The following is a 144,179-nucleotide window of genomic DNA, read 5'->3' as shown; positions in this document are numbered from 1 at the left end:
TAGTTCCATCTGTATTGGCAGCCGTGTTAACCAGGAAAATAGTGCACCTTCCTTGTATTTGCGACATGGTAGTACACAAAAAAGTTCATGCAGGTTAAACGCACATGTTGGAACTTATGAGAAGCGATTCTTAAGTTGAGTGTGTATTTGTACGCTTTACAGTTAGCGGCAATCTGCTCAATTGGGTGATGACACGTGTGCCTGCACAGAAAAGTATGACACGTATCAAGCAACACTAAGGCATTCCGCACCCCTTCACGCTATTTTTGGCGGAGAGTGGCAGTCAACCCTCAAATCAGTTCCTCGCGGCCTCATCAGACAACCTGCACGAGTCGCAGGCGAGGGACCGCATGATCCCTTACGGCGAGATACTCCAATACTACATGGCGCTTAGTTCTACCACATGGCGCTTAGTTCAAACCAACAGCTTCCTTAACCCTAAGCTCTACCACCGCATCTGCCCCGAAATTTACTCCCCACTCTGCACGCTCTGTACCCACCCTGCCGACCTACATCACGTTATCTGGGCCTGCCCACAGGTCACGCGCACGCACAAACATGGCAATCACTGCATGCACTCACCATTACCGCTGCTGACCAGTGGGAGGCCATGCTGCTGAGCAGCGACCCGGAGGATCAGCTCCGGGTCGTCCGAATGGCCGCTAACGCCGCTACACCACAAGGACTGGCCACCGTCTAATGGAGGGGTCGAGAGGGCGGAGGGGGGCGGGGGGTGTCCCGCCCCTCTGGCCGCCTTTAATCCCATCCAGGATTCAATAAAAGTTGTTTCTCTCGTCATGATCCAGTGCCAGTGTCTTCAGTGGGACACACTCATTCTCGAGGCTGTGCCCCAGTGGCAAATACCGACTGGCTAAGTCAAATAAAGTAAGGTACACGAAAGAATTCGTGAAATATAATTACCAATTCTATCAACAGTTCGGTTTCCTTTAGAGATATATGTGGGTCGACATTAAATCTCGACGTTTGAAGTAGGAATCGTACGTAGTGGGACACTTCCCTTCCGGAAGATTGGCGAAGAACCCAGTGGCCCACACTGAGTGGGAAAATCAAGGAGTGCGATAAATATAAATCGCCATTCGATTACCATATAACCGTCGCCTCCCCTCCCTCCCTCCCTTCTCCCTGCGGCCTTTCGCGCGACGGAAGAAGACACGTTTGCTCGATATACATGGTGATTGTAAAGCAGGAAAGAGACGCTTAATTCTGCTGCCCTTCAGGGAGCACGGCGCAGAACGCGCGTTTGTCCTCCGCCGTGCGTTCACTCCCCGTGAAAGCGCGCGTCGCTCGCGCCCTTTTACTCGTACATACAACGTCCGGCGCGCGGCGACGATTTCATCGCCGTTGAGGTCACACGGAACCTCACGGTGACGGCGACGGCAACGCCGACGGCAGAAATCCTTTTTGAGTGTTCATATAATTGCTATGGCAACAAAACAGAAGTTTGAAGGTGCGTTGGGAATGGGTTATCCAGTCCTTTAGCCAATAGTTCTAAGGACGCCTGCATTTCCTGTGTGGTATAGATGATTGAGTCCACATTGACGGCTGTTGGGAGTCTGTTTCTATAAAGGAGGTAATTAAATAAAGCATGTTTGTTTCTGGATTTAGATAGATAATCAAAATGTTTTTTATCGTACTCATCTTTTGCGTGTTTAATAGTACGTTTGAAGGTTGCCGAAATAAATTGATAATCTTTACAATTTTGTGAAGTCTGATTATGTATAAGTGTTTTTCCAAGCAGCTTTCCTTCTTCGATAAACTTGTGCGCACTCTCTGCTCCACCAGGGAGGAAGTGAGATACGCTTAGCTGTCTGAATTACGAACTCAGACTTTTGTCGGTACAACTGTAGCGCTGAACAAAAATTGGAGGACGCTTAAGCTTCGCTTTTAAGAGTTGAACGCGATAGCATACAAAGATGCCTGACTGCTTCTCACGCTTCCCGACAACTGCAGCTTAAGCAACCGTAATGGTTTCCGGGAAACACTGGCAGCAAACGCTATGCACGAAGGCGTCGAAATGTACGCTCTTGGATACCAGAATTAGAATTAGTATTCCCCTTTTTGTTTTTGGTATATGGGCCGGACGAAGTTACTGGAGACCCAGTTCGCTTTGGAGGCTCTGGTATCGTGACCTGTTTCGATTTGTATCATGACCTGTTTCCATGTCCTCCTGTGGGTCGGACTGCCGCGAAGGGCAAGGATCAAATCGAACAAACGTTTAGTCTGATCTGGTACTCGGCGCTAAGACTGTACTGGTCACCTGTTCTGCAGCACAAGGAATCGATTCGGTGATTGGTGCGGCAGCTTTTTGCAATAGCTGGGTCATCTGAGCGGTAAACACTTGATAGTGCTTGACACGGAGCGGTAAATACTTGATAGCTTTCGGTAACACTTGTCACAATATGTTGCATTGCCTTTGTCATTGCTTTTTCAATTGCTGAATCAATGAGTTTAGAAAATTATCTTCATTTATTGTATATTGTCTCGCAGTGACGCCAGCGTAGCCAAATGCTCAATCCTTGATGACTGCAATAGCTTCCCGCCGCGAACATCGTCACCTGTCAATTACCTCTATACTACCTGTATTTCGCTAGCTCTCGCCGAACAGTTTGCATAATCGGCCGTATGGTTTCCTCCACACAGCCAGCATGGTTCGGCTTCAGGTGTGCACTCATTAGGGAAATGATCCTCACCACAGACACGCCAACGTGCATTTGATTTGCAGTTTCCTGCACTATGGCTAAAACTCCAACAGTTCCGACACTGGAGTGGACGGGAAGCGAGAGGTTCCACTCTAAAAATAAGTGGCCACACTTTTCCTTCCGATGGACAGGACATACCGGCAAACGTAGCAATAACCGATTCAGTGGCAACTTTTCCCCGTGTACCAGTTGGGTACATAAGTATACAGCTACGGTTCCAGCATCAGACAGCTTCTCCAGAGTCTCAGCTGGGCTTAATCGAGAAGTCTACACCCCGGACAATGCCTTGAGTGCATGCTAGATGCGGCAGAGTAAAGCACCCACCGGGACAAATGCAAATCTCTTGCACTTTAAGAGATCTGCAACACAGGTCGGATCTGATGACCTACAAACTATCCCAGCTCTTCCAAATTGTCGGACATTGCTAATCATCTGAAGTGACGTGTTATGGCTTGGAGCTCGGCCTGCACAGCCTTTGGGTTGTTCAGCCAGATGAATCAACCACTCGAGGGCACCGGCGCGACAAGGATGCTGCTAACACCACTGCGGAAGAAAGATTCCAAAGGCAAATCATCAGGAGAAAGGGGCGCTGACCAAGGGCTGTGCCCTTTCTCAGGAGAGTTTTTAGACATCAGCGCTACTCCAATTACAAGATAGGTCCAACAAAATAAAATGAGGAAGGTAACGGAGGTCAGTTCACCAAAAACTCAGCCAAACCACCACGCGAAAACAGCTCGTCGAAGATGCGGCCGTTCGCACCACGACAGTAGTCGCCAGCGTAGAATTTCAGTTCTCTTCTGTCGTCGTAATGGCGAGGCCGCGTTTACGGAGGTATGAGCCATTGCTTAAGGGGGCATGAGTCATTCATTGTGTTCTGTGACGGGCAGATTTAATTTTGAAGCAATTTAATTTCGAAGAATCACAAGCGGCAATTGCGGACGAATGCTGCCAACCACGCCGCTTAGCAAACCCGAGACATCGAACGCAAGCGACAACAGCGACAAGCAGAGAATCGTACAACGCAACGGAAGGAAGAGTTGCACGAAAGAGAAGGAAAAGTAGTAGGAAAGGGAAGGAAAAGTAGTAGGTCAAGTACACACACACAACAAGCTTCACTTACCCCCATTTTCTCGACAGGGGAACGGCGGGGGATTTTTTTTAATCTTCAAAGAATATTCGAAATATATTCGAATAGGACAGTATTCTATTCGTTATTCGAAAGTTTTAATATGCGCGTACCCCTACAAAGGGGCAAATAATGGCGAACCTTACCACTGTCTGTCGCGTCTTGCTTCTTTCCGCCATACACATCTCGCCATCATTCTTCCATCGACAAACTTCACACATCGCCTTGGTGCTCGTGACATGACTGCGTCGACGTCTTACATAGTTCGTTCGCGTCAACCCCTGTTTTCGTTTTGGCCTCGCTTGCGAATGGTGTATGGCGTAAACGTAAACACTACGCAACGTTACCGTTTGTGACCTTAGTGTTTCATACACATCAAAATTGTGCGAGATTACACGCTGCATCGGATGACACTACGCACGCATTTATTTTCATACCAACTAATTAACCGTTTAACGGACGCTTCGCTTCAAGTAGATGCCAACGTCTGCGTCGGGCCTGCACATTTTCCCTTTCTTTCTTTCTTTCTTTCTTTCTTTCTTTCTTTCTTTCTATTTTCATTCGTTAACTTTCTAGATTAATGTTCCGTGAGTGATCTAGTCGAAGAAGTAGAAAGACAGAACCGAAAAACTCTCTTCGAACCTTTCTTTAGAGATTTTTGTTCGTTTGTGGCAACATTATAAAAGCTTTGTGAATGACCTCCATGTTGAATACAACGTTTAAATGGAAAAGGACACCTGTTTCCCACGCCAACCAGAATCGTCCGCTCGACTAGTATAAGCTACGTTTGTTTGCAGTGTCTTTTTAAATGCGTTAGCATTATTATAGGGTACTTGACGTACTTTGCGGGGCTATGTATCTAAATATGTATGCATTCTTGTATCTAACCGTTTCACCGCCCACCGGGGTCACCAAGGAATCCGTGGTCGAATGGGTGGTGCATTGACCTGATGTGCTGAGGGAACAGTTTCAAACCAACCGTCGGACCAACTTGAGCCACTGAGCATGTGGCGATGTGTACATATGTACCGCTCTTGAACGAACCTCTCTGACGCCAAAATGAGTAGTAGCTGAGTATGTGCAACTGGGAATGTGCAACTCTACAATAGCGAAAAAGATCCCTTATATTTCATCGATGCTGAGGGGAAGCAAACCCACGTCACAAGGGTTCATCAAGGACAGGAACTCGAAGGTTTAGCAGGCTGCCATCGACCGTCATCGTGAGGTGGGTTCTGAAGCACATTTTTTTTCTCTCCTAATGCGTGTTTATGCAAAGCAGAATGTGATGCCTTTAAAGGGGCCCTGAACCACTTTTTATCGATTGTGTAGAAATGCATTTCACGTCAAAGTAGGCTATTTCAGAAATACTTTGCCCCAAGGAAATCGAAAATAAAAAACGGTGGCTGACTAATGGAGTAGCACACGAGGAATAAGGATGATAAACAGGGATAAGGTGCCTCAGAAAGGCTGGCCAACGTTTCCATAGGAGGACCTATCGTTTCCTAGGAGGACCATAGATAGGTCCTCCTATCGATACGTTGGCCAACCTTTCTGAGGCACCTTATCCCTGTTTATAATCCTTTGCCCCAAGGAGTACTTCGACGCGTTCAGCAGAGGCGGACTTCATCATCATCATCAGCAGCAGCCTGTATTTATGGCCACTGCAGGACGAAGTCGATCTCCAATTACCGCTGTCTTGCGCTAGCTGACGCCAACTTGCACCTGCAAATTTCCTAACTTCATCACCCCACCTAGTTTCCTGCCGTCCTCGACTGCGCTTCCCTTCTCTTGGTATCCCTTCTGTAACTCTTGTGGTCCACCGTTTATCCATCCTACGCGTTACATGGGCTGCCCAGCTCCATTTTTTCCGCCTAATGTCAACTAGAATATCAGCTATCTCCGTTTGTTCTCTGATCCACACCGCTCTCTTCCTTACACTTACCGTTACGCCTAACATATTTCGTTTCATCGCTCTTTGTGCGGTCATTAACTTGTTCTCGAGCTTCTTTGTTAACCTCCAAGTTTCTGCCGCATATGTTAGCACCGGTAGAATGCAATGATTGTACGCTTTTCTTTTAAACGACAGTGGTAAGCTCTCAGTCAGGATTTGGCAATGCCTCCCGTATGCACTCCAGCCCAATTTTATTCTTCTATGAATTTCTTTCTCATGATCAGGGTCCCCTTTGAGTAACTGATCTAGATAACTGACCTGTCGTGCTTGATTTCCAATAAGTCCGCCTCTGAAAGGTGGACTTATTCGCAATCAAACACGACCTTCGCGATACTTCCGCTCGTTCTTCAATGATTCGCGCCGCGAAGTCTAACGCTGAGGGGGAGGGGGGGGGGGGCGTGCCCACAACGCACCACCCACTGAACGTAGCCATGGCACGCAGTTCAAATTCGACAGTGGATGTCAACGTAGACGCCACTAATTCCGACTAGGAACCTACGATGCGCCAAACGTAAGCCAGGCGCGGTTGTCCTCAGCGAGCCGCAGCGCGCTTAGCCAGTGGACGGCCTCGGCGTGTGTGTGGCATCACCTTAAGTGTCACGGGGTTCGAAGCTAGTTGAGCGTGCAAAACCAGCCGAAATTAGTGAGAACCGACGGCTACGACGCCGATAAACTGGGTGGCCAAAGCTTAGTTCCAACGCGCGTGGCCGAGCGTGAGCAGGCGATAGTCGGATTCCTCCGGAAGTACGTAATTATTATCTAAATTCAAAAGAATGTTTTCGTTTACTTCAGCCTGTTTATTAAACTTCGTCAATAAATATGCACAGTTACACAAGGAAAAAGCGCACTGATCCAAACAGCCTTCTTGATTGACGTCAGCTATTGTCCAATAGCAGCCGCGTTTTCTGGACGCTTTATTCCGGAAAAAAAGCGTCCAGAAAAGAGTAAGAAGCAGGCCTCTGTTAAAAAGAGAGCATTTCAGAAAAAGCTGACTTCGCGCTCCGCTTGCGAGCTCTACGCGCCCCCGCGCATGACTGTAAAACATGGCTGAGATGTTCACAGCAGCTTATGCTTTTCATCATCTATGTTCTAGGCGACGCTGGCTTCTTCCATTCGTACTACACAGACGTACTAAAGTAACACTGGTAGGAACATCTTGAATGGGCAGCGCGAAAACGACTACGACAAAAGCAGGAAAGACACAGGACATTGCTGGTTTCCTGCTTTTTGTCCTAATCGCTTTTTCGCTGCCCATTCAAGTGTTCAACCAGCACCGACTCGCCTAAACGTCGATTCTTCGACCGCCAGTGCGCAGTAGTGATAGGTTGGCGAACGAACAATGAGTTCATCATAGAATGCATCTTCGGATGACTTACGCAGTGACAAGCAGCGATTCAATTCTGATTGTATTCGATTCTCGCAGTTCCATTGTAACTGATGAGTTAGATTATTAACTTACACTTTTGGCAACGACTCGTGTTCTTCACCGTCCCTACAACCGGACAACATACGAGAACGGGAGTTCCATTGGCCTTTTAGTCCACGGGGAAACACGCAGGTCTAGTGCTCGACAGAAGCACAGTCGACCTCAAGCAAAGGGTGACCTTTCTTGTTGTAATGAATGAAAATCGGATGTTCTGCACCTTCCAACTAAGCGCCCGCCGGGGCGGCGGCCGAAATAGCTTATTCGTTTCGCGGCAATCGGCCATCTATTCCGACGGTGGCCCTGCGGCTGGTGTCAGGCACCCCGCAGTGACCGTGTAACGGAGTGCTTTAATTGGCATGCAAAATGTGGCCGTGGATGTTCGCGGGAGGGAACAGCCGACGCTCGCTTACGCGTCGTGGAGCGCATTCCGGCCTTAATCGGCGACGCGTAGTTGCGGATTAGACGAGATTAGTTCTGTCGCGTCTTCGCGAAGAGCGAGTACCGCGGTGACCTGCTTGCCGAAGGGTATCTGCTTTGGACTAGCTGGTAACAATTCATGATAAATGTTATTTGCGCACCACTTGAAACGAGGACTAGAAACGACACACACGAGTGCACTGCTTGCCGAGTTTAGCCGTCACTCTGCAGGCATCTAGAAATTAATTTATGCCTGGAGCATTCGACTTTGAAGAAATACAAAATCGCAGAAAGAAATAAAATGAAGAATTTATTGTTTTACCCACATCACTTCGTTGCCCCTATAAAGTAAGCCGGAAGGTATTGGATAATTGGTTTTGCGCGAACGTCGAACCACACCGCGTAAACAAGATTGATTGATTGTTTGATGCGATGAATGAATGAATTATTTAATCAATATATCAATGAGTTAGTTAGTTAGTAGTTATTTAGTTAGTTGTTGACAGGGAGTGAGTGAGCATGATGAGATCGACGTATAAATAATACGCAGTCCGTGAGACACGGCGTAGTGAAGGACTCCGAAGTAATGTCGGCCACATGGGGCTTAATAGTGGTCACCCAAAGGTCGCCACAAGACAATTTTCGCATTTCTGCCTTTATGAAATGGGGCCACGGCTGCCGGGAGCCGAATCCGCGACCTCAAGCTCAGCAGGAAAACGCTATAGCCACTGAGTCAAAGCGCCGAGAGGAAGACAGGACACGAACCGCGGTAAAGACGCATTGCAGTGGCTTCTCTATATGCGCGCATGGGCACATTTGACTAGTGATAGTGGAAGAAGCAATGAAAAGAAACCTATGAAAGATTAAGGCAAACCCACAATTGGAACTTCCTTGTTGAAATAGCGGATAGACGGGAACAGCGGATAGACACGTTGCTCTATGTGTGCTTCCCTTATTTCTTCAGGTGAACTGGACATCCGTCCTTCCTACAATACCGCACTTGTCGCACATGGGAAATACACCCAGAGCGTGCGCAATGAGGGAAGAAATTTCCTCCACTACACTTACCCACATTTCTGTTCGGCAGTCGTTTCTCTGCTGTTCACAAATGCGCGTCTCTCGCAAGATTAAACCAGTTGGAATTCAGCGATAGCAGTGTTCTCTCATTTCTTTAGCCGTTCGCGCCCTGTTCTTAGCCACTGTGATTGGCTCTCTCCACTTCATTTCATAGTTTCTTTCTTTGATATCCTTCTCTTCAAGCTCAATTCATTTTAACAAACCTCGCCTGAAGTATATCATTCACCTGACACATTCCGCGAGTCGCGTCATCCAGCCAGAATAGAAAACGAGGTGAAAGGCTCCTCCTCCATTGTCTGTCTCTGGTCGCTTCTCCACGCGATGCCCGTGAAACAGAAACTTCACGGACAGAATAGTCGCGCGCAATGAGCGAGCCCTGCTTCCATCGTTAGAACACGCAGATGGTTTTTGTTACTGATTCATTCACGGGAGCCCTAGCCTTCGGTGTATTGCGCAGACATAGTGAGACAGACCAATATGGCTGACTAGAAGAATCGCACTTTGAGCTACTTCATATGCACGAGTATTTGAACTATGAACTATATGCTGACTATGCCTGTGCGTCCCACGCCACGAAGACGTTTTAAACTTTTCCGGAGGCGCAGGCCTCAATCACATACCTTGGCCCTGTATAGGTTGTATCTTGTGTGTTTTTTGTGTGTTGTGTATCTGACCCTCAGTTATGCGTGCGTCACTTCCTTTATCGTCGCATGCATTTGGACTAGCATTCCAAGTGTGGAACCAGGCAGACACCTATAGTTTTCATTAGAGAGCCTCGTTGAAACACCTGTTTCAAGTAGCGTCGTCCGCCCCACGCAGCGGCGTGCAACTGAAAAGTAAAATGGGAGGAGTGGGTGTGGCGACGAAGCATGCGCACGTGAGCAAGGATAAAGCTGAAGACCAGCTGACTCGCTGTACCTCTCTTTCGAGTTCCTTGCCCGTCCCCAGCGATGAAGCCGGCTTCTTCTTTCAAAAAGGCCCTCGTCTTTATAAGCCTAATTACCTCTTAAGCGAAACATAAATCCAAAAAGCAAAACACATAGCGGGTGTATAGTGAGATGATGAGGTTGGTAGGTAACATATATTAGAAATAAGCACTCTATTATACACTATACAGACAGAACGGCGCTTACATCACAGCGTAACTAAAGTACATACATGCATGCTAAGTCCCTACGCTACAGGTTCTTGCTCGCGCTCATGTCCACGTCGTCTTCACCAGGACGAGCCCGTGACGGGACGTAGCGTGTCGACTTTCCGAGGTGCTGGGTGAGCGCTGGCGGTGGCTCGAACGTTCGGTAGCGGCAAGAGATCAGAACGACCAGGAACAATACTGGCCGGGAACAGTCGCGGGCAGATAGTAGCCGCACTGGACACAGACATCCACAGGAGCGCGACCGGTCAGGAGGTTGCCCAGCGGTTCACCCGGGTAGCCCTCTCAAACCCTGGCTCTTCGAACGCCGTGTCAAACCAGCCTTTTCTTTGCTTGATCACCTTTCTCTACTGGCAAGTCCGTGGCATTCTTTACGTTCTCGTACGTTTCGTACGTTTCTTTCTGCTTGAGTACAATAAATGAAGGGTCACTATTTTCAACGCATTCGCGAGTGTTTACCGGGGTGAAGCCCTGGGCAACGTCCGGACAGGTTACGCTCCTGCGGATGTATCTGTCCAGGGCGGCTACTACCTGCCCACGACTGTTCCCGGTCAGTACTGTTCCTGGTCGTTCTGATCTCTTGCGGCTTGGTTTGGTTTGGTGCCTATAGAAATAGCACAACCCACTACGGGTGATTGGCCATGAATCGGGCGGCAGTGGGAACAAAAATGACGGATACTTCAGGCGCGGCTACTGAACGTTCGAGCCGCGCCTTCTTCTTTCTAGGGTTTTACGTGCCAAAACCATTCTGATTATGAGGCACGCCGTAGTGGAGGGCTCCGGATTAATTTTGACCACCTGCCGCTCACCCAGCTCCTCGGAAAGTCGACACGCTACGTCCTGCTCAGCGGCCAAGTCGTCCCGTCGCGGGCTCATCCTGCTAAAGACGACGAGGACGTGAGCGCGAGCAAGAACCTGTAGCGTAGGGACTTAGCATGCATGTGTAACATGTACTTTAGTTACGGTGTGATGTATGCGCTGTTCTGTTTGTATGGTGTATAATAGAATGTTTATACATAATATATGTTATCTACCAACCTAAACGCCTACGGCGCCATCCTTCACCGCACCGCACGTCAACAAACGTGACGGTCCGCAATAATCTCACTACAGCGGGTTATATGCCTACAAAAAAATCGTATACTTATAGAACTTGCGTTAAACTTGTGTCATAGACTAGCATAAGGCATTATGAATCGACTTCGCGTGACAGGAGTGGAATGATGTGCTTCTGTCGGCGTCACTGTTTTTTGTGCTACCGACCTGTTCAAGAATTCATTTAAACTTGGTTTGATGGCCTGACGATGCAGCTCGAGCTATGTTCGGTGAAATTGGTTGAGTCAACATTGCGTGTAATGCTCATTTTGTTCAATTATACTACGTACGCATTGTGGGAAATCCCGCGAATTGAAGTAAACTACTAATTTAGGTTAAGGAGAGGCATTAGGCTAGGTTGGAATAGGGGATAGTTAGACATTGGGTAAGGTTAGGTCAAGTTTACTTTGTTTTCTTCATTTGAGCCAGTATTGCCTTTACAAATCATGTGCCTACTAACCTTATTTTTAAACCGCTGATGACCTTGCCGCCTCGTTGAAGCATCGGAGCCCAAGAGAGTGAGTCACGCATTCTCAACATTCCTCATCCCTCTCCAAATTCAGCGCGATTACTGAACCACTGATATTACAGTGGCGGTTCACAAAGGCGTACCTGCCTCGGCAGTTCTAATGTTCAGTGCAAAAGCACCACTGCTAGTCTTCCCATTCGAATGCAGAGTGCGGTGCATCGCTGAGCCAGCTTGTGTGCCTGCGTCCACCCACTCCGGCCCACAGATGTACCGCCGGTCGCCCACTTACTCGTAAATAAGCCGGGTCTCGCGAATACTTCCGCTCCTCTGCTAATACATATACTCTGACGAGGAGGGCATTATCATACCGAAGAGAACGCGTTGGCGTTCGAGGTTCGGCCTAAGCGTATTTGAATTGTCGTTCGTGTGAGGGCCGCGAGGCCGATATCTTCGCAGAACAACTGCTCGGCGCTGAGGGGCCAGGTGTAATCTTGAATGACAAAAAATTGACGTTAAGAATGCAGCTTCAGTTATAGCGCTGTTGCTGAGGGTATCCGAGTTTGAATGTGGAGAAAAGTTATACGCAGTCCACGCACACAAAAGAGCTCATTGGTATGCTTAAGTGCCCTATCATAACGCAAGATGATGCACGGTAAAAAGTTAGAGAGGAAAATTATGTAGATACAACGCACATCTCTCAAAGGGAAGCGAAGCTTCACATTATTTTGGCGGCTTGATGCATCCTGGCTGCTAGAGGTAGACTTCGGGAAACGACAACTTCCTTGCGTATTCGTCGATAAGAATGTTTTCTGGCCTTTTATTGTCCCCGGTTCACATCTCCACGCACTATATTTTGTCCCACACCACAGTTCCACGGCCGTTACAGTACGCTTCGGTCCAATGACATGCGCCCACTACTAAACCCTCACTCACAGTGCACACATACGCGCAGCTGTTCTTGCAGATCACGTGACCTGATTGCCGAGGAAACGACGACAAATACCACACCCAGGCGAAGCGGCGGACAAATCTTCACTTTAAGACATTTCGTTCTTCGTACCCCTTCTGCAGCGGTGACACACAAGATCTTTACGAATGGCCAGCAGTGGGCGCATATCCTGTGGTAAATACCCAGCGCCGAAGTTGTCAGTTCGGGGATATAAAAACATAAACACACGCAGTGCTCTGTGTGTTCCCCTTCTCTTGTGCTACGTGACTCAATACGCTTTTCACTAGTAAGCATGCAATACCAAATCGGTCAATCATCAGGTTTACCTTTCTGCAACATTCTCCCTGTTGAATAGCAGCAATGAGTATAGTTGGGAAACATACGCGACAGTCCTAACAGCCGGACTACCGCTCTGCTACGGAGTAAGTGCTGCTGTTTACTTTGACGAGTATTCCAACTGTTATCGGTAGATACATTGCTACGACGAACTGGTTTGTTGGATGCGGCTTTCGCCTACCAATAAATAACTATCGTTTAGCAACAGTATACCGTACAGTGTAAATCACGCTTGTCTAGAGTGTTCGAGGAGCCGGGTTATAGATCTGTTTGTATCGCATGGATCGAGCACGTGGCGTGATTATGCGTGGTCATATTTCTGCGTTTGCTGTCTCGTTTGTTCAAAAGATGGCGACCGAATCAACCGATTGATCACTCTAGACAAGCGCGATTCACGCTGTACAAGCTGCAAGGGTATGAAAACTGACAGGAACGTAGACGCTGTTGCCGTTTCAGCTGTTCATTTTAACTGAGCGCGATATCGTGCACACGGAGAGCGTCCGCCCGAGCACTCGAGGGGCAGCGCCTATTATGAGCGACAAAAGTCGCTACTGCGACGTAGCTCAAATGATGTTAAAATGCAACCGCAGCGCCCGGTGCGTTATGACAGACAGGGCGCAACGTGGGCCAGGCACCTATGCAACAAAAATTTTACGTAGAATCTCCTCAGGAAGTTATTTGAAGGATACGTAAGCATTCCGTAGTAACGGCGTGCTGTTGAGTGCTCACACTCAACACTGCTGGTAATGCTAGCGCTGCTCAGCGGCTGCGGTCGTCTTGGCGCCATTACGGTAAATGAAACAGCGCTATGGCGACACGAACTGCGGCTGAAGGCGGCGGAAGACGGCGCGACGTGAGCTGATGAGGCAACCAAACTACTGCAGGCGGCGGCGCCAGGCGCGCTGATGACGTTCCGATCCGAAGCCACAGCTGCTCCACAGTCCTGGCTTACTAAAGGTGTGCCTAGTGCGGGCCTGCTTGCACACGCCACGTGGTCACAGAGACGCGCTAGTGCCCCTGCTCACACGTTCGTCGTCGTCTTCTTCCACGGCCGGCGAAAACATGGCTGCTGGCTCTATCTTGAAAGCGATCGTCTTACGCGAATGACGGACGGACGCACGGACAGTTTTCTCATTGGGTAAACATATAAATGCCTATGCATTTCAAATCCCCCTTCATTTCACCTTGTGAAAGGGGATGTAGAGCGCAGTTGGTGCGGACGCTAGACAAGTTCTACCACCCCAACTGACATAAGGCGACTGTATACGCCTGCACCACCACCACAAGCGACGTACGTCGCGTGCGCACGCACGTGTGCGGAAGTGCCGCATACGTGCTCATTCTTCTAGGCCGTCCGCCAAGCGCAGGTGCCTTATTGAACTAAATTAAGGCATAACAGTAAATTGCGTCAGAAGATGCGTAAAGTAAGACTTACACACAGCCTGCATGCAGACGTCATAGCATCGGCTTGTAATTCGAATATCAGAGCGAACATAATTCTTTAACGCGGAAACTCAAACACAAAACCCTTTCACAGCTGCCGATTTTTGGGTAAGCACGCCACGATAAATACCGACCAATCAGGCTCTAACAGCTTCTTCGTAAAACAAAGCGTAAACAAACTGCGTAATCATTCGTAGGCGACTCACCTAGGAAATTGGTCTGTCGGTCCTTAACGATGCACTACGTAAAGAAAAACACAATAAATTGGAAACCAAAAAAAAAAAAAAAGCATGCAGTGAAGCCAAATATATGAGCGGTGAAGCCGAACTTGTGTTTGCAGGTGTTGCTTCCGACGGTTTTACTTCAGGAGGGAAAGGGTTAAGGGAATTTGACTTACAAGTTTCAAGCCCTGCAACTACAATTGTGCTGAGTTTTTTTTTTTTTTTTGGGGGGGGGGCAAAAACTGAACAAATTGAACTGATCACTGAAATCTATCATGCAAGTAGCGTTGCCTTTCTTAGTAGTCCACCTGAAGGTAGAGAACCAGGCTCAGGTGATCTAAAGCCAAGCTTTTATGTGGTAACCTGGCAAATTGAAGCCCACAGTAGTAGCTAATCGTCTATGCCATCCAGCTGTTGAGCACAAGTCCAACACGGATAAATGCAAAATAATTCAGGTTCATTGCTTTAAATGCATGTTAAAGGTACACTAAAGGAAAATATTGAAGTAAGCTAGATTAAAAGTTCGGCTTCTGAAATCACGAATTCGTCGTTTGTAGCCAGAACAGAGCTTTTGTAAGCAAAAAATGAGGAAATTGGAAAACCAAAGGGCACCAACTGTTAATATAAACTAAATTCTGGGGTTTTGCGGGCCAGAACCACGATTTGATTAGGAGGCATGCAGTATGAGGGACTTCGGATTAATGTTACCAACTGGGGTTCCTTGGTGCATGGGTGTTTTTGCATTTCAACCACATCGAAATGCGGCTACCACAGTCAGGATTACATCCCGTGCCCTCGGGCTTAGCAGCGCAACGTCGAACAACACAACTGGGACTCCGTATTTGTCGGCAACCTTCTGTAGTGAGTGTGACACTTAGTCAGTGTGACGGCAGCGAGTGTGACACTTGATGAGTGTGACTGCAGTGAGTGTGACACTTAGTACACATGAGGCAGTACCTCCAGCTGCTTTAAACGGTGCACTGCTGGCTGTTGCTGCTTTCAAGCGCTTAAAGCCCAACTAAAAATTTCGGGCTGCGGAAAGAAACACTTGGAATAGTATGAATACAGAACAGCGTCCGTGCAACATTTTACATCTGAAAAAAAAAATGTGGGCAGCTTGCACTAGTTGTGAAAGGCTGGAGTAACCAGTGGAGCTGGGGATCAACCTAGCTTCTTCCAGGTTTTACTAAGCTTGGCTAAGTTTTACTAGGAAATGCTAAATGCTGCTAGCCACGGTATTCCGAATCGGCTCGCTGCCGACGCGCAGATTCTCGCTTGGCCGCGCGACGTGCTTCAAGATGAGCGGCTTCTTCTTCGGGTGTCCGAATCTTCTTTGGTCGTCCCATCTCAAGGCTACATGTATTCGTTACAGAGTCAACGAGAGTTCTGCCACCGTCGCGGCGGCTCCGAGCTTTAACTTCCCGGTTACGACAGAACCAAGCTACGCCTCCACACTTGCCGGGGCGTGGCTGCAGTCACGCCACACTTGCAGAAGTGCCGGCTGCAGTCACGGACACCGCGCGCATTCAGCGCGAACGCGTGGAAACGCGGACGGCGTCAGCAGCAGCTCTGTGCGTTGCCTCGTTGGTGCTACTACAATTTCTTTCTTTGTCTGTTTCTTACTCTCATTTTCTCTTTCTCTCTCCCGAGCATAGCATGCGCCGCGCGCGTGCTCTCCTTCCCTCTCCTTAACGTCACATGTCAAGGCAACATTTCCATGGCACGGAGAGGAGGCGAAGCACACGCCGCTCCGCGAGGTGGCTGCTAGGCAACGTGCGGTGACGTCATCGCCAGGCGCAGTTTTTTGTTGGCACTACGTGGCCTAACCAAGAGCTTTAACAGCTCCGCTGTTAAAAACGTTGGCAGTGATAAGTTTCGAACCTACGACCCCAAGGTCCGAAGCCAAGGCCAATTACACGTACGCGTGCTGGCGCGCGAGCGCGAGCGCCCATGCGCCTCACGCAAGCGCAGATGGTGCACGACAGATCGTACGCATCGAAGCGCGGCGCGAGCACAGATATCTTCTCCAGACCGATATCGGCGCTCTGGCTTCCGCACAAAAAGTGGTCGCAGTTTCACCTGAAAGGCGAAGCATCAATTGCGATAGCAAATTTGTAGAGAGCTATACGGAGTAATGATAGTAGCTTTATCAGCTGTATAAACTTCGACATGCAGCAGCACCGGCAACACGCAGAACTGTTGTCGACGCCGTCGGCGTTTTGCCCGCGTTCGCACAAAATGCGTGCGGCGTTGGTGACTGTTGCCGGAGCCTCTGATATAAAATAGGCACTTGGTGCCGCAGCTAAACGTCGCCTCCCTTCCCTCCCCCTCCCCCCCACGGCCTTTCGTGCGTCAGAAGAAGGCGCGTTTGCTCTACATATATGGTGATTGTAAAGGAGGAAAGAGACGCCTACTTCTGCAGCCCTTAAGGAAGCACGCCGCAGAACGCGCGTTTGTTCTCCGCCGTGGATTCACTCCCCGTGAAGAGAGCGGGACACTCGTCAAGCAGCGTCGGCAGTCTTTACCACATTCTCGCCTCGCAACGTTCTTATATAAATACGGGGCGTAGAGGAGTGCGGAAGCACTCAGATCGCGCTTCGCAGTTACATGTTTTTTGGTGTGTTCGGCCCTAAACACCCAGGAAAGTTCGACTCCATTTGACTCGTGAAGTCACCCGGAATCCGTGGACACCAGTTTTGTGACCCGGGAGCCGTTATTTACACCGCCACGTCAGAAGAAGCCCTCCACTACGTGGCAGCCACGCCAAGCCTACCGATAGGTAGGAGACGCTGGCAGCTGCGCCGGTAGTGCCGGCAACGCAGACGCTTACGATGGCCGAGGCGTCTGCGCTCGACACAAAGAACGCCGACGGGCGTTCCTCTGCTACGACGGAAGAGGACATGGACCTTACCGGACCTTCAACGAGCAAGACCGACGGCATCAAGCCAACGACAACTCACTGTGAAACTATTGAAAGAACGACCACCGAGGACGACTGGCACACCGTCCTCACTTTGCGGCAAAGGAAACAACAAGCGAGAGAGAAGAAACAGGGACTAAGAAGACCCGAAGAACGAAAACCAGAGGAAAACCCACTGCGAACTCAAAGGAAAAGGAAGGGGATCAAATACCCGCCGTTTCAGAAAGACGACTTCAATATAGTGATTCGACCCCACCAGGGCTTACCACTACGAACAATCACCACCCCGGAGATGGCTGCGGCAGTCTCATCCGCCTGCCAACACACCGTAACAGGTGAGCACTGAGTGAGTGAGTGAAATAACTTTTATTACAGGTCCGGCGAGGACGCGAACTCATCGCGCACCCGGCTAGTCCCACGTCGGGACCGGCAGGTCTAGCCCACCAGCCCGGTCGCGGGCACACCGGACAGCCAGGATTTGCTTGTCTAGAGCGGGGCTACGCAGAAGCGAGTCCCACTCATCCTTGCTGAACTTGGGGTATCTCGAACCGCACTCCCAGAGCATGTGTGCTAGAGTGGAGGTCTGCCCACAGGATGGGCAGGCGTCGTCGCGATATACGTCAGGGTAAACTTCGTGCAGAACGGCCAGACACGGATATGTGCCGGTCTGTAAAAGTCTAAGCGAAACAGCTTGCGCCCTATTCAATTTGGGGTGAGGGGGTGGAAAGACCCTTCTGGACATGTAGAAAAATTTTGTCACCTCGTTGTGAGTAGCGGGAGCATCCCTGTGGCCGTAGGGGGGAGGGGTGTCGGCTCTCCTTACAGAGGAAGCGCGGTCGGTGAGGTCGCGCGCAGCCTCGTGAGCAGACTCATTGAGGTTCGGGGGAGCACCCTCGACCGACCCTACTTGAGCGGGAAACCAGTGAATCGAATGATGCGTGAGAGCATCCGGATTGGAGACGCTAAGAAGACGAGCAGCCTGCTCGGCGATGCGACCCTTCTGAAAAGCCCTAACTGCCGTTTTGGAATCGCTGTAGATCTCAGACCCACGACCGTCTAGCAGGGCGAGGGCGAGCGCACAGGTGAGCACTTTCTATTACGGATAAAGCCGGGATCGAACATAGTTATCATATCAACCTCGGAACAAGAAGTGGCAGAGCGAATTCGTCGCATAACCACGCTCACACTAAATGGTCGCAATCATGCCGTAAACGTGTACGCGGCGACTGGCGAAGAAGCCCTCAGGGGAGTGGTGCACGGGATACCAGCCAGCACACCTACTGAAACGCTCATGGCCAACTTGCGGGTGAGAACGCAAGGGGTGGAAATAATACATGCACGCATGATGGGGGAAATGAAGAGTGCAGCGATCACCTTCTGTGGCCCGACTCTCCCGCGCTTTGTGTATTACTGCGGAGGAGAACTAGCCTGCCACCCGTATAGAGCAACGGTGCCGGTGTGCAAGACCTGCTACAGCAAGGGGCACCGTACAGATGTGTGCCCCCAACCGGACACTCGCGTCTGCCGCATATGTGGTACGAGGGACCCGTTTGACGGACATATGTGCGCGCCAAATTGTGCCTCGTGCGGGGGGGGGGGGGGGGGGGGACACGTCACAGGTGACCGCAGCTGTACACAGCGACTCAGACATCCGAAAACACCCGCCAGGCAACCAAGAAAGCTCTCGCCCAGCCCAAAGGGTAGGGCGATCCGATGGTTTACATCTGAGGAAGAGGAATCGGAACTTTGCAACCAAGTGAAGTCGCGATCGCCAAGCCGACGCAGGACTCCGTCACCCAACGATCGAAGTAGAGTCCGAGCACGCTCCAAGACACCGCCTCCACCCCGATGCGGATCGAGCTCAACGTCCAGGCCTTCACCGACAAACAACAGCCCGAAACATCAAGCAGGCGGATCGCAGCTGCCCACTCGACCCACCACGGAACCGGCGGGACAGAAGTCGACGCCACCTACGAACACGCAGGTAAGCTGGGCAAGGGTCGCGGCTCCCAAGACCACCCCAATAATACAAAGTGAGGAATATCAGAGAATAATCGCAGAAAATAAGCAACTTAAATCCAGTCTTGCTGAACTACAGGCCGAACTCGCAGCATTCAAACAACATCTAGCAACTACGACCCAAAGCCAGAACACACAAAACCAAGCAACACAAATGCACACGGACACGACACAATACGCTACCACTGCGGCGCAACACGGGGAGGGACAGCTACACAACATAGAAACCCAGCTCAAACTTCTCTTTGTGGAAATAGGAAATCTCAAGCAATATGTCGACGACTCCATCAAAGGGGTCAAAAAAACACGGAAACGGGGAAACACAAGCCCCGGAGGCCGCGATCCCAAGGTCTTGTTAACGACTGACACGGAGACAAATTTTGAGAGCTCCTATGATGGCTAAACAAAACACACGCAGTCAAACTAGCACTAGGGATTCCAATCAGTACAAGCACAGATCTATTCCTTAAGTTGGGACTCCACAACACACTGGACGAACTCATAGAAGCGCAACAAACATCCCAGGTGGAACGACTAACCAAAACCAAAACAGGACGGCATATACTACGCAAGCTAGGAATGAATTACCACAATCAATACGGGGAAAAGACGACGATAACGAGAGAAATTCGCGACAAACTCCTAGTAACAAATATACCCAAGAACATGCATCCAGTTTACAACAAGGGCAGACGCACGAGTAGAGCAGAGAAAATGATCCGAAGCTATGGCTCAGACGACAGAGCAGCCTTCGTAGACGCGGCTGAATACACACACAGAAATAGCTACGTGGCAGTAGTCGTAGATCACACCCAAAAACCCCTTACAAGCGTGTCAGTTAATACCAAACATTCCGAGACAGCAGAGGAGGTAGCCATTGCACTAGCATTGGTCTCCACAAATGCTCAATACATAATTAGTGATTCTCAGGCGGCCATTAGAAACTATGCTAAGGGTAGGATCTCTCCTGAGGCGTGTCACATCATCATAGTCAACAAAGCAAAATTCTCTAACGCAGAGAAGAACGGCAGGCAATTGCTCTGGTTCCCAGCGCATACGACTCCAGCAATTCACGCAATCAACCCCAACGAGGTAGCACACCGCGAAGCTCGAGGTCTTACTCGCCGAGCTGAGCAAGGAGTGACTTCCATTGGTCAGGGAAACGCGGAGGAGGAGATCTGGAGAGAAAAAGACAGATTAACAAGATTTAGCGATATTACAAAATTCTATCAAAATCAGAGGCGAATATTACCACCGCCTCACACTAAACTGAACAGAACTGAGTCCGTTGCTTGGAGGCGATTACAAACAGAAACCTATGTGAGTCCCGTGCAGTTAAAGACTTTCTACCCCGTGATATACGCCAGCGATATATGCAAGCTATGCAAGTCTGCTAGAGCCACCCTTCAACACATGTTGTGGGGATGCACAATATATCAAGAAAAAATGGCAGTCTCCCCGGAAAATCTACGGGCGCGGTGATCGGCCACGCTGCTCAGCTCAGAACTCCAAGACCAACTTTGGGCCGTCCAGCGAGCCATGGCTGCCGTGCGGGAGCAACAGCTCCCAGTGGCCATCTAGGCGGCCCCAGGCCCGGGCCTCCCAATCGCCGAATTTAAAATAAAGTTATGTCACTCACTCGCAGTCAAGAGAATCTCGAGTTGTGGCAGTGGAACTGCCGTTCCCTGCACAACGAAGAAGCTGCACTGACACAATTCGTGGAAGCAGCGGCAATTGCGCGAGATCTTATATGCTTGCAAGAAGCCGGCAAACCGAAACGCTCAATAAGAGGATACACACTCCACAAAAACACCGATCACACGGGGACGGCAATATTGGTTAGGAAGGATCTCGAGGTGAGTGACGAAACTATACTGGGCATTGAAATACCGCATCAAATAGCCACGGTATGGCCGGTAAAGCGAGGTCGCCTGAAGAACATCGTAGCAAATGTATACAGCTCGCCACGAGATCACAAGGCGGACTTCACACCAATTATCTTACACATCATGAACACCGCGAAACGAGGCGATAGAGTAGTATTGCTAGGGGATTTCAACACCTGGCACACGGAGTGGGGTTACAGAAGGGACACGGCCAAAGGTACCAGCCTACTGAAGGCAACTCAGACTCACGATCTGATCCTCGTCACGGAGCCTGACTCACCTACCAGACTGGGAAATAGCGTGTCAAGAGATACGGCCCCTGACCTCACTTTCGTAAGCGATGAACGAGGAGTCACTTGGACTAACCTAGACGAGACATTGGGGAGTGACCATTACATTCTCAGTGTCTCCATTCAAACGGCAAAAATAAGACATCCGATCGGCACGGCCCATCTGACAGACTGGAAGAAATTTAGGGAATGCCAAACTGAGGCCCCGAACTTCAACACGATACGAGATTTGACGGGGTATTTACGGGACGCGGCGGAAAAAGCCTCCAGACAATTTCAAACCACACAGAAAAACCCAGTGGTCGACAACCATTTAAGCCATCTTTGGGAAGCAAGAAGAAGCCTGACCAAAAGATGGAAGAAACAGCGACACAACCGAAAGCTTAGAGAGCGCGTCGCACAACTCACGGAGGCAGCCAATGCGTACTCGCAAGAGCTGTGCACTACGAACTGGAGGAATTTCTGCGACTCTCTCCGCGGCACTCTAAGCACGAAGAAAACGTGGGCAATCCTTCGCAGTATGCTCACCCCTGCAACCACGCGGAGAGAAACGACGCTCGCCCTCAGGCGCATAGCTAACAACTACGCAGGCTCAGACGAGGAGCTACTGAACGAGCTCCAAAACACGTACGTGGGAGAAAGGGTGACCCCAACCACCACACAAAGTTATACGGGACCGGCTAATCCCACCCTTGACGAACCGATATCGTCTGCAGAAGTATACGCTGCAGCGCTGTCCTTTAAGAGGAACACGGCGCCCGGACCGGATCGTATCACAAACGCCATAATCAGAAACCTGGGCACCGAAGCTTTAGAGAAACTAACGCAGCTCTTCAACGACACGGTTTGGAAGATAGGAGGGTCCATACCACCTGAATGGAAAGAAGCTGAAATCATTTTAATACCTAAGCCGGGGAAACCAAAATCGCTACAGAACCTCCGACCAATCTCGTTAACCTCTTGCCTTGGCAAACTTTTCGAAAAGGTCATCCAAACACGGCTCGGGAGATACTTAGAGGGCAACGAACTCCTACCAAATTCGATGTACGGTTTCCGACATGGGGTTTCCACGCAGGACGTCTTCCTCCTACTTCCGGACGAGGTTCTCAACCCACCACCCAGAAGCATGAACAGAATCCTGCTTGCCTTGGACCTGCAGAAGGCCTTTGACAACATATCACATGACGCGATACTCACCGGCCTACAAGAAGTAGGCTGTGGGGAGAGGATCTACAGTTACGTGCACAGTTTTCTCAAAGACAGAACGGCGACCATAGGGCTGGGCCACCTACGATCCGACACGATTAACATGGCCAACAAGGGCACTCCACAAGGCTCTATACTCTCCCCACTACTTTTCAACATAGGGATGAGGAAATTGGCTCTAGCGTTGGAGGAAGACCCGGAACTTGGAGTAGCTATCTACGCGGACGACGTCACCCTTTGGGCAACTAAGGGGTCCTACGGGCACAGACAAGACACTCTACAAAGAGCGATCAACACAATTGACGAACACGCGAGAAGGGCAGGCATGAGATGTGCACCAGAAAAATCTGAATTTATTCAAATAAGACCTAAAAACACCCAGCAGACACGCTCCCCCTTCCTCAATCTGGAGATCAACGGAAGCCAGGTCAAACAAGTGCAGGAGCTCCGGGTGCTAGGCATGCAAATTCAGGAGACGGGCAGCGTATCGTCAACGCTAAACAAACTCAAACACACATCCAGGAGCGTATCGAGACTCATAAGAAGAATAGCCCGCAGTAAGGACGGCATGAGGGAGGACGACACCAGGAGACTGGTAGAAGCCTTCATAATCAGCCGCATTACGTACGCTCTGTCATACCAGCTTTCACGCAGATGTGAAGCAGAGCAGGCCAACGTACTCATACGGACTGCCTACAAAGCTGCACTGGGCCTCCCTGACTGCACTGGCACAGAGCGTCTGGAGAGTCTGGGTATTTACAATACGTACGATGAACACGCCGCGGCAGTCTTGATCGCGCAGAGAGAGAGACTCAACTCGACAACCCAAGGTAGAGCTTTACTACAGAGACTTCACTACCCCTTCGCACCCCAATTCTGCGGGGAGGAGACGCACCAAATACCCAGACAAGACAGGGAACGCATACACGTGCACCCAATACCCAAGAACATGCACCCCATGTTTAACGCCGGCCGCAGACGAGCGAGAGCGGTGGCACTCGAACGGTTACGCAACGACCCAAACACTCACTACACAGACGCAACTCCCTACCCCTCGAGGCTGAGAGCATTTGCTGCGGTCGTCACTAGAGGCAACGAAGCAATCACGTCGGCTACGATCCGTACCAAGAGCACGGCCGTGGCCGAAGCGGCGGCCATAGCACTAGCCATACGAGCGGCAGAGGGAAAGAGGCAATCTGCACACGTTCTCACGGATTCTCAAGAAGCTTGCCGACTGTTTCTCAGGGGCGTCCTCCCTCGGAGCGTCCTAGGCATTCTAGGAAACAACCTTCGAGAAGATCACATCATCACATGGTGCCCCGCTCACGAAGGTGTACAGGGAAACGAACGGGCAAACCGCCTGGCTCGAGGACTAATTTTCCGAGCCGCGGACACATCGACCCGGGAGGAATACCTCACACCTACGCTGCCGCGAGATATCCTCGACAGCCAAAGACGCGCAAGGCAGACAATGGCGCCACCCCACTCTAAACTCACACGCTGGCAATCCCAGGACTGGAGACGCCTACAAACGAATACATATCCCAATATACACACACTCAGCAAAATACACCCGTCCCAATACGATGACTGCTGTCCTTGGTGCAGCGATACACCAACCCTCATACATATCACTTGGCACTGCAAACAAGGACCAGCAGAGGGAAACTCACCCCTCGTTACACGCAACGAACTTGAAAGGTCGTGGGAGGCGCGACTCGCCCGGCAGGACCTGGGAAGCCAGCAGGCAACCTTGGACCAAGCCGACCAAGAGCCAGTGGGGCCCTGGAGTAGGGGCTTCACCCGCAAGAACCTCAGTGTGGTGGTAAGTGGTTCTTGAGGGAAAGGGAAAGGTTGGCGCTATCTTCTGCAGCCCTTGAGGGAGCACGGCTCAGCGTCAGTGTGCTATTTTAATAAAATGTTTATTCCTCCTCCTCCACTCCCCGTGAAAGAGCGCGTCCCTCGCGCCCTTTCACTCGCACATACAGCGTTCGGCGGCGCGCGGCGACGATTTCATCTCCATTGACGTCATACGCAACCTCACGGCAACGGCGACGGCGACGACGACGGTGACGGCAGAAATCTGCTTTGGAGTGTCCATATAATTGCTATCGCAATAAAATACGAAACCATGTCTACCAAGGCGAAAATAGAGAGCCAAGTGGGCGCACGTGCCGCCCCATGCTCGGGTACCCAAATCACCCGCACTTGGTTGGATCCTGCCGCCAGTTTCCGGCAGAGGGCTTTCACATTGCTGGCTGCAGTGCGCGCTCTTAGTGGCTGGGATAACTGTTTTAGGGCTTCCAGTGAGTCTGTGTACATGTTGAATTTGCTCTTATCACCTGGTGGGAAGGCTCGCGACATGTCGTTTCCTTCTCGCCCGATGAAAAGCTCTATATAAATGCACTACGCTTCAGTAAGTAACTTAGTCATGACAATGAACTGTACGTGGAGATGAGAATGCTGATGATGATATCTAACAGCCTGGCCAATACAATACACGCTTACATTGTAGCCTGTAGAATGATAAAAATCATGGCACATACGCCGTAAGAGCAGCATGCGGCTGCTGTCCCCAACCGGGCAGCCGAAATAGATGAAGTTGCAGTGGCCAGAGGCACCACGTGACGACCCTGCTATAGTGACGACGATTTCAGGAGACGATGGTTACCACGGGAACCTTGAGTTATTTGGTCAGCACCTGTTTGCCCGGTTAAAGAATATTTTGCTAAATGCCTCCGTTCAGGTTAGCACCATTAGCAAAACAATCCAAAATGGCCGTTCAAGTCTCCTTTAATGTTCTTAACAGGCGGCGAGGTTATAAAACGATAAAGCATCTCGTAGATCAGCCTGCTCAAAAACTCACTACAAGACGAACACTTCTCCGAGCTATGTAACCTCTTAGACCTGCCCTGCCTTGGGAATTGCATCGTCATTTCTCAACTTTGTTCTTTAACATCCTCAGCTGCAATTATTTCCTTCCTTAGCACTCTAGCTATTATGTTACACTGAAGACCACCAGTTACCTTCGCTGAGTCATGCTCATGGCTATGACTGCGACCATCATCCTTTAGTGTTTCCTTCACTTTGTACCCACGTCCGAACCCATTTCAGTGGTTCTTGAGTGGTAATCTTATTTCGCTGGGTCATTGTCACCTTAGGCGGCTCTTTCATGACCTAATTGACACGCATATCATGACAGTTCATGTCATGGACCTATCCTTTATGTTCGTCATACACTCTTGTCATCCTCCAGGTATGTGCTGCCTGCTGTCTTGTCGGGCAGCCATGGCCCACTAGGTATGTGCCCGACTTGGAGATTATGGCACTGCGTATGTGATGCCGGTATGTTGCCCTTCTTGGCCGATCGCCCATAATGGTTGAGCCAATGTGACAAAGGGTACGTACCACAAATATATTGAAGTGATAGCGCCCCATCCGCAACAGACACCTCCGTTGATGGATAACCATAGAAACGAAGTTGCAACTAGGATACTAAGGATATTACGGAGTTTAAAATGAGGTGCATTAGTTACAATTATACTGTGTCGTGGTATTATACAACATTGTGGTTCGCAACGAGATTGCCCCATTGTGTGTATGGGGCGACAATACGGTGTGTCGCTGGACTGCTGCAATGCTAATAACCTTATTAACGACATTCATCATGAGGTTGGCTCTGCCGGAAATCATTTTATTGCGATAGCAATTGTATCGACACTCCAAGCGAATTTATTCCATCGTCTTCCGCGCCTGCGTTGGCGTCGCCGTGAGGTTCCATATATATGAGGTTCCGTGAGGCTCCGTGATCCATGAGGCCAGCTTGCGCACTGGGACACTTCGTTTACAGGAATACGAATTTACCGTTTCTTCTAAAAGCGGCCGACGGCACGCCGACGCTGACTGCCTCTCGCGCATGCCGATTCCAATGAAGGACTGCGATGCGGAGTACTTTACTTCGGTCGCTATATCGCATCATTTGCGCCAGGATTACCTGATTTTAATACCTTCGAGGTCGAGAAACAAAAAGACTTTTGAGCCACTGCTCATTACTGCAAGGAAGTCAGCACGATCCACTCGTTTCTGCGTTCGTGATGGGGTTCTATAAAAAAAATCGTCGGCCCTTCCACTCTGTGACAATGGATGATAAGTGAAGCTTATCACCATCACAACAAACGGAGGGTATACGTAACCGTTCGCAGTGCTGAACGCAGGCAGTTTTTCCTTGATTAAAGACTCCTTACACGTACCGCAAACTCTAAATTCACCAAGCTATTTTCCACTATAGTAGCGTAATGTTCATTCAACACTTCCAAGGCATTGTGTCGCTGTTCGTCGGAACGGATTACACTGATGTACACAACAAGATGTACACAACGAGTTGTTGTCTAACCACAAACGCTTGCGCTCGATGTCTCGACTTTGCTCGGTGGCGTGGTTAGCAGCATCCGCCCACCATTGCCGCTTGCGATTTTTCAAAATAAATTGCTTCAAAATGAAATCTGTCCGCCACGTAAGACAATGAATGACATGGACCAGCGCTGGCGATCATACCCCCATAAGCAATGGCTCATATCTCCGTGAGCGCGGCCTCCCCATTACGATGACAGAAGTGAAATTCTACGCTGTAATGATGAGCGGCAACGGAGCCAGCTGTGGAAGATGACGACGAACGCGGGAGCAATTGCACGAGTGCGTTCGCGCGCAATCAACGTGCAAGCTGTAGAAGAAGACGACGCTCGAGCCATTGCTGCTGGTGATAGTTTCTGTGAACAGACACGGACGCGCAGGCTAGACATAAACAAGCTTCGCTTGTAAAATAACTACTCTGCTACAGGCCCGCGATATCTCCCGGTGGTCCCGGAGAGTCTCCGTGTCCCCATCTTGCGCGCTATGCATGACGATCCATCATCTGGTCATTTGCGATCTGCGCGAACGCTCTAACGCGTTCAAGAAACGTTATACCGGCCTAAAATGCGCCAGACGGCCAACCAGTACGTGTCCAGCTGCAGCGAGTGTCAACTTCACAAGCGTCCGACGAGCACTCCTGGTTGACTACATCCAGTGCCACCCCCAAGCACTCCGTTTGAGAAAGTCGGCATCGACCTTCTCGGTCGATGAAGACTTGCTGGATTGTCGTGTGTGCCGCTCACTTGACACGCTACTGTGAGACAGCTGCGCTGTCATCAGTTATTGCAACCGAAGTATTTTTCGGCTGCGTTTTGTCATTCTCCGACACGGGCCTCCCAGACACATCATCAGCGATCGTGGGCGGCCGTTCACTGCAGACGTGGTCGAAGAGATGCTTCGCCTATGTGCTTCAAGTTTTCGATATATACACCCTGTATCATCCACAAATGGCCTTACGGAACGCACGAACAGAATCCTAACATGCTGTCTGTGTATGTCGCGTCCGATCATAAGAACTGGGACAGCGTAGCGTGCTACTTTTCATTACGTACGCATTCATTACGTCACAGCACGAAACTACGGGCTACTTCGTTCTTCTGTATGCTCGTCCGCCTCGTTATACACTGGACACTATCTTCCCGTTTTCAAGCCACGATGATCTTCGTATATCCGAGACCATCTCTCTTGCTGAAAGAGGCTCGCGACTTGCTTCTTTGCGCACTCTTCTTTCACTAGACGGCTCGAAGCTACGCTGCGACCGCCGTCGCCGGCCCGTGACATATGACTCTGGTGACTTAGCGTGGCTGTGGAAACCAACAAGAAAACGTTGTGTATGTGAAAAACTGCTGGCCCACTATGTTGGACCCTATCGATAATCTTTGTATATTCGAGACAGCCTCTCTTGCTGAAGAGGCCCAACGACTTGCTTCTTAGCGAACTCTTGTTTCCCAAGTGTGTTTCGTAAGGCCATTAAAACTGCGACACAATAAGACAGCTCAAACCTGAAAATGATGTGTAATTTTATTGCACTACCATGACGATCCAACATCTGGTCATTCGCGATCCGCGCGAACGCTCTACCGTGTTCAAGAAAGGTTTTACTGAACTAAAATGCGCCACCCACCCAGGAAAAAGGCTTGAAACATATCCGGTACGGAAAAGTGGTGGCAAAGTCGCTAAGAAAGAGGTTGGCTTTAATTAATAAGCATAAATGAAATTGCCCGTTGGCAGGATTCGAACAGCGGACCCTTAGCACAACAGCTCATGTTTAGTTAGCTTACGTTTACTTCAAGATATACTGCCACTTCGGCACTTCGTCTAATATTCTACTTGTTACTATCGCATTAACTGCTTCGCCTTTATGGAAAAACTGACATTTTCCTTCGGCTCCTTTCAAACTTTCTTATCCTCGAATTGTGCGTCCCAAATATTCGTGTTATCATATTGTAGTGTTAACATAATTTTCGCTTATTATACATATATATTTTACGATATCGGCAGCGCTACTCCTCACAAGACTTGCGAGCGTCTTCCAAATGCGCGCCAAATCAACACAACACATTCAAAGCATGACGCACGTGTAATAATAATCGCTACAAAAAACATCAACGCTATGTCCCAGCACGTCGGAGTCCAGACAGCGCTTGTACTTCCCGGGCGCTGTCTATCTCGCGCAATCAACTCGCCCGCACGCCCTGCGGGATTTGAGCCCACGCCCCAGTGTCTCGGTGCTACTTCTCTTTGGCGTCCTTATCGTCCTTGACGTCCTTGCCAAGTGCGCCGCGAGACGCGCTCTTGTCGAGCTTCGGCTTGTCCTGGGGCGACACCTCCGCTGGCGGGGTCTCCGACTTGTGCGGCTGGGAGACGCTGCCCTTCTTGGAGGCGCCTATCTTCCAGCCAGCGCCAGCCTTGCTCGACGGCCGCCTTTTGGAGGTGCCGGCAGTCATCGTCGATACCGAGCTCTCGCCCGTCTTCTGACCAGCGCTGGTGATCTCGGCCGCGCCCGTGTCCTCCATGTCGTTGGCCGCGGAAGCAACCGATCCGCGCTCGGCGCGCTCGGCGGCCGCCTTCTCGAACACGTCCTTGATGATGTGCACCATTAACTGAAGAAGGTGGAGAGCGCGCGGCACGCGCGTGGGCGTTAGTGTCAATTGTCATAATTCATCGATAAAGGTCCAGAACGCAGTTTTCCAGTACTACAGGAACGTTCAGCACAAGTAATATAATGTTTCCTATTCCGGACTTGACCGGGGACGCAGAGGGTGAGGCACAGAAATAACGGGCGGAGAGGGGGGGGGGAGGGGGAGGGGCACCGGCCCGGTGTGCCACCCCTTCGCTACGCCACTGGAGTCCGTGGCGCGCAGTCGTCGTACCTGACGCTCCGTAAAGCACCTGCCTCATTGTACTGCGTTAAGAGACTTATAGATTTTGGTTATGTGGGCACCAGATTCCCTACTGCGAACCCCGAACAGTGGGCAACCTATGCGCGATCCGCGAGTGCCCAAGGCCGGTAAAACCAAGACAGAAAAGAGCATCCTTCCTGTCTTGGCCAACAAAACGATCCAAATGCGAGACAGGTTCCCGACAGATTCTAACGCTCCGCAAGTGTAATCGGACACGGAGTCGTGCCATATGTCTCCTGTTTCGAGTTTTGCAGACCGCACTTAGAACCACACGCGAGCCTATAATAATAGTCACCTCAACGACGTGCATTATCATCGAGGTTACGCGCGGCAGACGCCTCGGCTTAGGGCACGCTCCGTGTGCGATCGGCAGAATTGCGCATGCCATACGAAAACCCTTTCCAAACGCTACACCCGAAAATTCGCCTCGACCTTGATGTATGCACAAAAATGGACACCTTTGTTACTTTTCCTGTACATGCTATCCTCTGCCTAATTTTAGCCCGCGAAAAGGCAGGTCCAGGCGGCACCTATAGTATTGGACAGCCACGCTGTGACCCACGTAATTATCACAAAATCTAAAACCTGTTCACCTAGAATATAATTGCACAACTGATTCATCCATCTACTAGCCCGTTCAGCAGAGAATAACAATACGTACGACAAGAGCTGCAACGTTGTCGCTTAAACCTGGTACCAGCGTTCTGATAGGAGGATTTCGTTAACGCATTGATGACAAGTTCGTGTCTAACGTCATCCGCACAACAACGTTAATTTAACGCCATTGACTTGGTGTACCTTTGGCAAGATTACACCTTCGGTACTATATAAGGAACACCAACAGATGTCGTTGTCGAAATGCTGGTGCCCAAATGAGAAAAGGTGAAACAGCACCACCGTGCTAGAATTCTCTGTCGTTTTTGCTCAGGAACTTCAACCGAAGTACACTAGAACAAATGAAACAAATTGCTTGCTCCGCAATCACAGCACCGAATTTTATGACGTTTAAGAAGAAAAAGGTATAGAAATGTTAAAGAGAAAGGTATGGATCCCAAGCATTTTAAATAGACCAACTGTAGGAAAGATTTTTTTAGTTAGGGGAATAATTTTTTCCATGCAAATTCTTGAATATCCCAAAATTATACAGAACAATCAATGTTCACAACGCGAACTGGGGAATATAGGTGCAATTATGCGTGTCGGCTACATTGATGCACTTACGGCATCTACATTTCTGTTCCTAAAAAACTTTGCTTCTTTTGTATTGGTAATTCAATTAGCCCAACAGCGCACCATAATATGACCTCATGCTCTTGCTCTTATTCATCTCTTCCTTAAAAGTGTCGATGTCCTGTTATCTGCTACGCTAATGTTACGATTAGCATACTTCGACTACTTCACACACTTTCCGGTATCTATCTATTTATCCACCCATCTGTCTATGTGTTTAACCGTATTCGCGCCAACTTGGGGTCCTTCGGTAGTCCATCATCTAAGGTTACAGAATCGGGCTACTTTGTGAGGGAACCGCCCATGAAATCAACCATCGGACCAAACTCGGTCGCTGGGTATGTGACACTGCGCATGTGCCACTGTTCTATTAAAACTCCGTCCAGTGCTATGCGGAGTCGAAGCCGTGTCACATATATTCAGACAGTCATTGTGTGAATATATTTACACACGCGTCACACGCGGACTTTACAGTGGCACCGCTATACGGCCTAGCGCGTCCAGACGGAGGCGTTAGATAGGAGCCTGGCTACATACAAGCTTAATGACGCTTTTTAGCAGTGGCAATACAGTGTGTCGCTACATTTCTCGAATGTTAATCACCTTAACGTCAACATGCATCGAGAGATCGGTTCTGTCGAATTTTCTTGGTAAACAGACGCGACGCGGCAGGGCGTTCACACGCAAGCTCACCGCGAGGAACTTTCCCCAGCCTTCTATGGCTGCTGGCGTCATCAGACGCTCTTCCTTTGCCTGGAGGACGTCCACCAGGCACTGGCCCAGTACCTCGAAGTGGTGCGGCTTGACCCCCTTGCGACGAAGGTGTTCGGTCGCGTTGCGGCGCACCAGCACCTCTAAGGCGGCCGGATCCCCGAGGCTCTCCACCATGGAGGTCACGTGGTAGCCGATGGAGCAGCCATGAGCCCGGAATACCGGGTCGTCCTTGAGCTGGGACACGCTCTTGCCGCGGAAGTTGCGAAACATCGGCAGGTACTCGGGATGCTTGACGAACAGGGAGAGGAAGACGATCGGGCCGTACTCGCGGTTGTGATTGCAGAAGCTGCGCCATGATGCCTGGACCAGCTGCTTCTGGTGCTCGGTAAGGCCCGTCGCCTCGTCCGGAATCTCGCCGGCCTTGCGCTGAGCGTTGCCCATGGGTGCCTTGTTCTTCGCGCCAGAGGCAACGACGACGCTTGCCTGTGCGACAGACTGTTAGGCGTACGCCGACTAGCGGGACTGGACGGTGTACGTACAGCGCGAGCTGGAGTCCTGTCTGCTGCTCCCTCGAAACAGCGGTGGTTTGTTTCGGCTGACCGAATATGGAGAGGGCGTGCTGCTCGTGCGTTCGTGCGTGGCACCCGGAGCGAGAGCTCTGCTGATGATGATCATGATCCCAGGCAATGACACATATCCACAGTGGAGAATTGGCCAAGTAGCGGGCGGTAGAGTGATTTCAACACGGCCGCTCGATAAAATAAAAGGCACCTTTTTGTTCTTCTATTCAGTGGCTTTGGATTTCAACCGCCATATTGGATGGCTATTACGACGGCGATAATAGTAATGATGCCTTTAAAGACGCTGATATCTTTTGAGGCAGCAACAACATCGTTCTGCAGTTTTAACCATGAGCCGGGCGGCTTTCTTAAATGACTTAGCGGGATTAACATAAAAATTATAACAAAAGTGTTATGTTGCAACGGTGCTTGCTCTCTACAGTGAGAGCACGCGCACATCCGTGTGGTCATTGGAATCAAGCAATCCAATAGAGGCAGTAATGGCGGGAATGGCAACCATCATTTGCAAGAAAGAGGATGCTCCTGCCACAGCTCTTGGGTATACAAAATGGTTATATAGAGAGGTGAATGAGGTGAACGAAAAGTGAATTGATGAGGAATTAAAGAGGCTTAGTTGGGTGATAGAAGTCAAACAGTCAAACGAAAGGAAATGATGCGGTAGAGTGAGCTAAGATAATGAAGAGTAAAGAAGAGGGAATTAAGCATGAATCAAGGTGAATCAAGTAGGACAGGGCGAATCAAGAGTGATGAAAATTGTAAATTTCGAGTAATAGAGCAAACCAAATGTGATGGAAGTAAAACCGAGATGGATAGAGCGAATAACGGTGAACCAAGCAGGGATAGGGTAAATCAAGAGTGAATCAAGTGTGAATTAAGAGTGAATCAAGGGGTTATGGAGTTGGGGAGTGACTTACAAAAAATATACGTTAGATTTGAGGGTCCAAGTGAGTGTCTCAGCAAAAAAAAAGTGCTGTGCCACGGTTCAAGTTTGGTGCATCATAGGTGAATTGCAAAAAAAAAAAACGTGTTGACTCGCAAAATAGCTGTAAATTGTGGTTTCAGTGTGATGATTCAGCAGAAAGTGCTGAGTTACGGTCAGAGTTTGGTGAATAAAGGATGACTTGTAAAAATGACTGCATAATATTGGTTCAAAGTGACGATGACTCAGCAAAAATAAGTTCTGAGTCCCAGTCCGAGCTTGGTGAAATAAGAATGACTTGGAAAATTGACTGCAAGATATTGTCACGTAGTAGTGACGCTGAAGAAAACAGTCGTACATTGTGTATGGCGAAAATGATTCCTTATTGGGCGAACCTGTGCCCACAAAATCAAGCTACACTCAAAGCACAACGATAGCGGCGAACAAGTCGGCGATCGTCGAAAATCTGATCAGCGGCGAAAAGCGTTGGCTTTTATACCTGAGTCATCGAAGGTTCCAGATTAATCCCAGATGCCCGCGTGTCTTCCAGAAAGTTCTAGACAATTCGCGTCGTTCATACAATCAGATAACATAAGCGTCGTTGAAAAGAGGCAACGGAAAGAAGCATCGATAACGTTCTAGAAACTTCTGATACAGGCGCGTCCTGCGCCGAGCGATAACGTTTAACATTTGTTAGCCGGTGAAAGTGGCCACCGGTGATAGATAAACATGTATACGTGTCAATATTGGTTCGGAGTGAAGATGACTCCACATAAAAGTGGTCGTCATGCCATTGAGTTAGAGGCGCTCGGGCTTTCGCCTTCAAGTCGTCTTAGTTGAAGTTTAAGAGACATCTACTATTTTTTTATCTTCGTTAAAATGGTGCAAAGAAGGCTGGCATCGAAAACGCTTTCTTGCGTTTTCATGTCGTGGCAAAAACAAAACACTTCCAAATGATCGCTGAAGTCAAAGGGGAGAATTGCCGAAAGAAACAACATTGGGATCGTGGTTCGTTATGCATAAATCAATTAATGATTCAGAATCTCACATTATTCTGGTTGGCGAACAGATTGTATTAGTGCAATTATATGAATGGAATACATCGATAAATTGTTAAGTTTGAGCAGCAGGTAATAAAAGTTAATGTTCATGTCGCCAACCAAGGCAACCGGGAGACTCAGATCGGATGCATATTCGAGTATTTTGGTAATGAATCGAATGAATTCATCAAGATCACCTGAAGAGGGACGGTACACTTATGCAATTAGACAATCACAACATTTTACAGCAACATACTCACAGAAATCAGAAACGCACGAGAATTCAGCCAGTAGCTCGTACCACCGATCATTTTATTGTGATAGCAATTATATGGACACTCCAAAGCGGATTTTTGCCGTCGGCGTCGCCGTGAGGTTCCGTATGACGTCAACGGCGATGTATGTGCACGCTGTATGTGCGAGTGAAAGGGCACGAGGGACGCGCGCTTTCACGGGGAGTGAACGCACGTCGGAGAGCATGTATGTTTCTTTTATTTCAATGTAGCTGTGTATGTGTTTGTGGATTATGTTATGTTTATATTCTGTTCTGACTATATGTGAAAATGCATGTACACGATGTGTGCACCACCCGCTGATTAGAGACTGTATTGTAAGGTGCCATTATTGTTTATATTCTTGCGACTTTCTTCTGCAGTGCAGTGGAGTGATTGAACTTCTACATTGAATGTACCACGTTTTTTTTTCTCACCGTGTTGCTGTGCAAATGTTGCTTATATGAGAAGGCTATTTTAAACCCTGTATGTTGTAGGTTAGACCTATTCAAGAGCTAAGGAGTAGCCGGCGCCTTACTTGTGTGTCATCTCCTCATATCAATAATAATAAAAAAAGAGAGCAAACGCGCGTTCTGCGCCGTGCTTCCTGAAGGGCTGCAGCGTCTCTTTCCTCCTTTCCATACATAGAGAGCAAACGAGACTTCTTCCGTCGCGCGAAAGGCTGTGGGGGGATGGGAGGGAGGGAGGGGGGGCGACGTTTAGCTGCGGCACCAAATGCGTATTTATATAAAAACATAATTTTCGCTTATTATACATATATATTTAATGATATCGCCAACGCTACTCCTCACAAGACTTGCGAGCGTCTTCCAAATGCGCGTCAATCGACACAACACGGCCAAGGCATTGCGCACGTGTAATAAAAATCGCTACAACAAACATCAACGCTATGTCACGGCACTTCGGAGTCCAGACAGCGCTGGTATTTCCCGGACGCTTTCTCGCACAATCAACTCGCCCTGAAGCACTGCGGGAAATGAGCCCGCGCCCCAGAGTCTCAATGCTGCTTCTCTTTGGCGTCCTTCTCGTCCTTCTCCTGGCAGTCCTTGCCACTGGCGCCCCCAGACGCGTCCTTGTCGGGATGCGGCTTGTCGTGTTGCTTGTCGTGGGGCTGCACCTCCGCTGACGGGGTCCCCATTGGCGTCTCATGCTCCAACTTGGGCAGCTGGGAAACGCTGGCCTTTTTGGAGGCGCCTATCTTCCTGCCAGCGCCAATCTTGTGGGATGGCCGCCTTCTGGGGCTGCCAGCCGTCATCGTCGATACCGAGCCTTCACCCGACCTCTGACTACCGCTGGTAAACTCGGCCGTGCGGTAAGGCGACGTCATGCCCGTGTCGTCAATGCCGCTGGCCACAGAGGCAATCGATCCGCGCTCGGCGCGTTCTGCAGCCGCCTTCTCGTACACGTCCTTGATGATGCGCACCATTAACTGCAGAAAGAAGGCGGAGATCGCGCGACACGCACATGGGGGTTAGTGTTAATTGTCATAATGCATCAATAAAAGGCCAGAACGCAGTTTTCCAGTACTACAAGTACGTTCAGCACATTTAATATAATGTTTCCTATCCTGACGACCGGAGCCGGAGAGGGTGAGGGTAGAGGGGGGGGGGGGGGGGCTGGGCAGGGGGTATAGGTGGTTGTGCACGTGCCCGGTGTGCCACCCCCTATCTACGCCACTGGCGTCCGTGGCGCGCATTCGTCGCACCTGACGCTCCGTTAAGGTTCCTGACTTATTAGAGCGATAGCTCTACTACTCCAGGTGCAAACCCAGAAAACACCTGGTTTCGTAAATCTGACCTTCAAGCTTAGCTAAGGTCAAACTGGGACTTAGCCTGCCTAATGCGTATTGGACACGCGCACGCCTCAGCGCAACAGTGAACAATCAATAAAATATTTAAAAAAGGTCCTAGTGCATTCATAGTTTGATACAAAACGGCTTTTTTTTTTGCCCTAGAAAAATGTCTTCCCAGCAATGCATGTGTTTAAATGTGAAGCTGACTTTAAGGGGATTGGTGTAAGCTTGGTCTTTGTAAGCTACTTCCCCATATTGTGTGTTGCAGTGAAGCTTACTCAAAAGAAAAATGCGATGCGAACGGGACCCGATAACACTATCGCATTCAAGCTTAAGCGTCCTCTTTTTGTAGTGTGATAGGACGATTCTAACTTATCGGTTTTGATTAATTTAGCAACTCGTTCCCTCCTCCCAAACCCGAGCAGTGGGCAATCCATGCGCAATCCGCGTGTGTCCCAGGCCGGTAAAACCAGCACAGAAAGGAGCGTCCTTCCTGTCTTGGCCTGGTCTTACTTGGCTTTATTTCGCGTCCCATTACATCCTAATAAGTATGAGTCAACTAGGCGAACAAGTCGTATCCAAGAAAGGTGCGTTATGTCCCCCTCGATACTTGATACTTCAATCTTGATACTTGAATACTTGAATCTGCTCTAGCGCGATGTTGTATGTGTCGAGGGCTTCGGGAGAGTTCACTAGTAACACTGCTTTGCAACATTAGTCTCCTGTTTGTGTCCACGTCTCCTGTTTGAGTTTTGCAGACCGCAGTTACAACCACATGTGAGCCTATAATTTTCGCCGCAACGGCGTGCAATATTATCAAGGTTACGCGAGGCGGACGCCTTTGCTCAGGGCATGCTCCGTATGAGCTCGCAAGAATTGCTCTGCCCTACGACAACACTTTCCGAACGCTACACCCGAAGACTCGCCTCGACTTTGGTGCATGCAGAAATATGGACGCCTTCGTTACTTTTAGACTACGTGTTATCCCCTCTCTCTCCTGCTTAACTTTAGAAGGTGCAAAGGAGGGTCCCCGCGGCGCCTAAGGTGTGGGAGCGTTACGCTGTGACCTGCATAATTCTGACGAATTGCACAAAAAATGTTCGTCTATAATATACTTTCACAACTAATTCACTACTAGTCCGCTCGGCAGAGAATAATAATGCGTAGGTCAAGAGGTGTAACGTTCACGCTCAATCCTGGTAGCGGCCTTTCGATAGGAGGATTTTGCTAATGTATTGAAGTTCGTGTCATACGTCGTCGGCACAAGAACGTTAATCTAAATCCAATGACTTGGTAGTGCGTTTCGCAAGATTACGCTTTCCGTACAACATCAGGAAGACCAACAGTCGAAATGTTGGTACCCACATGAGAAATGTGTCGTTGTTGCTCAGGAACTCCTACCTAGATACACTACAATGAGTCATTTTGCTCCGCACTCACTGCACCGAATTGTATGTTGTTTAAGAAGAAAAAAGTAATAAAAGCTAAAGACAAACGGATGAATCCGGAAAATTGTGCTTACACCAACTGTAGGAAAGGCGTTTTACTTAGTAGAATAGTTCTTTTTCTACACATATTGTTGAACGTCACATTATTATACGAAAAAATGTTTACGATACTAACTAGGAAATAAAGGTGCACCCGCCGTGGTGGCTTAACGGCTACAGTGTTGCGGTGCTAAGCACGAGGTCGTGGGATCAAATCCGCGGCCGCGGTGACCGCATTTCGATGGGGAGAAATGATAAAACGCCCGTGTTCTGTGCATTGGGGCGCATTAAAGATCCCCTTGGTGGTCAAAATTATTCCGGAGTCCCCGGAAGCTAAAATCCAGAAGCTAAAACAAAAGTAATACGGAAGCTAAAACAACAGAATTGCATTCAAGTCAAATAAATGTGTGTGTCTGTGCGTCGGCTACACGGATGCACTTGCATTATCAATATTTCAGTGCCTAAAACTTCGCTTCTTTCGTATTGGCAATTTAATTAGCCCAGCAAGGTACCATAATATGACGTTACGCTCTTGCTCTTATTCCTCCGTCTTCCTTAAAAGACTCGATCTCCTTTAATCTGCTACATTACTGTTGCGATTAACATCCTTAGAGTACTTCACACACTTTCCGGTATCTATTTATCCGCCCATCTGTCTATCTGTGTAACAGTATTATCGCCAACATGGTGTCCTTCGGTAGTCCATCATCTAAGGGTAGAGCAACGGGCTGCTGTGGTGAGGGAATCGGGTACGAAACAAACAGTCAGGCCAAATAATTGGATCACTGATCATGTGACACTGAGTATGTGCCGCTCCTAAAGAAACCTAAGGTATGTGCGCCTATGCCGCTGTTCTATTGAAAAAAAATCCGTTAAAATTTACCGGGTGCCATGCGGAGCCAAACATGCGTCACATATATTGAGACAATCTTGTGTGAATATATTTACACACGCGTCACACGCGGACTTTACAGTGGCGCCACTAGATGGCCTAGCGCGTCCAGAGGGAAGCACTAGCGAGGAGCCCGACTACATACAAGCCTCAGGGCGCGTTTCAGCAGTGGCAATATACGGTATTTGTATGCCCGACTACATACAAGCCTCAGGGCGCGTTTCAGCAGTGGCAATATACGGTATTTGTATCTATATTTCTTGAATGTTAATTCCATTAAAGTTGGAGATTCATCGTAAGATAGGTTCTGTCGATTTTTTTTTAGAGACGCCTGGTTACCAAGCGTTCACTTGCCAGCTCACCGTGAGGAACTTTCCCCAGCCTTCTATGGCTTCTGGCGTCATCTGGCGCTCTTCCCTTGCCTGGAGGACGTCCACCAGACACTGGCCCATCACCTCGAAGTGGCGCGGCTTGACGCCCTTGCGACGAAGGTGTTCGGTCGCGTTGCGGCGCACCAGCACCTCCAAGGAGGCCGGATCTCCGAGGCTCTCCACCATGGAAGTCACGTGGTAGCCGATGGAGCAGCCATGAGCACGGAATACCGGGTCATCTTTGAGCTGAGCCACGCTCTTGCCGCGGAAGTTGTGAAACATCGGCAGGTACTCGGGATGCTTCACGAACAGGGAGATGAAGATGAGTACGCCGTACTCGCGGTTGTGACTGCAGAAGCTGCGCCACGTTGCCTGGACCAGCTGCTTCTGGTGCTCGGTAAGGCCCGTCGCCTCGTCCGGAATCTGGCCGGTCTTGCGCTGCGCGTTGCCCATGGGTGCTTTGTTCTTCGCGCCAGAGGTAACGACGACGCTGGCCTGCGCGACAGACTGTTAGGCGTACGCCGACCAGCAGGACTGGGCGGTGGACGTACAGTGTGAGCTGCACGCCTGTCTGATACTCGCTCGGAACAGCGGTGGTTCGTTTCGGGTGACTGAATATGGAGAGGGCGGGCTGCTCGTGCGTTTGTGCGCGGCACCGACAGCGATGATGATCATGATCCTAGGCAATGACACATACCAACAGTGGAGAATTGGCCAAGTAGCGGGCGGTGGTGTGGTTTCAACCGCCTTACTGGATGGCCATGACGACTACGATAATGATAATTATAGCAGCCATCTTCATCTTGGAAGAGGAAGAAGAAAGCAAGCGCAAGGGTTCCATCTCGGCTTCTTATACATCTCCCTTCTGATTGTTATTTCAAACTACCCGGTTCTTGGCCAATCCCCCAGAGTGGGTATATGCCAGTAACTCCAAGGCTCTACATCTACATCTCGGCTTCTGCTCTCGTGGATGAATCTGCAAGATTTTAACTTTTAATCTCCAAAATGTTGGTACCAACGTACATCTAAGTGGCAGAGGATCACATCGATATCGGACTTTCTCCGGTGGGGGGGAACGCCCCAATAAGCCTAACGGAACAGGCGTCTGCCCAACTTAGGCACGGCTGCATCGATGCATGTCGCTCACGGTGGGCACCGCTCCACCTCGCGCTCTTACTGACGACATTGCCAACCACGGCCCTGCAGCAAGGCAGCGTCTAACATCATTACCGCTATTATGCACTGTTTCGGAGTGCGCTAACGAGCAAACGGTGCCAACAATGCTTAGCAACGCCGAAGAGACGCTCACAACCGACGACAAGCCAGCAGCTATCGGAGCATTGAGCGACCGCGACGCTGCCAGCGTTCCCTTCACAGAACAAACGAATGACTCGCCACCGGGGGAGGACATGGACGAGGATACCACACCTTTAGCCATCGACACGGACACCATAGAAGACGAAGCCTACAACGGAGCCTGTTGGAAGGTGGTCCGCAACAAGCGACGCGCCCGCAACGCTGCAGCCTACGAAACGGCGTCGCTCCGTCAGAACGCCTCTGAACACCCTTCCGCCGAGCCCAAGCAGAGCGGGCCAAAGCGCCTGCCTCCTCTTCCCCTCCGAGATGAAAAAGTTATCCTCCGGCCTCTCGGAGGCCTGAGATTGGATAAATGGCCCAGACCAACGTTGGCCACCGCGCTTTGGACAGCGGCCGGAGTGAGCCCAAATGACCGGAGAGACCTCATCCTAAGGACCCGGCCAGAACAAAACCTGGCAATAGTAAGCACCCCATCATCGCACGTCGCAGACGCCCTGCTGAATATCCAGGAACTTTCGATCAGCCAACGCACCTACCCGGTGTCTGCATATCTAGCCGCCCCTGATGATTCGTGCAAGGGTATCGTTCCGGGACTGGAACCAGGCACCCCCTCACATATGCTGGTAGAAGAGATGCAAGCATCTGGAATCCAGATACTACAGGCTCGAATGATGGGTCAGACGAATATTGCACTGGTCACCTTCGAGGGCCTACGTGTGCCACGCTTCGTCCGATTTCTTGGGGCAGAGCTCCACTGCTACCCACACCGTCCCCGCCAGCCAGTCTGCAAAACGTGCCTCAAATTGGGACACCGAGCCGACCACTGCCCCACACCAGACGTCACTATTTGCGAACAGTGCGGCATCGAGAATCCCATCCCATCACACCCATGCTCTCCCCGGTGCAAATCATGTGGAGGGGACCATCCTACAACTGAACCGAAGTGCCCGCAACGCCAGCGACAACCCTTCAACAGAGCCTGGGTGAAAAAAGCCATCGAAAATGAACAGCGACAACTGAAGGCCTCCACCAATGCGGATCCTCCATCAGCGACAACCCCAGCTTCTGGAACATCATTCAAGAAAGCTGGCCGGTCTCGTTCGAAGACGCCGTCCAGATCCCGCCCCAAGGCTCGGGTAAACTCCAAATCCCGTTCCCGATCACGCTCCCAGTCGTCCTCCGCCCGCAACCAGGTGAAGCGTCAGACTACCCCGGCGTCTCAGGCATCCCCGCAGCCCTACAAGAAGGCACTACTAAACAAGCTGGCAACTTCAGCAGCTACCCCGGACCGTCAGCAGGCCCAGGCCCCGGAGAACACCAATGCCAAGGCGGCACCTCGGGAGGTAAGTTGCCCGCGGGATCCCCCACAGCTCGCTCCCCCCCAACCTTCACCCCACAACATGTCCCCCTCTACTCCCCTACCGAACACCCACAGTAATCCTTTCCCCGAAATCGCGCGGCTACGCCGTGACATGGAAGCGCGCCACGCTCACATGCATGCGCAGCTGGAAGCTGCAATAGAGCGCACAAACGCCAGAATACAGGCAGCTATAGAGAGCGCGCGGCAGGAGTCTCTAGCGCTCCGGCAGGAGATCATAAGCGTCATACACGCATCAGAAGAGCGGACACACGCCCTATTCGCAGAGTTAGTCTCCCGTTTGGATTCTATAAGCGCACCCCTGCCGGATTCCAAATCCGCGCGTCCCCAGCCACCCCTTACAGGTGCAAGAAGATCGCACCCATACTCACGCCCGGCGGCTTCCTCTCTCGAGGATGATGGCGACCCTTAGCAAGCAGCAGCTCGTGGTCTGGCAGTGGAACTGCAGAGGATACCGTCGGAAAAGGGCATCCCTGCAACAGTACGCTGCTATGTCCACACATCAACCTGATATTATCCTCCTACAGGAACCAAACTGCTCCCCTTCCCTATCCGGCTTCACCACTTTTACGGGTACCTCTCCACTCGTGGGAGCCCTAGTATCAAAACACTTAACGTGCAACTCCCACACTATAAACATCGATATCCCACACCAAATTCTTGAAATCATTACACAGGGCAAGAACAGTTGCAGTCTCTTCATACTTAACGTGTACAGTTCTCCCCGCTCACGCACACACTCGTTTCATCGTCTTCTAATAGAATTCGGACGCCTTGGGCGCACCCTTCTCGTGTGCGGTGACTTCAACGCTCCGCATACAGTTTGGGGGTACCGCAAATCTGAAGCCAAAGGAACTCGACTCTGGGATGACATATGTAACTTGAGATACACCTTACATACAGACCCAGGGCACCCAACACGTTTGGGTAACAGCGTCACACGTGACACGTGCCCAGACCTTACTTTTTCCAAAAATACAGGACCAGTGATTGCGCATGGTCCTCTCGATGAACATCTAGGCAGTGACCATTATATCGTGGCCACTACCCTACCACTGCAGAGTGCACACTGTCCCGAGCGGAAAGTGCGCATCACGGATTGGACGCGGTTCAGGGAGCGCCGACAGAATCCTCCTGAAGGTCTAGGATACGAGCAATGGATCGAGTCCCTTTCTTCTGACCTAGATGCGTGTACGCGCACACTGGTTACCACAACTGCGACCCCGGACGTGGACCCGCACCTACTGCATCTGTGGGAGGCACGTAGGGGGCTCACGCGGCGTTGGAAACGCCAACGTCTCAATCGCAAGCTTCGCCGGCGTATCGCCCAAATTTCGCAGGAGGCACAAGAATATGCTGAGACACTCGTCCGAAACAACTGGCGAGGTTTTTGCGAGCGTCTTTCAGGCACCCTAGGCACCGCGAAAACATGGTCGATACTTCGCGCACTCATAGATCCCTCAAATACAAGGACGCAAACATTTCATCGCCTACTCAGCTTAATACATAAGTACCGAGACGATCCGGCTGCTCTTCTCAAAGAGCTAGAAAAACGATTCATCCCTACCGGCACACCTCCGCAGTATCTGAATTACCCGCACGCAGAACAATCTAATGAGGAACTCGACGCGGACATTACAATCGATGAGGTTCGCGTGGTACTTCAAGATCTCCGTCGAAACACGGCCCCAGGCGCAGATCGTATCAGATTTTCCACCCTTCGTAACCTCAGTGATTCAGACCTCCATCATCTGACAAAGCTATTCAATGATCACTGGCGTCAGGGCACGCTCCCACAGGCATGGCGTCATGCTGACATTTCGCTAATACCCAAACCAGGAAAGCCCGTAGACATAGCAAATTTACGGCCAATATCCCTTACTTCATGCATCGGAAAGTTAATGGAGCACGTGCTTTTGCGGCGACTGCAACCTTTTCTCGAACGACAGTCATTCTTCTCCCACTCACAGTTCGGATTCCGGGCACATCTCTCCACGCAGGACGTGCTTCTACAGCTCAAGGAAGAGGTTATCGGCCCCCCGTCCCGTGCCCAGACGAGGGCCATCCTCGCCCTTGATCTAAAAGGAGCATTTGATAACGTGGCACACGATTTGATTCTTCGAAATCTCGCAGAATCACATTGCGGCAGCCGCATGTATAACTACATTCGCTCTTTTCTGCGGGACCGAACAGCCACCATTGGAATAGGACCACATCGGACAGATACGATTCGCCTCACAGGTCGCGGCACCCCTCAGGGATCAGTTCTGTCCCCCACTCTATTTAACATCGCCCTCGCAAGACTACCTCAGCAGCTCGACCAGATCCCCCATGTTGCACATGCGATTTACGCAGACGACATCACGATTTGGACGACGCGAGGGTCAGACGGGACCATTCAGGATCGACTGCAGCAGGCCGTCGACATCGTCACCGCTTACGCACGACAGGGCAGCTTGTCCTGTGCCCCACAACAGTCCGAGCTTGTTCTCATCCGCGCACGTAGCATTACCCCTCCACCCGAAATCACGGTGCACGTGGATGGCGTTCCTGTCCCCCAGGTAGACCGTGCTCGCATTCTTGGACTACACGTTCAGGCGAATGGGAAGGCGAACTACACTATATCTCTCTTGTCCCGGCAGACCGAACAGACTTTGGCCATGATTCGGCGGGTCTCCAACAGGCGCTCAGGTCTACGGGAACGGGACCTACTGCGCCTGGTGAAGGCCTGTGTGATCAGTCGCATTACTTACCACCTTCCCTTCCACAGACTTACGCAGTCGGAGCAGACACGGGTCGACACAATGCTGCGAAAGGCGACCAAGCTCGCCCACGGCCTCCCACACTACACCGCCACGAAACGTCTGCTAGCCCTAGGGACGCATAACACTCTCAGTGAGTTATTGGAAGCTCAGTGGGCCAGTCAAAGACAACGTCTTTTGCTCACACCCACTGGGCGGCATTTGCTCTCGAGATTGGGACATCCAGTTTTGCACAATTATGATGAAGACATCACCATCACTATTCCGACTTGGGTCCGTACAGCCTTAAAGGTGCACCCACTGCCACGAAATATGCATCCTGAGCATGACGCGGGACGCCGGCGCGCCCGTGTACGGTACCTGGTGCGCATGCTCGGTGACATCCCTGAGACAAATACCCTATACACGGATGCTGCTCGGTGCCACAACGGGTATTCCGTGGTAGTGCTGGATGGCGCTGAAACGTTTATTACGGCCGCCTCCTTACGGAATTCTACACCTGGACACGGAGAAGTCCTTGGAGTAGCGCTTGCTGTGCGACACGCTCTCCAGATTCCTGGGGAGGTGTATATCCTAACCGATTCCCAGCAGGCATGCCGCGCCTTTTCGACGGGACGCGGCTTCTCCAAGGCAGCTCTCCACATCCTACACCAGTCCCCAAACACAGACACATCTGCCCCACAGCGCATCCACTTGCTCTGGACTCCTGGCCATGCCTCACTGCCGGGTAATGACCGCGCACACGCGGTCGCTCGAGAAATTACCCTCCGAGCTGCCCGGCATGACGAGGATCGGAGTCCAGATCAGGCGGGCTCCCCACTCACATACAGAGACGTATTAAAATACTATACACGAGCTAGACACACCATGGGTCCGCCGCCGCTGTCATTCTCGCGAGAGGAAGAGGTGGCGCTCCGCCAACTCCAAACAAACACGTTTCCCAATCTCCTCTCCCTACATAAATTTTACCCTGACCGCTACGCAGACTCTTGCCCGGGCTGTAGAAGCTCCCCCACGGCGTTCCATGTCACCGTGGAGTGCACAGCAAAATTATTCCCTCCCCTGCCAGTCATCTTGCACCCCTTCCGCATCAAAGAGCTGTGGGAGGATGCCCTCCGCGACGGGCCTCCCGAGGTCCGCCGGGCCCTAGTTCAACGGGCCCGTGCTGTCGCTGAGATCGTTCTAGGGACCCCGGACTAGGGGTCCCTCCCACACTCTTACTACCTTTTATTTTTGCAATAAAATGTTTACTCTCTCTCTCCGGTGGGTGGCCTCTTTTCCACTTTATGAACGTTCTTTTAGTCGGATCACGCCACCGCCTTGCTAGCGCTAACGATAAATAGGCCAAGCCCAGCGTAGCGCCGCTCGGCGTCACCAAGTGCTGCAGGAGCAACGCTCCCGAGATATCTGTGAATATGCAGATGACAGCTGAAGAATGTTCCGCAGAATTTGGATGGAAGTCGGCAGTTTCGAAGCGTATGTCCGCCAAGGCGGACTCTCCCAACCGCTGCGGCCGCGGAATATGGGATTATAGGACTAACGACGCCGGCACCTCACTCAGAACTCGGGAAAATGGAGATAAACGCAAAAGCAGGATCCTCAGGGCGTCGCGCATGCCTCCCATGCCCAAGGAACATGCCAAAATTACCATACGCCCCCGCGGAGGGCTGAATATTGCCAAGACAGGACCTACCGTGATGGGTAAGACGGTTGTGGAAGCCGCGGGTCTTACACCGACGCAGATGAGCTCGGACATCATTTGTCCTAACATACAGTCAAACATTATGGTGGCCAGCACACTCGACCGAGAAAACGCCTCAAGATACACGAGAATCAGGGCGATTCATGGGGATGGAAGAATGTTTGAAGTGCATACGAGGGCGCCCCTTATGCCACATCTAAAGTAGTAATCAGAAACATCGATCTCAACGACGGTCCATCGGACCTGGAACGCCACATCGGCAACGAGAGAAACCCGCTGGCCTTGGCGGTCAAGAGAATTATGAACACAGGCACTATCATTATAGCTTTCGACGGACTCAAGGTTCCGAACTTTGTACGCTATGGTCCAGTCCTTGTAAAGTACTTTCTTTATCGCAAGCAAGTCGATATCTGCTACGCGTGCGGCAGACTCGGTCATCGTGCCGACGTTTGCCTGACTCCTGAAGAGTCCACCTGCAGGTAATGTGGGACAGTGAACCTGGACGATCAACACCAGTGTACGCCAACGTGTCGATTATACGGGGGCCCACACCCTACGGTGGACAAAACGTGCAAGCAGAGTTTCCAGCTCCCGTACGTCGTCAGGAGGAGACGATGGGAGAGAGCGGTAATGGAAGCTTCGAGAAACGGGGCTTCGCCACCGCCACCTAGCAACGAGAGCAAGGGCCTAGAAGGTGCTCCCGATCCAGGGGACGCTCTCACTCCACAGCGAGCTCCTGGAGTCATTATCGCCCCAGAGGGCACTCTCGCTCCAGAATTAGGACCAGATACAGCTCCAGGGGTCCCTCCGGATCCCAGCGCCGAGGCGTCAAGTCCGGTTCGAGTCGACAGGATACTCGAGATTCTGCTCCAGGGATCGCCGACCCGAGGGCCACCTTACCTGGGCCGACCGAGTTCGAGGAGCGCCGGAAGGGTAACGCGGGGCACACCAGCAGAGCATGATCGAGGTAACGATAGGCTAGCACAATTTGAGCGCAAGAACGAGATGATGAAGAACACAATAGCTCAACTCATGGCAGAAATTGCTGAAATTCAGAAGGGCAGTCATAGGAAAACCGTCATGGCTGACAAGCATCCGGCTGCTCCCCAGCCAATGGAAGTCCCCACAGTTGAGGAGACTGCTACGGAGAGGCCCGCTAAAAAGAGGGCAATCACTAACGAGCAAGAAAGACCATCAGGTAGGGCCAAATCGGAGATTCGCGAGATGCTCTCCACTCTCAGTGACAGCATTAACAAGATAAATGAAAACTTCTAGCTCTTCCAAAGCAACAGGGCTTCCGAGGAGCAGCGCACTAATCAACGGATTAGCAAAATTGAATTCTTTAAAAAAACGTGGTAGCCCCTGTTCTGGAGCCTAAAGATCCTACACCACCAGCAACAGCCCCGACTAGTCACAGCGTGAGGGCGATCGGATCTCCGAAGGTTAGCACAGCATCTCAACAGCAATACGATGGCCACACAAACTAACTCATTCAGGATGCGGCAATGGAATTGCAGGGGTTCCTTCCCAAGAGGGATCCCTTGTAACAATATATTCGTTCACACACAGAGAAGCCACATGTTATACAACAAACACTAGCCTCTAACGTCACGCTGTCCGGCTACAGTCCCGTAGCGAAGCACGAAGAAGGACGGGGGGTCAGCGTGCTGATTAGCAACAAGCTGACCCACATCACTCACGACCGCAAGATGACCGCAAGTAAAGACGAATACATAATAATAGAAATCATGCCCAGCCCTGCGAACCGCGAAAGTATGTTCATCCTAAATGTCCGCAGCATTCCCAAAGACCCAAGACAACGCTTCAAAGCCCTAGTCATCAAGGCCATGCAACGAGCGCGCGACTCCCCTTTGATAGCGGGTGAATTCAACGCCCCGTACCACACCTGGGGCTACCCATATAACACAAGGGGGAGGACCTCTGGCACGAGGCTATAAACCTAAACTTGATGCTAGTCACGGACCCGGCATTCCCCACCAGATGCGGGACATCGTCGAGACACGACACCGGATCTCACCTTTGTCAGGAGCATCGCAGCGGTCAAGTGGACGAACCTCGGGTTAGACTTCGGTAGCGACCATTATATTTTGGCCACGCACCTCCAGGCTGAGAAGAAGAGACAGCGCATGTTCCAGTACACACAGTGGGACAAGTTTCGCCAGATTAGGGAAGAGCAAGCGAAGACTCAGGACAAGCCTAGCTTCGAACAATGGGTAGCACAGGTTGGAGACGGCATCAAAGTTACCACCAAAGAGGTTTGTACCGTCCTCCTGGTGGAAAAGATGGACAGTCATCTGGCTCACTTGGAGGCTAAGCAACCCCTCATCGCCAGGTGGAAGGGGCAAGGCCTCAACCGCAGGCTCAGAAAAAAGATCTCGGAAATCAACAGAACTATAGAGGAACACTGCAAAGCCCTTTCTAAACAGCAATGGGATCAGGTGTGTAACTCGATGGATGGGCAGAAGCAATGGGGGAACCTGGCACCTCCTAAAGCATATCCTCGACGCGACGAACACTAAATCCAACCTACGCAACACACTGGCGCGCACCCTACACGCAGCCAAGCTAGAATCTTCCGGCGAGGAAATTTTATCCGGACACGTGAAGTGTCTATCGGTCGCATCGGGCCCTACACGACCTTCGCCTGATTACAAAGGCTCCGGAAATCCTGAGCTCGACGCAAAATTTGAGATTGAGATTAGGCAGATGCTCCGCGATCTCAACGGCCTGACCGCATCCGGGTCCGGACAAGATCAGAAACAAAGCCCTACGGAACCTGGACGACGTGTCCATCGAATACCTCCAAGCATGGAGCAGCGGTGAAGTCCCAGAAATGTGGAAATCGGCCAACACCATCCTCATCCCCAAGCCAGGCAAGCCGCCTAGCCTCGATAGCCTCCACCCAATTTCGCTCACATCGTGCGTGGGGAAGGATGCTGAGCACGCAATCCTAAACAGACGTTTTCGCTACCTGGAGGACCACGATGTTTACCCACACAACATGATCGGCTTCGGGGCCGGACTCTCGACGCAGGACGTGATGAAGCTCATAAAGCATCACATTATTCACCGTAACACGCGGGACACGAGAGCCATACTAGGTCTAGACCTGGAAAAGGCATTTGACAACATTCTTCACTAGTTCGTTTGAGACACGATCTCGAGCCTCAACCTGGGGAAGTACTTTCATTTCTACACGAGATCGTTCCTGTCAGATAGAGAAGCCACCCTTAAGGTCGGAGAGCTGACTTCAGACATGATAACCTGGAGTCTAGGGGGACGCCACAAGGGGCCGTTATATCCCCAACCCTCTTTAACCTCACCACAACTGGTCTATCCAGGAGACTTTCTGATATCGACGGTATCAGTCACACCATATACGCAGACGACGTCGCGATCTGGTGTACGGGTGGTAGCGACGGACAGGTAAAGACGGTCCTGCAAGAGGCAATTGACGCTGCCGAGAGGTACCTCGAGTCCACGGGCCTTCGGTGCTCACCGCACAAGTCGGAACTGCCACTATAGCGACCCAAGCGCAGAGGCCCCAAACCAAAGGGATGGAAGCCACTCGCCGAATGCGACATCAAACTATGCACAAACGACGGAGGCTATATTCTGAGGGTGGATGCCATCCGGATTTTTGGCATGATGATCGAGTCTAGTCGCTCTGTCAACCAGACAGTGTTTCGACGCATTAAGAATACGGACAATTCCATCAGACTAATAATAGTGGCCAACCGACGGCAGGGCCTTGGAGAAGATAACCTCGTGAGATTGGTACATGCGTTCGTAATGTGCCATTTCACTTACGTCGCGGTCATGCACAACTGGCCAAGTTCGGAGCGGAATAAGCTAAACGCATTTATCAGGAAGGCAATCAAGAGCGCTCTCGGCCTCCCCATATACATCCACACGGAACGCTTACTTCAACTCGGCATATATAACACGCTAGAGGAAATAGTGGAAGCGCAAGAGAGGGCCCAGAGCGTCAGGCTATCTACCATACAAGCTGGAAGAGACATCCTACAGGAGCTGGGCGTTCCCCCCACAATAGGCGAGACAAAGTTCTGCAGCATCCCTCGACAGCTGCGGGACCGCATCACTGTCGCCCCGATCCCACGAAACGTCCATCCGGAACACGAGGTGGGAAGACGGGCGCACGCAAAGGCCCTGCTGGAAAAGGCTTGTGAACGGGCTTCGCATAACAGTTTCGTAGACGCAGTGCGCTACGCCGACGGACGGGCTTTCGCTGGGGCTAGCGTAGACCTTGAAAGTCAAGTCATTAACTTAATCTCGATTCTGACGACGTCCTCTGAGATCGCAGAGCAGGCTGCAATTGCGATGGCCTTATTGGACGGCAAGAAAACAACAATCTACAGTGACTCGAGATGAGCGGTTCGGGCATTTGCCAAAGGAACCATATACAAGCTGGCCCTAGGGATACTAGGAAGGAAGGAGATCAAGCCACACACAGCCATCTGGTTTCCAGCCCAGATTGGACAGATCGAGGGTGCCCCGCCCAACCTGAATGAGTCGACAGACAATGCTGCGCGAGGGACGTTGGGGGTACAGACAATCGGGACTCTCCTTCCTCGTACAACGAACTTACTAAGCACTTTTACTTGGCTCGGAGGATCTACCCCCTCCCACATCGTAAATACAACAGACCTCAGGCTTTAACACTAGGGCTTCTACAGAGAAGGGCAAACACAAACCTCCTACTTCTTCAGAGGAATTATCCCGAAATTCAGACAACAAATGACCGTACGCTATGCAATCATTTAGCGAACTTCGATCACATGCTCTGGTGGAGTCCCGCGTTACGCCGCGATGACAGCAACACTTCTTCACGCTGGGATGCGGTTCTACGCAGCCCCAACCTCGAAGAACAGTTATGGTCTGTCCAAAGGGCCCGCGACGCGGCGGAGAAGCTCGGCCTCTCTGTCCCGACGTGGGAGCAGCCCGCTGCGCGCAGACGCGCGCCCTAAAGGACAACAATAAAGTTTTATTGCAATAGCAATTATATGTACACTCCGAGCTCATTTCTGCCGTCGTCGTTGGCGTCACCGTGAGGTTCCATATAAAGTCCAACAACTATAAAATTGTCGCCGCGCGCCGTACGCTGTGTGTGCGAGTGAAAGACTACGAGGGCGAGCCGGCAACCGTAGCTTAATCTCGCGCACGCGAGAGAGGAAGGCGGTCGGAAGCGCGTGGTCTTCCTGCACGAGGCACGGGGAGGAGGCGACGGAGACGGTGGGGGGAGGGGGGGGTGCGTTCTGCTTTTGCGGCTGCTGCTCACGAAGCTGCAGCCGTATCTTCAACACGTTCTGCGATGTGGCCGAAGTGTGCGCCCGTGGGGGTCTCATCTTCAAAGCGATCTGCGATGGGGACAAAGTGCATGCGCCGATTGCCGGTAGCTTCATATGCGATGTGCTTTCAACGTTCGCGTTGAAGCGAGACGAGAGACAGCGCGAAGGTCAATTTGCCCGCTGCTGCTGGCGCGCTTTCTGTCTCTGGCGTTTTCACAGCGACCTTCCGCGCTCATCGAGCTAGATGTGTTCATGTTTACCTGTGCGCGTGTGACACCGGGCTTGTCTATTTAGTTAGCAAGCGAATGTTTACAACTTTATACGGCCCAATAAGCTATTATCTTTGCTTCGTAGAGCTCTCCACTAATTTGCTATTGTGATCGATGTTTCGCCTTTCGGGCGAAACTGCGACTTTTAAGCGAAGCTTTATAGGCTCACAAGTGTCGGCGGAGGTTGTGGTGTCACGCTGAAAAGCGGGCCGATCCTGGTGGTAGTGCAGAAAGGGCCCAAGCTCAATGGCACATATCAGGAACAAAAAGAAAAAGAGAGAGAGAAAGAGAGAAAGAAAAAGGAAAGAAAGAGAAATAAAGGAAGAAAATCACCAGGAAGGTCAGATACACACACGACAAGCTTCGCTGACCCCCATTTTCTCGGCAGGGGAAGGGCTGGTGATCTTTTTTTCGTCCATCCATCCAGCCATCGTCATCTTCCACGGCCCACGTGTTTGGCTCGGGCCTAGTGCTGCGAGCTGCGAGGTTAGAAGAAAATTGAAGAAGAATAAAGAAAGAGCTTCTTCGGCTCCTGCAATCGGCCCGAACGGTTGTCAGGTCTTTCGCTCGCCGACTCACATTTTGTTGTAGTGGACGTAACATCAGTCCCTATAACGTGGTGAACCGGACGTGATTGTACGGCGAGAACGACGACATGGAAGAGGCCACGAACGAAAGACCAATGACCAGCACGCAAGGCCTTGTAGGCCTTGTAGGCGGCGAACGAGCCGTGCCGTCGTTCCTACTAAGAAGGCGGCGAGCCGAGCGGAGGCTGCGACGACCAGCGTCTCAAGCTCCTGGAACAACACTGCGCGTCGATAGAGCCGTGCATTCAAAGACGAACTTGCCGTTGTCGGAGCGAAGCCTCTCCAGCTGGTTGATGGCGATCTTGGAGACCTTAATGGGGCCGTCGTTCTTCACGGTGCTTAGGGTGGAGCAGTCGATGAGGTTCTTCAGGAGACGGCCGTTGACGGTCCAGGTGATTGTGGCGTAGTCCTTGTACAGGCGCGAGAGCTGTGGGCCCCTGGGTGGGGATTACCAGTGTGCGGGAATGCGCGCGTTGTGGGCAGCGTATCGATGCATCACTAAAGGTTGAGCCGCGCAGGCCGGGTTGTAACCACCTTTGCAGGCTGCAGGGTTGTTCGAAACTAATCCCCCGAGGGGAACGGCGGGGTTAGCGGAGCTTCTCCCAAGCGAGCACCCCTCAAGAAAGCCGGGCGTCTGGCCGGGGTCGCTTGTGCTCGATTTGTATTCCGGTGGGTAACCGGCGGCCGCCTGGTTTCGAACCCGCGAACTACCGCAGCCGAGGCGGACACTGAACGACGAGCTGCGGTGACTTACGGCGCTGCAGCTTGCCAATATCGAACACGGTGCCGGGTCATTGGTAGGACAAGTGAGGCTTAGCTGCTGCACGGGCGCCCGATGGAACGGCCCCTCGAGCAGCGCCCGCTGACGGTCCGCATCGTAAGGGGCCGGGGGCCGTAGGCTGCCGGCATCCCCGAGCCGAACCTGGTCCTTGTAAAAGTCGCCCGAACCATCAGGGCCAGGGTCAGGCCAGTCAGCACTAGGCGCCGAGCCATGGTCCGAGGAGTGAGTAGCTGACGTGTCACCGCTCCGCGTGGCCGGCGTGTTCGTACCGTGACCGCGCGCTCGCCCCGTGGCCGGCGTGCTCGTACCGTGGCCGGCGTTTTCGTACCGTGGCCAGTGTGCTCGTACCGTGGCCGGCGTGCTCGTATCGTGGCCTGGTGGGCGCCGTGGCTTGGTGAGCGCCGTGGCCGGTGTGCGTCGTGGCCGATCACGTCCGGGTCACCATTGTAGGAATTAACGTGACGGCGGCGAACGAGCCGTGCCGTCGTTCCTACTTAGAAGGCGGCGAGCCGGCGGAGCCTGCGACGACCAGCGTCTCAAGCTCCTGGAACAACACTGCGCGTGCCGAGCTTACGCTTCGAGCACGCGCTGCGCTTCTTTATTGTTTACTTCCTTGAAAGTCGGCGCCAAGGCATCGGTTGGGAGCGCCGACCATAGGGCTCGCGTTGCAGCGTCGGTGGGCGCTACAGCCTCACCACGGTACATATTCACCTGCCACCCGTTTGGCCACAAAATCCTGCAGCCTGGTTTACTTAGGTGGAGGCCATCTTCGACCTTGGGTGCATTACCTCGCAGCGCACGAGGTTCCTCCACGTTGTCTCGGCACTCCCTACTGAGGTTGTTGAGGAGTTCCAAGGCGTTGTGGGCGCACCCCACGACGCCACGCCCTGTGACCCTTTCAAAACGACGGTGCTCCAACGCAAGTCCGTGTCTGAGCGCGGGCGCCTCCACCAGCCTCTCAACGAAGAGGAGCTCGATGACCGTCCACCGTCGGAACTTCTACGTCATATGCGGTGGCTCCTCAGTGACTGCAGGCTTGGTGCAAACAGCCCACTGCTGCGTGAGCTGTTCCTTGAGTGCGTGCCGCAGAATCTGGTGGTCGCGTTGGCTACCACACCAGAAGACAGGTCTCTCCACAATCTTGCAGAGTTGGCTGACCACATCGCTGACTATTCAGCAAGAGGTACTGTGGCAACAACCACCGTTCCGCTGTCGCACCTAGAATATCGGCAGTCTCGCTTTGAGCAAATGATTGACGAACTTTCTGAGACCATTACTGCACTACGGTCATCGCCCCACCATCACCAGCACGACCGCGATTGCCGCTCCAGATTTCCTTTTCGGTCCAGCTCCCGTTCTGGCCCTCATCGCGGTGCATACTGCTGGTATCACAACAACTTCGGTGCCAAGGCAATAACGTGCGCTGGCCCTGACTTGCGCTGGCAGTAATGATGCCCTTAATGATACGCTTAAAGAGTTATGATGATGCCCTTAAAAGCGATAGCACCTTCTATCGTCGGGAATAGCCATGAGCAGGGCTGCTTTTTTAAATGAATTAGAGGGATTAACTTAAAAGTTATAACAAAAGAGTAACGTTGCAACGGCGCTTGCTCTATACAGCGAGAGCACACGCGCATTCATACGGTCATTGGGATCAGGCATTCCAATAGAGGCAGTAATGGCGGGAATGGCCAACACTATTTGCCACACAGAGGACGCTCCTGCCGCAACGCTTTTGCAGGCACCAAGATCTTGGCGCCTGCAAACCTGCACATGCAGTGCTCGATCACTGCACGTCCAGGTTTGATCACGATTAGCGTTCTTAGGATGGTATGGTATGATAAACTTTATTCAGGTCCTGAAGATCAACCCGTAGGATGACGCAGGCGGTTCCCACGTCTGGACAGTAAGGTTTAACCTCACCGCCGTGTCGTGGGCCTTCTGGACGGCCTGTACTTGATCTAAAATCACTCCACAGTGAAGCACTCGCCGCCACCAGTCTCTTTCCTTGTCGCAGTCTGTGAAAGCCACAGGACATTGCCAAAGCATATGATCCAGAGTAATGATGCCATTACACTTCTCGCAATTGATTGGTACCTCTCTTTCTGGATATAGCTTGTTAATAAAGTTTGGACTAGGATAAGTTCTTGTCTGCAACAATCTCAGAGTCACCGCTTGAGCTCTATTGAGCTTAGCGTGTGGCACTGGGAATTCCCTTCTGTTCATGTAGTAATGCTTCGTGACTTCATTGTATGTAAGTAATCGGTCCCTGTTCTCCTCCAGCATATTATTGGGGTCCTGGTCGCGTAGTGCACGGATAGTAAGTCCTCGTGCAGCTGTGTTAGCCACCTCGTTCAAATTCCTCGGAGATGGATCGACAGACCCCATGTGTGCAGGAAACCAGCGGATTTCGATCCCTTGGCTGTCCATCTCACCGATCAGCTGGGCAGCCCTTTTGGTTACAAAGCCTTTGGTAAAATGTCTAATAGCCATCTTAGAGTCACTGTAAATTCGCGTCCACTTATTATTCCTTAAAGCCAATGCTATCGCTACTTGTTCTGCCACTGTCGCTTCTTTAGTCATGATTGTAATAACATCCTGAGTGAGTCCATCTGCATCTACTACTACTGCCGTAAAGGCTTTCTTTCCTCTGACCCATGCAGCATCTACAAAAGCCGCATGTTCTCTGTCCTGTTCTATCTCCTGCAGGAGAGCTTTGGCCCTTGCCTTTCTTCTTTCCAGGTTGTGCACCGGGTGCATATTTCTGGGAAAAGAAGTCGTCTTGATGATCTCTCTTATGCTATATTTTAGTTCTACTGTGTCTTCCGAATTTTCGGATTCGCTTGGGTACCAGCTTAGCTCTTCGAGTATTGCTCTACCTGACCTTGTTTCGGAAAGCCTCTCTCTGTGGGAAATTTGCTGAGCTTCAATTATTTCGGCTATTGTGTTGTGGAGCCCTAGTTTCATTAATTTATCATCCGGTGTGCTAACCGGCAATCCCACTGTTGTTTTGACAAGCCTTTTAATTAATCTATTCAACTTCTTTAGTTCCGTCTGTGTCCATCTAAGCATCCCTGCTACATATGAGAAGTCACAGAAGGCGAAAGCATGTACCAGTCTCATGGCACTCTCCTCTCCCAACCCTCTGTGTCTGTTCATGATTCTCCTTAGCAGTCTTATTACCTCCTCAGTCTTGCTTGTGATGTTTTGTATTGTTTTTCCGTTTGCCCCGTTTGCCTCCAGGAATAACCCTAAGACTCTAATGGATTCGACTTGCTTAATAGTTTTGCCTGCCTTCGTGGTTAGTACTAACCTGGGTTCTTCCTCGGGAACATATCCCCTCGGTTTTCTACCCCTTTTCCTGTTACTGAGTACTAGGAGTTCAGACTTCTCAGCAGAGCATTTCAGTCCCATGTCTTCTAAAATGGACTCTACCTCATAAATGCTCTCCTGAAGTCTGCCTTCCACCTGTCCCATACTTCCTTCAGCGTTCCATATTGTCACATCGTCTGCATAAATGGTAAAGTTAATGACCTCTATCCCTTTTAATCCCTTTGCCACTTTTGACATCGCCAGGTTGAAAAGCATAGGTGACAAGACCGACCCTTGTGGCGTCCCTCTGTCACCGAGATCCATCTTCTTTGATTTAATGTCCCCGAATCTAAGGTGTGCTGAGCGATGGCCAAGAAAGGCTTTAACCACTTAATATAGTTTTCTGCCTAATCCCAGTTCAGAAATGACCTCAAGTATTGCTCTATGCTTAATTTTGTCAAAAGCTTTTTCGACATCCAACCCCAAGAGAGCTCTAGTGTGCTTTGAACTGGCTAAAAGCAATTTGTTTGATTAACGACATGGCATCTTGTGTGGACAAGCCTGGTCTGAAACCAATCAGATTATACGGTAGGATGTCATTGTCCTCCACATATTTCGTTAACCTGTTCAATATGACATGCTCCATTGTCTTTCCTAGACATGATGTTAACGAAATTGGACTGAGGTTATCCAAGTTGAGTTGTTTGCCCGGCTTTGGTATTAAGATAGTACAGGCCATCCTCCATTCTTCTGGATAGACCCCATTCTTCCAAAATTCATTAATGTATGTGGTCAGATATTTTATGGAGTCGTCGTCCAAATTCTTAAGCAATCTGTTAGAGATGCCATCCGGGCCCCATGCTGACCTACTATTTAAATCATACAATGCCGTGCGTACCTCACTTTCGTTGAATTCCTGATCCATAACGTTGCATTCTGCCCCTAAGTAATCGGGGTAACTTACTTCCTGATCCGCTGTCCTGAGAGGCAAGTATTTAGCTGCCAATCGCTGCATTATGCTCTCTGCGCTTGCAGTCTGACTTTCCTGGTGTACCAGCTTCGCCACTGCCGTACGTCTATTCGATTTAGTGCCTTTTTCATTGAGCAGATGCCTGAGCAGATTCCAATTGCCTCCCCGTTTTATTCTTCCATCTATAGAGTTACACACCTCATTCCACTGTTGTTTCTGCAAATATCGGGCGTGATCCTCGATATCCCTATTGAGCTGAGCAATTCGCTTCCTAAGTCTTCTGTTCAAGCGGTGTGATTTCCATCTTTGTAAAATCGATTGCTTAGCTTCGATCAAATGCGCCAATCTACTGTCCATTTGTGTGACCTCTTCCTCAGTTTCTATAGCCTTAGTTGCTGCATTCAAGTCGTCCCTAAGCTGAGCTACCCACTCTGGTGGTGTGAATTGCCCCATTCCTTCTTTTTCCGCTCTGTCCTTCCTGATTTTTCTAAATTGATCCCAGTCTATATAAGTGAAATGCTTTACCTCCACCCCCGTCGTTTCCACCATTATGTGTAGTATGTAATGGTCGCTCCCCAGATCCACCCCAGAGTTGATCCAGTCTGCCCTGGGTAAGTTAGAAGTGAAAGTTAGGTCCGGGGTAGTGTCCCTACACGTGGAAGTGCCGCACCTAGTAGGAAAGGCTGGGTCTGTGATAAGAGAGAGGCCTAAATCCGTGGCAAGATGCCAGATTCCCTCCCCTTTCTTTGTACTCCAGTGGTAACCCCAAGATTGGTGTGGGGCGTTGAAGTCCCCGCCTATTATGAGGGGCGCATTTTTGGCTACCCCCATGGCCTTATTAAACATTGCTTTGAAGCTCTGTCTCAACTCTCTGGGACTCCTATATATGTTGAGGCAGAACAAGCTATGCGCTTTACCTTTGTGCCTTTTTAGGACAATTTCTATAAATATATATTCAATTTTGTTCGCCCCTAATTTTAAATCATGCTCGATGTAAGGAATTTTCTTGTCAATTAGGGTGGCGATTCCCCTGCCCGGGTCTTTGCCTTTGCAGATCGAGTTAAAGCCAGACAGCCCGATCTCCTCCTAGAGTTTCCTGCAGCATTATTAATTTTGGCCTATTTTCAACTGTTTTGATTATCTGTGCTAATGACGCTCTTTTTTTGGTGAAATCCTCTGCAATTCCACTGACACACACTAAGTCTCTTTCTGCTATCCATTATTATTGCCGTTACCCCCCGACTTGCTACCCCCTGTCACTGTTCTCTTGACTGTGCTACCCACCGCTCCTTGAAGTGTTCTAACGCTTTCTGCTTCCGAGGGCATATATTCCTCATCATCTCCTTGGGCCTCTAATTTTTTCAGCCGTTTCTCGGCTGTTAACTTCCACTTCCATATTTTGTCCACCTTAAGGTTAACGCTGTCTACCGTGTCCTTTAGGTCCTTAATCGCATTCTTAATCTCCTCCAGAACCGAGCACATCGATTCCACCTCTGGGACTACAGCTCTCTTTTTTGGCGCCGGTGTGCCTTCTTCCTCCTGGCTGTTATTTCTACTCACCGGCTTAGCTGCTGCCACATTACCGCTTTCTGCCCTTAACCCTTTGTTCATTTCCTGAATCTGCTTCTTAAGTTCTTCATTTGCTTTCTTTAGTGATATAACCTCTCTGGTGAGCTGTTCTACTCTGGTATCATTGCTTTGTATCTGCGAGGCAATTGCCACATTACCTGTGGCTTTCACAGTACCTTTGACTTTATCTGCCCAGGTAGCTCCTGGCTCCTTTTTCTTGTTGATCATCAGCTCCTGCTCCTCGAAGTGCACCTGCCCCTCCCGAGACCTCGAACGGTTTCTTCCCCTCGATATTGAACGCTGCCTTGATCTTGAACTACTTCTTGAGCGTGAGCGCTGTCTTGATCTTACGCTACTTCACTCACTTTCCGGTATCGATATTTCTGCCTGAGTGTTTATCGAACCATTTTTCTGCCAACTTGGGTCACTCGGTATCTGCCACCGGTCGCCCAGACGGCGATCTCAGTCGACGCCCAAGCAACAGCAGCAGGGTGCACCCATCATAGCGGCAGCCAAAGATAAGGGGTCCCAGTAAAACCAACGGAAGACTAAGGAAGCCTCACCCAAGAGGACCAACACCAAAGAACAAGAGGTAAGCTGGGCAGCAGTAGCCTCCCCCTCGTACAAAAAACCACAGACGCCACCGCCCACGAAATTCGAACAGGAACTCGCGAGCATGCGCGCACAGATACAAACACTCACACAAGAAAACAGACAACTCAAACAACAAGTGATACAGCTCACACAAAAACCACAAGAGATGGCACCACACCAGGCCATCATTGACCTACAAACCAATGTCGATGCCATCCAAACCCAGATGCAAGCCTTCATGGATGCTACACGCGCCCAGATTGGAACAAATAACACAGACTGCCCTACAACGCACAGAGGCAGCAATCAAGCACATGGAAGCCGCTGTAGACAGCAAGCTTAAGGGCCAGCTTCACTTCATAAAACTGCGAAAAACACTACGACAGAACCTCTGCAAAGTCACACCTGCGGCAGGACATAACCGACCACAAAACCCATCACCGACCACAACACCCAACAATGCCTTGACCACACAAGCAAGTCAAAGAAAACTTAGAAATTTGGCAATGGAACTGCCGTGGGTACCGAAGGAAAAAAGGGCTACTGACACAATTAATCGCTCAATCCTCAAAGCCGCCCGGGGTCATAGCCCTACAAGAGCCCGGTACCCGACCAACACTACATGGCTGCGAGGAATACCACGCAAGTCAAGACGACAAATGGAAGGTAGCCACACTCGTAGACAAAAACATAACAACTATACAACACAAATCTATACACGACGTAGACGTACAACATGTACTCCTAGAAGTCGTCTACAAAGGTAATCAGAGAAAGAGTGCCTTTGTTCTAAACGTCTACTGCCCCCCCCCCCCCCCAACCAAAGGCGGGCAAACATTGGCAAACTCTTCAGGGACACTCTCCGCCTTGCCAAAGACCGCCCTCTGGTAATCATAGGCGATTTCAACGCTCAGAACACGCTATGGGGGTATCAGAAGCAGGACTGATAGGGTCTCCAGCTAGAAACACTAATGGAACAGAGTCACCTCACACTGATCACAGACCCGAACACTCCGACGAGGGAAGGGAACAGCGTAACACGCGACACCACTCCCGACCTCACCTTCATGACACAAACCACGCGAGCCGAATGGCTCAACACACTCGAAAACTTAGGCAGGAATCACTACATACTGAACATAATGCTACAAACCGGACGCCTACGCAGGCAGATCGGCACAGCCAAAATCACTGACTGGCGAAAAATCAGGGAAGCCCAAGAACAGGACACAGACGCAATCACGAACCTGGAAGACTGGTGCGACAACCTCCGTCGACAGAAACAACACCATACAAAGGAAATTGCCAGAACGGAAGAGACCCCAGAGGTGGATCCCCACCTACTACACCTGTGCGACGCCAAACGAGGCCTCACCCGCCGTTGGAAAACACAGAAGTACAACAGCAAACTGAAGACACGCATAGCACAAATAACAGCGGAAGCAGAAGAATGTGCCATACGACATTACGATTTGGTGTCCTGGTGGATCAGACGCGGACGTTGAACAGGCGCTACAAGAAGCACTAAATGTAACGGAAGATTTCTTAACTGAAACAGGGCTCAGCCTCTCACCTACCAAGTCTGAGTTACTGCTGTACAGGCCGGCGAGACAGGGCGTTAGGGGTTTGGTTCCAATTGAACTGATACCTATTGCCTTACACACGAAGGATGGTCAGGCTATTCCTCGAGTCAACTCGATTAGGATATTGGGGCTGTTACTGGACGCCAGAGGCTGTAATGCAAAGACAATTGCCCACATCACCTCCAAAACGGACAGTATGCTCCGGCTCATCTCTAGAGTCTCGAATAGAAAAGGGGGACTCGGAGAGGACAATCTTCTCAGGATATATCACGCGTTCCTGATGAGTCACATCATTAATGTGGCATCTGCACTAAATTGGACTAAGACAGACAGGAACAAAATAGACACGCTCATGCGCAAGAGCACTAAAAGAGTACTGGGACTAGCAGTCACCACTAGTACAGAGAAGCTTATGCAACTGGGCATGCATAATACCGTTTCGGAGGTGATAGAGGCCCAAAGAACAGCACAAATTGTCAGGCTATCTACATCCAAAGCCGGAAGACGTTTACTAGACTCAGTCAACTTAGCTCCAAGCTTAATATCAACGACCATGAGGAATCACTCTCGGAAGCAATCCGGGCATCATTCGCTGTTAGTCCTTTTCCTAGGAATGTTCACCCACAGTATAACGTTGGGCGACGCAAGGTTCGCGCCCGGGCTATTTTAAAGACAGTCGCAGATAGCCCAAGCTTGGCAGCATTCGTAGATGCGGCCCAATATGGACAGACCAGCAACTTTGTTTCGGCAGTAGTTGATACGAACGGTACACTCATCAACGCGGCTTCTGTCCGTCATATCTCCATCGATGTAGCAGAACAGATAGCCATAGTTTTAGCAATGAGGGACCCTGTGCGTCCCAATATATACACAGACTCTCATGTGGCCATACGTGCCTTTGCATCGGGTTCCTTCTCCCGAGAGGCTGCGGCCATCCTCAGAAATAGGGTGGTTACTGGTTTTCACCTCATTACGTGGTTTCCAGCCCACATGGGTCCGAATATTCTTATAAATCTCCCAAACCCCAATGAGCTCGCTCATAACCGTGCGCGAGATCTTACCCGCCGCGGCGGTATGGAAGCTTTTGGGGGGCCAGACGAAATTAAGCACAGCGACCCATTACTTACATTCCACGAAATAGTTTCTCACTACCAGTTAGAGCGGAGGAGTTTTCCACTACCTCATCCTAAGCTTAACAGGTCTCAATCGTCGACTTTTAGAATGCTCCAAACGGGGTCCTTTCCTTCGAGGGGCTTTCTAAGTCGCATCGCCTCAAATATAGAACCACACTGTCCAGATTGTGGTGTGCATTTCTGTACATTGGCTCACATGCTCTGGCAAGGCCCTGCGTTACGTAACGCACCGTTAAACAAAGAAGCGGACTGGGACAATGCCCTTAAAAGCAGCATACTCTCAGTCCAACTCCACGCTGTCCAGAGGGCCTGCGAAAGGGCGGAGAACCACGGTCTTCCTGCCCCTACGTGGACGCGGCCAGCGACTACTACGGACTTCCAACAGGGGGTCCACACGCAGTTCCTCAGGACCAAATAAAGTTCATGTCTGTCTGTCTGTCTGCCATACAACTCGCCTCGGCGAACTGGTATAGATTCTGCGACTCCTTCGGTGGCACCCTGGGTACCGCCAAGACGTGGCACATACTCAAAGCCATCCTGGACCCCACCAAAACCAAAGAAGAGGGGCACAAGGCCCTGGAGCGGCTACTACACACCTACCCAGGCAGCCAACAAGACCTCATCGACGCCATCAAGGACAAGTGCTATGGAGATCCAGCTCCCACGCAAATATGTACAACACCATACATGGGACAACCCAACCCACTTTTGGACGAACCCATCACAGAAAACGAGGTGAGAGCGGCCATCGCAGCCACCACCCGTAACACAGCGGCGGGCACGGACCGTATCACGAACGCCATGATCAGAAACCTTAGCGACAAGGCCATCTCCGCGCTCACGGCCTTTCTCAACCAACACTGGGAACAAGGTACGGTGCCGGCGATGTGGAAACACACACGCATAATCATGATCCCCAAACCGGGGAAGAAATTGGCAATTGAAAATCTGAGACCAATCTCGCTCACATCCTGCCTCGGCAAGGTGTACGAGAAAATCATACACAAGAGACTACAGAGACACTTAGAAGACAACAAGCACCTGCTAGACACCATGTTTGGTTTCCGCGCAGGCTTGTCCACACAAGACGTTTTACTCGAAATCAAAGAACAAGTCCTCAGCAACGTTCCCCGCAGCGGCGAACATGCCCTCCTAGCAATCGACATCAAAGGAGCTTTCGACAACGTCAGCCACCAAGGAATCCTAGAAGGGCTCGCCAACATCAACTGCGGTGAGCGAACGTAGAAGTACGTTCAGAGCTTCCTAAGCCACCGCACGGCAGAGCTGAATATTGGGGACATCCAGACTGCAGTATACCACCCTCCCAACAAGGGCACACCACAAGGAGCAGTCATCTCACCCACGCTCTTCAATGTCGCCATGATCGCCCTCGCAAGAAAACTGCAGGACTGCCGGGGTAACCACACAGTCCCCACAGACCCAACACGAAAAATCGAGGTACACCTCAACGGGCGCCTCATACCAGAAACGTCATTGCTCAGGGTGCTGGGCATGTGGCTGCAGTCTAACCAGCGTGCTACACACACCCTTACGCTCCTCAAAATAAGTGTCAAGGCGATATCACGCATGATACCCCGTGTAACATCGAAGAATAGAGGCATGAAGGAAGGGGACACACTCCTACTAGTCAAAAGCCTGGTGGTGAGCAGAATCACATACAGCCTTCCTTACTACCATCTCACACAATCCGAGACGAAACAGGCCGACACGCTCTTGAGGATGGTTTTCAAGACCGCTCTCCGCCTGCCGATGAGTACATCGACTGAGAAATTATTGGCGCTGGGGTTACACAACACCCTCAGCGAACTCACAGAAGCCCTTCACGTCTCACAACAACAGAGACTTGCGCGGACTCACACGGGCCGGCAGGTCCTACAAACCTTGGGCTTCAAAGCCACAACAATACGAACCCAAGAAACCTGCACGATACCTCGTCACGTCCAGGACAGGTATCACATTGCCCCAATACCACGCAACATGGACCCTAACCTACACTCCGGAAGGAGGAAAGCAAGGGCCCAATACATAGAGAAAACATTCAGGTTCGATACCACGGTCCGTTTTACGGACGCCGCTATGTACGGAACGAAGAAAAAAAGGGCGCCGTGGCAGTGGTCTGCGACCGCCGAGGCCACGTCACTTCCAGTGCATCGACCCGCCCCTGCACGATCACGGAAGCGAAAGAGCTGGCCATCGCGTTAGCCATCCGCGAAGTCCAACACGCAAGCAAACCACTGACGATCCTCACGGACTCCCAGCAGGCCTGCCGCAACTTCCTACAGGGAAGAATCGCAAGACCTGCGGCACAAGTCCTAGCCCAAATACCCAAGGAGGACACTGACAACACCATCATAACCATCATTTGGATACCGGGTCACGCGGCCATCACGGGTAACCTGTATGCCGACAGAGCAGCTCGAGAATTTGCACATAACCGAGCACTCATCACGCCGACTGCAGATTACCCTGACCCAGTTGACCCCGAGTATTCAGCAATCCTGAACTACCACAGAGGGAGTCGCTTGCGATATCCCCCACCCCATCGAATACTAAAGACGGAGGATGCCGCTGCCTGGCGTAGGCTCCAGACAGGCACTTACACGAACCTACACATATTACATCGCCTGCACCCCGCAGCCTACAGGGACGAATGCCCGTGGTGTGGCGCCACACCAACCCTATACCACATTACGTGGGAGTGCACGCTACACAACATAGAACACCATGACACGAACACCACGAGGGAGCAATGGGAGGCACTGCTGTCCAGCTCAGCCCTCGATGACCAGCTCAAGCTGATCCAGAGAGCAGAGAAGATGGAAAGAGCCAGCGGAGCCCTGGACTAGGGACCCCGACCATTAGCGATGCCCCATTGGGGCAAGACAAAACTATCTTTGAATTAAAGTTTATCTATCTATCTATCTGCCACTGGGTATATGCCGCTCTTCAATGCATTATGACACATGGATTACGATGAGTGTATGACGACAATGGCTGGATGACGACTGTATCACGAAGTCTGTATGACGACGACCACATGACGAGAATGGGAGGACAAGGCTGGAAGGATGATGATGCCACTTTCGGGCTCCGGTTTGGTCTTGGGCTAGGGCCGCACCCGGCCTGGGCCGAGCCCGAAAGTGGCATTGGCTGGCCGGCCCGAGCCTGGCCCGAGCCTCGCCGGTGCTTTCAAACTTGGGCCGTACCTGGCCCGGGCCCGAAAAATTTGGGCCCTGCCCGGCTCGGTTACGCCCATTAGCGCCTGTGCCTACATGAAGCATGGTCCAGTTTATTTCGGTTATTGGGAAGACAGCTGGCCGCACATATATTTTATTATTGCGATATCAATTATATGGACACTCCAGACGGATTTCAGCCGTTGCCGTCGCTGTAAGGTTCCGTATAAGTCCAAGGGCGATAAAATCGTCGCCGCGTGCTGTAAGCTGTATGAGCGAGTGAAAACGTGCGAGGTGAGCCCAGCAATGAAGCGCGCCGTCTTCCAGTCGCGTGCAATGCCGCGGAGGGATGGTAGGGAGGGAGGGGGTTGGGAGCGCGTTCTACACCGGGCGGCCAGAGCGGCCGCGCCAGCCCAGAGACCGAGCAAGCAGCAGCGGCCACCAAGGATGGCAGGCGCGCGCAGCAGCTAAGCCCAGTGGGGGTGAGAGGGAGAGATACGAACCGTGCTAACACCACCCAGATAGCACAGGCCTACGCAGTCCGATCTATGACGTCATGCTACCTGGCCCGAAATTTCCATTTGCCAAGGCTGGCGTGACGAAAGCGGTGACGTCAAAATCACTGTTGCTTACGCGTGAGCATCCCCATTGGATTCTATGGCAGTCGGGCTCCAGATAGCATGACGTCATGATCGGAGTGCGAAGGCCTTGCGCTATGTTGGTGGTGTTTACCGTGCGCCGGCTTCCCGGAGCGAGAGCGCGTGTGACGTGGCGTTGCGGCAATGCCCTCTCCCCTCACGCAACACGTGGCGCGCTTGCGCAGTTGCAGGTGTTACCTTTCACACGCTCTGCTCCGTCAAGACGCACTTGCGACGTGGCGTCGCAGCCAATGGGAATATGTCGAAGCGCACTCGGAGCTGGCGTAGCAGCCAATGCGAATTTAGGTGCCGTTTCGCTGCTAGAGACCGGAGACACCAGCTTTTTCGCTCAATAGACTATTTGATGCTTTCGCATCAATAAAGAAACAGGCAGACCGAACTCCAGCTGTCATCTTCGTAAAGCGAAACATGGCTGGCGCGATTGGCTCATGAATCATGTGTACGTGCGTGTACATGAAGCGTGGTTTTCGAGAAATAACTATTAATAATAAAGAAAAGCACGTTTGTTTATTACGCTTTATCTGCCGTAATGAGTCTAAATTTCGAAGTCATATGTTCTTCTCTAAATGTAGACAGCAATAACACTCTGCGAAGACACGCAATCGCTACTAATTACAGCGGTAACGCCTGTCGAGGTGGCGATATCGAAACGCGCCAAGCGTCTCAACGAGCTGGCTTGCCAGCGTGAAAGGGTGTTCTATGCCGCCTGTCGACGCAAGCACCGCAAGCATCCGTGGCGTAATGGTTTCAATATCATGCTTCTGTGCTAAAGATCCTGTGTTCGAATCCTGCCGTCTGACAGTTTTTACAGCGGAGCTGTTATACGCTAGCTTCTCTCGGTTTGTGTGCGTAGGCATGAAAGATGCCGGCCGCTCCAGAGTTCACGACAGGCCGATCCCGGTGACAAAAAGTGATAAAAGCGTATCGCCTGGTGTGCTTCAGCGGCGTTTAATCGCGAGAAGTGTCCAAACGTATTGTGATAAAAAAGAATAATGTAATAAAGAAAGTAAAACCGGAATAGACAATGTTTAGTATGGATTGTGGTTTGACGTCACTGGCTCTATAGGTGAGCCACGTAATCTTATCTCAGTTCCCTTCCATCCGTGCGATATATGTAGGCCGCGTGCGGTGAGGACTGCAGAACAACAGCGCGCCTACGAAGAACACCGTCGTGAACAGAAGCGGGAATGTCTATACACTATCGATGCGTCATCGATAGTGTATAGACCTCAAATACAGCTACACTGGTCATCCACCTTCACAGAGTGGAACAGCTCTGAATTTTTAAAATGTTTATTTCATTATGTATAACACCGTACTGATCAGTTTGCAAAGTGACAACGCCGTTTGAAGCGAAAAGGACGAAGTTGAGGCAAATCCGTGTACAATCATTCTCATGCTGGCTGAATCGCAATGCTTGCAGCTCCTGTAGGCACTAGCCCTACAGTTTCCTCGAGTAATTGCTGTATGAAAATCCATCCTTGAAACTATAGGCTCGTAAACTACTCCACTGCACCATTCCTACACGGCGCCAGACGCGTTCGGCGTTAGATGCTTTGCCCAGATACATAACAAAAAAGTTTCTCGAACTTGGCAAGAACGTTTCCCTTTGAATGAATGAACAAACCTTTATCTCCCTTTTTAAGAAAGAGGAGGGGCCGGGAGGGAGAGAGGTAGGTCTGTGTCCTCCAGTCTCAGCACCTTATGTTGCCAGACGTCCACCTACCAGTAGTGGTAGGCCTCCGCTACCTCCTGAGCCCACCTCAGGACTCGGTCCTGTAGGGTGGGATCGCTTTAGCGCGCTGCTCCTGCTGCGCTGAGAATGCACTTCCAATGGGGGCGTCTGTTCCCCGCTCATAACTCATAACTGAGACGCTCATAACTGGTTCTAGTGGCGCCCTCATCTTCCCGGCCTTTCAGTTCCACTTTGACGCGCTTATGCGCCATTCTTCTCCGGCGCCTCGAGACGCACGCGCTCGCAATTAAGCGAGTGGTTTCTGGTTGCCAGCCTGATCGGTCGCCTACGCCTCTGCCTAACCTACGACAAGCCATTTAGTTAAAGAAACTTACTTCGGTATAGCGCGGGAACCTAGACGTGGCTCGAACGCGCCACCTTTTGATCTGGTCGATCCGGGCTCATAACGCCGGCGAAGCGCCGCCCGGGCCAGTGACGAAGCGCGAGTCGCGCATAAATTTAAAATGCACGGCCCAGTTACCATCCAGAGCATCGGATAAATTTATTAATTCCCATACTTAGCTATCGCGACGTATTCGTCGGGTCGAGGCACAACCCTCTCACGGCCTGGCGACGGCGAAAGTGTGTTTTCAGGCGCACAGGTACCAGGGAAATGTGAGGACTGTCCGGGGAGTCGCCACACGGCAGTCTCGTGCTTGAACAGCGCCGCGCGCCCCTTGCAAATCCAACTTCGCGGCAGTCACGTGATTCTAGGCGATTCATGTCTACGGGCGCAGCACGCACTGTTCGTGCTGCGTTGCCCGGCCTTGCTCGTGAATCGCCCCGAGACACGCCCGCGCTTAGTTCTTGGTGGGCGATGCAGGCCCCGTGCTGGACGAAGACCGCTTCTTGCTCTTGCGCTGGTGCCCGCCGCCGGTCGCCGGTGAGGTGCTCTGGGAGTTTGCCGCTGGCCCGGGGATGCTTTCCTTCCTAGGAGCGCTCGCGCTCGCCGGACACTCCTCGTACACCTTCACGGTTACGCCCAGCAAGAACTGCAGCACCAGGGTGCAGGGGGGAAGAAAACGCAACGTGTCTCCATTTAGGCGCAGCAGTTTGCTATCCGGCGAATGTCACCATCTTCTGAATAGTATTAAACTTCGATCGGTCAACGAAGGAAACAGTTATTTCGTTGAACACCTTGAAGAGACAGCGCAAGACGACACAGGCAGATAGCAGGAAAGACACAGGACAGTGTCTGTCCGGTTTCTTTCCTGCTTTCTGTCTTTGTCGTCTTGCGCTGGCCCTTCAAGACGTTCAACCAGTACCAACTTGCCCAAATGTCGATTCTTCTACTTTATTTCGTTATTGTCATTGTCATGGTGGACAAGGTACATGATCACCTTCCGAGCGGAGGATCAAATCCCAGCCGCGGTGGCCGCATATCGATGGGGGGATCAAATCCCCGCCGCGAGCGCCCGCCCGCGCGGCTGTATCTTGAAAGCCGTCGGGAGCAGCCTCGGCAGAGTCCAACCTCCCCGTGTTTTCGCGGCAAAGATCGCGTTGATGCGAGCGCCGGCACGAAGCTCAGTTCGCTCGCTTCTGATTCGCTCACTCCAGCGTTTCGACAGCTACTTTCTGCGGTCATCGAGTGCGATGCGTTCAGTTCGCTTGTGCGCGCGTGACGCCATGCTTGTTAATTTAGTTAGCGTGCCTATGTTATCAAGTTTATACTAACGATAAAACTACTATCCTCACATTGTATAGTTGTCCACTAATTAGCTATCGCAATCCATGCTCCGCTTTTCGGGAGAAACAGCGATTTTTTTATGTCATGATCTATCAGTCATGTTAGTCATACATTCGTGCCATTCCTTGGTTATTTTGGTATAAACCAAGTGAACGACAGGCGACTTTTCGATAGGTTTTTGATAGGTTTGTTTCCGCCGGAGGGTGTCTGTGGTCGGACAACGAGCGGTTCAGCCTAGGCACATACAGCTTCGCTGTAATAATAATAATCGCGCTTTCGGTTAGTTCTCAATCACAAGCTCATCAATAGATCGGGTGCCCAGTTCAGAACGGCATTACACGTATCAAGTACAGCAGAAAGACATTATTTTTACGAAACGGACTTATAGCTACGTGTATATAAATAAGTTCATTTAGAAATGAACAAAGAATATTCGCTATTCGATTCGACCTGCTTTTCTAAACGCGATGTTTTGTGTTCCTTGTTCTATTAGCAGTTTACAGGCTTGCCGTATAAAAACGCTGTCCTGCCATTTAGCAGTTTCTGTACGACGTACATTTATAAAAACACACACACACACACTTTTTGTCGCTCTCGGGGCTATCATTGTGAACCTCTGGGATGTGGGCGTATAGTCAAGCTGCTATAGAAAATGCCGCTTCAATCTCTATCACTACCACTTCGGCACAGCTGTGTGAACAAACCTGGTTAGGAATTTATATTTATCCTTCATATTACAAGGTCGTCTCTATCGAATATGCGTATTTGACTCGACTCGATTCGGGAATTGCTCAAAATTAAGACCTGTCAAGAAAGTACAAAATTAATTGTGGGAAGCTATAGCGTGCAGTACAGGGGCATGGCTACTCACTGTGAAGAACTTCTCCCAGGCGCCGATCGCGACAAAGGTCATGCCCTTTTCGTCCTTCGCTTTCATCGCATCGATGACCGCCAAGCCCAGAGACTGCGCACACAGGTATACCATGCAGGTCACGCATCAACTGAAGGTTGCGATCATAGCGTCAATCAGCTAGGGAGAATCAACCGAAATTTCAAATCGAAGTTATTTCAGCATGAATACAAATGCTGAGGGTACGGTGTGTTCACGCATCACAAAAAAAAATCATGAAGGCTTGACGGGATTCGTACCCTGCATTTGCAACTCTGCACCTCTCTGGTGACATAAGATGAAGTAAAACTAAAATGACATGCCAAACTTTCAGACTGTGAACGAGTAAGTTTTGCTAATCAACACGCAACATCTACGCAAAGAACATCATCTCAGCAGCAACAAGCCAACGCGATTCTCGCGTAGCTGATATCACGTGCATCGCACGCTTCGTGCAACCTTTCTCATGGTCCAAAGAAGATGAGGAAGCTTAAAGAATAACGTACCCAAGTACCTTTGATTAGAAAAATACGCGAAGTCCATTATAGGGATTTTGACGTCCGTTCTACTTACTTTGCCGTCCTTTGTACACTTCGAGGATTGCTTCCCGTAATGTTTGGTCCCCTATTTCTAAAACGATGGGCTTCGACGTAAAAACCGAGCAGACGCTGTAAAAATAGATGACGCCATGGCGATCTGGTGCGGGAATTTCAAGACGGTGTCACCACCCTTCTAAAACGTCATTCATGTTCCAAATTTCAGTCAAAACGTTTCCGTCAGCCAATCCACAATTCATTTCCATCACCGCATCATTCATGTTGTTTCTGAGTGCTCATTTCGGGGAGCAACACCTACGCACTTCCAAGTTTACAATACGCAAAGCATATTCCTAACTTCAATCGTAAATTAGCCCCTGGTATAAGAATAATACTCGAGACTTCTTCAATACTCTTCATAATACTCTTCGATACATCAACATTGCTTATATTTGTTGGCGTTACTTACCGCAGAAGTCTGATTAAAAACAACCTATTTATTTGTTGAAGCTTGTAAAAAAAGAAGAAACGTTAATTAGCCATATGCACACTATGCCATCTTGGTGGCACCGATAAGCCGTGGGTTCAGACCAGTTTGCTGGCGTTCGCAAACACTCTGCCATTCTGCAAATGAACTGTACTTAGTTCACGAAACATAATCCCGGAGAGGCGTCGGTGATTATTATTTGGTAGTGGAAAGTGTTTTGGCACTGTCTAACTGTTGAGCCGTCCACAGTCCACCACGAGACGTTTTTCTCTATTTTTCTACCGCATTAATTAGCAGAACAAAACTAACATAAGGCGAAGTTGCCTCAGTTACAATGCCAGTAGCCTTCCATTCCTTTAGAATCTCTTTGATTTCTTCCGTTGGCGCTGTATTTCTCTTGTATGGTTTGAAGCTTACTGGTGTGCTTCCTGGTTCCTCCGCAATGGACTTTTCAAGCTGATTGGTACAGCCGAGCTTTCACAAATTCAAAGCAAACCAGTCCCGGTACTTGTTCAGTAGTCTCAGCAGGGCCTCTCCTTGCTGTTCATTTATGTCCTCCCCGCAGTTTACCGTGCTGTTGCCCATCGGTTTCTGCTGAGGCGCGCCTTTCACAAGGACTAACATGTCCTCGCGCAAGTGTCCTCGCGCACCATTTGCAAGTAAACTTCCCTTCATCAGCTTTTGGTCGTCATGCTTACCATTGCACACAGGCACTTCGGTCTTGCTGCCATCAATGCGAAGCAGTACTTCGTGTATCAGCCCCATTAGGTATGATGACGTCTCCATCCTCAATACCAGCCGCAACCTTCATCCAACACAGTTTTCTTCTGCAGTGCAACTGTGACAACTGTTTCCGTGGCATGAAGTCATTCCTTAGCCGTTTTGTCCTGCGCCAGATCGATATTCCAGAGGGGTAGTTTCTACCTGTAAGCGAGGCTCAGCTCGTGCCCCTATGCAGGTAGGCTATGTGATCTTCCTCTGTCCAGGTCCTACCAACCAGCATGCCAACAGACAATGCCTTGTTGTCAACAATAATTACTCTGATTTGCTTGCACTCTAGGGTCATAAATCTTTGTGTCGGCTATTGTGTTGCGCTGCTAAGCACGAGTTCGCGGAATCAAATCCCGGCTGCGACGGCCGCGTTTCGATGTGGGCGAAATGCAAAGACACCCGTGAACTTAGATTTAGGTGCAGGTTAAAGAACCCGTCAAAATAAATCCGGAGTCCCCCACTACGGCGTGCCTCGCAATCACACCATGGTTTTGGCACGTGAAATCCCATAATTTAAATCTTTATGTCATCCTTCGTGGTTCAAAATGAAACGCACAGCCATGTCGATGCTGTCCATTCCATGTAGTTATGCAGCTTGGTGACGCGTAATGCATCCTGAGCTCCCTGGATCGACCATCACCGATAACCAGTGAGAGCCATTGATTGTCGCCGTTTTTAGAAACGTAGCTGGGCCACCATTACACTCATTTTGGTGGTCCACTATAAAGTCATCAACAGGGTTTGTTGTTGTGCCCTCTATTGAGATGCATCCACGAACTTCACACTTGTAGCATTTTCAGTTTCCATTGTCTCGTTTATGGCTATCTGCAGCTTGCCTCACACTGGTCTGGTCCGTCGGCTGCGTAGCTTTATTTCCCTCAATTGGCAATACTGTACGAATATTGCTCCGGTTTACATGGCGCACTACAGCAGCTGGCTCCTCTAGTGAGCGTGCACTAGCCTAAGGTCGCTAGCTTGCATGCTTTAAACGAGGCGTAGTGGCGTGCGAATTGTCTGACTTGTGTCTTGGCAAAGCCTTCTGGACCCCAAAATATTGTAATCTTTCGAGTAGTCGCAAATCAGTCGACACACCATCTCTGTCTTTATTATATTTTTCCGTGAGCGAGATGCAGATGTCCCTGGACCACACACCTGCCAAGGTATGTTCCTTCGTGTCCGCCATTCCTAGACCAAGTGCCTTGCATAGTAGACTTTTCTGCATGAAGTATGCCGTTGGAAATTCACATTTCATGTGGGCAAAGAACACTTCACTCTAGCATTTGCTTCCATCTCTCAGCTGTGTTTGTCTCGCCCACGAAGGTCTTCCTAAATGCAATCTTGAACTCACTCCGCGTGTTCAGGTTTTCGACAAGAGCCAGCAACCAGAACCGAGCTGGTGCTTTCGTGGGGAGTTTGGCCGTCTCCAACCTAAAGCTATCTGGCCAGCCCTGCAACACCACCAGCCAACACTTTACATCGAAGCCGTTAGCCTCTAGTTGGTCGGCATTTTTCGTGTCCGCGTCCGTCAGCAAAAATGTGGGCCGATCCCGGCGGCAGTGCAGGGCCAGGAGCAGTACGAGCAGTGGCTCGTACCCCCCATAACGCAGAGGCTTCAAGCATTCAGCAAAGTAAAGCGAACAGGGCATACATTCTTTGGAATCATGCATACGGCATAGAGAACAGCATACGTTTCAATGAAGAACAAGCACAAGGCAATCATCCGAACCACACAATTGATGATAAGGCGCTCCTGATATTAATGCGAAGCATGTAGCGCTACCCGCGTACGTTTCCTGGTAAAGATTACTGTTGCGCAAGCTACCGCGCCGACGGCAGCTTTCGACGTGAGGAGTGACGTCCCTAGCCTTTCATATATAAGAAGAATCACCGCATATCCACGAAGTGAATGATGATGAGTGGGCGAAGCACCGGGGGATCATTCGGGTAAACCACAGCTACGGACGAGAGAGAAAGAGAGCGCGCGTCGGGAACGAGAGAGAAAGAGAGCGCGCGTCGGGAACGAACGCCCTTGTGCAATGCAGCGCCCTTAGCTACGGACGAGAGAGAAAGAGAGCGCGCGTCGGGGATTGGCGCTGAGCCGTGCTCCCTCAAGGGCTGCAGAAGATAGCGTCAACCTTTCCCTTTCCACACGAACCACTTACTACTACGCGCGTCGGGAACGAACGCCCGCCCTTGTGCACCGCAGCGCCCCTAGCTACGGACGATAGAGAAAACGACGGAAGCGTTCTCCGGAAGCCGGAAGCTGGCTTCCGGAACCGGAAGCGGGACCGGAAGTGGAACCGGAAGTGGAAGTCGGCTTCCGGAAGCTGGAGCTTGGCGTACATATACTATATATATATATATATATATATATATATATAAATATATATACAGGGTGTTTCATTTTAGCTGCACCAAAATTTTAAAAATTGCCTGTGGCAGATAGCACAATTGTAATCCTTGATCTAAACTACTCGATCAGGCGGCCATTACTTCCACGAGAAATCAAAACGCCTAATTGAGTAATTAGCATAATTACGCTAATGAAATTTTTAATTTATGATTTTACGGCACATCTTTCAATCTACTAATTATAGCCGCTGAGTTCGCAAGGCGTATCCGCTTCGAACGAATTCTCAGGACTGAACCAGTTTCGAGATATTAATTTTTAACGTGTCCGACGAAATGTATGGGCGTTCCAGTTAACTTTTTGAGGAAAACGCTGTTTTATGCATTGAAGCACAAAGTTAACTGGAACGCCCATGCAATTCGTCGGACACTTTGAAAATTATCTGGAAACTGGTTAGGTCCTGAGAATTCGTTCCAAGTGGTATGATACGCCTTGCGAACTCAGCGGCTATGATTCGCAGATTGAAAGATGTGCCGTAAAATCACAAATCAAAAAGTTAATTAGCGTAATTATGCTAATTACTCAATTAGGCGTTTTGATTTTTGTGGAAGCAATGGCCGGCTCATCGCTTAGTTTAGATCAAGGATTATAATTGTGCTATCCGCCACAGGCTATTTTTAAAGATTTGGTGCAGCTAAAATGAAACACCCTGTATATATATATATATATATATATATATATATATATATATATATATATATTGTGAGCGCTAACTGTGCAGTTCATCATCGTCTTCATGTGTATATACCCATCCTCATAATCATCATCATTCTGTCGGGTTGGTGTTCGTGGGCTGTCTCGCACTGTGTGACAATAGAAGAGCTCTGCCTTGGTCGCGGGCGTCGTCTCATAAGTGGTGGAGCGTGCGTTGATATCCCCGTCCTCTTGCTCTACCGGTCACCCCTGGAGCTCCGCTCTGGTCGACGGTTTTGCTCGCCAACACCAGTCATGGCACAAACCACCGCATCCACTGCTGCTACCACCTCAGCTCCGCCAGCTGGGCCTATTTGGTCCGACACCGCACCGCGACCCTCAGGTTTTTTCTGGCCTTCCCGGCGAAGACGTGGAAGACTGGCTTGACCAGTACGACAGGGTGAGCGCTTGCAACCATTGGGACGAGCCAAACAAGCTCCGCAACATTGCCTTCTACCTCAGGCAGGTCGCCCAAACTTGGTTTTTCAACCATGAGCGCGACTTCCCTGGTTGGCCAGCATTTACTGCGCAGCTGCGACAGATATTTGGCACATCTGCTGGGCGCTCCGAAGTAGCGAAACAGAAGCTCGCTACCCGCATCCAGGGAGCCGAGGAATCCTATACATCTTACATTGAAGACGTTCAGGCTCTCTGCCGTCGCGCTCAGAATGACATGCCCGTAGGGGAACGTATCCGCCATATCCTGAAGGGCATCAACTCCATTGCCTTTAACGCTCTTGTAGTCCAGAGCCCCACTTCAGTTACTGACATCATCACGACATGCCAACACCTTGCCACGATCTGCGCCTTTCGTCTTCCACGCGGCTCCTGCGACGCTCACCTTAGCGACAACGACGAGTTGCGAGCGCTCATCCGCATCATTGTGCGAGAGGAGCTTCACGGCCATGGTCCAGCCAACACCGCCATTGCGTCTCTGCGCGCTCCTCCTCCCAAATTGCGCGAGATCATCAAAGAAGAACTGGCATCCATGCCTAGTGTCACACAGGCCTGGTCCCCTGCGCCTGTTTGTGCACCTTCTTACGCCGAGATTGCTTCACGGCCTGCGGTCCCAGTTCCATCTGCAGCTGCCACCGTTGTCTGCGATCACCTGGCCTCGATGGCAGCGAAGGCCCCCGTGCAACCATACGACTATACCTGGCGCCCTTCCCGCCCATTATGTTTCTACTGTGGCATACGTGGTCATATCTCTCGTTTCTGCCACCGGCGCTAGCATGATGAACGACGTGGCTATTCCGTCTATGAGAGACACTATGTGCCGAGATCGGACGCCGACGTTCCAGGACCCTATATATCCTCGTCACGTCGCTCGCCCTCACCTCCGTTGTCCCAAAACATGTCCCGGTCTTCTCGCTCACCCGTCGTCGTTCCCCGTCTCCGTTCCGCCGTACTTCATCGCCCCTGCGTCCTGCCTCCACTTCTTTCGACAACCATCCGGAAAACTAGACGCTGCAGTTTTTGGAGGAGAAACTGCTTGTTTGCGAACTGTCCCAATTCCTCCTGCTCGCCAGACTAATTTACTGGCTGTTTCTGTGGAAGGTGTTTCTGTCGACGCTCTTATTGACACTGGCGCCGCCATTTCTGTTGTTCATCGCGCACTATGCTTCCGTCTACGAAAAGTGCAAACTCCGTATGTTGGTCCGGTCTTATGTGGCGCCAATGACAGTATGATTTACCCTACCGGACAGTGTACTGCTCGTGGCCTCATCGACGGAATTCGCCGTCATATACAGTTTACTGTGCTTCCGTCGTGCGCTCATCCGATCATCTTAGGCTGGGATTTCTTGTCAGCTGCATCTGTTGTCATTTCGTGTGGACAACCACTTATACATATTACGGACACCGAGCTCCGTGACGCTGCCGATTCCTCGCCGCCCCACCTTGTCACAGCGGCAAATTTTGTTCTTCCACCCGGCCAAGCCCGCATTCTCACCATTAGATCTAGCGAAAATATCGACGGCGACGCAGTGGTTTCCCCTTCTCAGCGCTGCATTTTTCGGAGAATCGCCATCGCTTCTTGTCTAGTGCGTTTCTCTCGCGGCTGCGCCAGTCTGACCGCCTACAACACGACGTCAGAGCCACTTCTGCTGCCGGAGGGGTCCACTGTTGCCATACTTATCGACGCCGCACCAGTATGTGTCGTCACTACTTCGCCTGTTTCCTCCTTCGCCTGTTTCCTACTCCTTCCCACGGACGGTTCACCCAGTGCTCTCAGGGCCACTGTGAGTTCATATCTGAGCCCAACTCAGACTGATGCCTTGCTGACCATCTTAAGGAAACACCAACCTTGCTTTGACGTGTGTTCGGATTGCTTAGGTTAAACAACCGTGGCCGCTCATCACATCGAAACCGACGGATACCGCGTCCTTTGTCGCCGCCCTTACCGTGTATCGTCTGCTGAACGGAAATTTATAGAAGACCAAGTCAACGACATGCTCGCACGGAACGTTATAAGGCCTTCAGCAAGCCCTTGGTCGTCTCCTGTTGTCCTAGTTAAAAAAAAGGACGGTTCGGTACGCTTTTGCGTCGATTATAGGGCACTAAACAAAATTACCCGTAAGGACGTATATCCTATGCCCCGTATTGACGATGCTTTGCATACCTTACAAGGTGCCGAATACTTTTCGAGCCTCGACTTGCGTTCTGGATATTGGCAGATCCCGATGCATGAGCCCGACAAAGAGAAGACGGCGTTTGCAACACCTGATGGCCTTTTCGAATTCAACGTAATGCCTTTTGGTTTGTTCAATGCGCAAGCCACATTTGAACGAATGATCGACACCGTACTACGCGGCCTCAAATGGAAAACCTGCCTATGTTACCTGGACGACATTGTCATCTTTTCGTCCAGCTTCTCTCAGCACCTAGAACGTTTAGACGACGTTCTCACATGTCTAGCCAAGGCCGGTCTCCTGCTCAATACTAAGAAGTGTCGATTTGCGAGCCGCAGCATCAAAGTATTAGGTCACGTGGTCAGCAAGCACGGTACTGAGCCAGATCCGGACAAGGTCGCTGCTGTACAGCATTTCCCAACACCAACCACACCTAAAGACCTTCGCAGCTTTCTCGGATTAGCGTCGTACTCCCGCCGCTTTGTCCGTGGCTTCGCGACTATCGCAGCTCCTCTTCATGAACTCCTGACCACGACCATACCCTTTACCTGGACTGATGAATGTGAAGCCGCCTTTCAGACCCTCCAGCGATGCCTCACATCAGGACCAGTGCTTCGTCACTTTGATCCCACAACCTCTACTATCCTCCACACTGACGCAAGTGGGCATGGAACACGCGCTGTCCTGCTGCAGCGGAACCACGCGTCTGAAGAGCAAGTGGTGGCCTACGCGAGTCGTACTCTTTCTCCTGCTGAGCGAAACTATACTATCACCGAACAAGAATGCCTCGCCATCGTATGGTCCATACAAAAGTTTCGCCCCTATTTATATGGCCGCCAATTCACAATTGTGACTGACCACCATGCTCTGTGTTGTTGTTCCTCCCTGAAGAACCTGTCCGGACGCCTCGGCCGTTGGGTTCTGCGTTTGCAGGAGTACGACTACACTGTCACATATAGGTCTGGCAGGCAACATTAAGATGGTGATGCTTTATCTCGTTGCCCGCTGTCGCCAAATGCCCATGTCTCACCTTCCCTCCGTTCGGCACCGTCCAGCCAACCGACCACAACCATGGCCCCAGTACGGTTCGTGACTTCTGTTGGCATTCTGTCCTCAGAAGACCTCGCCTCCCTCCAACGTGCAGATACGTACTGCCGCACAATTATCGACCAGCTCACTGGCTTATCCCGTCCTCCCAACAGCCGCTTAAGATGACAACCGGCACGGTTTAAACTTCATGATGGCTCGTTATTGCGGCAAGTTTACCACCCTACCGGTCACCGATGCGTCCCAGTCATCCCTCGCTCACTTCGACGGCAAATTTTACAAGCTTTTCAGGACGACACAACGGCTGGCCACTTAGGATTTCATAAAACCTACGACCGCATTAAGACTCGCTGTTTCTGGCCTGGCCTGTCTACTAGTGTTGCCAAGTACGTCAGTTCGTGTGCGTCATGCCAACGTCGAAAACGTTCGACCTCTCTTCCCGCCGGCCCTTTACAACCATTGCCATGCCCGTCCGTTCCCTTTGAATTCGTGGGCATCGACTTATACGGACCCCTTCCGTTTACACCCGCGGGTCACCGCTGGATTGTCACCGCCGTGGACCATCTCACTCGCTACGCTGAGACGGCAGCTCTTCCTTCTGGTGCGGCCTCTTAGGTCGCCGAGTTTGTCCTGCAAGCCATTCTCTTGCGCCACGGTGCGCCTCGTGTTCTTCTAAGTGACCGTAGCAAGACATTTCTTTCCCATGTTCTTGCTGAAGTCCTGCAAGCCTGAAACACCATTCATAAGACCACCTCTGCATACCATCCCCGGACCAATGGTCTTACCGAGCGTTTCCATTGAACTCTGTCCGACATGATCTCCATGTATGTGAAACCCGACCACACAAACTGGGACACTATACTTCCTTTCGTCACGTTTGCATATAATACTGCCGTTCAATGCACAACAAACTACAGCCCCTTTTTTCTCGTGTATGGCCGTGCACCGTCTTTTGTTTTGGACACCACCTTTCTCTCTACGCCTTCTGTTCCATCCACATCTCTACCAGAGGAGTTCGCCGCCCGCGTCGCCCACTGCCGCAAAATTATGCGGGCCCACACCGCGACCATTCAGGACAAGAGGAAAGTCCGTTGCGATGCGACCCGTCGTGTCATTTCGTTCCGACCAGGTGACGAAGTGCTAGTGTGGACACCTGTTCGAGTGGCAGGGCTCTGTGAAAAATTTCTTCACAGGTATCGCTGCCCACATACCGTGCTTGAAAGAACATCTGCCGTGAACTATCGCGTAGCTCCTGTTACCTCGGTTACTGACCGCCGTTGCCGCAGCACTGAAATTGTTCACGTCTCTCACCTGAAGCCGTATCTTCGGCGTTCCGACCGTTTCTGACTCGCTGCCTTACCGGCCGCTTTCGTGAGGGGGGGAGTTAGTGTGAGCGCTAACTGTGCAGTTCATCATCGTCATCATGTGCACATACCCATCCTCATAATCATCATCATTTTGTCGGGTTGGTGTTCGTGGGCTTTCTCGCGCTGTGTGACAATAGAAGAGCTCTGCCTTCGTCACGGGCGTCGTCTCACAATATGTACATATGCGTATACATACATACATAGCGGTCTCATACATACATAGCGGTCTCCATGCCAACCAGAGCTACGGACTACGAGGGACAAGGCTCGGCCCTAAGGTGCTTCGCCCCTAAAAGAATCTGCCTAGCAACTGATTTCGATGTTGTTGCAGTCCCGCTGAGGGGGGTGGCGTGCTGCCAAAATTGCCATTACTACCATTCCTCTAAATTACCATTACTACCATTACTATAAAGCAATAAAGTATATAGGAGCCTGCATGCAAGCGCTGTGCTTGCATGTAGGCTCCCTACAATAAAGCATTGCATACCCCCTCAGCAGTTGTAGTGGTGGTTTTCAACAGCTGCGCTGGACAGTGCACTTTCACAGGGCCGGAATGTCGAGTCGCTTTCGCAGGGCCTGAATGTCGAGATAGAGGTGTCTCTATCGTTAGGTGTTAATAACTCAAGGATTTTGTCTCAGCGATTCTTCTTTCAAACAAGATTTTTTTGCATTTCTCCTCGACACCTAACTTGGTATTTACGGCGTGCTATATTCTAGCTATTTGTCATGCCCATATTTATAACGATAGCTGGAGGACGCTATCGGCCAGGCGTGCAAGAGAACGCAAAACGCATACAAAAGAACGCAAGCTGTTTATAGAGCTTTGGGTACGCACGGCCGCTTAGGTACACTAGTTCTAGAACTCCCAAGTTTTGCTTGCCGCGGACACGACGCGTGTACCCTTCGTGCGGATGCCCTCGCCTGGTGTTTTCGCTCGCAAAAAACGCGGCCTACGGCTCCAGCTGCCGCTATGTCTGGGGGGCCGGGGCGGGGGGAAGTTCGTGCCGACACTTCCCAGGGTCCCGCCACGTACCCCCTCCCCCTACGAGTCCTCCCCCAGACACAGGTGTAGCCCCACATACCTGGAAGTGGAAGGGGTGGACGCCCGGCCTCTCGAGGTGCGAGATGGCGTTCTTGCGGATGAGCGCCTCCAGCAGCACCGAGTCGTGGACGCTGTCCACCATGGAACTGAGCTGGTAGCCGACGGCGCATGCGTGCGCGCGGAACTGGGCTTCACCGGGCAGCTCGGCCGCGGTCTTGCCCCGGAACTGGCGGAACAGCTCGATGTAGTCCGGGTGGCGCGTGAACATCGCCAGGAAGATGAGCTCGCCGTAGTCCTTGTGAGCGTCCAGGAAGCGCTTCCACGTCTGCAATATGGCGGCCCGCTCACGCTCCGTCAGCCCCGTCCGCGGATCCGGGATTTCCTTCCTGAAGGCGCCGCCCATGGCTGCTGTGGGTGCCGATGCTTCGTTTGATGATGACGACCTTAAAGAATTTTCACTGTCGTCGCTGGTCTCGCACCAAAAAGCACGCACCCACTACAGGGGTGCTGGCCACGATGCCGGCGCTGAGTTGCTGATGATGATGGTGATTATGATGTTGATGATCCTTAAATATATGGGGCACGTATCCACGGGGGGAAAGGGGGGAGCGGCCAGGAATCGGGTGTTTTGTACGCGCGGATCATTGGAGGAACGAGTGAAGAACTGGAAAAGGTAAAACTTGGAGCAAATGACCATCATGTAATAAAGAAGACGAGGGGAATGAATTATTACAGTTATGAGAAATAAGAATAAGGTTCGCTGAACAATTAGGACTAGAAGAAATTTAGATTTACTATAAGAATGCTTCGGAAAATAGGGATCAGCACGGTATGCGTTTTGTTGCTTGAATAAAACCACATATGGCGGCAAGCGTATCCGTGTGGCTAAAGCTTAGTGCCGAGGTGACAACGTATAGTAAGCCCAAAGCATTTAAATTAAAGCCGAGTTTCAGACGCGGAGCTTCAAGGAGCCCTTTGTTTTGTACAATAAACCGGCAGTAGAATTCTTTTATTTTCGCACAATGACTCTTACTCACTAAGGGTGGTTGTCCCTAAAGCCGGCAGTTTTACAAGTGTGTGTGTTTTAAAAATATAAAAAAAAATTGCAGACGTCCCTGTGGCTGAAGCCCAGCGAAGACAATATAAAGGGTGATAACGGCTGTCGAAGTTATTATAGCCGAAGTTGGAATTTCTGCAAGTATTTGTCTTGGAAATCGGCGATAGGATAGAAAAAGAAAGCTCGACCGCTACTTACATTGCAAAAATAACACAGAGGGAACACAGCCAGACCAGACCAACAGCTGAGTCATCCCTCGCGGTACACTGCAAATGATGCTTCGACGCAAGAGTAGAAAAGTGCAAAAAAAAAGAAAGAAAGAAACAGTGGGCGCAAAGAAACTCGATGCGGGAGTTTAGGTTGGTTTTGCGGCAACAACGGCAACCTGGCGCACACCCGTCAGATTGCACTAGCAGTAAAATGCCGCGCGCTGCATCCTTGTTTTCGTGGTACTTCGAGAGCTCGCAGCACCACCGAAGACCGACCAATGCGAACGACGCGGCATTTCGACGGCAGGAAATTGCGCCCATTTACAGCGGTTACAAATCTCAGTCAGTGCTTCGCTACATTGTGATTTTTCGCCCAAGAGAGAGAGAGAGAAACGAGATGGGAAATGCGGGGAGGTTACCGGAAGAGAGACGACCAGTTTGCTACCCTGCAAAATAGCTGAAACCGCATTGCCAATCACACTGTCACCGTCTGGTCGACCGCATGGTGGATTTACATTGTGACTCATCGATTCAGCATCAGTGTTGCCAACTGGAAGATAAAAAAGCAGCTCCAAGTCGAGATCACCCCCCCCCCCAAAAAAAAAAATAAATGGGCGGCTAAAGTGCACAAGTATCTCTACATGAAAAGCGTGGGCACAGAATGGAGGAAGAGGTCAAGGAAGTTGGCAACCAAGTACAGGATAACCGAAACTGTAAATAGAGAACCAGGGGTCATCAGAAAGAAAGTGAGAGAAATAGAGACCGTGAATTGGATGCAAAGAATGGAAACGAAAAGGACAATGGAGATTTACAAGAATGAGAAGAAAGAAATTAGAAGGGAAAATCTGTACGATAACACAAAGGGCAGTGCCTTGCTATTTGAGGCTCGAGCCGGTTGCCTAAGGACGAAAACATATCGGAACAAATATTGGGAACTAGATGATACATGTGTATGCTGCAGTAAAGATCCAGAGACCACTCAGCACATCCTAATGGAATGCGACGGGATCCACCCAGCGAGAACCGTAGGTAACGTGCAACTCCCAGAAGCGCTTGGGTTTAAAGTGGAAAGAAACATAAACAGATCAGCCGTAGAGATCAGCAAGAGACGATTAGAGTACTGGTGGAAAAAAAGCAGGGAAAAGATGGATACGACCTGATCTCTTAAAATCATAGGCAGCGGTACAAGGTAAATTTTTGAAAAAGAAAAATAATGAGAGGTATACAAAAAATGACAGCAGATCCACGAGGTGAATGATGATGAGTGGGCGAAGCTCCGGAGGGAATCATCGGATCTCCCGCTTAAGGGGACGCTAGCACAAACGCGTTAGAAACGTGCAGTACTCTCTAGTAAGGGGGAGCGGCCACAGCGTCTTACGCAGCCATTTACACATGCCGGAACGTGCACCGCGTTTGCCGACGCCATCACATGACTGCTGAGAGAGTATACCCCCCGTATTCATAAACGCTCCTCGACTTGAACTTGACTTGCCACCGCTTTGGGCAGCGCGTTCGAAACGCGTTGAAGGTAAGGTGGAAAGGCCACAGCGTCTTACACCAGCTTCTTGCACGGGCCGTAACGCGCTAGCACAAACGCGTTAGAAACGCGTTAGAAACGCGGCCTTTCGTTAATGTTGGGTATTTATAGCCATCGTGGTGCGTTTGTCCATGTCCGCTTCGTGGCGTAGTGGGCTAACGCCGCGCGCTCGGAAGCGAGGGGTCCCTGGTTCGATTCCGCGCTACGGACACAACTTCGGAATTTTTTTCTCATTTTTCTCAGACTGGTTACACACTACTACTACTACTACTACGACGGGGACGGAACGGGTGCCGCCATAAGGAGCTTCGCCCCTAAAAACAAAAAAATGTGGTTGATCCCTCTTATATAGGAATCGGTATAGAACACGAAAGTTAAACGTGTCTTCACAGAAGTAGTGTAATGTTTATTGCACATTGATATATAATGGCTATTGGTGTTTTGTGGCTAAAGCGCCCTTAGGCGTTGATGCACCCACGCTGACGCCTGGTGGCACGTCTCCTCCATCACGACTACCAACGTCGATGACCATGAGCAACCGTCGTGCATATGGAAGCTGCACTACGCTGCACACGCTAGCACAACGCGAAAGACGAAGCACGTAACTGACACACTAATACAACGCGCAAGACAAAGCACGTAACTGAATCGTCACCGAGTCAAATCAGCGCGTACAGCGCGTCGTAATTGCAGCCTCCGCGATCAACTTCAGAAACATTTTCAGAGCTAATTGCGGAGGCCACGCTCCGCTGTGCTGAGTACGGTGAACGCCACCTGGCGTTGGTAGTGCTTCTTGATGCCAGCGTCCCTTCGAATGCTGGCATCGAGGCGTCTTAGTGCTGAGACCACCGAAGCGTTCACTGTCGGTGCGCGTTAGTGTCATAATGCAGTACTTCTCTTTTCTGCTCGTAGGCGGCGGCACCGCCCCGAGCAAGAGCGCGGGTACACGGAGGAGTGTTAGATATATAAGGCGCGTCTGTGTAGCTCTCTGCAAATGCGTTTGTGGCGCAATGGGTTAAACGCTCGGCGATCTATCGTCGCGGACCGAGAGGTCGTGGGTTAGATTTCCAGATTTTGCATGTTTGTGGAACTTTTTCTTCTGGTTTCTTTCTTTGTATTATGTTCGTGTACATTGTAAGCTGACGTATTTCCGTGACGGAAATACGTCAGTGAAGTCTTGGTGGACCCCGGCATAAAACACTTTCGTGTTAAAAAAACAAAAAAAACACCGCATATCCACGGGGTGAATGATGATGAGTGGGCGAAGCTCCGGAGGGAATCATCGGTAAACCGTGAATCTTCCGTGTAATTCGCCCAGTCTCGCCGCACTAAATCGAACTATTGACTTCCACCAATGACACACGCCATATGTGACGTCATTCCTATTTTATAACAGCGCCCTTCATTATAATTGCACCATCTCCCGCTTAAGGGGACGCTAGCACAAGCGCGTTAGAAACGTGCAGTACTCTCTAGTAAGGGGGAGAGCCCACAGCGTCTTACGCAGCCGTTTACACATGCCGGAACGTGCACCGCGTTTGCCGACGCCATCAGCGTTTATGAATACGGGGGTAAGGCGGAGAGGCCACAGCGTCTTACACCAGCTTCTTACACGGGCCGTAACGCGCTAGCACAAACGCGTTAGAAACGCGCAGTCTTTCGTTAGTGTTGGGTATTTATTGTCATCGTGGTGCGTGTGTCCATGTGCGCTTCTTGACGTAGTGGTTAGCGCCACGCGTTCGGAAGCGAGGGGCCCCTGGTTCGCTTCCGCGCTACGGACGGACCTTTCAGATTTTTTTTTTTTCATAAAAGTAGACGTGGCTATACTCGCGGACAACTTTATGTGGCAATGAAGGGAAAGCTACGGGCGCGTGGATGCTGCACAGCGTTACCGCGCCAAGTAGTTCGGCAGCGTTTGACAGTGCTTTTGGTTGCTCGGAACGGACGCTGAATCGACGCAGCTTTCACGTGCGACGGTTTCGCGTTTGCCCAGATGCGGAAGGGAAAAGCCACAAAATAAGTAAATTTTTACGCTCAGTAGTCTGTTCTGCCTTATTTAACTGTTACTAATAAGCTGTTTATGTTTTCTCTTCCTCAGCCTAAACCAACGTGGTTTAAAACGAGGGACTCTTTTCAGAAGCGCTCTCGCTTGTGCGCGCTTTGCCTCCAGTAGCTTTCCCTTCATTGCCACAGAAAGTTGTCCGCGAGTATACCTACTACGACGATGACTACTACTACTACTACTTACTTCTACTACTACAGAGGAGGGACAGACCCACACCCTCAGGGGCTTCGCCCCTAAAAGAAAGAAAGAAGAATAAAAAAACACCCGCGATACGAGCACCTAAATACCCCTGTGTGAGTATTTATTCGCTCGCGTAGCTGGGTCTAGGATCGGTGCCATCGTGGACCTCGCAGACCTCCATCGTGCCAACCTTGCAAACAACGTGCTGGGGCAGTGTGTAACTTAAGCGGCATTTATCATTTCTTCGGATACCAGCCCGCACATTAAGGGTGACATTTGTCATCGCAGTGAACATTCTGTTGTTTAACTTCAATTTGGTCACATTCAGATGGCTGAAAACATGCTCAACGTCGGCGCTGGACCACGGCAGCACCAGCCCTCGTAATGCAAAATTCACCAACTATATTATTGGATGTATTTCACTAAAGCCATTTCACGACGCACAATCCCCTAAAGCGTTTCTGCGAAAATGGGTGGAAAAGTGAAGCTGCTTGAGCTATAGACCTTTGCATCGGGCGAGCAAGAAAAGAAGCGCCACGAGCCTTTCCTTCTCCCTGGCTTTTGTGAACCGGCGCGGCGCTGTTTAAGTGTGAACGAAGAACGTCAAACGCGAAGTCAGAGAGGCTGAGAGAATATCCTGGGTGGCGAAACAATTTATGATAATTCAGAGGGAAGCTCTTTACTTTTGGAACGGAGATCACGATGCCTTAGAGCGCGTAGTTACAAAGAGAGGGACACCAAGGACGAAGAAGCGTGTGCCTCCTGCGGTAAAACTAGGGAAATGATGGAACATGTTTTATTAAAATGTGAAGGTACCCAGCTGTCGGTTTAGGCTCACCTGGCCTGCTTGAAGCCCTTGGGTTCAGTGATAGCAGAAGGAAAGTAAACATGTCCACAATAGGGATTAGTAAAAGGCGACTGGAGGTTTGGTGGCAGAAAAGTAGTGAGGCCACTAAGAACGGAGGCGTACAAAAACAAAGTACCAAATAGTGGTTCAGAAACTTTGATGCTGGAAGTTCTTTATGTGTTATTTTTTAATGCAGCAGATCCAACGAGTTAGAATCTACATACGGCGAAACATTGTGTGGGTGCATGAAGAGTCGAAACACGAGGTTGTGTTTTTCTGGTTCTTTTCTTTCCATCGCACGGCCTCCGCCGCCGCCATAGATGCGCGGAGGCGAGCGCCATCTGGTCGTAGTAAAGGAATCCAGCGGCGGTGAGGTCGCGCGCGTCCTCCGCTGTGGTTGGTTGGCCGCGAAAACTGTCGGTCACGATACCCGGTGAGCTTCGCTCTTGGAAGATAGGTAGGACATTAGGCAAAATAGGAAAAAGAGCTTAGTGCCGCAACCCAACGCCCCGTCTCAAAGAGGAAGCTCACAGCATCCATCCATCCGGCCGTCGCGTGCTTCGGAGCGATTTGGCGGTGTCTTAGATCATTCACCGAGAAATTTACGTGATGTCAGTTCATATAAAATCGACAGGGAACCACTGTGCAGTAGTAAATACAGTTGACGGAAATATTTCTCGGCTGAGCAAACATGCGAAGTGCCTCGTTAGCCCCGGCGGGTGTACGTGCTGTGAAGTATTTTTGCTGTATCGGTTTCCAGTCGACGGAGCAGCAGCGGCGTCTGTGAACCGCCAGCGTGTTGAGAAAAATCTCACTGTCTGCTCGCTTGGCGTGGCAATTAAAACATAAGAGGAGTCGTGTACGGCCAACCCAATGTAACCCCGAATCACCAGTCGTTATAAAATATTTGCGTCAGCCACCGGCATCGTTCTCAAGCATTTCAAGTCTAGCAGACTAGAAATCACTATGCTTTGTACACGTGAGCCTCCTGCATGAGGCCGATGGCGTGGCACAACTCCCAGCATGATACATATAAGCTTAGTGTTTCGGCATTGCTTTTTTGCCCTATAAAGCAGCGGTATTCAAAGGGGATCGCATAAAAATAATGCCAAGTTTATTTGTGAGGACACAATTCCCGCAAAACGGGTGAGTGCGTCGTAGAGGTCGGGCCGAACAAGACAGAGCAAATTTTAAAGAAATCGGTTTTCATTCTCTTGCAGCTTGTATGAAGTCTGAATCACGTACCTAGCCATTCAACCGACTTGGTCGCCATCTCTCGCGAAAAAAGAACAGTGGCTAACGCCGCGATAAGACCATGCATGGTAACTGCGCATGCTGGGCGCATGCGCGATAAAGCACAGATCTATAATCCAGCATCCACCACTGCTTAGGACGCTAGAGCAGTCCACAGCTGGCTGCTCGGCCACTCGACAAGTGGGATTTGCACTGTACGATATGCTGTTATTGCTAACCAAAACAATTCTATTCGTGTGCGGAAATCGCGTCCAGGAAAAACGAAGTGGTCACGCCGTGCATCTACAGAAAACAAATTTTAACACTTGTCGAATAAAACAGCAGAACTCATTCTGTAGCAGAACGGTGCTCCCACTGTTTCGATGGTGGTGTATGTTCCTAACTCCTCAATGCTCCTAAACCACAGCTTAGAATTACAGTGACATTATTGAAGTAAGGTGAGACCAGTGAAACTAATTTTGCGAAATATGCTACTGATCTCAGGGGTTGACTGTAGGCTCAAACAGACGCGCACACATCGCACTGCATGGGTGCTCCGTCCGTGTCAACGCCAGCAGGAACTCGGGCCATGACAATTTATATTGCCGCCACCCTGACTTGGCCAACTACCTCGGGAGATAGAAGATTATCTTGCTCAACAGCGCATGCCACCGTCTACCGGGCGACAGTCACGCTCGCCGTCACCACGGCGATTTTCACCACCGCCCAGCGATATTCGGGCACACGATCGCCAAGTCCCCGCCGGGAAAACTCACCACAGCGACCTTTGGGGGCGAGGCCGCTGGCAGTCGACACGCTGAAGACCTCCGATCGACGCGAACGAGTGAGGACACCGATCCGACGTCAACTGCAGGTGAATAGAATGACCGGCTTTCGCTCGACATACCGGTGGTGATCGACGGTTACGCGGTTAGCGCTATAGTAGATACCGGTGCGGACTATTCTATCTTAAGCGGGAAGCTGGCAACGTTTCTAAAGATAGTAATTACCCCTTGGCATGGCTCGCAGATTCATACGGCTGGCGGTCACGTCATTACTCCACTGGAAACCTGCACGACAAGAGTTCGGATTCGAGGATCGACATTCGTGGCAAGCTGCCTTGTCCTACGCGCATGCTCCCGTGACGTCATTCTCGGGGTTGATTTTCTGCAAGAATACGGCGCTGTTATTGACCTACGGGGAGGTGTAGTCACCATCTCAGCAGACCGAGCACTCGACGAGTACGACCACGAGTAACGAGACGACGCCCTTCGTGTCTCCGCCGAAAGTGTTACGCTTCCTCCCCAAACCAGTGTCCTAGTCGAAGTGATGTGCGGTGGAATGCGCGAAGGTGAAGTGGTCGCTGAAAGTAACTTATCGCATCTACTGATGCAAGGTGTTTGTGCTGCTAGAAGTGTGCTACAGCTTAGTGATGGCCGTTCTCAGTTGTTTGTCACGAACTTCAGTAACGAGTATTGACACCTGTTCCGCGGTACTTCGATAGCGTTGGCCGACCAAATAGAGAACGTGGCTGAATGTTTTACCTCTGAAGCTGAGGGAATGGCTGACAAGTCACTGGGCAACATCTACATCAATTCAGAGCTGTCGAAAGATAACCAGGCGTCACTGCGGGAGCTCTTGCTTGAATTCAGGGAATGTTTCGCAAGTTCGTCTAAAGTTCGCCAGACTTCAATCACACGACACGGGATCATTACATGCGATAACGCACGCCCGATACGCCAGCAGCCCTACCGCGTGTCGGCAAAAGGCGATTCGTAGGCAAGTCCTAGAGATTCTTGAAGACGGCGTTATCGAACCTTCCAACAGCCCATGGTCGTCTCCGGTCGTTCTTGCCAAAAATAAAGACGTAACGCTACGTTTCTGCGTTGACTACCGGAAGCTCAACAACGTAACTAAAAGGGACGTGTACCACTGCCACGTATCGACGACTCGTTAGATAGACTGCGGCGTGCCCAGTACTTTTCATCACTCGATTTGAAAAGCGGGTACTGGCAGATCGAGGTAGATGAACGAGACCGCGAAAAAACTGCCTTTGTGACTCCCGACGGCCTCTATGAATTTCGAGTGCTCCCTTTCGGCTTGTGTTCAGCCCCAGCTACTTTCCGGCGAATGATGGATACTGTCCTCGCTGGACTGAAGTGGCAGACTTGTCTTGTGTACCTCGATGACGTGGTCGTATTTTCTGAAACGTTCGAGCAGCATCTTCACCGCCTGCGGAGTGTGTTAGAAACGATCCGATTGGCTGATCTTTACGCTTAAACCAAAAAAGTGCCACTTTGGTTATGAAGAGCTGAAGTTTCTCGGACACGTCGTAAGCGCCAGAGGACTCCGACCCGATCTCGACAAACTTGTCACGGTAGCAGGATTTCCTCCTCCTGCCGACAAGGAGGCCGTGCGGCGCTTCCTGGCCTTGTGTGTGTATTATGGCCGTTTCATTGAAAACTTGTCGAAGATAGCAGAATCCCTGACTCGCCTTACAAGGGATGACACGCCATTTACCTGGACGAATGAGCAACAGGCGGCCTTCGCTGAACTACGACAGCGCAGGCAGTCAGCACCCGTCCTGGCACATTTTGACGACGCGGCTGACACCGAGGCGCATACTGACGCCAGTAACATCGGTCTTGGCGCAGTACTCGTCCAACGTCAAGATGGCTATGAAAGAGTGGTAGCTTATGCTACCCGCTCGCTGTCCCGTGCTGAGGCAAACTACTCTACCACAGAAAAAGAGTGTATCGCGGTGGTGTGGGCGATCACGAAGTTTCGTCTTTATCTCTACGGCCATCCCTTCAAAGTGGTGACAGACCACCATACTCTATGTTGGTTGGCAAACATACGCGATCCTTCAGGACGACTGGCACATTGCAGCTTGAGGCTACAGGAATTGGACGTCACTATCGTTTACAAGTCTGGGTGCAAGCACCAAGACGCTGACACCCTGTCGCGTGCACCCGCCGAATTTGCCCGCCGAGAGTCAGAGGACGATGACGGCTTCCTGGGTGCCATTACTGCATCAGACTTAATCAGACGGCAGCTTGACGACCCTGCAAGTCGACCTATCATCGATCACTTGGAGGGTCGCCCAACAACCATACCACGCCATCTACGTCGCGTATTGACGTCCTTTTGTCTACGAGATAACGTGCTTTACAAGAGAAAGACCCGTTCAAACGACCGAGCCTACCTCCTGGTAGTTCCAAAGGACTTGCTCCACGATATTTTTGCGCTTGCCATGACCAGCCCACATATGGCCACTTAGGCTCCTCGCGAACGCTTGCCAGAGTGCGCGTGATGTATTAGTGGCCCGGCCTTTCGGCAAGTGTCACTCAGTACGTTAAAGGCTGCCGTGAATACCAACGACGAAAGTCACCGCCCATGAAGCCCGCCGGGTTATTGCAACCCATTGAAGCACCTCATCGGCCATTCGACCAAGTCGGCTTGGACATTCTTGGGCCTTTTCCTCTGTCAACCGACGGCGACAAGTGGGTGATTGTTGCGACTGACTATTTAACCCGCTATGCCGAGACAGAGGCGCTCCCACGAGCCACGGATTCTGAGGGAGCGCCTCAGAAGCCGCATTGTATTGCGTCATGGTGCCCCATCCACTGTCATCACAGACAGAGGGACGGCGTTCACAGCACAGCTCATGGAGGAAATTTTTCAATTGAGCAACACCAGGCAACGAAAGACGACTGCTTACCATCCGCAGTCCAATTGACTTACGGAGTGATTAAACAAGACCATCACAGACATGATCTCTATGTATACATCGACGTCCAGCACAAAACATGGGATCGCATCTTGCCTTACATGACCTTCGCGTATAATACCGCCGTACAAGAGACGACGCGGTTCACACCACTCCTTTTGGGCCGCGAAGTTTAGACAATGCTCGACGCTATGCTTTCGTGTCCAGACGCCGCTCATCTAACGATTGACGCCGAAGTATTTGCTGAGAGCGCTGAGGAAGCCCGCCAGCTCGCGCGGCTGCACATCGGTATGCAGCAGTGCGCAGATGCACGGCGTTATAACATCCGCCAGAGACACGTGTGCTACCCTCCCGGAGACCAAGTGTGGGTGTGGACCCCTGTTTGCCACCGTGGCCTTTGTGAAAAGTTGATTAGCCGCTATTAGAGCACTGCACGGGCTGGGGCTTACCCGAAAGCCCGGGCCGGGCCGGGTAGAGCAGTTTTTTCATGGGCTCGGGCCGGGCTCGGGCATGGCGTGTGCTTTTTTGACCCGGGCCCGGGCCGGGCTCGCGTTTTTTGACACGGGCCCGGGCCGGGCTCGGGCTTTCTGGTGGTGCGCATGTAACGTGCAGCGAGTTATTCTCGGGCCTCTCAACTCTGAAAAACATGTGTTTTTCGGTCTTGGGCCGGGTTCGGGCCGGTTTCGAGCCGGTTTCGAGCCGGGCTCGGGCCGGGCTCGGGCCTAAGGTAAAGGGGTGGCGGGCCGGGCCGGGCGGGTAACGTAGAATATTTCCGGGCCCGGGCCGGGCCCGGGTCTCGCCATAAATGTTTTGATCGGGCTCGGACGGGCCGCCCAGTGTAAAATCGGGCCCGGGCCGGGCTCGGGCTGCAGAAATCGGCCCGTGCAGTGCTCTAGGGCCCGCTATTTTGTCCCATACAAAGTGCTGCGCCGCATTAGTGACGTGAACTACGAAGTCGTTCCGGACGGTGCGGCGCCAACATGGCGTCGACAACAACCTCGCCCTGGCATACTTCACGTTGTGCGCATGAAACCATATGTTGCGCGTTCGTGATTATTATTTTTTTATTCATCTTTCTACTTACGCTACTATTTGCTATCTATCTGTTTCTCGAAACTGTGCCCGTCGCACTTCACCGCTGCTGTGCTTTTGTTTTTCCTGTAGCTGTCATTGTGTCCTTTGCACGAGCACCTGCCTTGGCCATGCTTTTTCCCCCTCCTTTTCTTACACCGCTTCTTGAGCATCGAGCCGATGCTTTTTCCGAGGAAGGGAGGAAATGCCACCAGCAGTAGTGGGTACAGCGCTAGGAGGCAGGCACGGACAAGAAGAAAGAAGTGCGCGTGCTTCTCCGCCCGCTCGATAGCCAGCCCCCAGCGCCGTGCTTTTCAGGAGCCGCTACCCTCAATAAACGTCGCGTCGCCTGTTCTCTCACAAGGCACGTGAAATATCACTTTAGTACGGCTCACCGAACCGTTTTCCACCATAAGACGCCACGTTATACTAAACAGACAGCACGAGCGCGAAAAGATCAAACCACCAGAAACTTCCACTGGGCTTATACATGGCATACAACGCGGAGCGTTCGCCCAAGCCATTATGCCAATGGCTCATAGATGGCGCCACGGCGTTCTAATATGTCGGTGTCCATCTAAAAAAGGGCCATAGTTGAGAGGAGACATGGACGACGACTTAAGAAATACAAATCACACTGTTTGCAGATGGTGATCATAATTCCCTCTTACATCAAAAGGGTCATGGGTAAGCTGCATGTTTGCGACAAGTAAAAGCAGGAATTATATTTTTAAAATCGTTACTCAATTAAATAAAAATTTATTTTTAAGAACTGCCAAATAAGCAGCGAACATTACATGAAAACCGCTTTAAAAAAAACGCCGCCCGCAAGCGAACAAATTCTCCCGCTAGCGGGAAAGCAGCTAAATTGGCAGCACTGTTCACGATGCCCCCCAGCATCCAAAGCATCCACGCAAGCCTTCTTCATAAAATGAGACTTTGCTAGGCCATTACACGAAACTATCGCGATCTTTAATGACCGCGCGGAGAGCCGGGCTTGTGAGAACTGCGCAATGTCGGAGACCATTGACCTCGTGCTCTGTCCATGCCCGCTGTATACATTCTGGCATGCACAGTGACTGGATTTTCTGCGATCCGCCGTGGTTGCTTAGTGGCTTTGGCATTGCGGTGCTAAGCATGAGGTCGCGCGATCGAATCCCGGCCGAGGCGGCCACATTTCGATGCGGGCGAAATCCAAAAACGCCCTTGTATCGTGCATTGGGTGCACGTTGAAGAACCCCAGATGGTCAAAATTAATTCAGAATCCTCCACAACGGCGTGCATCCTAATCAGATTTTTTTATATATATCTTTGGCGCACATCGACAACCGACCACCTTCTGAATGTCTTCTTTTGGGTCCATGGCCAAAATACTCTGCGTTCCAGACTACGAAGGCCATTGTGGCTCTTTGCCACAGGAGCGAGTTGCTGGAAGTTTTCCGCCGACTTTCGTTTCACGGCAACTATAGTCGGGTACAACTTTAGAAGACAGGAGAGGCCCCGCCCAGTTGACCGAAGCGCAGCAGCCAATTCCTCCGCGTCTAAAGAAATAGTCGCGCTCAAAAATTGTGACTGCTTCTAAAACGCGTATTTGTTGGTATAAATAAGATTTGTGTATCTTGACGAGTGGTTTGGTAAAACTATCATGATGGAAATGCTACAGCATATGCCGGATCGCGAGAGAAAAATAACTCCGTGTCTTCTATAACGCTGTGCGTCGTCTGCTACGGAGCAAGAACGACGGCACCAGGCGTTTAATTATAAAGAAGTCGCTGGCTTAATAGCATAAGATTCATAATGTCACGAGTTATGTCACGAGTTATAATTATAATATCACGACCATGAGTCCTGAAGCCGCGGCTCTGTTGTGGACTAGTTTAGCTGGTCTTCTCCGCGGCGTGTTCGATGGAATGTGCCTGTGACGCCTGGCCCTCCCGGTGCAGTTCCTCCTCTTCATTTCTGGGCTGGAGCGAACTGCCGCGGACACGTTGTTCTTGCTTCGGTCCGGCGCCGCGCACTGTCTTTGAGCGGTGCTTCAAACTCGGCCGTTCGCCAGCTCTTTCTCGCAAGGATGGAACTCCCTCGGGCGTGGACGGCTCCCCGCTGCCGGTGAAAGAGGAGCCAAAGCCGCTCACCACAGCCCAACTGGCCTCCAGGCTGCTGTTGTCCAGGTATGCTGAGCCAAAACGGTCCCCGAGCAGCGTAGCGGTGATGTTTGTGGTGTTGGCGCTGTCGTCGACGTCTATGGCGCTACCGGCATCGTGCGCTGTGACACTTGCTTCTCTGAGAATGTAAGTGAGAGCCAGCAGTGGTGCCACAGCGAATGTGATCACGACGGCTGTCATCTGCACGAACCACAGTGTGGGCCAATCTTGGCAGTTGGCGCCAGTCACTCGGGAGTTCCTCGAGCGCCTGCGGAGCCTCGAGTAAGAGCGGCCCTCGCCCTGCCGCTGCACCATGGACCGCGAGCAACTTCCACGCGACTGCGTTTTCGATTTCGACCATCCTTGACGTCGCCCTCCCTGGAACGCGACCACGGACTGAGAGCCCGACGCCTGGTCGCTCCAGAGGGATCCGCGGGCTTCGGGCTGGGTGAGGGCGACCTCGTCCTCTTCGTCTCCGCCAAACGTGATGCGTTGACCGCCCGAGAAGTGGATCTTCGCCTTGTGCATGATGGTAAAGTTGGCCTTGTCTTCGGAACCAGGAAACAGCAATGGTTCAGGAGAGCGCGTGCACATCAGAAAGCCACGCCGTCGTCGTCGTCCAAGCACCGACCACGGGATCGCCGCTCGTGACAATATATACTTTTTGTGTGTTTGCACAAGGTCATTTTTTTAATGTGTTACGCTTATTTTTTATATTATTTTTTTTTTCATTTTTTCGCGGTTGCGAACCTGCAATCTCGTGAGTTCGCGCACGATCGCGCGCAGCATTCCGTGCCAGTTTTCCGCCATGGAGCCCTGCGAGGTGACATGGGAACGCAATCCTTTGTTGCCGAACGAGCCTTGTGTCGCCTTGATGACCACACCACCAAGGAGCCTCGGCAAGAACAAGAGCGGCCACATCCTGAACAGCGATTCACGCAACATGATCTTCCACTGCTACACGTTTTGGCGTAACAGCCAGCCTGAACGCAGCGTGGAGGACACGAGCAAGTTTGTCTCCGACATGCTCGGTGTCAGCGAAATGACTGTGTTCAGGGTGAGGGAGGAAGTTAAAGCTTCGCATTTTTCGGGTGGCAAACTGACGACGCCCTCGTGAAAGCGCCCACGCAATGCGGAGAAGAGAAGACGCAGCACGAAGTTTGACAGCTGCACGTTGTGCGCGCTGACGTCATGTGTGCACGATTTCTTTCGCCGCATGTTTTAGACATGTTCTCCGTCGGCGGGGTCACCGGCCGTCTGGCTCATGACGTCAACTAAAGTGCGCGTCTATTGGTGGAGGCTCGTGTGCATCCGCCTTATGAGGGGCAAATGCCGCTGCCTTCTAAAGTTGTACCCAACTATACGTCATCATCGCCTGTACCAGCGTTCATAGATACTTTTTCAAAAAGTATCTATGAACGCTGGCCTGTACTACACCGCTACAGACGCGCCTGTCAAAGACTATGTTTTCTGGGGAATCTCCCTACAAAATAACAAGCGCTACCTGAATATCATCACCGTAACAAATATACGCCATCAGGCACATCAACTGCTTTAATAAAGCAAATTCATTTATTTGCCTTTTCAGTCCATTTTAAAAATGCTAGCTTTCTTTGGATCTTTTCCCGTTTTCGTACTCGGACTTTATCCGTTATGGGCACTCGCTCTCGTACAACCAGGTTGCGGGGCGCGCAGGACCCTTTTAGCGATTGAAAGTTTAGATTCTGGAGTCAGTGGGCGCGTTAAGCTAAGGCGCTCGAGCGCGCTCTAGGCAGCAAAGCGCGCTCTTTTAAACTTAACGGCTAAAAAGGGACTTCCGGTGCGTGATTACGGAGCGCGCTCTACGCGCTATACCCTGGAAACGGTGCGCGAGAGCACGCACCTCCAACGGCCTCCGGAAAAATGACGTGTTTCCGACTCTTTCCACTTATGCAAATCTGTGCTCCTTGCCCACTCGTCCCTGCCACCGCTGCGCAGCCGGGCGTCTGCTCTAAGGCATGATCGGGAACTTCGCGCGTTGGCGCGGTGTGAGCTTATCACGAACCGAAAATGACGGCCCGATCATTACTTGCCAGACGCTCAGGTACGTAACCGGACAGTCACAGTTTGACGCCTTCTCGTCGCTACGTTCATGAGTATGACTTCTTCAGGTTCTCATGTTATCATGGAAAATGTTGGGGCACTGCTCTTTGAATTGTGTGTCCGTGTATCTGGGCACAAGGTTGATCACATAATCCTGGATGCCTCGGATCATAAGGCTTTCGTCCTCTGGCGATCGGCAATGAGTCATCAGTCAGTTTACCGCGGAGCAGAAATAAATCCTCTGTTAGGGTATCCTCTGAGATCAGCACGAACAGCTTGCATCGCATACATAAGCCGCTGCTGCTGCGTTCGTCGCCGCGCGTCAAGTTCTTCAAGCTCTTCATCGTCTATCAAGAACTGCAGGAGGGTGTTTATCGGCGGCGCCATCTTCAAAAAGCGCGCGCAATGCGATAGCGGTCGCGGAAGCAACACAACATTCGCCAGTCGGCGCGGTCGTGCGCCCGAAAGCAGCCGGCGAAAATCGCCGTTAAGTTAAGCTCCGAAGGCGTCGCGCTCGAGCGCACTCGAGCGTGCTCCTTTGGAGATCGGAGCGCGCTAACTTAACGCGCCCAGTGGTAGCACTGTGTAGTGTTTCTCCGACGCCTGGCCTGAAGGTTAGAGGACGCGCTTATTCGCCGCGAAAATCCTCTGCGCGTATCTTGGCGAGATGCGCGGAAGTGTACTGTTCTTTCATCTACTCTTATCTCATGCAAATACAAACAAGCCTTTACTCGGAGGCTCAGATTAAGACACTTGAAGAACTATGGAAGGCACACGACGCGCCCGTCTGCTACGGCCAGCCGCAACGTCTTCAGACCGAAGCATACTCGTCCAGGTCGACCGAAATCCACAAGCTCCTCGTTTAAGGTGATAGCTTTAAGAGCCCCGTTACGCAGCAAGCACGGCGTCACTGGCGTTGACAATGCGTTGACCGTGAGCGAAAATTGTCTACCAATCACAGAGCGGCGCACGCGGCGCTCGGTTCCTTGCAGCACCACTAGATGGCACTCGCCTCCATGCATCCGCGGCAGCGGCGGCGCAAGCCGTGCATGGGAAAGCAAAAACATAACCAGAAAGCTCGCCTTCGTGCATAGCATTCGCCGCAAGGTTTCCCCGGTAAATATTGCGGTTGCATAAGCTGTAGTTTCAGGGAAATGTGAGAAGCAGTCAGGGACCCTTTAATGCTATCGCTTTCTGCTCTTAAAGGCGAAGAAGCTTAAGCGTCACCCAAGTTATTTCTAACGTCTTCGGCGCCATGACTGCCTGTGATGGCGGCCGTCGTCCATCCTCTTCCGACCAACGTGGGAGCAAACGAACAAAGTCGGAGGCGTTATCATTACCGCAGAGCTGTCCTTAACGGCACTGCAGCTCACTGCATTCACATGGATGCTGTAGTGTCGCGGAATCAGGCCAGCGCTGCCGGGAAGGCGAACAGCGATGGTACCAACATGGCCACAACTGCTCATGGCACACCATTGAATATTACCGGCGCAGAGCTACAGAAGTGATTCCGGAGGTTCACAGCCACAAGCGCTTCTGCCCGAAGGCAATGACCCCCTCCCTCCTGGGCTTCCACGCCGGCAACGCGTGCCACTCCGACGTCTGCGCCGTCTGCGACTCGCCGGAAGCTGCGTTCAGAGCGCAATATCTAGACATGTCACTTGACTGACCCTGTGGGAATTGCGACGCGGCTGAGCCAGCTGCAACACGCCATCGGCTACGGGCATATCCTGGCCTATCCGCACTGCAAGAAATCTGCCTTGCTGGGCTACTGAGCTCAGTCGTTACGCTAAATGGCTGAGTCGCTCCAAGAGGGACCCCTGCCACCGTAAGGCGACATACGACTCCTTGCTGCTCTACTTTTTGAGGAGCGAAACAAGTCATTTAATCTAGGCACCTCGCTCGAGGCGCCACCGAGGTTGCTACTTATTTATTTATTTATTTATTTATTTATTTATTTATTTATTTATTTATTTATTTATTTATTTATTTATTTATTTATTATTCAGTCACTTATTTATTTATACATACTTTCCCATAGGGCATGGTGCGAGAAGTTCGCAATATCTCAGCATGGTCTCTAAAATTCGGCGCGCAGGTGTTCGCAGAACATATTAGTAGGATTTCCGGTTGGGCTTGTTGGTTTTCCATTATGAATGTCTAGCATTGCGCGTAAAAAAAACGCGGACACAGGTTTACACACACGAAGCGCGAACTATCAACAGTTTATAGCGAGAAGAACGTGATTTATACTTTGCCACAGGCAACACTGCTCACGACACCTAGGGCGGAACCACACCGACAAAAAAATGTCAACACGCACGTGTTGTGCCACTCACATACGCTATTTCCTTGGCTGACGAGGTCATAGAGGTCATGCTAATACACTTTTAAGCTTGTGATGCAGGGGGCCTCAAGAATGAGGCGTGAAATCTAATTATTCAATGATCATGCACTTTTTCAACCTTAGTCTACAGCCGCAGTCATCACAATGAAGTGTCAACCACCCTCCCGTCTTGTTATTTACGTTGTTTGCATGCTCGCGGAGCCGGTCGTTACTGCAACGGCCCGTTTGTCCGACCTAAAAACGCGCAATCCGTCAAAAACGCGCCTTTACGCACAATTCTACACGTTCATGATAACACAACGGCAATCTTGCCTGCGAATATGGCTCCGCCAGCAATGTGACGAGTAAGCCAACCGGTATAATACTAACTCATGTGCTACTGCTGCTACCTCGCCAACGCAAACAAGCTTCGCGTCATCACGATTACAATATTGCGTTGGATGTTCGCATCCGTTGCATGATTACACATATATGACAGACAGGACGCTTCAGACAAGATGACACTAACCAGCGCAAACACTAAGCATTACTTGCTACCACAAGCGAAGCTTTGCGCGATTAAACATATCCGAGCTGTGCTACTGGCAAACTTTCGCGGAGAAGTTCCGACATAAAGGACAACTTACCATCGCAAAAAATACTAAAAAATAATCGCAGTGAAGCATCAATCTTTAATAGAATGAATCAAAACATTGAAAGTGTGCCAGGAAAGAAAACACGTGCGAGGACCCTCATCGCAATACGTGCAATAAATTGGAATTCTGCATATCAAGAGTATAACCGTATCTAAAGCAGTTATGAAATAGGCTTATGCTATAGCTACCGCTACGATTCCGTTCGCCTCCAGAGAAGCAGCAAAGCGAGCGAACATTCCATGTCGAATAATCGAGTTGCGGTTGTTCTGCTTCGGCAGCGCTCCGAGACCCGGTGACAAACTAAATATAAGCGCCCAATATCTGCTGCCAACCGCAAAGCGTTTCCGTTAGGAAACCAGTATATTCAAAACCAGGTGTGCCGCGTACTTTGTTTCCTGGCTGGAAAACCTGCACGCGTACGCAGCCTTTCACGACAAAGACTCTGGATGATGGCCCTCAAGCAAGACGCGCTAAATAATTCCTTTGAGCCAGACGACGCGGACAATTTTCGCTGAATAATACATACACGTGCATGCTTGTACGTGCGAAATAAACGCTTTAAGAGCAGGCGCAATATTGAGAACTGTCTGTTTCCCTGAATGTAAGCATTTTTCCATATTCGCCTCCCTTTTAGTGAGTTCGCATATACTACCCGAGAACAACTCTCTGCCGCGCTATACAAGCATTCCTGAAAGCGAAGTTTAATATCGGACAAACAGTCGCGCATGGCCAAAAATACTTGCCAGCACTCCTTCGCTTGGTCCACGTTCTACCAAACCAAAATACAAAATGAAACCGCTATAGGTGCGGAGAGGCGCAGAAATTATTCAAAGAGCACAGGTGTGTTGTTAGTTAATCATGAATAACCGCACAAATAATTATCGAGTAACAGAAAATACTGAAAGAAAGAAGAAGTCCTGCGGCCTTTCGGTGACCGGGACTTCCGGTCCGCGAAGAAACGTCACTTCTGCGCCTGGTCCTTGCGCGACAGCGCCCCTTTCTCCTCGGCCGGAGCTCCCTTCTTCATGGCGCTCTTGCGGGGCAAGCCCTTGTCCCGCGGCGACGAAGCCGCCTTCTCGGCGGCCCCGGACTTGTCCCCCTGGGGCGACGACGACGTCGTCCCCCCCTCACGCGGAGGCGCTGCCGTCGACGGCTCCTTGCGCGACTTCGTGTCCTCCGGCGCGCTACGGGAGCCGGCGGCCTTGCCGGGCGCCTCGGCCTTGTGGGGCGACGCCTCCTTGGGCTCCGACTTTCTGGCGCCTCCGCGAGGGCTGGTGGGTGCAGTGCTCATCTCGGTGCCGCCGAGAGACGCCGTCAGCGCCGCCTCGTCCATGACGCTTGTCGCCGAGCGCTCCGACGAAGAGTCCGCGTAATGGCTGCCACGCTCGGCAGCCGCCTTGTCGAACACGTCCTTGATGATGGCCACCATGTACTGCGCGGTGCCAGCAGTAGTTGAAGGTGAAGAGAGACATTTGTTACGATATATTAGATGACAGGTCGGCGTTTAATACTGTTCTGATCACTGTTGGGGAAGAGTGACAATAGAAAAAAAAATTGGGGGGCAGCTTCAAACTAAGTGGTGCGAAGACTGAGCAAACAGCGAACGAAGCTTGTGGCCATTCCCTAGCCTTAACTTTGCTTTCCTTTGCTTGAGTTGGTTTGGATTGGCTAGATCTTAGCTTTAACTTTGCGTAACTTGGTTTGGCTTGGCTGGTTCTTAGCCAAACTTGGCCGACCCCGAGTATCGCGACGATACTCGAGGTTCCATGGTGCGGAGTCTTCAAAAGGCCACTTTATAGTCCGACGTACCATTGACACGCAAGCGCGCTCGTCACGGGGACGCCACACGGAGCACTCTATTGACGCTTTTCGGGGAGCAGTTTGCTCTAGAAGAACGAGATGGCGCTTTCGACAGCGCGCCATACGTTGCCTCAGCGATTGCGCACGAATACGAAGCCATTACTGCTTCTGCCGCCCTGCTACTGTGCGATCAGCTGTCGGAAATGCAACAGGGTGTTCGCTAAAGCACTGTGCCGAATTCATGCTGCAAAATTTGCAACGATAAAGGGAAGACGTGTGCGGTAGTTTCCTGCAAAAACAGTGATTCACCTATTAAGGTATGGAATCAACCTGTGTCGCCGCTGCTACGTAAGGACTGCCTGTGTTGCCGCCCTTCATAATGCACGGCTTTCCTTGAGGATCAAAAAACATAATTCATCCGCCAGCGCTGTATAGCTAACCTCCAGAGAAAGGACTACAACTCCGGAACGTCGGCGCTTATAAGGGAGTACCGCTCGTTACAAAAGGAAGTAGCGCCACTCACTGGCATTGTAAGCTACTCGCACGTTATCTACACACATCCACGCCTACTCGCACGCTAACTTACTCCCACCCTATCGCCAACGTGTCAATAATAAGTGAATGGGAGCACACTTGAACCAATGTGCCGAAGCATGAATGACGGCGACTACACCGACAAGACAGGAATGTTGGAAGCTGAATGTTTCGTGATGGTCCACAGAGTAATCGAGGGACTAGCGATAATACGTCTTTGCTACAAGCTACCGTACAGTACAGAACATTTATATTCCAAGCTTTGTGCGCTGCAAGAACAAATATATCGCTGCAGAGCACACCCGCGAGCGATTGGGCTGAAAATAAACAACCAGATAGTGGCCGCACCGAGGAACCGAGGAACCGAGGAACTTTGCTGAGTCAGAAACATGACAAGCCGCTGCTTCAAAATGTTTGCCAAATAAAGAACGAAGAGCACACTGATCCCTATTTAATTCATAAGCGGAAAGCTTCGACAGCTTGGAATATATATCTAGCCCCGCTTTTATTACAAGCACCATATACGCTGCTCGCGCCGTTTGGACAAGGCGTCATGCGCTCTGAAAGCACCTACATGTCCTCTAAAGCTGTGGTCAAAGCTTCGTGCCGTGCACAAAGTCACCGTCTACGATATGCGTCGCAACGGAGGTTTGCTGCGCCGCACCGGCCTCGTGCGCTTGCATTGTAAACGCAGAGGCAACAGAGGCAGCTGAGGCAAGCAATGGACGCGTCACCTCGAGATCAAACATGCAGCGCCCACGGGAGCGCCGCGAAAAGGGTCAATAGCCCAGCGCGAGGCGCGGCCGACGAACGCCAGAAACGTCGGCCGCGATACGTCGGGCCCGCCTCGCGCTGTGCGAGGGTCACCTGGGAGAGGGTGGTAACCTCGCCGAGCGATGACGTCACGTGCGTCGCCTAGCAACACCTCGCATCAGCTGTGCGAAGCGTTGCTAGGCAACGCGCGGTGACGTCTTCGACAGGCGCAGTTTTCTCTTAACGCTCTACGGCCTAACGAAAAGCTTAAACAGCTTCGCTGTTAAAAGGTATGGTCGAAAATGGCGGTGAATGAACTTTAACAGCAAATACTCTTCGATGTATCGAATAATTTGACGAGCCCCTTTATAGAATACCATGCCAACAAAAAGGTCCCTGCTAATGTGTCAATAGAAGCCGAGATATCAATAATTGTGAACGTAAGTTATGCATAGAAAGAATGGAATACGGGAATAAGAAAAGCAAGAGGTGACTTCAAAGATCGTGCATGAGCTTTGGAGACTGAAAGTATGCCACCCGTACCGTGAGTACGCAGTAGAGCAAGTTGGTACAGAGAAATCCCTAACACAGCGCGAACGAACGACTACACAGACAAGACACACGAAAAGGGTAAATAAAAGCGCTCGTATTGTCGTTTTTCGTTTCTCTTCTCTGTGTACATTTTGTCCAAGCTGTGTTAGGGAAGTGAATACCGTCAATTGCTCGTTTATTATGAACGAAATCCTGACATTGCGGTCGCATTTCGATGGGGGTGAAATGCAGAAAACACCCGTGTACTTAGATTTAGGTGCACATTAAAGAACTCCAGGTGGTCCAAATTAATCCGGAGTCCTCCACTGCGGCATGCCTCATAATCAGATGGTGGTTTCGGTACGTAAAACCCCAAAATTTTATTGGAGGAGACCACAGGTGCTTCCTGTTGTAATTAACTTCAATAACAACAAAAACATTTCATAGCTAGATATATAAAGAAGAGTGTCAGAAGTTCACAACACACTCCCACGCACTTACAACAAATTCCAAAAGCAATATTGAGCTGACCCTCCACTGATGAAAGACATCATATGGATGTGCATAAGATTTGCTCAGCATTAGAGGCTGTAAACACTTCGCCAAGTGACGCGGTGCCCGCCCGCTCTAGGCAAGTCACCTGTAATTTGCTAATTACGGGGTTTAGGAATTTGTCACGCAATCTTTAAGGACCACAACCACGGGCAGCGCTGAACACGAAACACGGTGATAATGCCCACGTGATTCTGCCCTGCCCATGATCACGAACCAGCACCAACTCGGCCAATGTTCTGCTGCTTTGACTCTGGGAAAGGACCCTAAACCATCCCTAACTCAAACGCTTCTTTACATTGTGGCAGCCGTGCGTTCAATGTAGATTGAACGCACAGACACCACCAAGAAAGGGTGGTGTCTAGATCCATGTCTCAGCGGCACGTCTTTCTTTCTCTATAACATAAGCTAATCTCGAAGGCTCTAATTTTGCTAACTGAATGCACTGGAAGCGATTGCAGAGCCCGAAACGCGTCATAGACGCCAGGTTTTAGATACTACCTAGTTCACGATATGATACCGCTATAAAGAAAGGTCACCCGCGTTTGATGAACGACTACGTGGCTGTCATGGTTGCTCGCTCGCCTTCGCTACCCTCCTCATGGGCGCTCTTTAGCTCAGAACTCTATGCAGTGCTCTCGTTGGCAAGCGCAAACCGGGAAAGTTGATTTAGAAGAAAGGTTTCAGAGATTCCTCCGCCTCTCATCATCCTACGCGCGACGTCGACTCAATGGACGCTTCACGGAAGGATCAGTGGCGCACAATGGACGAGCCCCCCTCGCTTCACAACATGCACAGCAGGCGTTCGCGCCACTTTGGCGCTCTCGTCCAACTGTGGTCTCTCAATGAATCGACATACTTTACACTAGTGACTTTAATGACAAGACACGCTCATGTCCGTGCTGTGTTACGACGTGCGAAAAAGGGACTCGGAGAGGCCGGAGATAAACAATGGATTGTTTTTCTTTTGTTTAACTTATGGATACCCCGTGACGCCACGTAGCGCTGCATTTTCACTAAAGACGACCGTTACAGCATTCCGTATGTATTCAAAATGTCCGAGGTAGTTTAATGGCCCTTTAAAGTACTTACTAGAGCCCACACTGGTTGTACTTCTTTCCTTCCAAGTTTTACCTTGACGTGTCTTCTTGTCTGTATAGAACTATAATCGCTCAAAAAATCTCTCGCAAGTTCCTGCTCTATACCGTTGTGCGGCAGACGAGGATTTGGGGGAACACTCACCGACAAGAACTTCGTCCAGGCCTCGACGGCTTCGGGCGTCATCATGCGCTCTTCCTTGGCCTGGAGAACGTCGACCACGCACTGGCCCATCACCTCGAAGTGGTGCGGCCTGACCCCCTTGCGGCGCAGGTGGTCGGTCGCGTTGCGGCGCACCAGCACCTCGAAGGTGGCCGGGTCGGCGAGGTTCTCCACCATGGAGGTCAGGTGGTAGCCGACGGCGCAGCCGTGCGCCCTGAACGCCGGGTCGTCCTTGAGCGTCGCCACGTGCTTGGAACGGAAGTTGCGGAACATTGGCAGGTACTGCGGGTGCTTGACGAACAGGGAGAGGAACAAGAGCACGCCGTACTCGCGGTTGTTGTTGCAGAAGGTGCGCCACGTGCTCCTGATGAGGTTCTTCTGGTTATCCGTCAAGCCCGACACCTCGTCCGGCAGCTGGCCCGTCTTGCGCGACGTGTTGCCCATTGTTTCGCTGATGCTCGGTACGCCGCTGTAGCCCTAAATATATAGGTTCGAATGCAAGGCGACGTTGGCTCAAAGGATCGCGCGAGATCACGCTGCTACTGCTGCTTCGTCTTCTTATCCAGCATGGAGCTTTAAGGTCTGTGCAGGCGTTCACAACATACAAGGTGCTTTAGTATATGCACAAAAATGGGGGCTCGTTTCCGTTAATAAATTCCAGGGGCAGTCAACTGACAGGCGCCTCGAGTCAGTGCTCATATAAGCTTATATGCACGCCATAAGCAATAGCCGTCAAGGCATGGACTTGCGGTGTCAGAGTACCAGACTACCAGCAGGTTCACTATGGGCACGCGATAGGCGAAGAGGAAGTGGCTATCGGAATGAGAGATAGTTTTTGCCGTTGCCTATTGAACATATGGCTCCTACCCATAATGGTTGACTGGCGAGAAACTGGGTGCATAATTCCGAGATATAATGAAAAATAAAATTTCAGTACTGCTGTGGACGAAGTGCTCTAGCAGATTAAATTATCTGTTAAAATGAAAGCAATAATAGCAGCAAGAGTGAATAACTCATAATTGAAAAGTAAAAGAAAACATTGAAAGAAAATAAACAATTTTGACATTTTATTCGGTTAGATTCCGTAAGAAATTTTTGGACAACGGAGCAAACATTCATGTGGCTGAATCCCATAGTAGTGGCTTCAGACAAACGAATAGCAGGTTGCGTTAAGTCCAGGCGAAGTATTCGGAGAGGTACTTCTAATATTCTGTTTATTGCCGCAGGAGAGCGGCGACAAGATAGAAGGCAGGTTTGAATTGTTTCTTCCTCGCTAAAAGAAGAACAGAACAGGCAGGGCAGCAAATCGGGCAAGTGTAAGTATAAGTTCGGGGAGGGACCGCAGCAACGCAACTTTGTGAGGGAGACCTCGAGCATTCTCGTGCTGCCGAATTCGCGACGCCAGGGAAATACCAAATGCTTATAATCAGAAGAAGCAGTCAGTACTGGGTCTGATAATGCCTTCATAATTGAACGCATCCGAAATTTAGCCGCCATGATTTGCGCTTTCAGTGGTACAACAGGAAGGACTGGGTCTACGTCTTTGGTAATTGTCTCACATTTTCAAGTCCCTGTCTTCCTTCTTTCTTTTTTTTTCTTTTTTAATGTCTTCTTTTTCTAGCATGGAATTAATTTAGTATTTTTCGATATTGCCTCCTAATTACAGCACGTTCTTATTATTCCTTTATTCTTAATAAATATTCATGTAAAATAATATTGTTACGGTAGGCCTTGGCCCTCCCCGAGTCCAGCTCTGGCAACAGGTGGATCGCCGGGGCTACTGATTACGCCACGCGCTACGCCATCACTCGGGCGCTTCCCACGAGCTGCGCGACTGACGTCGCCGATTTCCTACTCCGGGATATCATTTTAGTCCATGGCGCCCCGCGACAGCTCCTTACCGACCGTGGCCGCACTTTCCTCTCCCAAGTCATCGCCGATATCCTACACTCCTGTTCTACCAAGCACAAACTCGCTACCTCCTATCATCCCCAGACCAACGGCCTTACTGAGCGACTTAATCGGACCATCACTGTCATGCTATCGAAATACGTCTCACCCGACCACAAGAACGGGGATATTGCGATACCCTATGTCACGTTCGCCACGACATTCTTTTCGCTTGCCATGACGAGCCCACATCTGGCTAATTAGGCTCCTCACGAACGCTTGCCGGAGTGCGCGAGATGTAATATTGGCCCCGGCTTTCGGCAAGTGTCACTCAGTACGTTAAAGGCTGCCGTGAATGATCTCTATGTACATCGACGTCCAACGCAAATCATGGGATCGCATCTTGCCTTACGTGACCTTCGCGTATAATACCGCCGTACTAGAGACGACGCGGTTCACACCATTTAGCCTCCTTTTCAACCGCGAAGTTCAGACGATGCTGGACGCTATGCTTCCGTGTCCAGACGCCGCTCATCTAACGATTGACGCCGAAGAATTTGCTGAGCGCGCTGAGGAAGCCCGCCAGCTCGCGCGGCTGCACATCGGTCAGCAGCAGTGCGCAGATGCACGGCGTTATAACACCCGCCACAGACACGTGTGCTACCATCCCGGAGACCAAGTGTGGGTGTGGACGACTGTTCGCCGCCGTGGCCTTTGTGAAAAGTTGATTAGCCGCTATTTTGGCCCATACAAAGTGCTGCGCCGCATTAGTGACGTGAACTACGAAGTCGTTCCGGACGGTGCGGCGCCAACACGGTGTCGACAACAACCTCGCCCTGGCATACTTCACGTTGTGCGCATGAAACCATATGTTGCGCGTTCGTGATTATTATTTTTTTATTCATCTTTTTACTTACGCTACTGTTTGCAACCTCTCTGTTTCTCGAGATTGTGCCCGTCGCGCTTCACCGCTGCTGTGCTTTTGTTTTTCCTGTAGCTGTCATTGTGTCCTTTGCACGAGCACCTGCCTTGACCATGCTTTTTCCCCCTCCCTTTCTTACATCGCTTCTTGAGCATCGAGCTGATGCTCTTTCCGAGGAAGGGGGGGGGGGGGGGGGGGAATGCCACCAGCAGTAGTGGGTACAGTGCTAAGAGGCCGGCACGGACAAGAAGAAAGAAGTGCGCGAGCTTCTCCGCTCGCTCGATAGCCAGCCCCCAGCGCCGTGCTTTTCAGGAGCCGCTACCCTCAATAAACGTCGCGTCGCCCGTTCTCTCACAAGGCACGTGACAATACCACTTTAGTACGGCTCACCGAACCGTTTTCCATCATAAGACGCAACGTTATACTAAACAGACAGCACGAGCGCGAAAAGATCAAACCACCAGAAACTTCCATCGAGCTTATACCTGGCATAAAACGCAGAGCGTTCGCCCAAGCTACAGTGTACCCAAGCCATCAGGCCGATGGCTCATAGATGGCACCACGGCGTTCTAATATGTCGGTGTCCATCTAAAAAAGGGCCATAGTTGAGAGGAGACATGGACGACGACTTAAGAAATACAAAGCACACTGTTTGCAGATGGTGATCATAATTCCTCTTACATTCAATGGGTCATGGGTAAGCTGCATGTTTGCGACAAGTAAAAGCAGGAATTATATTTTTAAAATCGTTACTGAAATAAATAGAAATATATCTTTAAGAACCGCCAAATAAGCAGCGAACATTACATGAAAACCGCTATATAAAAAAAAAAACGCCGCCCGCAAGCGAACAAATTCTCCCGTTAGAGGGAAAACAGCTAAATTGGCAGCACTGTTCAGGATACGCCGCAGCATCCAAAGCATCCACGCAAGCCTTCTGCATAAAATGAGACTTTGCTAGGCCATTACACGAAACTATCATGGTCTTTAATGGCCGCGCGGAGAGCCGGGCTTGTGAGAACTGCGCAATGCCGGAGACCATTGACCTCGTGAATTGTCCATGCCCGCTGTATACATTCTGTCATGCACAGTGACTGGATCTTCTGCGATCTGCCGTGGTTGCTTAGTGACTTTGGCATTGCGCTGCTACGCATGAGGTTGTGCGATCGAATCCCGGCCGAGGCGGCCACATTTCGATGCGGGCGAAATGCACAAACGCCCTTGTATCGTGCATTGGGTGCACGTTGAAGAAGCCCAGATGGTCAAAATTAATTCAGAATCCACCACAACGGCGTGCCTCCTAATCAGAATTTTTTTTATATCTTTGGCGCACATCCACAACCGAACACCTTCAGAATGTCTTCTTTTGGGTCCATGGCCAAAATACTCTGCGTTCCAGACTATGAAGGCCATTGTGTCTTTTTGCCGCAGGAGCGGATTCCTGGAAGTTTTACGCCCACTTCCGTTTCACGGAAACTATTGTTAGCTTTTACACAAGCTGTTAGCTAGCGCCCCCTACCCTGTACACCGCGATCTGCGGCCGAGACGCGTCTATTGTGTTGTGGGATTGTGTGGCAGTGAGAGTGCGCGTTCGATAGTGCGACGACGAAGCTATGCGAGTTTGAGCGCGAGTTACCGTGTGCGTGTTCGACGGACGCTATGTGCGAGTTCCTGTGCGATAAACGTGAGCCCCTGCGTTGCTCTCTGTGTGAGCACTCTCCCCTTTCCTTTTTCGTTTAATAAACCAAGTTTCATTCAATCAAACCACTGTGACCTGTGAGACGCGGCTGTCTTCAACATCTCAGAAGCAGGATTACTAGGCCCAACGGCTGTCTTCAACATCTCAGAAGTGGGATTACTAGGCCCAACGGCGGTCTTCAACACCTCAGAAGCAGGATTACTAGGCCCAAAAGCGGTCTTCAACACCTGAGAAGCAGGATTACTAGGCCCAACGGTGGTCTTCAACACCTCAGAAGCAGCATTACTAGGCCTAACGAACTGAGCGGCACCATGAACGTAAGGGAAGTTCGGAGTGGAGACACCCCAACCGACAGCGGCAACGAGAGTGGTGTTACTGATGAGACTGTGCGTGAGGCGGTTTCCTCCATGGGCACCGACCAAAGTGATGGTGTTACCGTGCGCGAACTATTGAACGCCCTTGTGGAAAAGGACCGCGTCCTAACGACTTTGTTGGAACGCTTGACTCCGTCAGCGACGCCACAGACCATGTCCGCGGGAACGCCTGGTGGAATCGCTGCGTTCCAAGTGATGCCCGACTTAAGCAACAACATAACAAGCTTTAACGGTTGCGAGGACGCACCCTCAGCAAAGGATTGGATTGAAAATCTCCGTACAACTGCGACGCTGCACAGCTGGCCTGAGTCTTTCATGCTTGAGACCGCAAAGTCCCGTTTGACCGGACCGGCGAGAGACTGGCTGCGTTCGAGGAGATCCGAAATCAAAACTTGGAGCAATTTTGAAGAGCGTTTTCGGCGAACCTTTGTGAGCCAGACGCGTGCGGCGGAACGCTGGCGCAAAATGCACGAGCGTGTGCAACAGCGCAACGAAAGCTCGCTGGCCTATTTGCACGCCAAGGTGCGGTTGTGCAGGGAGGCGAACTTGGATTTTTGGGACACTCGTGAGCAGGTAATCACAGGACTACGTTCGAAACAACTCAGCACGATGTTGCTCGGAAGAAGTCATGAGGACGACGACGATATCCTGCACGACATTCAGGAATTCGAGAGGATCGAGCGTGAAAGGCAAGAGTTTTTTGGTTCAGCGCGCGACCATAGAGCGGCGAGCAACGAAGCACGTGCTCCGTACGTGAGCGCGTTGTATGAAAGAAAATCCGTCGAGGAGGCAAGTGCCAAGGACAGGCGACCCCCTCTGACTAACGAAAAAGGAGAGCGAAAGTGCTACAACTGTAGCCAGTACGGACATATAGTGAGAGACTGTCCGCAACCAAAACGACCGATGAAATGTCTCCTCTGCAACGGAACAGATCACACGCAGCGTCACTGCAAGGAGGCACTGCAGCGCAACGAGGCGAACACAGTAACGGAGCCAGTATGTGAAATCAAGAGCGCAAGCGTTTTGCTGAAGGAAGTCACTTTGAATGGAAAGTTCACTGTTGTTGGACTCATTGACACGGGTAGTTCTGGCTGTTTCCTGCGTGCCTCCGGAGCAGCGCGATGCGGCATAGAAATCGTTCCTGAGACAACAGACCTGTATGGTTTTTAAAATAGCACTGTGCCTGCGGCAAAAAGCATTGGAAGGTGCAGGGCTGATTTATGCATTGACGGTGTTATAGCAAAGGACATACCCATTCTTGTAGTTCCAGATGAAGCTCAATCTGTTGATTTACTGGTCGGAAGGACATTCACAGAGTTGCCTTACATCGCGTATACAAGAATTGGAGGTTCTCTGTGGTTTTGGCATTGTAGTGACGTTCCGTTCGCTCATCAGGAGCCCTATGAAAGTCACCAAAGAATGCAGCCTGAGGACCAGGGTGCAGCCGTGATGTCCGAATCGGAAAGCGTGCCGGTTGAAAACAACGTGAGAAAAGCTGCATCGGAAGAAAAGGCCCCTGCGGATGACAAACAGGATGACGGAAACTCTGCTGCTGAGGAGAGAAGTGACGATGAGGAGCCAAAGCTTGGCCTGCTGTACCAGCCACTGGAGCTGTCAGGTTCTCTGCAGCGCAAGAATGTTGAGCGGCTGTACGTGAGCTTCCGCACAGCGGCACGTGAGCGGCCCCCACCAGAGCAAGGAAAAGGCACACCACTGGGTGACTGCCCCCACATCGAGCACAACATCAACCGTGAGCGCTCAGAGAGTCTCAAGGTTTTGCATCGACTGCTCTTTGGCCGCCCAGGAGCGCCATCCGAGATCAAGAAGAATTTGTGCAAGTTCAGTGGGTTTCCCTTTGAGAAGGACTCTGCAGAGTATGTGAAGAGACAAAAGATGGTTGCAAAGCTCAAAAAGACTGCCCACAAGGACTTCCTGGCTATGCTTCATTTGGAGAAGAGTGGCACGGTCGAGGAGTGCACGGATCGCATTCTCAACTTCCTGCTCAAGCCCTTTGATAACAAGAAGGTCCTGCTAGCTACCAAGAAGGGAAAGAGAAAGTCTATGACACTTGCTTCCGCTGGCAAGGGCCAGACGAAGAAACAAAGGACGGCAACTCCCAAGGCAGAGAAGGGGAAGGCATCTCGAAAGCGGCCTGCAAAGAAGACCAGCACTCCTGCCAAGTGGAGGAAAGTAGCAAAGAAAGAGGATTCCGACGAGGACGACAAGTCTGACGAGAAAGAGGTGCCTGTGCCAACTGAACGACAACCGAAACGACGCTGTGAAGTGAAGGTTGGTCCAGAAGCGACTGATTTAGTCGTCTATGCTCGAAGTATTTTGTGCTTATCAGAAAGCTTTAAAAGAGATGGTGAGGTGTTACGCTCCAGTTCAGAATTATTTAAATTCTCATCTAGCTTATTTTGTTGCATATTAATCCTGCTGTTATTCAAGCTTGTGAATTGTATTTGTGGAGTGAATCGTACTGTATTGCCCGTCATCACCACAGCAGTGAAAGACCCAGAGCACCGGGATTGGGATGCTAACCTCAAGTATGTTGAACGTAGCTTAAACAACGCTGTGAGTAAGAGCTCGGGAAAGACCCCTTATGAAATGCTTCATGGTTACAAACCCGTATTTTATGGACTAGCCCTGCAAGAGGAGAAAATGGACAGTGAAGACGCTTGGAAGGAGCCGAGTGAGCTCAGAGAAACTGCACGGCAGCACTCGCTAGAAGAACAAGCAAAAAGTAAGCAGGCATACGACACCCGGCATTATCCTGCAAGGATGTATGATGTGGACGAAGTGGTATTTTCGAAGACAGCGCCCCAACACACGGGAAATCCAACTAAAACACAACCCAAGTACAGAGGCCCCTTGGTAATAACTGAAGTGTTGCCTGCCGACACGTACAGAGTGGCAGAGCTCAACAAGAACTCTGGTAAGAGGTACGCAACGACGGCGCACGTTTCGCAATTGAAGGCGTGGTCATCGACAACCAAAACGTCTCATCTAGACGACGACGAGGAGTCAGATGAATCCGAGCACCAACTTGACCAGGATCAGTACGACGAGCCCTTGGCAGTTAGACGCCCACGCAGGCAACGAGTAGTACCTGCCAGACTACGCGACTGCATACCATAAGACAGCTAGCGTTCTTTGTGTGTGTGTGTGTGTGTGTGTGTGTGTGTGTGTGTGTGTGTGTGTGTGTGTGTGTGTGTGTGTGCGTGCGTGCGTGCGTGCGTGCGTGCGTGCGTGCGTGCGTGCGTGCGTGCGTGCGTGCGTGCGTGCGTGCGTGCGTGCGTGCGTGCGTGCGTGCGTGCGTGCGTGCGTGCGTGCGTGCGTGCGTGCGTGCGTGCGTGCGTGCGTGCGTGCGTGCGTGTGTGTGTGTGTGTGTGTGTGTGTGTGTGTGTGTGTGTGTGTGTGTGTGTGTGTGTGTGTGTTACTGCGATTACCTTAACGAGGACGTTAAGATTTCTGGACGGCCGAGATGTTAGCTTTTACACAAGCTGTTAGCTAGCGCCCCCTACCTTGTACACCGCGATCTGCGGCCGAGACGCGTCTATTGTGTTGTGGGACTGTGTGGCAGTGAGAGTGCGCGTTCGATAGTGCGACGACGAAGCTGTGCGAGTTTGAGCGCGAGTTACCGTGTGTGTGTTCGACAGACGCTATGTGCGAGTTCCTGTGCGATAAACGTGAGCCCCTGCGTTGCTCTCTGTGTGAGCACTCTCCCCTTTCCTTTTTCCCTTAATAAACCAAGTTTCATTCAATCAAACCACTGTGACCTGTGAGACGCGGCTGTCTTCAACACTATAGTCGGGTACAACTTTAGAAGACAGGAGAGGCCCCGCCCAGTTGACCGAAGCGCAGCAGCCAATTCCTCCGCCACTAAAGAAATAGTCGCGCTCGAAAAATTGTGACTGCTTCTAAAACGTGTATTTGTCGGTATAATGAAGATTTGTGTATCTTGACCAGTGGTTTCGTAAAACTATCATGATGGAAATGCTACAGAACATGCCGGATCGCGAGTGAAAAATAACTCCGTGTGTTCTACAACGCTGTGCGTCGTCTGCTACGAAGCAAGATCGACGTCACCAGGCGTTTAATTATAAAGCAGTCGCTGGCTGAATAGCATAAGATTCATAATGTCCTGAGTTATGTCACGAGTTATAATTATAATGTCACGACGTTGAGTCCTGAAGCCGCGGCTCTGTTGTGGACGTTTAGCTAGCTGGTGGTCTGCCCCGCAGCGTGTTCGATGGAATGCGCGTGTGACGCCTCGCCCTCCCGGTGTAGTTCCTCCTCTTCATTTCGGGGCTGGAGCGAACTGCCGCGGACACGTTCTTTCTCGCCAGCTCTTTCTCGCAAGGATGGAACTCCCTCGGGCGTGGACGGCTCCCCGCTGCCGGTGAAAGAGGAGCCAAAGCCGCTCACCACAGCCCAACTGGCCTCCAGGCTGCTGTTGTCCAGGTATGCTGAGCCAAAACGGTCCCCGAGCAGCGTAGCGGTGATTTTTGTGGTGTTGGCGATGTCGTCGACGTCTATGGCGCAACCGGCATCGTGCGCTTCTTTCGCTGTGACACTTGCTTCTCTGAGAATGTGACAGCCACCAGCACTGCCACAACGAATGTGATCACGACGGCTGTCATCTGCACGAACCACAGTGTGGGCCAATCTTGGCAGTTGGCGCCAGTCACCCGGGAGTTCCTCGAGCGCCTGCGGAGCCTCGAGTAAGAGCGGCCCTCGCCCTGCCGCTTTACCATGGACCGCGAGCAACTTCCACGCGACTGCGTTTTCGATTTCGACCATCCTTGACGTCGCCCTCCCTGGAACGCGACCTCGGACTGAGAGCTCGACGCCTGGTCGCACCAGAGGGACCCGCGGGCTTCGGGCTGGGTGAGGGCGACCTCGTCCTCTTCGTCTCCGCCGAACGTGATGCGTTCACCGCCCGAGAAGTGGATCTTCGCCTTGTGCATGATGGTCAAGTTGGCCTTGTCTTCAGAACCATGAAACAGCAATGGTTCAGGAGAGCGCGTGCACACCAGAAAGCCACGCCGTCGTCGTCGTCATCGTCCAAGCACTGACCACAGGATCGCCGCTCGTGATAATATATACTTTTTGTGTGTTTGCACAAGGTCATTTTTTTAATGTTCTAGGCTATACATTATTATTTTTCTTTTTTTCGCGGTTGCGAACCTGCAATCTCGTGAGTTCGCGCACGATCGCGCGCGGCATTCCGTGCCACTTTTCCGCCATGGAGCCCAGCGAGGTAACATCGGAACGCGATCCTTTGTTGCCGAACGAGCCTTGTGTCGCCTCGCTGACCATACCACCAAAGAGCCTCGGCAAGAAAAAGAGCGACCACATCCTGAACAACGATTCACGCAACATGATCTTCCACTGCTGCACGTTTTGGCGTAACACCTAGCCTGAACACAGCGTGCAGGACACGAGCAAGTTTGTCGCCGACATGCTCGGTGTCAGCGAAATGACTGTGTTCAGGGTGAGGGAGGAAGTTAAAGCTTCGCATTTTTCGGGTGGCCAACTGACGACGCCCTCGTGAAAGCGCCCACGCAATGCGGAGAAGAGAAGACGCAACGCCAAATTTGACAGCTTCACGTTGTGCGCTGAGGTCATGTGTGCACGATTTCTTTCGCCGCAAACGAGATACCGATGGTCGAGAAGATAACTACCGACTTCTCGGAGCGTATGGAACTCCCACCACTAAGGCGGTGTACTGTGCGTCGCCTGCTTGCCGAGATCGGCTTCAAGCACAAAAAGAGAAGCCGCAACTCGCTGCTTATCGACCGGGATGACATCACCGATTGGCGGAATCGCTACCTCCGTGACGTGGAGCGCTACCGGGCGGAAGGCCGAAAGATCTTCTACCTGGACGAGACATGGGTGACGGCGGGACACACTCGGTCGATCGTGTGGACAGACATCGTGGTGCAGAAGCGCGGACGCCTGTTCGCTCGAACAAATGGCCTGACGGCGGGTCTAAAACAACCTTCTCGGAAAGGTCAGCGCCTGATCGTGACGCACATCGGCAGCGAGGATGGCTTCGTCGACGGCTGCGTGGATGTATTCCGAGGCCAAAAGACAGGTGACTACCACGTGGAAATGGACGACAATTGCTTTGAGGGCTGGTTCAATGACGTTCTGCAGAAGTTGCCAGCTGGTAGCGTCATTTTGTTAGACAATGCACCTTACCATAGCCGGCGAGAAGAGAAATTGCCGACGACGGCCTGGAAGAAAGAAAAGATACAGGAGTGGCTCACAAGCAAGAACATCACCTTATTATGTTCGGCGACCTGCGGGGGCAGCGATCTTGGAAGTATCTCCTGATTGCCTGCGACGAATCGCTTCGGGAGGATGAAAAACGTCCCGCCGGGAAAGATCAGTGGCGACACCATGCCTCTAAACCTTTCAAATAGTACGTGTCACGACACTACGAGGAGGAGATCTTGGAAAAGGGTCTCTACTACGAGGCTTTCTCACGGCCACTCGACACACCAGCTGGCCGCCAAGGCCGTTCTCCAAATGGACCCGTCGATGGCTGGCCCATTCCAGGAACAACAGACGCATCAGTTCAATTCAGACGCGAAGCCACCTGTCTACGAGTGTCCCCTCCTTTTGTGGTGGAGTGAGCAGTGTGTGCCCGAGGGCACTTCTCCGAATGTGTTCGGGAAACAAAGGCGCCGGGGGATTATGCGCACTCTTGGCGGACCCTTCGGTGACGCTGGACGCTCCGATTGGAGGATGGTGGGACCGCAGCTTGGACAGAGAAGGCTTTTAAAAAAGGCATACACTTCTAGGAGGCCATCGAGAGTGCTCTCCCATCTGCCCTGAGATGTAGCAGTGCTTCGATCCAGTGTGCTTCGACCCAATCATGCTAGACTGATGAGACGTAACGTCTCGTTCTCATACTTCTCATGTAAATAACGTAAATAAACCCAGTACTCGTCGTTCTCGATAAGAACCTGTTCCTCCCTTCAACAACAACGTCTTCAACGTGGACGAGGCGGACGATGGCATGGGCCAGCTACCACTTAGGATATGCCCGACTCCAACTCTTACAACTGCTGGCGAGGCCACGACTCCCAACTCCTACAACTGGTAGCAGCGGCGGCTAGAGAGCGACCCGCAGTTTGACGTCGGACTCGGATAGACCACGACTCCCAGCTCCTACAACCTACGGTGAAAGGATGATAAAGAAGCAGCTGCTTGAGCTGGTGGCATCTGTAAAGTCACGCTTTCTGAGCTACATCATAGACAACACAGCTGTAAGGGCCGGTTGCATTGTACTCAGGCTCCCTCCGTACCACTGCGAATTTAATCCCATTGAGCTTGTGCGGGCCACGGTCAAAAATGGCATCGCTGCGGACAACAGAGAATTCAAGCTGTCCACGGTCGACGCCATCTTGAGGAAGAAAATCAAGCAGGTAACTGCGGAAGACTGGAGGAAGAGCATTCAGCATGTGATGGACTTGGAGGCAAAGTTCAGACTTGACAAGTCTGGGAGTGAGCACATTCAACCCATCATCATCCAGCTGGGTGAAGATGACACTGAAGAAAGCGACTCCGACGGCGAGCGGTCTGTCATTGACCCACTCGACGGAGCATAAAGGCTTCTTATTAACGAAAGAGCAGCCCCTGTTAGGACTACCAAAATTTTGCCGGTGGTTTCGCAACAGCCAATCATCCATTCCCTGACATCTCAGATAAATAAGCAGTTCCATTTATGGCATATTCCTTATAATAGAAGCTCAATTCTGATAAGCCACGTCCTGCACACATTGTGCTCGATTTAACAAGTGGCATAGAAACACATTTAAACGCTGGCATGCCTGAATTGAAACACTATTGTTAACCCTGATTATCATTGGCGGGCTCAAAATGATCATTCGGGATACCGCCGTCGAGTTTGACGCGTCCCATAGTGAAATAGCAGAAGTCAGAGCACGCTTTATGGCTGTGTTAGCAGTCTGCACTGGAAATCACAGTCATGTCATAGCCAGTGCTGGTGAAATAGCAGTAGACAACACGAAACTGACAGCCACTGTTAGCATCTTGCACGCCAAAGCACATTCATGTGGTTGCATTGTTTATTTTGTTATCTGGCTCTCACATGTAATGCAAATAAAAGAACAAATATACAACATCATTAGCTTAGTGAGGCCCAAAATGCTCATTCAGGCAGCCACCATCGCGTTTGACGCGCCCGATGCATAGTTAAACAACAGTAGTCGGAGCACGCTTTATGGTTCTGTTAGCAGTCTGGACTGAAAATTGAAGTGTTGTCATAGCCAATTTTGTTATTTATTAACCTGACTCGGGCAAGTAATGCGAATGCAAGCACAATTATTAACGTGATTAACTTTGCTCGCATTTTTTGTCATATTTACGTCATATTTGTCATATTTTGTCATATTTAGTGAGTCACTTTGTTCATTACAAGCCGTAGGCAAAGTGACGGACAGATTCAGACAGTGCTATTGGTGAAGTAATAAATGGTGAAAGTTGCAAAAGCTATCACAGCACTCCTTTGCTGGACTCCATTCACTAGAAAACTGTGTTTGTGATGATGAAAGCGTCAAGACAGGAAATGATACCCCACTGCACAATGTTATAAATGTATACCACCACATGTGACGGTCAGCAAAACCACCTATTTATTAAGAATGAATGCAACAACATAGCAAGGTGCTGTTTCACAATATATGCACCTTTTCATGTGCACTTCTGGCAAGCTACCGTATGCACCGATGCATAAACACATTTACAGAGACGAAGTAACGACGAAGTAAGAGACGAAGTAACTGTGCAAGCCACGTGATGCTTTTAACATTTTGCATCTGTCAATGTTTCTGTTGTCACAGCTTTCTTTGGTGCAAATTGGTTAATCACGTTGCGGCAACAGCACAAGAAGCAAGGTCAGAATAGTAGGAGAAAGCAAAGCAACACAGAGCTGGCACGAATCGGCCCAGTTCGAAGCGGGGGCGGCCATATTCGAAGCGGGGGCGGGGTCACCGACCGTCCGGCTCATGACGTCAGCTTAAGTGCGCGCCTATTGGTGGAGGCTCGTGTGCATCCGCCTTTGAGGGGCAAATACCGCTGCCTTCTAAAGTTGTATCCGACTATACGTCATCATCGCCTGTACTATAACCGCTACAGACGCGCCTGTCACCGACTATGTTTTCTGTGTAATCTCCCTACAAAATAACAAGCGCTACCTGAATATCATCACCGCAACAAATATACGCCATCAGGCACATCAACTGCTTTAATAAAGCAAATTCAGTTATTTGCCTTTTCAGTCCATTTTAAAAACGCTAGCTTTCTTTGGATCTTTTCCCGTTTTCGTACTCGGACTTTATCCGTTATGGGCACTCGCTCTCGTACAACCATGTTGCGGGGCGCGCTGGACCCTTTTAGCGATTGAAAGTTTAGATGCGGGAGTCACTGGTAGCACTGTGTAGTGTTTCTCCGACGCCTGGTCTGAAGGTTGCAGGACGCGCTTATTTGTCGCGCAAATCCGCTGCGCGTATGTTGGCGAGATGCGCGGAAGTGTACTGTTCTTTCATCTACTCTTATATCATGCAAATACAAACAAGCCTTTACTCGGAGGCTCAGCTTAAGACACTTGAAGAACTATGGAGGGCACACGACGCGCCCATATGCTGCGGCCAGCCGCAACGTCTTCAGGCCGAAGCATACTCGTCCACTGGCGTTGACAATGCGTTGACCGTGAGCGAAAATTGTCTACCAATCACAGCGCGGCGCGCGGCGCGTTTCTACCAATCACAGAGTGGCGCACGCTGCGCTCGGTTCCTTGCAGCACCACTAGATGGCGCTCGCTTCCATGCACCCGCGGCAGCGGAGGTGCCGGCCGTGCAGGGGAAAGAAAAAAAAGAACCAGAAAGCTCGCCTTCGTGCATAGCATTCGCCGCAACCGTTTCCCGATAAATATTGGGGTTGCATAAGCTGTAGTTTCAGGGAAACGTGAGAAGCAGTCAGGGACCCTTTAGTGTTATCGCGTTCTGCTCTTAAAGGCGAAGAAGCTTAAGCATCACCCAAGTTTCTTCTAACGTCTTCGGCGCCATGACTGCCTGTGATGGCGGCCGTCGTCCATCCTCTTCCGACAAACGTGGGAGCAAACGAACAAAGTCGGAGGCGTTATCATTACCGCAGAGCTGTCCTTAACGGCACTGCAGCTCACTGCATTTACATGGATGCTGTAGTCTCGCGGAATCAGGTCAGCGTTGCCGGAAAGACGAACAGCGATGGTACCAACACGGCAAGTGCTATTTATTTATTTATCTCCCATAGGGCATGGTGCGACAAGTTCGCAAGGTCTCAGCATGGTCTTTAAAATTCCGCGCGCAGGTGTTCGCACAATATATTAGTAGGATTTCCGGTTGGGCTTGTTGGTTTTCCATTATGAACGTCTAGCACTGCGCGAAAAAAAACGCGGACAAAGGTTTACACACACGAAGCGCGAACTATCAACAGTTTATAGCGAGAAGAACGTGATTTATACTTTGCCACAGGCAACACTGCTCACGACACCAAGGGCGGAACCACACCGACAAAAAAATGTCAACACGCACGTGTTGTGCCATTCACATACGCTATTTCCTTAGCTGACGAGGTCATAGAGGCCATGCTAATACACTTTTAAGCTTGTGATGCAGTGGGCGTCAAGAATGAGGCGTGAAATCTAATTATTCAATGATCATGCACTTTTTCAACCATAGTCCGCAGCAGCAATCATCACAATGAAGTGTCAGCCACCCTCCCGTCTTGTTATTCACGTTGTTTGCATGCTCGCGGAGCCGGTCGTTACTGCAACGGCCCGTTTGTCCGACATAAAAACGCGCAATCCGACAAAAACGCGCGTTTACGCACAATTCTACACGTTCATGATAGCACAACAGCAATCTTACCTGCGAAAATGGCTCCGCCAGCAACGTGACGAGTAAGCCAACCGGTATAATACTAACTCATGTGCTACTGCTGCTACCTCGCCAACGCAAACAAGCTTCGCGTCATCACGATTACAATATTGCGTTGGATGTTCGCATCCGTTGCATGATTACACATATATGACAGACAGGACGCTTCAGACAAGATGACACTAACCAGCGCAAACACTAAGCATTACTTGCTACCACAAGCGAAGCTTTGCGCGATTAAACATATCCGAGCTGTGCGACTGGTAAACTTTCGCGGAGAAGTTCCGACATAAAGGACAACTTGCGATCGCAAATAAAATAAAAAATAAACGCAGTGAAGCATCAATCTTTAATAGAGTGAATCAAAACATTGTAAGTGTGCCAGGAAAGAAAACACGTGCGAGGAACCACCTCGCAATACGTGCAATAAATCAGAACTCTGCATATCAAGATTATATCCATATCTAAAGGAGTTATGCCATAGGCTTATGCTATAGGCTACCGCTATGATTCCGTTCGCCTTCAGAGAAGCAGCTAAGCGAGCGAACATTCCATGTCTAATAATCGAGGTGCGGTTGTTCTGCTTCGGCAGCGCTACGAGACCCGGTGTACCGCGAAATATAAGCGCCCAATATCTGCTGTCAACCGCAAAGCGTTTTCGTTAGGAAACCAGTATATTGAAAACCAGGTGCACCGGGTACTTTGTTTCCTGGCTGAAAAAACTGCACGCATACGCAGCCTATCACGACAAAGATTCTAGATGATGGCCCTCAAGCAAGACGCGGTAAATAATTCATCCGAGCCAGACGACGCGGACAATTTTCACTGAATAATATATGTCACATGCATGCTTGTGCGTGCGAAGTAAGCAGTTTAAGAGCAAGCGCGATAATGATAACTATCTGTTTTCCTGAAAGTAAGCATTTTTCCATATTCGCCTCTATTTAGTGAGTTCGCATATACTACTCGAGAAACAACTCTCTGCCGGGCAATACAAGCATTCCTGAAAGCAAAGTTCAATACCGGACAAACAGTCGCGCATGGCCAAAAATACTTGCCAGTACTCCTTCGCTTGGTCCACGTTCTACCAAACCGAAATACAAAATGAAACCGCTATAGGTGTGGAGAGGCGCAGAAATTAGCACAGCAAAGAGCACAGGTGTGTTGTTAGTTAATCACGAATAACCGCACAAATAATTATCGAGTAACCGAAAATACTGAAAGAAAGAAGAAGTCCTGCGGCCTTTCGGTGACCGGGACTTCCGGTCCGCGAAGAAACGTCACTTCTGCGCCTGGTCCTTGCGCGACAGCGCCCCTTTCTCCTCGGCCGGAGCTCCCTTCTTCATGGCGCTCTTGCGGGGCAAGCCCTTGTCCCGCGGCGACGAAGCCGCCTTCTCGGCGGCCCCGGACTTGTCCCCCTGGGGCGACGACGACGTCGTCCCCCCCTCACGCGGAGGCGCTGCCGTCGACGGCTCCTTGCGCGACTTCGTGTCCTCCGGCGCGCTACGGGAGCCGGCAGCCTTGCCGGGCCCCTCGGCCTTGTTGGGCGACGGCGCCTTGGGCTCCGACTTTCTGGCGCCTCCGCGAGGGCTGGTGGGCGCAGTGCTCATCTCGGTGCCGCCGAGAGACGCCGTCAGCGCCGCCTCGTCCATGATGCTTGTCGCCGAGCGCTCCGACGAAGAGTCCGCGTACTTGCTGCCACGCTCGGCAGACGCCTTGTCGAACACGTCCTTGATGATGGCCACCATGTACTGCGCGGTGCCAGCAGTAGTTGAAGTTGAAGAGACACATTTGTTACGATATATTAGCTGACAGGTCGGCGTTGAATAATGTTCTGGTCACTGTTGGGGAAGAGTGACAACAGAAAAAAAAATTGGGGGGCAGCTTCAAACTAAGTGGTGCGAAGACTGAGCAAACAGCGAAGCTTGTGGCCGTTCCCTAGCCTTAACATTGTTTTCATTTGCTTAAGTTGGTTTGGATTTTCTAGATCTTAGCTTTAACTTTGCGTAACTTGGTTTGGCTTGGCTGGTTCTTAGCCAAACTTAGCCGACCCCGAGTATCGGGACGATACTCGAGGTTGCATGGTGAGCAGTCTTCTAAAGGCCACTTTATAGTTCGACGTACCATTGACACGCTAGCGCGCTCGTCACGGGGACGACACGCGGAGCACTCTATTGACGCTTTTCGGGGAGCTGTTGGCTCTAGAGGAACGAGATGGCGCTTTCGGCAGCGCGCCATACGTTGCCTCAGCGAATGCGAACGAATACGAAACCATTACTGCTTCTGCCACCCTGCTGCTGTGCGATCAGCTGTCGGAAATGCAACTGGGTGTTCGCTAAAGCACTGTGCCGAATTCATGCTGCAAAATGTGCAACGATAAAGGGAAGACGTGTGCGGTAGTTCCCTGCAAAAACAGTGATTCACCTATTAAAGAATGGAATCAACCTGTGTCGCCGCTGCTACTTAAGGACTGCCTGTGTTGCCGCCCTTCGTGAAGCATGGCTTTCGTCGAGGATCAAAAAAGATAATTAATTCGCCAGCGCTGTATAGCTAACCTCCAGAGAAACGACTTCAACTCCGGAACGTCGGCACTTATAAGGGAGTACCGCTCGTTATAAAAGGAAGTAGCGCCACACACTGGCATTGTAAGCTACTCGCACGTTATCTACACACATCCACGCCTACTCGCACGCTAACTTACGCCCACCCTATCGCCAACGTGTCAATAATAAATGAATGGGAGCACACTTGAACCAATGTTCTGAAGCATGAGTGACGGCAACTACACCGACAACACAGGAATGTTGGAAGCTGAATCTTTCGTGATGGTCCACATAGTAATCGAGGGACTAGCGATAATACGTCTTTGCTACAAGCTACCGTAAAGTACAGAACATTTATATTCCAAGCTTTGTGTGCTGCACGAACAAATATATCGCTGCAGAGCACACCCGCGAGCAATTAGGCTGAAAATAAACAACCAGATAATGGCCGCACCGAGGAACCGCGGAACTTTGCCGAGTCAGAAGCATGACAAGCCGCTACTTCAAAATGTTTGCCAAATAAAGAACGAAGAGCACACTGATCCCTATTTAATTCATAAGCGGAAAGTTTGGACAGCTTGGAATATATATCCAGCCCCGCTTTTATTACAAGCACCGTATACGCTGCTCGCGACGTTTGGAAAAGGCGTCATGCGCTGTGAAAGCACCTACATGTCCTCTAAAGCTGTGGTCAAAGCTTCGTGTCCAGCACAAAGTCACCGTCTACGATATGCGTCGAAACGGAGGTTTGCTGCGCCGCACCGGCCTCGCGCGCTTGCATTGTAAACGCGGAGACAACAGAGGCAGCTGAGGAAAGCAATGGCCGCGTCACCTCGAGATCAAACATGGCAGCGCCCACGAGAGCGCCGCGAAAAGGGTCAATAGTCCAGCGCGAGGCGCGGCCGACGAACGCCAGAAACGTCGGCCGCGATACGTCGGGCGCGCCTCGCGCTGTGGCGAGAGTCACCTGGGAGAGGGTGGTAACCTCGCCGAGCGATGACGCCACGTGCGTCGCCTAGCAACACCTCGAACCAGCTGTGCGAAGCGTTGCTAGGCAACGCGCGGTGACGTTTACGACAGGCGCAGTTTTCTGTTAACGCTCCACGACCTAACCAAAAGCTTAAACAGCTTCGCTGTTAAAATGTATGGTCGAAAATGGCGATGAATGAACTTTAACTGCAAATACTCTTCGATCTATCGAATAATTTGACGAGACCCTTTATAGAATACCACGCCAACGAGAAGGTCCCTGCTAATGTGCCAAATGTGCCCAGCTATCAATAATTGTGAACACAAATTATGCGTAGAAAGAATGCAATACGGGAATAAAAGAAACAAAAGGTGACTTCAAAGATCGTGCATGAGCTTTCGAGACTGAAAGTATGCCACCCGTACCGTGAGTACGCAGTTGTGCAAGTTGGTACAGACTCAAATCCCTAACACAGCGCGAGCGAACGACTACACAGACAAGACACACGAAAAGGGTAAATAAAAGCGCTCGTATTGTCGTTTTTCGTTTCTCTTCTCTGTGTACATTTTGTCCAAGCTGTGTTAGGGAAGTGAATACAGTCAATTGCTCGTTTATTATGAAGGAAATCCGGCCATGGCGGTCGCATTTCGATGGGGGTGAAATGCAGAAAACACCCGAGTACTTAGATTTAGCTGCACTTTAAAGAACTCCAGGCGTTCCAAATAATTCCGGAGACCACTGCGGCATGCCTCATAATCAGATGGTGGTTTCGGTACGTAAAACCCCAAAATTTTATTGGAGGAGACCACAGGTGTTTCCTGCTGTAATTAACTTCAATAACAACAAAAACATTTCATAGCTAGATATATAAAGAAGAGTGTCAGAAGTTGACAACACACTCCCACGCACTTGCAACAAATTCCAAACGCAACATTGAGCTGACCCTCCACTGATGAAAGACATCATATGGATCTGCAGAACATTGGCTCAGCATTAGAGGCTGTAAACACTTCGCCAGGTGACGCGGTGCCCGCCCGCTCTAGGCAAGTCACCTGTAATTTGCTAATTACGGGGTTTAGTAATTTGTCACGCAATCTTTGAGGACCACAACCACGGGCAGCGCTGAACACGAAACACGGTGATAATGCCCACGTGATTCTGCCCTGCCCATGATCACGGACCAGCACCAACTCAGCCAATGTTCTGCTCCATTGACTCTGTGAAAGGACCCTAAACCATCCCTAACTCAAAAGCTTCTTTACGTGGTGGCCGCTGTGTGCCAATCTACATTGAACCCACAGCCCCAAGAAAGGGTGGTGTCTATATCCATGTCTCAGCGGCACGTCTCTCTTTCTCTGTAACATAAGCTAATCTCGAAGGCTATAATTTTGCTAACTGAATGCACTGGAAGCGATTGCAGAGCCCGAAACGCGTCATAGACGCCAGGTTTTAGATACTCCATGGTTCACGATATGATGCCGCTGTAAAGAAAGGTCACCCGCGTTTGATGAACGACTACGTGGCTGTCATGGTTGCTCGCTCGCCTTCGCTACCCTCCTCATGGGCGCTCTTTAGCTCAGAACTCTATGCAGTGCTCTCGTTGGCAAGCGGAAACCGGGAAAGTTGATTTTGAAGAAAGGTTTCGGAGATTCCTCCGCCTCTCATCATCCTACGCGCGACGTCGACTCAATGGACGCTTCAAGGAAGGATCAGTGGCGCACAATGGACGAGCCCCCTCACTTCACAACACGCACAGCCGGCGTTCGAGCCACTTTTGCGCTCTCGTCCAACTCTGCATGGTCACTCAATGAATCGACATACTTTACACTAGTGACTTCAAAGACAAGACACGCTCATGTCCGTGCTGTGTTACGACGTGCGAAAAATGGACTAGGAGAGGCCGGAAATAAACAATGGATTGTTTTTCTTTTGTTTAACTTATCGATACCCCGTGATGCCACGTAGCGCTGCATTTTCACTAAAGACGACCGTTACAGCATTCTGTATGTGTTCAAAATGTCCGAGGTGGTTTAAGGGCCCTTTAAAGTACTTACTAGAGCCCACACTGATTGTACTTCTTTCCTTCCAAGTTTTACCTTGACGTGTCTTCTAGTCTGTCTAAAATGATAATCGTTCAAAAAATCTCTCGCAAGTTCCTGCTCTATACCGTCGTGCGGCAGACGAGGATTTGGGGGAGCGCTCACCGACAAGAACTTCGTCCAGGCCTCGACGGCTTCGGGCGTCATCATGCGCTCTTCCTTGGCCTGGAGAACGTCGACCACGCACTGGCCCATCACCTCGAAGTGGTGCGGCCTGACCCCCTTGCGGCGCAGGTGGTCGGTCGCGTTGCGGCGCACCAGCACCTCGAAGGTGGCCGGGTCGGCGAGGTTCTCCACCATGGAGGTCAGGTGGTAGCCGACGGCGCAGCCGTGCGCCCTGAACGCCGGGTCGTCCTTGAGCGTCGCCACGTGCTTGGAACGGAAGTTGCGGAACATTGGCAGGTACTGCGGGTGCTTGACGAACAGGGAGAGGAACAAGAGCACGCCGTACTCGCGGTTGTTGTTGCAGAAGGTGCGCCACGTGCTCCTGATGAGGTTCTTCTGGTTATCCGTCAAGCCCGACACCTCGTCCGGCAGCTGGCCCGTTTTGCGCGACGTGTTGCCCATCGCTTCGCTGATGCTCGGTACGCCGCTGTAGCCCTAAGTATATAGGTTCGAATGCAGGGCGACGGGGGCTCAAAGGGTCGCGCGAGATCACACTGCTGCTGCTGCTTCGTCTTCTTCTCCATCAGGGAGTTTCAAGGTTCGCGCTGGCATTTAGAACATTCAAGGTGCTTTAGTATGTCCACAAAAATGGGGGCTCATTTCCGTTAATAAATTCCAGGGGCAGTCAACTGACAGGCGCCTCGAGTCAGTGCGCATATAAGCTTATATGCACGCCATAAGCAATAGCCGTCAAGGCATGGACTTGCGGTGTCAGAGTACCAGACTACCAGCAGGTTCACTATGGGCACACGATAGATGAAGAGGAAGTGGCTATCGGAATGAGAGGTAGTTTTTGCCGTTGCCTATTGAACATATGGCTCCTACCCACTATGCGGGACTGGCCAGAAAATGGGTGCACTATTGCGAGATATAATGGGGGGAAAAAACACCGCCCAAGCCCTCCGTACAGACGGTTAACCAGCGAAGCTGAAACGTGCGGCCCCGGTGTTTAGCCGTGAGTTAATCCCCACGCTGTATTGAAGCATTTTTCAATTATTGGTTACATGTTTGTGTTTCTAGTGGAACGCAAGCGCCAATGGCTGGCTGATGCGCTAACCACGACGCCGAGCTAACTCGAGATATCGAACGTATGCGACAACGGCGAGCCGAGGACGCGGCGTTGCGGGCAGAGCTGCATCAACGTCGCAAAGGCGGAAACGCGTTCGCCGGGGCCAACGCCCGCTTTCGGCGGCAGTTTCTCGAGCGGCACTTTGGCTTCGGCGGCGACGAAACGTCCACGTTGAAATCGCGAAGTGGAACGCAAACGCCAATGGCGAGTGAATGCTGCTAACCACGACGCCTTGCTAACTCGAGATATCGAACGCATGCGACAACGGCGAGCCGAGGAGCCGGCGTTGCGGGCAGAGCAGGTACGACACAGATAATGACGTCACTAACGGCGCTGCCAATGGCGCGCGCGCTTGGGTACGACGTAGAGAACGACGTAACTGACGGCGCAGCCAATGGAGACGTTTAGCGAAACATGGGACGAACGGTTTTTTTCGTTTCGCCTAGCCATATGCAGCTTTCGCTGTAAAATAAAATTTCAGTATTCCGTAAGAAATTTTGGACAACGGAGCAAACATTCATGTGGCTGAATCCCATAGTGTAGGCTCCAGACAAACAAATAGCAGGTTGCGTGAAGTCCAGGCGAAGTATTCGGAGAGGTAGTTCTAATATTCTTTTTATTGCCGCAGGAGAGCGGTGACAAGATAGAAGACAGGTTTCAATTGTTTCTTCCACGCTAAAAGAAGAACAGAGCAGGCAGGGCAGCAAGAAGAAGTAGTTTGATGATTGGAAATGTAGAGAGGTTGGCCGGAAAATGGAGCATCTGGCCTGTTACTCTACGTAAGGGAAAGGGAAGAGGGGAATAAAGAGGGTCACAATGGGGGATGACAATGGGAGGAATGAGGTGAAAGGACACATTGCATAAATGTTATCACAAGTGTGAGTCCAGGCCTGTGTCGCCTAAGAAACGTGAAAAAGCACGCATTGCCTCTATCGTCTGCCAACTCTGTGGCCCTGCGCCTAGCAAGAGTTCCTCCGACAGTGGCAGGGCAGCAAATCGGGCAAGTGTAAGTATAAGTTGGGAGAGAGACTGCAGCAATGTAACTTTGTGAGGAAAACCTCAAGCATTCTTGTGTTGCCGAATTCCCTACGCCAGGGAAATACCAAATGCTTATAATCAGAAGAAGCTGTCAGTACTGGGTCTGATAATGCCTTCATAATTTAACGCATCCGAAATTTAGCCGCCATGATTTGCGCTTTCAGTGGTACAACAGGAAGGACTGGGTCTACGTCTTTGGTAATTGTCTCACATTTTCAAGTCCCTCTCTTCCTTCTTTCTCTTTTTTTCTTTTTTAATGGCTGCTTTTTCTAGCATGGAATTAATTTAGTATTTTTCGATATTGCCTCCTAAACAGCACGTTCCTATTATTCCTTTATTCTTAATAAATATTTATGTAAAATAATATTGTAACACTATTATTGTAATATTAAGTGGACACGAGAGCGCCGGTTGCAGTGATCATTCTTACGTTTAAAAGCCTCCTATGACGAAAAGTGATGTTCCGCTGGATCCTTGCTGAGTCCCGCCAACCAACTTTTCATGCACTAACATGCAGGGAAACTTGTCGTCTCTTTTTTCGTTTGGCAACACAACACGCTAATCCACTATGCCAAGACATTTACCTGCTTACGAATACTGGCCTGCATGCGCAAATCATCCCCCATGGCAACTTTCAGTTCCAGAAATGGTCACATCAATTCCTGGGGTATAGGTCGTTAATGTGATATGCCCGTAGATGCGATAAAGCAATTAACTTTGTGACATCTTTACACTAAGTACGTAGATCGTATTCACGTATATACCGATGGATCATGCTGGAAACAAAGCTACACATCAACGTTATATATATTTATATATATACCTGCATACCAAGAGAAAACAGCTCATAAGCTTTGCCCATTTACAACATCCACAACGGCAGAACTTTACGCAATACTTTCTCTCATATGTCAGCAGTCAGGACCTTCTCGCTGGACAGTTCTGAGTGACTCGCGAGCCTCATTGCTGAGCTTAAATGAAAGAAGCTTAAGAAAAACAAACAGCACATTGGCATACGAAATACAGAAGACATACGCCACAGCGAAAGATCTACAAAACGACATAACTTTCCAGTGGATTCCAATTCACTGTGAAATCATGGGAAATCTAACAGCTGATCTCACGGCACGTGCAGCGCATAAAGAGAATGAATGGTACCGCCCGAAGCGAGTGCCTTCCCCATCGAACCTATGGACTCGTCGTCGTGCGCTGTGTGGCCCGTAAGTTCCAAACTGACGCCTGTATTTGCTTCAGATATTGTGTCCTGACGCTTCGACGGCAATGGTTTCGTAACAGTATTGCCCTATTTCCGAGAACCATTACCAAATTCTGGGCGCATTAGGCTTAGCAGGCGTGGCAAAAGAAATACCCGGTCTCGCAAACAACGACAAAACGAACTTGATGCTTTGTCCTCGGCGAGAGAGGAAACAAACCGTTGGCTGATTTCGCCATTTATTTATTGCTGTTGGCGCAGTGCACGAGTACAGCAAGTGCAAGTTAGGGTCCAAGCGGGTGGTCCGTTCTGCGTGGGATGCTGCCACGTTGATTTGTAACCAGAGTTGCTGGCGTTTACCGACACAACGAATAAAGGCATACGACGCGCATGCGACGTGGAATAAGCTTATTATCTATCTTTGTGACGTGACACGTGCCAATAAAGCGCGGATGTCTCAACCCTGTAAATTACAAGGTCGTTACATATGGAACTATGTTCTGCTGCGCAAGCATGTGGCTTGCTTACACCCCGTATCGTTTGCAGTGCTGAACGGTAGTGGTGAGATCGAGTATAGTAACTGTAGGAAGCGCCACCTGGCGCTCGCCATCTCGAAATGGTTTATTGCGCTGACGCCTGCGTTTGCACCAAACGAGACTTTTGTTTTTCGTACTCGCGCTTCAGAAACACAACAGGAAAGATAGGCCGAAACGATGACTCGACTCGCTGCACGTTTACGTCGACTTATCACCTAGCCCCGTACTATATCAACGCGCGAGTCCCCGCCTGGTATCGCGCACGTGCTGGCCTCTCGCTGACTTTTCACTCCTGTTTTTTTTTTGTTTTTTTTTTCTCGGGCTTTCTCCACTTATGCATTTTGATGATTATATTTTTTTGCAACGGACTGGAAACGCATCAGATCTGGCCGATAAGAAAACTTGCCAAACAAACAAAAAAAAAGGAAACCGTGGAGTTGGCGGTGCCATCTCCGCTCGCAAGAAGCCGCATGTAAAATAAGCGAAACTACGAATTTTTTCTGCCCCCCAACCACGACGCTCGAAAATAGTGCAGCTGAGAGAACGACTAAAGCGACCATATGCCATGATCATCGCTTTGCGAAAAAGCCGGTTGCGCGAACTCTGGAACTTGCTGGAATTTATTTATTTATTCATTTAGTTAGTTAGTTAGTTAGTTAGTTAGTTAGTTAGTTAGTTAGTTAGTTAGTTAGTTAGTTAGTTAGTTAGTTAGTTAGTTAGTTAGTTAGTTAGTTAGTTAGTTAGTTAGTTAGTTAGTTATTCAGGAACCCGCATCGGCCAGCTGGCCATTATAATAAAGAGGTCGAAACAGCAACCAATGCGGTTAGTGCACCCGATGTGCGACTAGCAGCCTCAGGTCGCTTCTTTCGTGACAGTTCTCAGCCTGTGGTCCGAGAGTCGCTTCCAAAACAACGTGGTGCACGTTTTACCCAATTTATCGTTTCGTGTAATTTTTCTTTACGAATATTCTTTATTGCGTACGAATATTCTTTATCTATACAAACAATTGTTACATGCCTGAAGTCTATTTTCTGGTTCGTTTTTCAACAGTGAGGTTTCGAAATGAACATCTGCACTGCGTGTGGCACAAGGAATTTGGTATCTCCGTCATTTCTGCCACCGTTTTACCGCGCAAGATACTACAACCCACCTGGACAAAACCCCGTTCGTGCATGTAACATTACTCTGCCACCTCTCACAAAGGATTTTTTTTCATTAATTGCGTTCACATATCTTCACAGTCATAACGGCGTCATAACAAGGTTACGTACTAAAGAATTTCTTCAGTCATTCAAATATTGCGAATTGCGCGACATTCTAAAAGCACGGGACGTTACTTCGTTACCCACAGAGATGCCGCTGTGTTTCTCGATACACTGAAATGAATGATGAACGCTGAAATGGAATGGCTGGAATCTAAATTATTATGCCACGCGATAGCTTCTGTGAGCGTGTTCGTGATGATGTACCGTTGCATAGTTCTTTTTTTTACTTGAGAGAATGCTTGCCCAAATTAGGCGTGTTAGTCGATCGAAGTACCCAGACACTAATTTCCTCAGCGATGCATTTTCACTGAAACAAGCAACTAGGGAGCAAATAAAGCTACGGATCCAGTCAAAGCGAATTTAGCCCAGTCTGGTATCTAAATTCGTTGAGGTATGGTTATTCTTGCCACCTTTTTCCTCTCAACTATTTGTGAAATTTTGACCGTTTGCTGATTGTCACTTCCAATAGTGAGGGATACCTTTCGTGGCACTCTTCGCGTTTCCGTCATTTTGCAGTTAGTAATGTCGTTCACCGACAGCAGTGGCTCAGTGGCTACGGCGTTCCGCTGCTAAGGACCCGGGTTCGAGCCCCCACCGCGGCGGCCTCATTTCGATGGAGGCGTAATGCAACGACGTTCGTGCGCTTTGATTTAAGCTCCCGTTAAAAGAGCCCCAAGTATTCGAAATTAATCCGGGGCACCTTCCTATGGCGTCGCTCATAACCCATGAATTGCTGCGTGAACGTTTAATGCCACAATTAAAATTTTTAAGTGCGTTCACTTGCTCGCTTCTCTGTAAATACAAGATCCCTGAAACAGTCATTCGTTGAATTAAATAAATGCCAAAGGCAGGACCATCCCCATGGTAAACTGTTCGTCTGCTAGTCGGCGGACTGAGAGAAATAGACAGAGAGATAATTTATATCGCAACATCTCTTAGTCCGAGTCCTGTCTGTCGGAGTTCAGCTGGATCTCAGTCGCCCAGCGGAGTACATTCGATTGGACACGTTAACGAATTTTCTGTAGGCCACCATCAGCGGCGTAGTGCAAGGCGTACGTCTTGCAGTAGAAGAGCTTCCAATTCTCGTTGTGGTCAGATTTCTTTTCTATCAGCCCGTGGCTGATAAGATGTGCGTAGGCACTTTCCGACATATAATCCGTGCACAAGACTTGCACAGCGCTTGTCGTCGCCAACCGCAAATAACAAAAAATCCGGCAGAACCCATCTCGCGATGACTGTGCACGGCAATGCGTTCTATAGCATTAAATCAATATAGCCATACAACGTGTATTGTCCCCAACGAAGCGAGTTACGTATGAGGCGTGTGCTGTGAGCGGGACTCCTCCATCGCGCTTCCCTAATAACAATGGGTGCCATCTGGCGACACCATCGCGAAGTCTGAGCGTGGCCTCCGAAATGCACGGCACGCCGGTGCGTGCGAACGCTGTGAATTGTTCCCTCGCATGCCGCACGCTGAGTGGCACATAATCAGTGACCCAAGTTGGCAACAAAGAGGCTCATGGAAGACCAGCCCAGACCAAGTGGCTACAGTGGCCACTGTAGAGTGGCGTTAAAGCGTTTCTTCTAACAGTGATGCCTACCCAGTCCCGCGTCTACAGTGACCCGTGTCGGCGTGAAAGAGCTTCATTGAAGAGAGAGGCACGTATGTACACATTGCCACATACTCAGTGACCCAAGGTGGCCCAATGGTTAGTTTCGTACCTTGTTCCTTCAGCTCAGCAACCCGATGCTCTAAATCTTCGATCACAGACTACCCAGTGACCCAGGTATAGGTGGCGAAATGGTTAGATACAAACATAGATAGATGGACGGATACATAGGCAGATAGATAACCTCCCGGAAAGTGCAGATAACCCCCCGGAAAGTAGCCAAAGAATGCCAACGCATTGAAATCCAGTGGACGGAAGACGTTCGCCCAGGAGTGTCGATTCTGCAGCATTTGAGATAAAAACGCGCGCCCTCTCACGCCTACATAGCTATGCCGCATTTTCGTCTTATATCTTCGTCGTAATTAGCCGCATACGTCTGCACAGATCTCAGCCATCTATCTCACTTCGATTGCCTAGCCTCACTTGCGCCACAGCTATTGAGCAAACACACACACACACACAAAGTAGCACAGCGAAAGAACCTTCGCGGAAGGTATGAGAAGGGGCGTTTCTCGTGAACGATCTTTTCTGAGTCCAGGCCGAGTCCAGTCGACGCGATGGGAGCGAACGACTTTCTGCGATAAACGTACATATACAGCGTGACATGGGTGTGTGCGACCTCGAAATCGCCGAGTGCCTGACGATTGCGTGAGTCTAGACGTTTCAGTAATCTCGCATGGCACCCTCTTTATTTTCCTTTCCGCTAGCGCAGGGGGAGCTCCCGAAGTGCGCGCCACGCGTGCCACCACTTTTCGCCGAGATAGGAATGTGGGCACTCAGAATTTTGAAGACGAGCAATCTGTCCGTAGAAAGCGGGCGCGAGCATGCGTACAGGTGACCCAGAAGCCGCGTGTAGCGACACACCTCCCGCTTTCTCTTCCTTTTCGGTTCTTATTTGCGTTTTGTCTCGTTACTTTTTCAGCCTCCTCGGGCGATGACTGCGGCGCCGTTCCACTGCGCAATCACACAGATATACATATTACACATACGCCGTCGCATGCCGTATTTATTCGCGTAAGACTCGCGCTTCTTTTAAACCGAAGCGTTCTATATGTCCCATTTCTGCCTTCCTTCCTTCCACGTGGCATTATACATCCAGAGATTCTTGAAAAAGTTACTACTCATGGGGTTAGTATACTAACTCTGTGAGTTTACTACAAAACATTATGGCGATATTGCGTCTACGGGAGCTGCCGGTGAGGTGGTTCGACAGCAGGGTAATTAATGGTGGTTAGTACATGGATTTGGCGTCACTTCGTCTCTTATACTGTCTTATTGTCTCCCGCGTTTCATTGCTTCGATATTTAGGCCACCAAAGGCACATAAAGCGTGGTAACCAGAGCCACAAGAACGTCTGAAGCCCCAATCACGAATGTCAGACCAATCCAAGTGCTAGCCATCACTCCGATGGTGTCCGAACGATCGCAGTGCCGGAGTTCCCTCTGGTAATTTTTTGAAGCAAACTCTGAGGGCAGCCCTCGTCCTCGTGACATCGCTGCAAAGGCGAGATCTCACAGCGTGCATCCGCGTGATTCGGTGTCTGCATTTCGGCGCAGCACGTGAACAGTGTAGTGCACAAACATAAGCATTGTATGGCATTACACGTTACATATATAGGATGAAAATAAACGCATTTGCATGCAAGGAATTTGTAAAAAGAGAAAAAAATGTCACAGTTTCGCCCTAAGGGCGAAGCAATGAATGCGATAGCAACACAGCAATGTCATACGAAGTAAGGTGAGCGGCTATGGTAGCAATATGAATTGTAGTAAACATGAGCTGATTAAGTAAGCAGGTGTGCTGCGGCGTAAGTAGACCGACATGAAGAGAGACTCGATGACCACTACAAGGCGCGTGTGAAACGGTGGTGTTGATGAGAAGCGCTTCCGTGGGCAGCGCGTGCGAAGGGACACACCTGTAGCCCTTCACTGCCGACCCGGGCAGCATTGCATGTGTAGCGTGCGTTGGAAAATGTGGCCCGACTATTACTAACTGGTTGAACAAGCGTGGTGTGAGCGCGCACAAACAAACATGAATAGATCACACTGAATGACTGCAGACAACGACTGTCAAAACGCTGGCAGCGAGCGCATACGCCGCAGCAGCGGGCGAAGGCACGTGCGGTCTATCGCTTCAGCGGAAACTGAGCGGCGAATGCACGGCGCATAAAGGTCAGAGCCGTGTGGAGATAAGCGACGGCGCGAGCGAGCGACGAGCGCGGTTGTTGGCAGAGTAGAAGTGCGCCCCCCCCCCCCCCCGCTCCCTCCCTCCGGCGCTGGCTTCCCGCTTCCTTGCTTGCGCGTGGGAGATTGAGTGCGTTCGCTCTCCGTGATAGCACGCGCCCCCGCACGCTTCCGCTCGGGCATACGGCGCGGCGAAGATTTTATCTATAGGGAACCTCACGGCGACGGCGACGCCGACGGCAGAAATCCGGTTGAAGTGTCCATATAATTGCTATCGCAATAAAACTATAATTGCGCCACTGAAGCGTCGCTTCACATAGATAAGCAACAAGTGAGTTTGATCCGCATTTTTTTTTATCCGATGAGGATTCTTTGCCTGCTTCAGCCGTTTTAAGCCTACCATCTATCTATCTATCTATCTATCTATCCATATATATATATTTATATATCTGTCTATCTAGCCGCTTACGCTGACCGATTGGCCCTACCAGCTTGGACATCTAGGTATGTGACCGTGGTCGTGATGCCGTCGTTGTCGTTGTATCGCCGTCATTCCAGCTTTGTTACCCGACTCTCCTCATGACGTTGGCGTTATACAGCCGTGGTCATGCAACCATGAACATGGGTGACCTTGGCAAGCGAGTGTCATCACAGCAAAGTGGGGCGGTACCGGAGTATGTCGAAGCAACGGAATTCTCTGAATGACCGCTGCAGGTGTTAAAACAAACGTGAATTCCAAAACACCGCGCGTCGCTACATTGCTCGAATACTAATCGCGCATTATCATCGATAGTCACCGCGATATGAGTTCTGTCGTAATTATTTTTCCTTATTTGCACATATTTGCAGGCGGTGGGTCTCACACGAGAAAGCTGTGCATACCTGTTCAACTCGCGCACTGCTAGCGTTGCATAGAATATGCGATCACTGTTGACGTAGTGCGCGACATTTGTTCACGTGCGTACGCGTCCACACAGTGTCCACAACTGACCTTTAAAACCACTGCTACAAATAAAAATGTGATTATGGCTATCGAGTTGAGATCATACATATATACACATATAGTGCACAGTGCATACAAGCTGAAGGCATCCAAGAAAGTGTGATCGGACAATTACAACTAACGTACATCACCACTTCCATGCACATATTTACCAAGCGACATTTTAGCATAGAAGCGTATTAACGAATTATAAACGGTCGCTACCGACAGAGGAATAACGCAATCGGACTGGAAATTTCGTACACTGCTATGGATGAAACATTGTATGTTTCCGATCTGATTCTTGAAATAAGGCTTGTGCCATTAGAAATTTAATATTAAGAGCACAATAAATATAGAGCGGTTCGCGTACTCATTGGGCGTCGGAGCAGGCGTTCAGCGAAAACAGAACGTGACATCAGAGGCTAAGAATAGAACGGTTATGAGGCGAACATTTTCTACAGCATATGCAGGGTTCTATGTGTGTTTGCTGAAAAGTAGCATGGAACAATAGAGAGAAATATATTTAAATATGTATATATTGTGATGCTTTTTCGTCCTAACTGCGGGAAATCTAGAGCTATGGATTATAAGTGTGGAGCATAGCTATAGAACAGGATAGATCGCAGACAACCATGCGCGCGTTCTGCTATTTCATCTTTTTTTTCTACAGCCTTTATACTGATGTGCGTCTGAGTTATCTATAGCCAGGATCTTTAAGTAGACTATAGTGTCGCTAATTTTCGGACCATAACGTATTTCTTCCTTTTCAGCGCGTGTTGGCCCTTGATTGGGGTATCCACTGACGTCATCAACGACACGATACTGTTGTATACAGCCAGCACTGTGAAAAGATGCGCTTTATGTCGATCCACTTATCGCCAGCAGAACAGTGGAAGCTGTAAATCGGGCAACAAAATGGCGTGCGCGACTTCATGTGAATATATTTTATATATAGCAGTTCCGTGTGATGAATCTTCCCGTTGATAGACAGCGCCTTGTTGTCCTCTCCTCTTTCGTCCTAGTCGTGTTTAACGCGCCATTTTCAAGCAGTTTCTTTTTCCTTTTTTTTTACGTTTTGAGTTCCAAGGTGGGATGTGGTCCTGACACCAGCAAACGCGGTACACAAGCATGTGACGTCTCCTGGCGAGGCTCTTTGAAGTAAGCTGTTACATACGAATATCTGGTGTGTGGCCTCGATTCCTGTTACCGCGTAATGTCGTTTTTTAACAGCTTCTTTTTTTTCTATCTTGTTTTTTTTTTTTCGAACTTTCCTCAAGCAAAGCGGATTGAAATCTTTCTCGTTTTTACGGCCTCTCTCAACGCGTTCGCCGATGTAATGCACTGTACAGTGGTACTCTGTAGACTCGTTCGAGACGTGTGCGAAGAGTTGGCGTGCCGTACCAGATACATCGGCCTTCGCTTGCGCCCGTATCTTGCAGTGCTGCTGCGCGCTTCGATTTGCTCGCAGAAGCCGAACGAAGCTGTCCTGCAAAACGATGCGCCGGATAGCTCACGGTTTTTGAACCCTTTCTGGGTCGTCGCGCACGGCGCTAGAGATCAGTCCATTTATTTTCACTCGTTCACGCGCCGGTGTTGTAGATAGGACGCGTTACGTGGGGAGCGGGCTTTCGGAACGGCTTTGCGGTGGTTTCCTTGAAATATTATCGACACATTTGAACGCACGCGTACGTGGCGCATAGTGGATACTCGAAACTGTGTCATGCCAAAACACAAACAAAAAACAAACTTAAAGTAATTTGCTCTTTTTTTGTGTGTGTGAATGACGTGTTGCTACTCTACTGCTTAGTTTTATGTCACACCAGCTTTCAGGTTTAATACTTCACAATACTAAAAAAATTATAGTTGGCTTACGGACTGTGAGTTTTACGAGTCCTTCTTACTGGGGTTTCGACACTTAGTCAGGCATCATTTTCGTTTATGTCAAGCCCCTCGACAACAATGAATTTCTTTCCTCTACCCGTTTCTGTGTGCTCTGCTATGTGCTCTCTCTCTCTCTCTCTCTCTCTCTCTCTCCTCCCCATCTTTCATTTTCTCCTATCCCGCTCCCATGTGTAGGGTAGCAAACCGATTGTGCTAAACTGGTTAACCTCCCTGTCTTTCCTTCTCCACTCTTTCCTTCTCTCTTTCCTCTACCCGTCGCGGTGGCGTAGTGGCTTTGGTGATGCGCTGCTAAGCCCGAGGTTGCGGGATCGAATCCCGGCCGCGGTGGTCGCATTTCAATGGGGTCGAAGTGCAAGAACGCCCGTGTACTGTGCATTTGGTGCACGTTAAAGAACCTCAGGTGGTCAAAATTAACCAGGAGTACCATACTACGGCGTGCCTCATAATCAGATCGCGGTTTTGGCACGTAAAACTCCAGAATTTCAATTTCTTTTCCCTTTCGTGTTGTCCGAATAAAAGTAAACTTAAGTACCTACCTGAAGTAGTTTTTCATGTTTTTCTTTAATTGATCTCGTTCCTTGTACCACGTTTCTCAATTTCTGCGAAATAAGGTCAAATCGCGCAGCAAGAAGCTCACTTCATTGGGTGCGTTCATCCGTGTGCTGCAGAATGACACGTATGCATTCTTTTGACACAGTTTCGCTTTCATCCAGTTGTCCAAGTTCTTAATTAAGTTAGTTAAATACCTCTTTGTATAAATGATTTGGCTTATAGTGAGTTTGTATTGACCGGTGAATGGTGTGTTTGGTTCATTTCCTGATCTATTAATGAAACTATTCAAGTAAAAAGCGAAAAGTGTGTCGACTCATCAGTTTCTGTACCAATTGTGTTGCGAAACGAAGGTACATTGACAACTTTAAACCTACAACAGCAGTGAATCGTATAGTACCAGTTAAGTCACACCATTATACGCGAAAACAAATAAAATAACGTGGGCAGCTTGCACTAGTGGTACATTAAGGCTGGAGTAAACAGCGTGGCTGGTGATCCCACCTAGCTTTTCTTCCAGATCTTCTTTGTTCTTCCCATGTCAAGGGTACATGTACTCGCCACGGAGTCAACGAGAGTTCTGCCGCCGTCGCGGCAGCTCCGAGCTTTATCTCCACGATGACGTCACGGCCAAGCTGCGCCTCCACACTTGCCGGGGCGTGGCTGGTCGAAACCCGCCGAGCCGCCGCCAGAGGCGCCTGCTGCAGTCACGGACACCGCGCGCGTTCGGTGCGAACGCGGGGAAATGGGAAGCGCGGATGGCGTCGGCAGCAATTCTGCGCGTTGCCTCGTTGGTGCTGCTACAATTTATTTCTCTCTCTCTTTCTCATTTTCTTTCTCTCCCGAGCTGAGCGCGCGACGCGCGCATGCTCTCCTTCCCTCTCCTTAACGTCTCATGTCAAGGCAACACCACCTGGACTAGAGATTGTTTAGGTGGTGTTGGTCAAGGCAACATGCGCACGGCACGGAGAAGAAGCGAAGCACACGCCGCTCAGCAAGAGCGTTGCTAGGCAACTTGGGTGACTGATTGATCGGCGATGTTTTTTGTTAGCGCGTTACGGACTGACGGTCGGCTTAAACAGTTCCGCTGTTAAAACATTCTTTATTCTTTATTAAACACATTTGGTGCTCGGCTTTTGAATGTTCGAAACGAACTGCAGCATGACACAAGGTGTGCTGTGAAATGGTTTGAACCAAAGACCTTTTCAACTAGAATGCTCTGGGGGTCATTGAGTTTCATAAAATAATTACTAGTGCTAGTGTCTACGGTAGCTGCAATTGGGGTGGTTCAACCAGCATGGGAATGCGGGCTTTCTCGCAGGCAAGCCACTGCGCACAGACGCTGAGCGCGTTTTAACAGCGGAGCTGTTTAAGCAGGCCGCAATGTATGCCGCCGGCCACTTCGTTGCCTAGCAAGCACCTCGCGGAGCGTTGAGCGCAATGCTCGGGAGAGAGAAAGAGAAAATGAGAGCCAGAGAAACAAATTGTAGCAGCACCAATGAGTCAACGCGCAGAGGTGCTGCCGACGCCATCCGCACTTCTCCGTTTCCCGGTGTTATCGCCGAATTCTCTCGATGTCCGTGGCTGCAGCAGGCACCTCTGGCGGCGGCTCGGCGGAGCTCCCACCAGCTGCGCGCTACTGCGCATGCGCCGTGACATCATCCCAGCGTGTCGTCTGCTGCGCGCCACCCGTACACTGTGCATAGCTTTGTCCCCACTTCTCCTACGTGTGCTCGGACTGCAAGTGCTTCGAGAGCCGTTCCCCGATGCCACGGACCACGAGGAAATGCTTATACACTTCGTATAACCTAGAATCACTTGACAATACTTCGTATAACTTAGCATCATTTCGTATAGCTAGGACCAGCTAGGAACCAATCAGTTCCGCTGTGTCTTTAGCCTAGCGCCACTAGTGTAAGCTACCCCGATTTTTTTTATTTGGACACCTCTGCTGGTGAAACCGTTGCAATTAGCAGCAATTGTGCGTGTTCGCGGAGTGTTCTTGAATTTAGAACAATGAAAGCAGATAAAGCGTAAAGAACATCTGAATCCACAAGCACGAAGACCAGACAAATCCATATACATTCCCATGGTGTCTGAACGATTGCAGCGCCAGATTTCCCTCTAGTAATAATTGTTGGAAACTCTATGCTCTGTGTGTCATCGTAATGTCCTTTGGACTGTAGTGATTGTCCGTAAACTCCTGCGCAAAAGCTTTGCAGACGCTGCCACGCGTTCCTTTGTACTCCCGCGCCATAGTTCACACGTGGTTCGTTGTAACCATGGTAACAACGCCTTCGAAAAGAGAGGTGTGTAAAGGCCACCATGAGGCGAGACTCCCGGTATATTTCTGTAAGAGGCGCGCCGAGATTAGAAGCAACCAGTGCGGTCATTAGGAGAGGTAAATGCGAGAGGGAAGGTTTTCCTCCGTCGTCTGCTCGGATTTGGAACTATGAAGACGAAATAACTTCAGTTCCCGTGCGCCAACTTTTATCATTCGTTTCGCGTTCTCCTCAGTATTGCATAATAACAGAAGGCGGTCAAAAATACCTTGCAGGACCTCTTTAGGCCGCGATCTTGTAACGGTCCGGAAAGCTAACCTGTCGCTTGCCCTCGCGTGATTGGCCAGTATCCCGCTATCGTCAGATAGAGCGTGTTTCTGAGCAATCGCGTGAGGGCAAGCAAACGGTTCGTCCTCCAACCCACGCATGTGTGCTCACTATTTCGTGGAAGACACCAAAAGGCGTGAAAAATGAGAAGGCAGCGTAGCTCTGACAGAGCCGCTACGACATTGTGTGAGACCGCCGTTGATGCCATTGTTCTGGGCAACGCGCGTTTCCGTCCGCTGAGCGACCGAATTACAGCGCATCCGGAGAAAGCCGGTCAACATAATTGGGAACATATCTCGCAAAAGCGGGCTCTCACTTCTCCACTTCACACTGCCACCAACTTTCCAATAATTAGCACCACTTATAATCTCGTTCTAGTTATGAACATCCAAATCTGCTAGTTTCCCAAAAGGCTCCCTCGGGCAGATTTCGACAATCATAACTTGAGCGCTTCAAGAAAGCCTGTCGGCATAAGCGAGGAGAGCCCGCTTCAGTGTAGAACTCGCAAAAGCGAGCTCTTTACTTAATGTTATCACCAACTTTCCTAGGAGTTGCATCACTTTGAGAGTTCGTGCGTCTAGCTGAAATGCCAGCCAGGCACATAATCGCTAGAGCAGGGTGTTTCAGCGAACACTTTCAAAAATTCAAGGAATTCAAAATTCTTAAAGGTTGCCTGTGGCAGATAGCACAATTATAGTTGACGAACTGGTCTACTCGAAGATGCGGACATTACTTGCACGAGAAATTGAAATACATAATCGACTAATCAACAGAAATTCACTAATTAAGTTTTTAACTAATTACCTGATGGCCCACATTGCAATTTACAAATTGTAGCCGCGGACTTCGCAAGGCGGATCCACTTGGAACGAATTTTTGGGATGACACCAGTTTCGAGATATTAATTCTCGAACTTTGCGGAAAAAATGCATTGGCGTCCCAGTTCGTTTCTTAACAAAACGTCGCTTTATGCATTGAAGCACAAAATTAACTGGAACGCCAATGCATTTCTCCGCAAAGTTCTGGAATTAATATCTCGAAACTGGTGTCATCCCGAGAATTCGTTCCAAGTGGATCCGCCTTGCGAAGTCCGCGGCTACAATTTGTAAATTGCAATGTGGGCCATCAGGTAATTAGTTAAAAACTTAATTAGTGAATTTCTGTTGATTAGTCGATTATGTATTTCAATTTCTCGTGCAAGTAATG

The 144,179-nt window shown here is 50.5% G+C and overlaps 4 protein-coding genes across 4 annotated transcripts; 1 reads left to right on the top strand and 3 right to left on the bottom strand.

Annotated features, from left to right (window-relative positions):
- Positions 1-69,014: 69,014 nt before the first annotated feature.
- On the bottom strand, positions 69,015-82,461 carry LOC125944301 (hemoglobin-2-like). The gene is made up of 3 exons (XM_049664662.1): positions 81,814-82,461; positions 70,773-70,865; positions 69,015-69,206 (listed from the first exon to the last, which is right to left on the bottom strand). Exons 1-3 carry the CDS (start codon positions 82,174-82,176, stop codon positions 69,015-69,017), a joined length of 648 nt encoding a protein of 215 aa, XP_049520619.1. The 5' UTR covers positions 82,177-82,461.
- A 19,410-nt stretch (positions 82,462-101,871) lies between these two features.
- LOC125944300 (uncharacterized) lies at positions 101,872-102,339 on the bottom strand. The gene has a single exon (XM_049664661.1). It carries the CDS (start codon positions 102,337-102,339, stop codon positions 101,872-101,874), a length of 468 nt encoding a protein of 155 aa, XP_049520618.1.
- A 3,601-nt stretch (positions 102,340-105,940) lies between these two features.
- Positions 105,941-106,784, bottom strand: LOC125944299 (cytoglobin-like). The gene is made up of 2 exons (XM_049664660.1): positions 106,323-106,784; positions 105,941-105,952 (listed from the first exon to the last, which is right to left on the bottom strand). Exons 1-2 carry the CDS (start codon positions 106,782-106,784, stop codon positions 105,941-105,943), a joined length of 474 nt encoding a protein of 157 aa, XP_049520617.1.
- Positions 106,785-112,644: 5,860 nt separating this feature from the next.
- LOC119444586 (protein DEK) lies at positions 112,645-115,698 on the top strand. The gene is made up of 2 exons (XM_037708961.1): positions 112,645-113,514; positions 115,516-115,698. Exons 1-2 carry the CDS (start codon positions 112,645-112,647, stop codon positions 115,696-115,698), a joined length of 1,053 nt encoding a protein of 350 aa, XP_037564889.1.
- The last annotated feature ends 28,481 nt before the right edge of the window (positions 115,699-144,179 follow it).

Source organism: Dermacentor silvarum, chromosome 3, assembly GCF_013339745.2.
Source record: "Dermacentor silvarum isolate Dsil-2018 chromosome 3, BIME_Dsil_1.4, whole genome shotgun sequence".
Lineage (NCBI taxonomy): Eukaryota > Metazoa > Arthropoda > Arachnida > Ixodida > Ixodidae > Dermacentor > Dermacentor silvarum.
Note: the sequence above shows the minus strand (reverse complement) of the source record. Positions and strands in the feature narration are given on the sequence as shown.

Excerpts from the sequence above, each read along its gene's own strand:
- LOC125944300 (XM_049664661.1), bottom strand. The coding sequence starts at position 102,339 with ATGGTGGCCATCATCAAGGACGTGTTCGACAAGGCGGCTGCCGAGCGT.
- LOC119444586 (XM_037708961.1), top strand. The coding sequence starts at position 112,645 with ATGCAGCCTGAGGACCAGGGTGCAGCCGTGATGTCCGAATCGGAAAGC. Across the intron at positions 113,515-115,515 it reads AACGACGCTGTGAAGTGAAG|TTCCTCCTCTTCATTTCGGG; the intron begins GTTGGTCCAGAA and ends CTCCCGGTGTAG.
- LOC125944299 (XM_049664660.1), bottom strand. The coding sequence starts at position 106,784 with ATGGGCAACACGTCGCGCAAGACGGGCCAGCTGCCGGACGAGGTGTCG.
- LOC125944301 (XM_049664662.1), bottom strand. The coding sequence starts at position 82,176 with ATGGGCGGCGCCTTCAGGAAGGAAATCCCGGATCCGCGGACGGGGCTG. Across the intron at positions 70,866-81,813 it reads TCCACCCCTTCCACTTCCAG|TCTCTGGGCTTGGCGGTCAT; the intron begins GTATGTGGGGCT and ends CTGTGTGCGCAG. Across the intron at positions 69,207-70,772 it reads CCTGGGAGAAGTTCTTCACA|TTCTTGCTGGGCGTAACCGT; the intron begins GTGAGTAGCCAT and ends CTGGTGCTGCAG.